The 144,179-nt window shown below is 37.7% G+C and overlaps 1 non-coding gene and 1 pseudogene across 1 annotated transcript; both read right to left on the reverse strand.

Annotated features, from left to right (window-relative positions):
- Positions 1 to 1,479: 1,479 nt before the first annotated feature.
- LOC149161052 (origin of replication complex subunit 1B-like) lies at positions 1,480 to 121,251 on the reverse strand (annotated as a pseudogene).
- LOC149161053 (small nucleolar RNA snoR28) lies at positions 3,614 to 3,692 on the reverse strand. Its single transcript, XR_016262165.1, has one exon. It is a non-coding gene; the product is annotated as a small nucleolar RNA snoR28 (small nucleolar RNA).
- Positions 121,252 to 144,179: the final 22,928 nt, after the last annotated feature.

Consider the following 144,179-nt stretch of genomic DNA (forward strand, 5'->3'; position numbering starts at 1 on the left):
TTCGAAAGGACAAGCCAGGCATATGCATTTATGGCAACAAAGGGTGCACAGAAAGCACATCTTCAAGTGGATATTTAGAAGGGACTACTGCAGTTGCCCCCTCGGCAGGATCGACATTTGGCACGAGTTGACTCATCAAGGGATAAGCAACATTTATTTGTATAGCAGGCGACATCACGCAGCTTTTACGACCACCCACAGGAACTATGATAGCAGTACTACCACGATGTTTCGGGAGGCGAGGAACAGCGTGGGAAACCTCATGGCGAAGAGTTATTTAACCAACTGCTGGAGCAACGTTTCATTCACTTCTTCTAAAGGCATTTCTGTGGGTTGCAATTGCTCTCGAGTCCGAACTGCGATTCAAGCGACGGGTAACAGGGAAGATATGGATACTGGGAATTGCCGGAGCATCAGCGCAAACCAGGAGCTCCGGGCTGCAAGGAGCGCATATGAAACGCGAACAACTACTAGAAACAAACGAAGAATTGAGGAGATGGAGGCTGCGGTAAAGGTGGAGGAACAGCCGCGCAATGAGGAGGAAATCGCAAGGGAGGTAGATTGGTTGATCGACCCAGGCACTGCATCCAAGCGGGCCACCCAATTCGTGCGTACACAAGTAGAAAGCTGGCGGGTCAAGACCCTTTTGGCGAAAGCTCTGGATTCCATGGAAGCTGGGAACCAGAAGTCTCAAGGGGAAAACCATATATCTGAAGCCCAACTAAATAGTCTGCTGGAGATTTGCGGAGCGTTGGATGATAAAATTTCAGCTGTGTATGATAAGGCGGAAACGGTCAATAAGAAATTAACTCTGCTTATCCAAATTCTCCGGAAGACCATATGTCCGGATCCACCGAGCTCTGACAGCAAGCAGCCAGCACCGCCGAAGGAACTTAACAACTACCGATCCATGCTGGAAAGAGTGGACAGGCATGTCCTGGAACAAGGTCTGGACATTGCAAGCAGATATGGAATGCCTCCGCAGTGAATCGGGTTTGTTGGTGCCATCTCTTCGGCCTTGTCTACTGTCATGTCTGTGCCATCTCTCTGGCTTTGTCTGTTGTCTGTTTCTGTAGGCCTTTATGGCTTTTGTCTGATGTCTGTCTAAGGTCTTGAACTGTAATTTTGTCTCATCCTGATAGTGCACCAGTTACAGTGATGCAGTTCAAGGTTTATCTTTGTTATAGATATGCGTAGTAGATAAAGGGATAAGGCCACCCTGCGCGGTGTGCGGATAGCTTTTGAATTATCATAGTTTCTAGTTTTCTTAGGGCTGGAGTCTTGTGTCTTTGGATCTGTCTTCATCAGGTCTCGATCTGCATCTGCAGATTTTTTGTACAATATTTTTGTTTCATAATATATCTATCTGACTTACACAAAAAAAAGAAATAAGGTAAGCAAATAAAGGCTTAATATTTATTGTTAGCCACTAATTTTAGCATTAGATTCATTTGTGGCATTATCAAGACAGGTCGATTATTATAGTTTGAACTCTGCAAGTTCTGTAGCACATCTACATTTCTCCAATTCGCAACAAGTATCCCCAGACACTGCTACAACCTACAATACATTATTTCCACCATTTTGGTTTATTAAGACAACAATTATGACACCTTTGCAATAAAATGTCATTCAATTTTCACTTTCTGGCCTCTATAGTAGATAAATGAATGTGACATTCCAAAAAATTGGCAAAGCTCTTGAAACATTTTCATAATCCACATACCTTCCATGATGCAAACTCAATAGTCTATTTTTCAAATGCATCAATTCCATTAAGATGACTAGAAATTATTTCTTGTAGTTGTTAATGAGAAAAAGGGCCAAAGCACAAACTTTGCATTCCCACACAACTTGTTATACATGGAAGAACTTCTCTAGTAGATCCATTGTATTTGATATACCTGTTAAATCCAAATGTAAGATGTGTGAGAAATCTAAACATAAGAGAGTAACTTGGCTCTGTTTCCTTTTAGGAATAGATATCATTTATAGATAGTCATTTACCTATAACTACCAACCATGACCATGATTTGGTGGGTGAATCAATTATGTTGTATAAAACCTACATACCAATATACAAGACATTAAAATCCCATTATCCCATCCCCAATTTCTAGTGTATAGAAAACAGTTCACAATCTCATATGAAAATGAGAGTGTCCATGGTCTGCATATTCAAAAGGTTTCTTCCTATTTTTTAATTTCCTAATCTGATTTACCTCTATATCTACATAAACATATGAAGGGAAAATATATAAGTATTACTGATTGATTTCGAGTGACAAGGAGGTCAAGTTCATATAGAAGAAGAACATGTGGGTTATTATTATGTTTGCTTATGCGTTTTGATTATGAAAAAATTGATTTAACAAATGAAGATATTTTTTCAAGCCTACCTAATCTCCAATCAATGCCTCATAAAGGACCTAGAAAAGAAGAGCACTAAGAAAATGAGGGAATGTATATATATCTCACCTTATTTTGGTATTAAATATTTATATAGACATAAGAACATTACCTTGTAGAGATTCTCTGGCTGAGCAAGTTTCAACCCATTGATCTCCACAAATCGATAGGGATGAACAATTCCAAAACCAACTTTAGCCTGTAGATTCTTCATGATTGTAAGAACAGTTGCAGTCTGAACATCATGGTTCATATCTATGAGCATGACTACTGATATGATCTATTGCAATAAAATTAACAAAATATGAAGGGAAAGTTAAACAAGAAGCAAAGTATACTTCAAAAGTGTATATTTGGAGTCCAAAACCATTCCTCATTTTCATATTTTAAGACCTTTGAACAAATTAAACTACAATCCTTTTATAGTGGATAAACTTGCCTTTCCGGTCTATGGCACTCCATGTATATAAATACATATACCTAGACATTGGTTGCCTACAACTAATGCTCCTGTGACAAATCAAGTTATCTTGTCTATTTCTCTGTTTGTGACAAAAGAAACAAGTTACTAATGATTAATAAAGAAAACAAATTATCTACTAGAAATGCACTTCATATTTATAGTTCAACATAATAGTTGCAATGAAAATTGATTCTTCCAGCAAGCATACATACGTGTTTCTGCAAGACAATGATCTAGGAGAGGAAGCTAGCATAAGAGTTACCTTTGCTTTGTCAAGATCAGTCTTCTTGTGGTGGCTTACATTTGGAATAATTTTTGCGTCCACTAATTCTAGTCCAACAATATGCCCCCTGTATACATTCTATGTTCACAAAACATCAAGAATATATCTAAAATGAAAATAATACCTATGTAGAAAAATGCCAGAGGATAAGTTTTACCACAACCTTTGTAGCAAGAGGAGCTTTCTGGCTACATTGATTCTTCGTTTTGGATATGCTTTTGACATGCTTCTATTCACACTCTTCATCCTCATCATCCTCAAAATGCTCACTATAATCCCAATCATTCTCACTAAATAATACATACTATCGCTCTACAACAAGGGTTAAGTTTAGATCACCAAAATGTTACTTAATGATAGCAAATCAACATAGTTATGTTATCAATTCATCAATGCAACAATAAAACCAAAATGACCATTCTTGATAGTTCAACGAAGTTAACCTATTTTTCATCATCTACATTTGCCAGGTGCTTGAAAGTGTGCCAATAAATATCATAATCATACTCACAAAAGAATACATCATCTCCCTTAGTATATTTCTCAAATTCTTTGTGACCCTTCATGTAGCAATGTCTCAATATGGACTCCATCTGCACATACAAGATTCAACATTTTTCAAGAAACGTGTTAAAAGAGTAAGAAGAAAAGTAATAATGGATAAAACTCACAACAAAAATAAATCCTCCAACAAGCATCTTTATAATCAAAATCAATAACACACATGGAACAAGAGAGAGAATAGGTTACGTTCTAAACAAATGAAATTCAATAAGGTTCAATAAATAAGGATACCTTTTTCCTGAAGAGACATAAAAAACTTTCAATATCAAACCTGCAGTGTAAAGAATCAACAGGCTAAAAGTGACCCTAGTTCCATAACCACATATTTCATGAATAGAGAGTTATAAGACTAGTTAAAGGCCATATTTAAGAGATTCAAATTTCTTCTATCTATTTGTAAAGACCTAAAATTATCAATACTTCCATTAAAAATTGTCCCAAATGACATGTTTGTATGTAAGTCAAACTAAATATCAGGTTACCACAAGGTTCAAGGACAAGGTGATAGGATAATATTCTTGTGTTGTCAGATGCTACTCTAAATAGCTTATTACTACAAGGTGACAGGACAAGGTTCCTATGTAGTCAGACACTACCCTAAATATCATGTTACCAAAGGGTTCAAGGACAAGGTGAAATGACAAGAGTCTTGTGTAGCCATATGCTAACCCCAAATTTTGAAGAATGTGCAAGATGAGGATGTCGACATAAAATATTAATTGATATAAATATTAATTTTTAACAATTTAAGAAATACGATGTAATCACACATACGATAAACATAAAATAGAGTTACTATACATGTACCATAACGCATGAATAATCAATTTTATTAGAGTATATGAAAATGAAAATATAATAGAAACATCAGAAAAATCATACACAAACATAATCATAATTGGTCCTACACACAAAAATGTAAAATTTAACTTTTTTGTGTTGATAAATTATAGTATTGAATCATGACTGCGAAATGTTCAAAATTTACATCAAAGAACATATATTCTACACTCTTCCTCAAGGTGTTCCAAAGATACATGGGCTTCATAAACTTCCCCAATATCATTATAAATATCATTCTCCTCTTGAATAGGCATCCAATGACACGCCAACCAATTTTGATTATCCATTTGTAAGATCCTAGTCATTAACCCATGAAGCATCCTCTAGAACCACACCCCATGCTTTCCTAATCCTTACAGGTACTCCAATCACCTCGGTCCAAAGAGAAAGGATACTATGCATGCATTCCAACTATTCCTCACTTAGAGGTATATATGTACTCTCAACAAAGTGGATTGAGTGTAGATGGACCAATTCTTCTTGGAAAATTAGGAATTGGTGATCCATGATAGTGATCAAATAAAAAATTGACAAATCTCTTAAGATTCATTTGCCAATTTTTTCCACCATCCATTGGGTTCATCCTAGCTAACGGTTTGCACGTAATACCTTATCTTTTGTGTTGATGGAATGTCTAAGCTCAACAAAGTATAGAAATTTCTTAAATTATTCTTGCCTCTTCTGGAATACATCTTTGAGATGGCATTTTTAGTCCCTACACCTCAAGGTCATCTTCAACTTTCTATCTACTAGACCTTCACTGTTGGGTTGTGTTATATTCTTTCCACGTAGTTAACAGGGGGTTTGAAGGGCACCCGTAACCCCACTTTATGGGGTCCGGGGCAGCGCCCCAGAAAATTTTGGTTTTGGACCCTATGTTAGGTTGGACGGACCCACCTATGGTTTTGTGCATGATTTTCGCACATGTTTTTTGGACGCGATGGTTTTCGGTCCATGGTATTGGATGCTTTGGCATGTATAAATATGTATTGTAACATTGAAAGGAACATAATGAAAAATCAAGTTGGTAGTCTAGGTTTTGGGATCCAGGGGAAAATCTCTGTGTATATGTGTTTTATGTGGTATGATCTCGCATTGTTTATTTTCTGTGTTTTAGAATTCGTATGCAGGTAATTTCTGTACGGGGTTAAAACCTACATTTGGTATCAGAGGTGTTTTGGCTTCAAGGGGACTCCTTTATTGCTGAGGGGTTTCGCTCGGGCTTATGGTAGACCTTGTTCAGTGGGAGATCTGCGAGATCGATTCTGGTGGTGAAAGAATATGGCGAGTGGTGGAAAGATAGAGATCGATAAATTTAATGGTTGGATTTTTGAGTTGTGGAAACTCAAGATGGAGGATCTTTTGGTGGATAAAGACCAGTGGATCGCGGTAGATATGGGTACTAAACCAACGGGAGTGTCCGATGAAGAATGGAAGAAGTTGGATCGGAAGGCAAAGAGAAAAATAAGATTGTGTGTCTCTGATTCAGTATTGTTGAATTTATCAAGGGAAGCTACGATGAAGGCTTTGTGGGACAAGCTAGGGACTTTGTACCAATCTAAGTCTCTGGTGAATAAACTATTCCTGCGGAAAAATATGTATAACCTGAGGATGAAAGATGGAGACTCGGTGACAGAGCACCTGAATGCATTTAATACTATGGTAAGTCAGTTAGCGTCTGTTGATATTAAAATTTCAGATGAAGATAAGTGCATCAGTTTGTTGTGTTCTCTACCAGGTTCGTGGGATAGTCTGGTTATTGCAATAGGTAGTAATGAAACTGCCTTGCATTTTAATGAAATACTCTCATCCTTACTGACGGAGGAGATGAGACGGAAAATTATGGAGAGCCAAAATGGTGATGCCTTGTCTGTACGAGGGCGGACCTAGAACAAAAACAAAAATAAGTCATTGAGTGGGAGATCTAAATCTAAAGGGAGATCTAAATCTCCAGGAAAACTTGTAAAGGTGGTGTGCTGGAAATGTGGAAAGGAAGGGAACTGTCTAGTCAATTTAACGTCTTAAATTGATCTACATAAATTATCAATCCGGGTGTCGTAAACTGATGAAGTGTGGTGCATCATATGTGCTTAGTTAACCTTTTTTCTTACTTCGTTGTTTTATAGTTTTTATTTTGTTTTTGGGGTTTTGTCTTTGTTGGTTTCCTAAAGTGTTTAATGAAAATGGAAATTCTAGTCTAAGGTCTTAAGAATACTTTTAAAGGTCAAGTATGGATGTAGATTTCAAGACAAGGTTTATGTCCCTTATGGTAACTTCCAAAACTCAGCACTTCAAAAGATCTCAAAACATGCTATTGATAAAATTAATACTTGAACAAGAATGTAAATATGCAGCTACTTCAATAAAAAAAAAGATGAAATACTGATCATGAAATCACTGTCTCTGTTGCCCATCTAATTACAGAAATAAAATCTAAACTATTGCACTCAAACAAACCACAAATTGTAGACTAACGAAAGCAAGATCAATTTACTTCACTTATAATCCGATAGCTCGCCAAGTAGCTTTTCCGGGTTAAGCCATGGCTCTGGAGATAACGTCAATAACATGAAGAATTGATATCTAAATTACCTACTTACAAATGAAAGTAAAATCAAGTCACTTCACTTGTAATCCAATAGCTCGCCAAGTAGCTTTTCGGGGTTAAGCCATGGCTCTGGAGATAACGTCAAATGACATGAAGAATTTGATATCTAAACTAACTAACAACAGCAAATAAATAAGACTGAAATCAAAGCATAATTGAAATTGAAAAGCTTAAGAAAAAGTTCAGCAGAGAGGCAAATCTCATGTCACTATTTGATGCAAAAACATGTAAAGAAAAACTAATCTACAATCAACCAGTTGAACACACTTGCATGAATTAAAATTGCATCAATCTATCAAACTTGAAAGCAATCAAATGACATAATGAAATCAAAGCAAAATTACAAAATAAAATCTACTCTACCTTACATTCTAATGTGCTCCATGACATCTACTTCACATCTCCTTCCATGTTGAGAACATCATAGCTTTATTCAATTTCTTCAAAATCACAAAGTACAACAAAGCTCTCCAAAGCTTTCCAAAGCCATCAAGGAAGAACTACAAACTCCAAGCTAAGCTAAGACTAACAAGCTAACAAGCTAAGCTCTAAACTAACAAATGAAGGAGAGAGATCTCCTATTTATACAAAAAGATGAGAAGCCATCTCATTAATGAGAGTCCATGAATCTCTCCCTCTACCTCTAGAGTCATAATCAAAATAGGAACTGATATGAGACATGCCTTCTTAGAGTTACAATACAATTAGGATATGTGACACATATCCTCATGATCTCATGATTCTCTCCACTCAAATTCGAATTTGGCCTTAGAGTGCCACATAAGGGTCTTCTAGAAGCCTCCTCTTGACCTACACATGTCAACAATCTCAACCCACTTGTTAGGTATAAGCATATGCACATTATTTTCTAAATTTTAACCACAAATTCACTTAAAAAGGCTAAGAATTAATAAAGTTTAGAAAAACATAAATGTGGCCCAATGATAATGAAAGTGGGATGAATGTAGTGACATAGTAGTGAAATGGAGGTGAAATGGAGGTGATATAATGGACATAATAGTGAATGTGTAATGGAAATGAATGACATTTTCAAGACCCAACAGGCACTACAAAAGGGACTGTAAATCTAAAGCTCATGACAAAGGAAAGGGATTTGATGAGGCTCCCTCTGCAGAGGCGAAAACCACCTCAGATGAAGGTGGGGAAGTGTACTTGGCTTCTTCAAGTACACATGTAGATCATGAGGCATGGTTGATTGACTCAGGTGCATCCTTTCACTTCACTCCCCATAGAGAATGGTTCTGCGAGTATGAGAAATATGATGGCGGTGATGTCTTCTTGGGGGATGATAGGAAGGCTAGAATCATTGGTCACGGAAAAGTAAAGTTGAAGTTGCAAGGTGGAAGGGTTAGAATGCTTCCAGGTGTTCTACATATTCCTACATTAGCAAGCTGGATGATGCAGGTGTAAAAATAGTGTTCGAGAAGGATATGTGCAATATGGTTTGGGGAGCACTGGTATTGATGCAGGGAGTTCGGATTGGAACTCTGTACAAGCTGCAAGGTAGCACTGTTATTGATGGGTGCAATAGTTCTGTGGTTTCTGAAAGTGAAGCAGAAAATCTAGTGGTCTTTGGAGAGAAGACCATGCTGTGGCATCAAAGGCTTTGACATATTGGAGAAAAGGGCCTTCGGATACTTCATGGTAAATGTATGGTAGAAGGTATGCGTAATAGCTCTCTGGATTTTGATTTCTGTGAAAATTATGTATATGGGAAGTAGAATCGAGTGAGTTTCCCCTCTGGTAGTAAGAGGGTGAAACAGATATTAGAACTTGTGCATAGTGATGTGTTTGGACCTGTGAAGGTTCCATCACTGGGGAAGTCTGTGTATTATGTATCATTTATAGATGACTTCTCAAGGAATACATGGATATATTTCCTTAAGAAGAAATCTGAAGTCTTTGACAGGTTTAAAGAATTGAAGGCTCTGGTGGAAAACCAGACAGAGAATAAGATAAAGGTGTTGAGGACAGATAATGGTGGAGAGTTTTGCAATAAGGAATTTGAAGAATTCTGTAAGAAGTGTGGTATAGCATGGCAGAAGACTACTCCATATACACCTCAGCAAAATGGAGTTGCAGAAAGAATGAATAAGACGTTGATGGAAAGGGAAAGAAGCATGCTCAGTGGTGCCAGGTTAGGACAGGAATTCTGGGCAGAGGCAGTGGATACTGCATGTTACCTGGTTAATAGGTCACCTTCATCAGCGTTGGAGGATAAGACTCCACAAGAGGTATGGACTGGTAGGAAACCCTCTCTTTCACATCTGAGGGTATTTGGATGTGATACATATGTACATGTTCTAAAGGAGAAACGAACCAAGTTGGATAGTAAATATGAAAAGTGCATCTTTATTGGGTATAAGGATGGTTTAAAGGGTTATAAGCTTTGGAACCCAGTCACACGGAAGGTTGTGTACAACCGAGATGTGGTGTTCAGAGAGATGAAATATGCTATTAAACATGAAGTCCAACGAAAGGAACCTAAGAAGATAGAGTTTGAGCTAAAGGAGGAAGAATCAGACTCTACAGCAGAGGAGGAATTAGAAGAAGAAGAGCCACAAACTCTGGCTGTGAGAAGATCAGTTCAAGAAAGAAGGTAGCTTGAAAGGTATAGTCCATCTGCTTTCTGTTCAAATTTTTCTTTATCTATTACTGACGATGATCCCATAACTGTGAAGGAAGCAGTAGATTCAGAGGATGGAAAACTCTGGAAAGAGGCCATGGTTGATGAAATGGCATCTTTGCACGAAAATGAGGCTTGGGATCTGGTGGAGTTACTGGCTGGAAGGAAACCCATTGGTAGCAAATGGGTGTTCAAAAAGAAGACAAATGCAGAAGGAAAATTGGAGAAATACAAAGCTCGGTTGGTAGCAAAAGGTTATTCCCAAGTGCCGGGAATTGATTTTGGTGATATTTTTTCTCCTGTTGCCAAGGTAACTTCTATTAGATTACTTTTATCTGTTGCTGGTGCTTTTGATTTTGAGGCAGAACAGATGGATGTGAAGACATCATTTCTTCACGAGGATCTAGAAGAGGAAATCTACATGAAGCAACTTGAAGGCTTTGTAGCGAAGGGTAAGAAAGAACTGGCATGCAAGTTAAAGAAGTCTCCGTATGGGTTAAAATAGTCACCAAGGATGTGGTATCAAAAATTTGATACATTTATAGAGGGACTTGGCTTCACCAGAATCAAAGTAGATCACTGTGTGTATTTTAAATTAATTGGTGACCATGTTATTTATCTGGTCTTGTATGTGGATGATATGGTTGGAAATGACAAAGAAATTATCCAGGATTTGAAGACCCAATTGTCCTCCAAATTCAACATGAAAGATCTTGGTGCTACAAACTATATTTTGGGCATGGAAATTAAAAGAGATTGGGCAAAGAGGAAGCTCTGGTTAAACTAGAGGAAGTATTCGAGACAATATTGCAGAGGTTTAACATGCAGGATAGTAAACCGGTGAAGGTTCCTATTCCTGTAGGTGTGAGGTTATCTGCTGAACAATGTCCCAAGACACAAGAAGCGGAAGAGGACATGTCCTGTGTTCCATATGAAAGTGCAGTCGGTAGCCTGATGTATGCAATGGTCTGTACTAGACCATACATTGCACATGCAGTGGGAGTATTGAGCAGGTTTATGTCAAAACCAAGAAAGGAGCATTGGACAACAGTGAAGTGGGTTTTCAGGTATTTGCATGGCACTAGTGATTATGGTCTGTGCTACTAAGGAAGACCAGGATTGGACAAAGTGTTGGATACTCATGGCTTTGTTGATGCAGACTGGGCTGGAGATCTGGATCAAAGAAGATCTACAAGTGGGTATGTGTTTAACCTATTTGGAGGTGCAGTCAGTTGGATGAGTAAGAAACAATATGTAGTGGCACTATCAACTATAGAGGTAGAATACATGGAAGCCACTCATGCAAGCAAGGAAGCAGTTTGGTTGCAGAGATTGTGTTCAAGTATGGGGTTAGTACAGGAAGCTATAAGGATAGACTGTGACAGCCAAAGTGCAATTTTCTTGGAAAAGAACCTTGCATATCATTCAAAGACAAATCACATTGATGTTTAGTATCACTTTGTGAGGGATATGATAGAAAACAAAAAGGTGTTGCTGGTAAAGGTGGACACTTTGAAGAATACTGCAGATGCATTGACAAAATCTGTGAGCTCTAAGAAGTTCTCTTGGTGTAGAGAGACAATGGGCATTTCAGGGTTGGGAAAATGACTAAGCTCTCTTATGGCCCCCTGTGGAAAGAAAACAAGAAGTGGGAGAATGTTGGGTTGTGTTATATTCTTTCCACGTAGTTAACAGGGGGTTTGAAGGGCACCCGTAACCCCACTTTATGGGGTTCGGGGCAGCGCCCCGGAAAATTTTGGTTTTGGACCCTATGTTAGGTTGGGTGGACCCACCTATGGTTTTGTGCATGATTTTCACACATGTTTTTTGGACACGATGGTTTTTGGTCCATGGTATTGGATGCTTCAGCATGTATAAATATGTATTGTAACATTGAAAGGAACATAATGAAAAATCAAGCTGGTAGTCCCGGTTTTGGGATCCAGGGGAAAATATCTGTGTATATGTGTTTTATGTGTTATGATCTCGCATTGTTTATTTTCTGTGTTTTAGAATTCGTATGCAGGTAATTTCTGTATGCGGTTAAAACCTACATTCACAAACACCATTTTGGATTGAGTGTTGCCATGTGAAGAAGAGTATTCAACTTAAGCTGCCTTTCTATCTGATGTCTGATTTGTCCAAAGAAACCAAAGTAAGAACCCTCTAAGGATATAAATTAATTTCCCTATCATGTCATTACTCACCTTATAAATCTTCTACAAGAGTAGGAAATTGAACTTGAATTTGTAACATGCCAACATGGGTCCCTAATAACTATGTCACCTTATCATTTTAAAAGTGATGCAGCTGGGAATGGAAAGTCACCCATGTAAACACGACATTTAAGAAATATTTTCAATAACTAAAGGGTTGCTGCTAAAAATGGAACTCAATTCGGATCTAGTCTTACTGGAACCAACCAGTTTCGTGTTTCAAACTGGTTAAGGTCGATTCTGCACCAAAACCAACCAATTCCTTGGTTTGATATGAAACTAGCCTTAAAGAACAAAACCAACTACTTTGGTATGATGCCATATGACATGGACCACTAAATATTATTTTTTTTATTCAAAAAACATTAAAACAAAAACAAAATATCTAACCCTACATCCCTATAAAACATAACCCCAATAATTAATCTTGAAGTAAAAGTTGACATTCTTCTTATTTCATTTTCTATCCTTTTACTTAAATTTTTAACCTTACCATTAATTGTTTTAGGATTTTTGAGAATGGTTCCAACCTTATTGGACTTCATATGGAGAAAATACAATTAATATCCCATTCAAAATTAAACAGGCTTAACAATTTTCAGGATTTTAGGATTGGTAGGATTGCAATGTTGCCAATGAATTCTATCATGTATGTGGGTATGGAACTTATCAATAACATTTAATCAAGAGCACTAAGCCCTCTTTGTACCTTGACATTGGTTGCATTGATTGTTGAGCTCTTATGTCATGAATTTTCATTTAATCGAGAGAACCAAACCCTCTTTGTACCTTGAAGTTGGTTGCATTGGTTGTTGAACTCCTCTTCCATGACCCTAGTGTAATTATGGCTTAAGTGAAGAGTACATTTTCATTAAGTTCATAACAAAGGAGTTCAACCATGGCTAGTCATTAATACCATATGATCAAATTGTAGCGTTAATGTTTGTAGCATTAGACATGAAAATCCACACAAGTACAGTTCCAGATGTGTGGATGTCATCCAAAAAGGTCATTTCTATTTTGTAATTCACTTGAACTAAAGTTAATTATGAAAATGAAGAGTTTTTTATTAGTGAGTTGATTAATGTCTTAAAAAAAGTAAATTATTTACATTAGTGATTTAGATGTCCATGGTTGCAACCATGTCAATATCAAAGTCTTTTAGAACATAAAATAGCACTAAATTCATACCTGATCAATGAAAATAATTGATGCCTACCTTGCAACTCCAATAGAAAAAAGAGCTTTCATGAGTTTCTCTCCCTCTCCAACCTATCTGAAATGACCATTTACTTGGATCAAAATCACAACAGCTAATATTTCATAGGCATCAACTGATATAGGTAAGTATAGTTGCAATGAGAAAAATCAAAATTAATCTTCAACAAAAATAAAAATATAAAATAAGGAAATGAGACATTAATGACTTCAGCATCTCTTATCAACATCATCCCACCTATCTAATGGACTTTTATTTATCAACAATAACACTTTATATTAGTTCAAGAAGTTTTGGATCAACCATTTCACCATCACTTTGATTGGCTTGAGAATTGGCAGAAAGATCTACTGGGCCATTCCTTCTAGAGTAATGAGATTCAGATTAGATATATTTTTCTTGGGGCGAGAGAAACTGTTAGGAGATAGTTGAATTGTTGATCTAGCTGACATTCGAGATTGTAGGGCCCTTGATAATTTATGGAAAAACATGACAGAATTATTCCTCAGATTCACAAAATGATTAGATGCAAAAGCCACCAATTAAAAGAAATGAAATTAAAACAGATACCAATTTTCTTACAAAAAAGGATCTTGACAAAGTTTGATGTAATTATTTTTTTCAATAAATTTATGATGATGCTATCATTAATATTTCAAAATATCTACCAAGTCTTTCGTGTTTTAGATCAACACTTGGTTTTATGATTGCACCACTGAAATGGTGGTCGAAATATAGCACAAGAAAACACATTTTACATAAAATTTCTTGCAAAATCACTGTCATCGGAATCAGCATAAACCCAAAACCTTCTGAAACTAGAAACCATTTTCTATTCAACACAATATAACAACATTAAAATTGTCAGCCTCCAATTTAAGAATATATTTAGAAAAATAATAATAACATAAAAGAACCTACCAAAGAAGGCAATCTAGAATCAAAATCACCTTGTATAGAAGAAAAGATAGGTGCTATTTGTATTGTCTCCTCTTGCAAGGGTACATTTTGTTATGCAACCTGATAAAAAAATAGAAGAAAATATAACTCAACAACTTGAAATTAGCCTCTTTGAGTGGGAAACCTCTTTTATGTTACATAAATGAACAATTCTTGGATGATTCAAATGACAAGACCTCCTTGGTATATATAGGAGTCTAAAGGGTCACAATATAATCATAGCCTATATAACTATAATGATGTAAGGGTACAATAATATGAATAGTGGGTTTCTATGGGGCTCAACAATAACAGTAAGGGCGCTACCCAAATAATAACAATAAAGGGGCTATACTATTAGTATAGGAACCTAACATGCCCCTCTCCATAAAAAAAAGAGTGTTTTACTCAATTCTTGAGTAGTTATGGATGCTTCTATATAAAATTCTCATCCTCCCCTATGGAATCTTCAACGGGTAAGTTCTTCCACTTAATGAGATACTCTGAACTTGATCGATTCCACAACTATTAGGTTCTTGTTTTTGTGACTTCTTCATCCTCCAATATGATTTTTCCTTCCTCATCAAGTTCGAGTAACATTGTTTGAACTGGTAGCTTGTCACCAATAACCTTCTTTAAGCATGAAACATGGAAAATGGGGCATACTCGGGAAGATGCATGAGGATCCAATTTGTACGCCATAGTACCAATATTTTGTAACAACTTGTAAGGACCATAGTACCTGGGTGGTAATTTATTATCCTTCTTAGCTTGCTTGAGGGACATTTGTTTGTATGGTTGTAGCTAAAAATACCCAATCACCTACGTCAAAAATTCTTTTACTGCGATGTTGATCTGCCTGTTGTTTGATTTGATTTTGCGCTAGAGTGATTTCATGATTTAAGAGTTGGAGAAATTATTGTTGATGCTCATGTGATATTCTATTGATTGAACCTTAGATTTTTTTCTTAAATATGATGTGATGGATGGTGGATTATATCCATCAAGTGCCATATATGGGGTCATTTTTGTTGTAGTATGGAAGGAAGTGTTATACCACCATTTAGCTAGAGGTAACCACGTGACCCATTGTTTTTTTTATCAGATACAAAGCAACAAAGATATCGTTCCAAACATTTGTTCACTATATCAGTTTTCATGTCAGATTAAGGATGATAAGATGATTTATGAGCTAATTGAGTATCAAGACAAGAAAATAATTTCATGCAATAATTTCTAATGAAAATGGGATCTCTGTCACTTACAATAATCTTTGGGTTTCCATGTAGCTTTTGAATTGTTTCTATAAATGCAATAGCAACTATATTGGCTTTGAAGGGTGAGATAATGCACAAAAGTGTGCATACTTGGTAATTTTATCAACTACCACCATGATGACACTCTTTCCTTCGGACTTGGGTGAACTTGTCATAAAATCCATTTTGTCCTCCTCCAAACCTTATTTTGTTGGCAAACCAAACATTCTACAACAAAATTCTAAATATAAGATTTAAGACCATCCTAAAAAAATTCCTTCTTAGCCCTGTGGTAAGTTTTTAAAAATCCTGAGTTCCCTTCTAAAAGAGAGGTGTGCAATTCCAAAATAATATTTTGTTGAGTTGGGAATTATTACATATATATAAGCAATATTTGTACCATAATGAGTCATTTTTCTAGATAAATGTATCAGATGTATTGGTATTATTGCTACAAATTTTGAAGGAGTGTCCACACCTCTTCGTCATTCTTCCATTCCTCCCTTTCTTCAGTTATCTAATGAGATTGGATAATAGAAATGGCATAGATAAATGCTTCCACATCCTCATCCCTTCTTGAGAATGAATTTGCAACAACATTTTGGTTCCTTTTTTTGCAGATGATCTCAAAGTCCTAACCCAACCTCTTAGTGACCCATTTTTACTGCTCCCTTGAAGATAATGTTTGTTCCAAAAAGTATTTAAGGCTATCATGATATGTTTTTAGCTTGAAGTGTATTCCCATTATGTTATGGAACCAACAGTATAGGGGCCTAACACATTAGGTAAGGGCTCCATTGTTTCAGGGCATGTAGTATTTCCAACATTTCCTTCTCATAAATAGGTTTTTGTAAATAATTTCCCTTGATTGGATGACTTTCAAAAGCAACAGGTCTTCCTTATTGCATTAAAACAACACCAATTCCATTCCCTAAGGCATCACATTTCACCATTAAGGTTTTTGAAGTCTGGTATAGCTAAAACCATATCTTCGCACATTTCCTCTTTAATATGTTCAAATGACTTAGTTTCTTTTGGAGTCCAAAAAAATGCATCTTTCTGTAGAATTTACCACTGTAGATTAAACTGATTATGCAATAAACTAAAGCAAAATACTTAATCTACTTCTACAATCAAACTTGCGGAAGCTTAATTTATTTTGAGTAAGATCAAATAGTACACATATAACAGAGAATGAGAAATTAATCACACATGAACACAAAAGAATACTCTAGGGAAAGCCTCAAATAAAAACCCCGATCTCTGTATTATCATACAAGTGGAAATATCTCCGGATTACACAAAGATTTAGCTCACAAGCTATCCAACTCTCAGTAGAATCCCTCAATACTACTCATAGACTGAATAGACACAACATATGCCTTTCCTCAGTCCTCCAAGCCTCCTATTTCCTTATGCAGTTTCTCCTGGGTCCTCTAGCTGCCACCTGTGTGAATTGACCTCTCACACAACTCACCAAACTTAGAATTAATTGCGCAATATCCAAGGAATGAATTCCTTCTGCATGCAAGAGATATCCTCAATGGAATATTCCTGTAATTGATAGTACAATGTCCCATCATCTGATCTCAACTGGGTCTCTAACTGAACTGACATGCATGAGTTATTTATGAGAGAATACTTAGTTATCTGAAGTGCAGTAGTTACATGCATGCATGCATTAACTAACTGAACTCGCAATCAGTTCTACAAACTATTGGAACTAATCTAACTTGACTTAAATCAGTTAACTGAGCTAACTAATTACAACTCAAAGTACAACTCATCCTGATCACTTTAATTAAGTGATAACTTCCTCAATCAAAAGGGAAAACTGTTACATGTCTTCACATAGGCTTCATGTTTGATTTTCTATAACTAATTAACTCAAGATGAATTAATTAATTATTTTTCAAATAGCTACTAAGATCAAATTCGAATTTTAATTCTCAATTTTAGTTCAGGGACTAACTAAAATTGGAATGTATCCCGAAATGCTATTTATAGCAATGCTATTTTTAGCACTTCTATATTTAGCATTTCTTGTTGCTATTTTCAACACTCCCTCTCAACAAGAAAGGGATTATCAGTCACCCCAATCCTGTCTCTATGGAACTCGAATTTGCATTTTGACAATGCCTTAGTCAAAATATCTGCATCCTGTTCCTCAGTCGAAACATACAACAACAACAACATGATCCTCTTCACCACGCAGTCTCGAAGATGATGATATCGAATATCGATGTGCTTGGACCTATCATGAAATATTGGATTCTCAGAGAGTTTGATACAACTCTGATTATCGCAATAGATCACAGTTGGATCCATTCTCTCACCAAACAATCCAACTAGAATTTTCCACATCCAAATGGCCTCACATGTTGCCTGACTGGCAGCCATGTATTCAACCTATGCTAAGCTAAGTGAAACTGACCTTTTTTTCCTATTGTACCAAGAAACTACAGCTGAACCAAGGTTGAAAATTCCTCCTGAGGTGCTCTTCCAGTTTGATGGACTCCTTGCCTAATCTGCATCTGTGAAGCCCTGAAGCTTCACTCCCTCTATCCGTCTGTACCATAATCCATACTGAGATGTGCCTCTAAGGTATGTCAACACATGCTTCACTGCCTTCCAAAACAACTTGGTAGGCTGAATCATAGCTTGACTCAGCTAGTTCACCACAAAGCACAAATTTGGTCATGTGTTCACTAGATACATCAATGAACCCACAAGCTGTCGATAAACAGTAGCAGCTACTACCTCACCTGAAGTAGCATCCTCCTTCATCTAGTTACCAGCTAGAGGAGTCTGCATGGGCTTGCACTTATGCATGTGGAATTGCCTGAGTATCTCATTGGCATACTTTCCTTGAGACACAAGCACTTCCCCATCCTTCTGCCACACTTCCATGCCTAGAAAGTAGTGCATAAGACCCATGTCTTTCATCTCGAAATCTCTTGCAAGGTCCTCCTTGCAAGACTTGATCAATTGGTCATCACATGTCAATATCAGATCATCAACATAAAGAACAATGATCAATGGCTTACCTTCTACCATGATGTGGTAAAGGTTCGCATATGCTTCACTCTTTGTGAAGCCTAACTTGGTGAAATAGCTGTCGATCCTAGTGTACCAAGCACGAGGTGCTTGCTTCAGCCTATACAAAGCTCTCTTGAGTCGACACACATTCGACTCATGATCAAAGGTCTCAAATCCTTCCGGCTGCTCAATGTACACCTCTTCCTCAATCTTTCCATTGAGGAACACAATCTTCACATCCATCTGATGGATCTTCCAACCCATCTGAGCTGATAGTGCCAACATCAATCTGATAGATGAGTACCTTGATACGGGAGAAAAAGTCTCATTGTAGTCAATCCCCTCGACCTGTGAGAAACCACGGGCAACAAACCTTGCCTTATGTTTCTCAACACTCCCATCAACTGCTTGCTTTACCTTGTAAAGCCATCGGGAACTCACTACTAACTTGTCCTCTTGTCTTAGGACAACATCCCAAACACTATTCCAAACGATGGAGTCGTACTCCTCCACCATAGCATCAACCATGACTGGCTACTGCACTGCTTCCTCAAAGGAAGAAGGTTTGTTGTCTACACACTTCTAAACCAGGGCCATTTAACCAGTATACCACTTGGGTGACCTCCTCTGTCTGCGCTGAGAAGATGGCTGTCCCACATTCTCTCTCGCATCTATCACCAATCTGTCATCTTCCCTTGAGCATTTCCGCCCATCTCTGGAAGACTCTGCATGAGTGGATGTCTCCACTCATGGATCCTCTGCATGTGGCTGCTCCACATCAGTCAGAGGATCCTCCTCCTTAGGAACTAAAAGTTCCTCCTCTGCATACAACTTGAGCTCCCTCTCAAGTGATACTCACATGGCTTTCTACTCGTTGAACTTCAGATCTCTACGTATCACTATCCTCTGACTAGTAGGAAAGAACACCCGATAGTTGTGGGGTGCATCCATGTACCCCACAAGTATCCCCAAATCAGCTATTGGATCTAGCTTCTTCCGGGCATCTTTCGTCACATGGCAATAAATCGATGATCCAAAGATCCTGAAGTGACTCACATCTAGTCTCTTCTTGGAAAAGGCCTCCACTGGTGTCTTCATCCCCAATATATGATGCAGACTTCTATTCTACAAGTATACTGTTGTATTACATGTCTCAGCCCACAAATGAAGTGGTAGGCCTTGGTCATGCAGCATCGCCTGAGCTACTCCCACAATCGATTTGTTCTTCCTTTCAGCCACCCCATTCTGTTGTGGGTTATGGGGTGTTGTTAACTCCCGTTTAATTCCTTCTGCTACGCAGAAGTCCTTAAACTATTGGGAGACATACTCTCCACCATTATCACTTCAGAAGGCCCTTATTTTCTTCCCAGATTCTTTCTCTGCCAAGGCTTTGATCTCACAAGACCTTGAGAAGGTTTGATCCTTCTTCTACATAAAGTAGATCCAACATCTACGAGAAAAATCATCAATAAAAATAACATAGTACCTTTGTTTAGTGGAGGAGGTTGTAGAGAATGGTCCACACACATTTGTATGAACTCGCTCCAGGATTGCTCCATCTCTATTGTCTCAATCCTGAAAGGAAGATCTTTCATACTTACCCAAGGTACAACCTTTGCATGTATCCACATGCTCTAGTTTTCCCTTGGGAAGTCCGGTAGAAATTTACTGCATGATATTCAAGGCCCCATGGTGCAAGTGGCCCAATCTTCTATGCCATAGCTTGCCAACATCTTGGCTTTGCACCAACTCTGCTTTGGAACTCAATGCAGCATAGTTGTCTACCTCCAGCTTGTAGAGATTCTTTACTCGAACCCCAATCCTCTTGGTCTGTCCAGTGCCGACATGCCTCAGGAATGCCTTTCCTTTACTAAATAATACATCATAGCCTTTGTCTTCCAGCATAGCAACAGACACAAGATTCTTCTTTAGACCAGGCACATAGTTTACATCAGTCAGGGTGAGAGGAGCTCGATGCTCCCTCTGAAACACAATCGTACCTTCACCTAAAACACGGTACTTTCGATCAGCATCCATCTCGATGCGCATCTGGAGGTCCTTCTCCTCCAAGGTACTGAAAAGACTCTTGTTTTCGGTCATGTGGAATGAAGCTCCATTGTCCAGGTACTAAACACACCCCACCATCGATGAAACCATGCATGTGATGAGGGTAAAATCCAATTCGAACTGTGAGGCCAGTGCCTCACCATCTGATCCCTTCGAGGATCCCTTCTTGGATTTCTTCTGTGGACAATTCGTAGCATAATGACCCACCTCATGACAGTGAAAGCATCGCACTTTCAATTTGTCAATCTTCTTCCCACCATGGGAAGAACTGGATTTGGAATGGGATGCCTTCCCTTTCCCTTTCCTTACCTTACTCGCTAAGGCTAGATTTTCTTCATCATCTTGCTTTGATGAAGATCCATCTCTAGTGCTTCTCCTTATCTCCTCCTGCAACAGATCCAACCAAAGTCGTTCCCAATATGGAAATTTCTCTCTTCCATTTACCGAGTCTTGGTAGCTATGCTAGCTCTTAGGAAGACTGAGGAGAGCAAGACTCACCATGTCATCATCGGCTGTCGTGATCCCTACACTTCCAAGCTCATCCCTGCAGGTGGTGAGCTTGTTTAGATATGTAGAGATCGTGTCGCCCTTTTCACACTTGATTTTCTAAAGCTTGTCTTTCAGTGCTAGCTTCCTCTGATCACTATTGTTTTGATATAGATCCTTCAATGTTTTCCACATTGAAAACGGTGTCTCCTTCCCATGGAGACTCGGGACTATGTGGTCTTGAACTCCCTCTAGAAGAATCCTCCTCGCTCTAGCCACACATTTCTTCCATTCCGCCAATTCTTGGGTATTAGCAGCTACTGGCTTGGGGACTTCTTGATCAATGAATTCCTTCAAAATGTTGTCCTCTAATACAGCTTCCATGTGATCCTTCTAGGCTATATAATTCGAGCTGCCATCAAGGGCATACTCGAGTCTCAAACTGTTGAACGCCATTGGTGAAATTTGAGATGTGATAAGAATTTGATTTCTATAATCAGGAATTTCAAACTTCAAACTTATCTCTTCTTTGTATACTGTTCTTTGCTTTGATCACCTTTCCTCTGATACCATGTATAATTTCTCACTGTAGATTAAACTGATTATGCAATATACTAAAGCAAAATACTTAATCTACTTCTACAATCAAACTTGTGGAATCTTAGTCGATTTTGAGCAAGATCAAACAGTACACATATAACAGAGAATGAGAATTCAATCACACATGAACACAGAAGAATACTATGGGGAAAGCCTCAGTTAAAAACCCCGATCTCTGTATTATCATACAAGTGGAAATATCTCCAGATTACACAAAGCTTTAGCTCACAAGCTATCCAGCCCTCAGTACAATCCCTCAATACTACTCATAGACTGAATAGACACAACATATGCCTTCCCTCAGTCCTCCAAGCCTCCTATTTCATTGTGCAGTTTCTCCTGGGTCCTTTGGCTGCCACCTATGTGAATTGACCTCTCACACAACACACCAAACTTAGAAGTAACTACGCAATCTCCAAGGAATGAATTCCTTCTGCATGCAAGAGATATCCTCAATGGAATATTACTATAACTGATAGTACATTGTCCCATCATCTAATCTCAACTGGGTCTCTGACTGAACTCACATGCATGAGTATTTATGAGAGAATACTCAGTTATCTAAAAGTGCAGTAGTTACATGCATGCATGCATTAACTAACTGAACTCACAATCAGTTCCACAAACTGTTGGAACTAATCTAACTGGACTTAACTCAGTTAGCTAACTAATTATAACTCAAAGTACAACTAATCCTGATCACTTTAATTAAGGGATAACTTCCTCAATCAAAGTGAAAATTGTTGCATGTCTTCACATAGACTTCATGTTTGATTTTCTCCAACTAATTAACTCAAGATGAATTAATTAATTATTTTTCAAACAGCTACTAAGATCAAATTCGAATTTTAATTCTCAATTTTAGTTCAGGGACTAACTAAAATTAGAATGTATCTTGAAATGATATTTATAGCAATGCTATTTTTATCACTTCTATATTTAGCATTTCTTGTTGCTATTTTCAACACTTTCTTCAGTAATGTTGTTAGAGGTGTTGCTATTTTCCCATAATTCTTAACAAACTTATGATAATACCTTGTCAACCCAAGAAATCCTCGAAGATGCTTTAGGGTTGTGGGGATTTTCCATTCCTTGATGGCTTTAATTTTGTTAGGATCTACCTTAACACCCTCATGAGATACAATATGACCAAAATATTCCACCTCCTATACCCCAAAGAAACATTTGGAGGTTTTTGCATACAATTGTTTCTCCTCCAATAGTTTTAGCACCTGGTCAACATGTTGAACAATATCCTTCCAAGACTTGTTGTAGATTAGTATATCATCAAAGAACAATAACACAATTTTTTAAGGAAGGGTTTGAAAATGGAATTCATCAAACCTTGAACTGTAGAAGGTGCATTAGTAAGGCCAAAAGGCATGCCCAAAAATTCATAATGACCTTTGTGAGTTCTGAAAAAAAAATTCAGAATGTCTTTAGCCTTCATTCTAATTTGATGATATCCTTAATGAATATCCAACTTGGTGAAGTAAATTTCTCCATGTAATTCATCCAAAAATTCATCAATGATAGGAATGGGAGATTTATCTTTAATAGTGATCTTGTTGAGCTCCCTATAATCCGGACACATATGCCATGATGCATCCTTTTTGTGTACCAATACTATTGGTGCAGAGAAAGAACTTTGGCTAGGTTTAATTATACCTACATCTAGCATTTTTGCAACCATACATTCAATTTTACTCTTTTGGGTTGTTGAGTAATATAATTGATAGTTAAATTACTTCATTAATTGTTAAACCAAGGTTCATGTACTTGTGAAGTGCATGTGTGCAATATATGCTAGGAGTTATATTTTTTATCCAAACAATGTTTAATCTAATTAAGGAAATTGTAGAACAAAACTAAATCAAGATCAACTCATCTAAACTCTACGCACATGCTATTTCTATGGAATAGAAAAGGACAAACTATTCGTTTAAAAACAAGATCAAATGACAAGAATTGAATTGAATTGAAATGGCTATTCTAATTGCATCAAATTCACATAATAATTCTACTTGCATCAAATGGAAATGACTATTCTATTTGCATTAAGTCGAAATGAATAATATAATTTCATTAAATGGAAATGACTATTCTATTTGCATTAAATTGAAAGGTTACTCTACTTGTTGGAATGAAATCTTGTTCTACTGCATCAAATTGAAATAATAGTCTACCAAACAGAGTTGAAACTAATTCTAAAACCAAATAATTTGAAATAAAATTAACTAAAGAGAAAGAATAAAACTTAAAATTATGATAGATTACTAATGTGCACAATGGATATATGAATAAACATGAACATCTAGATCTGAGACTAGGTGGAAAATCTTAATGAAAGGAACTAACAATTTTTTTTTTTTTTTTGGTGGTTTTCAATTTTAAAGAGCGCTCAATTGTGTGCAACGAGATCAACAGTGAGTAAATGAAAACAGGCGTAAACGGAGTAAACTAACTGCAAATCCAATTGTAACTAATTGAAGCAACAACAAAAACAAAGCATCTAAACTATCTTACAACTCTCCAGGGGGGGTCCCATTGAGTGTAAGGCGCTATGAATTCAAATCAAGTTGACTAAGGACACGTTCACACTTCAAGAATAAATTACTTGTATTAATAAAAACAGAGAGTCTTCCTCAATTCCAAACAGAGTGTCTATGATCTATTCTTCATTATCTCAACTTGCAGATCAAGGAGATATTTATACACCAGATAAGTTAACTACTTAAAGAAAGAGACACTGAGAGGCAAGTTCATGGATCAACAACACAGTCTTTGAATTTAACTAAGAAATGGATCTGGCATGATTTTCTCTATTGTAGAAAATCATGTAGATCATCTTCTTCTACACATAAGCTATCATTTATCACGACACTCACTCACTTGATGTCATGTTTTCCACCCTCGCTTGATGCCAAAACTGCTTCCTGAAACCCTTACATACGAACATAATAATGTTGACCTAGATGTTTGACCAAACATATTCTTAGTCCAGTGGATAATTTGGGTTGGCATCATAGGTGGATGATCATGTCCTTAACATTTGGCATCTACTCATGTCCTTTTCTTACTTTGAAAGTATTTACATCCTGTCTAACCATGGACTTATCTATGAAAAGTTTAGTCAGCTACAAAAATTGTGTAATTTAGAAGCTAAAGAGATATTTAAATTAATTTCGAAAAAAAATGTAGATAATGAGAATTAATCATTTGATACCTTTTATTATAACTGATATGACATTTGATGACCTTATTACTTGAAAATGTATAAAAAACAAGTGTGGAAAAATGGAAAATGGAAAAAGGAAAAAGAGTGTCAAAATTGAAGGCAATTCAAGGATCCAACATTCCCCCATGTTGAGGATGTTGCATGTCCTTGATTAGCCCTGGTATTGCAACAAGAATGTCGCAACTAGCAAGGGCTTCATAAAAACTTAGAGGTGACAATGATATATCCACAGTTGGTTAATTCGACTCATGTCACCCTAAGTCATGACATCATATCAGGATTTTTAGAAACTATTCCTCCAGTTAACTATAGTGCAAACTTCTTCTGAAATCATAATTGAAATTAATTCTAACTACAAAAGTGAAAATGCCATTCATTCAAATGTAAATGCTAATTGACATTGCATGAAAGAGAAAGGGCTAGTCTACTTGCAGAAGTGAATCATGCTACTCTACTTTTCAAATTTAATCAAATTAGTAACCTATTTTTATGCATCATTGATCTACTTCACATTTTTATTAAAAATAAGGAATCTAATTTTTAGCATGCCCATGAATAAAGATACTAATTCTAACTCTGTTTTGTTATCTGATGGTTGCTGTGATGAAAGGGGGAGGTTGGAGTGGCCTTAGAGTCTTCCTTAATCATCAAATCACAATTTTGGGACCATTATTAAACTTAAATAGGCTAGGATAAAAGTGGGGAGAAAAGCTGGTTGAAAATACCACTACTAAAGGGCTGCTACAAGAGGGCTTGTATTGCTAAAGGAGGCCCTGTTTTGCTACAAGAAGGGATCCGAGAGTGTTTTAAGGATCGAAATGGTGTCTTAGAGATGGAGGAAGGTGGACTAAGGTATAAGGTGATGAATGAAGGTTTTGGGAGCCCCTTGGCTAGGCTTAATGTCCGTCATCGGTCTATCTTGCACCAAAGTTGATGCCCATGGTGTCATTTGTTTGCCTTGACAGAGTGACTTTGGAGACAAAAATTGGAAGAAGCATGAGGTACCTAGGAGGAGGATGGAGAAGTCCAAGTGAGTTTGGGAAGGTATTCCCACCCCTGTAGATCAACACAATCCCTGCAGCTAGCCAAGTACATGAATCAAGTGATCGATAACACAGTGAAATAAATTAACATGGAAAATATGAGTTGAATTTGATTAAAATATATTCTATCTCACAAAACTACTCTTATCATTAAACTAATGACAATAACTCCTAAGATTTAGAGCATAAGCATGCCAAAGGATCACAACTAATATCTATCCATTTCCAAGAAATCACAAACAAATATTTTTGGATTGTGATTCTGAAACTTTCCAATCACTCTTCCCACAAGAGAGGTTATAGGCAAGCCTGTAATCACAAGATTTTATAACGTAACATTTAATTAAAAAAGAGAAGGACATGGAATGCTTTGAAACAAGAATAAGAAGGATGTACAAAATGGGGACTAAAGCCTCTGGGTTGGGCCGAAACCCAATAGTTTCATCCCTCTAAAACTAACTCAAATGTAGATCAAAGGTAAACTTCTCATTAATAGAAAATAATAGTCTCATACATCATATGAAAGTTAATAATGACAATGTAAAGCACTAGGCTCAGTGGCTACTCTTAGCTACAACAAAAATTTGAATCCTAATGAGCCTTTCTACTGGTTTATTTATACAAAAAGGTACCTGATGGATGCTCCCTTGAAAAGTGGAGTGATTCCCTCCAAGATCTTGATAATTATGGATTTGGTCCTGCTTGATATTCACATGTACTTGGAGTCCCTCGGATGCCAATGAATTCAATCCATGAGAGAGGATCATGTGATCCCAAGCCAGGTTAGATTGTTAAGGATGTGGACGAGCCCCTTATATTCTCTCTTGGGTGTGTCCATCAGGCCCCTGCATGGTAAATGCCTAAAAAATGCTTATTTTTCCTGAAATTCAATCACATTAGGCCACACAATATGAAAAACACCTTTTAGTCTTCTTATTAAGCATATTATGACTAAAAATGTGAATTAATGTGAGAAAATGATAGTTTTAAGGGCTAGAGGATAGCATAATGAACTTCAAAATATACCTATTAATGAGACCCATCATCACCCCATTGCTGAAGGTGTTTCTCATCCTTTGAGAAACTTAATCATCCATATGAAGCTCATTCATGGCCTTGGTGGCCTCTCTAACATCCCAAGGAACCTCATATGGTGTGTCTTCTGGTGGACAAAACCCTGCATTTGCCTCTATTTCTATCCACACATGTTGTTTCTCTTCCTAGTTTCTTCCTTCTTGTAAGTCCAACAGTAAGAGGGGACTAAGTTTGAGCCCTATCTAGTGGATCTTTACTCTTTGCATGATCCTTTTGTATAATGGGGTTCTTTCTAAGGAATTCCATAACCTTTCTAAAGAGTGATACTCTGTAATTTGTAAACTATGAGTTAAGGCATGCCAATTTCTCTGAAAAGCTTGTAGACTCTCTATTCCTACCATCCTAAAAGTGTCCTCAAAATGTAGAATGGATTTGTCTTGGGTTTCTATGTACTTAGGTCCTAAATCAGAATTAGAAGAGATGAGATTGTGATTGTTGATGATAGTTGTAGGGATTACCAATTCTTCTCTAATGTATAGGGGATCCTTTTCTTCCTTCGTTGTCACTTGCTTTACTTCTTCAGCTCTTGTCTCCTCACTTGTCAACCAATATGATAATTCCGTGAGTTGCATGTCTCCCAATCTTGAATTGGGGTCCTAGAAATTTAGATATGTTAGGATTAGATTGTGCATATAAAACTCAGCTAGTTTTTCCCTATCCTCCATACTTACCTTTTTGCAAAACTCAATAAATTTCCTGTAATCTTGGAAATTCAAAAACCCATACTATTCTAGTGTCTTTATTTGGAATTGTAGTCACTGGTCCTTGAGGAAAATAACATAGGATTTGGATGGATGTCTTCATTGTATGGCTTCCATAGATAGACTTGCCATAGTAGAAAGTTGCATTTCCTTTTCTTGCAATTGTTATTTTATCCTTGTGCTCTCTGCCTGTAGCTACTGCCCCATGGTTGACTCCCTTAGTTTTAGGTCACTCAATTCCTTTCCCATTTCATTTATATTTTCTTCCATGAGGCCCACATCTTCTACATTTTTGGATTTGGCAATTTTCATCCATCTATGTGTTCTTCCTCTTTCCTTTTCTAACTCAAGGAAGAGTGGGATAGTGAACTTCTCAGGTATAATCTTACCCCCCTAAAAAAATTTGTAGTAGGATTCTAGATTGGGATTTGGATTAGGCTCATGTATCTCTTGGAGACCTTTTTCATCCTTTCTTGAGATGGCTACTCCTTCTTGTAGCACCTCCTTTTGCTCTCATAGAATCCCCTGTTTCTCCTGTAGCAACCCCTGTTTCTCCTATAGCAACTCTATTTCCTCCTATAATTCCTCTTTTTCTTCTTGTTCAATGGAATTTTGTGTCTTGAGTCTCTTAAAAGTGACTTCCCTGGTGGTGGGCCTTCCCATAGGTATCACAGGTTGCTTGGTTTTGGCCCTAGGAGAAATAACCTCCCCAATATTTCCTTCACTAGGTCCCACTTCTTCCTTTTTTCTTGGTGACTCATCAATAGTGAGGAATTTTTGAAGGAGGCTATGGTTTCCCTTTCCTAATCCTAGTGCTCTTACTTGTTTTTAAGTATAGGGGACCTTGCCTTGGTTGCCTCCTTTTGGGCTTGATAGGTGTGCCCAATGTAGCCAATGTTGCAACCACTTCTTGCTTAGTATTCCTTGGAGAGAGAATTATTTGTTGTCCTTTATTTTTTGTCTCTTGGGGTTTAAAAGTATCCTTAGGGTTATCTTTTTCTTTTACGTGTTTACCTCTTTCTTCTTCCTTAATTTGATGCTTCCTCTTCTTCTGTTTTTTCTTTCTCTTCTTCCCTTGTCTTTCCTCCCCTACATCCAGTGCTAGAGGCTGGTGTTTCTCCATGTCTGATGGCTTGGGTTTCAATGACGATTTCCCTGTACATGTTTAAAAAATCATTCCATAGCACAGGTTTCTTTAAGTGACTTAAATCATCCATTGTAATGAACTTAATGAGGCCATGGCGGGCAATGTGTTGATGCTCCCCTTCCCTCACCTTATGGCTTATTTCAATGATAGATTGTAGGAGGAAATTGGGAACACTTAGTCTCTGTGGGGTTGGTAAATATTCTTTGAATCTTAGCTCATGGACTAGCCTAAAATGGTAGGCATATACAATGCTCAACCTCCCCTATAATATCCCTAATTTTATGAGCATGGGAGTCACTAAGGAATTTTCCCAATTTTAGTAATATTAATTAAAAAGGGGCAAATATTATTGGAGAAAGGTGGCTATTATTATTTTATCGGAGAATATTGGAAAATTATTATTTTATTAAATGGCAGAAAAAGTGACTTAGTGGAAAATGCCCCCCACCAATAAAATAATATTAAAAATGGAGTCTAGAGGCATGAGGAGAAATTATAAAAGGAGGATGGACTCATTTTGTGGATTATCTTTGGTCATTTTACAATTTCAACATCAGTTCTCTTGAGCTACCTAGCCAAGACAACCGTGTTGTTCAACACAAGGGATTTTTGAGCAGAAATTCCACCTCTACCTTCAGTGAACTTCTAGTGTCACCCTAGGGGAGTAAGAAGGAGTCCATCTCAGGGTTTCTCTAGGAGCTACATTGCAAACCATTTCCAGTTGGAGCATGCTTCTCTTAGGGCACAAAAGGAAATTCAAAGGGGCTGAGAAAAGTTAGAAAACAATGGAGTTTTGGCGAGAGAATTTATAGAGATTTATGCATAGGAGGGCGATTTTTTCTATGGTGATTAGCAAGGTTGAGAGTGCTACATTTTGGAGGGTCAGATTTATCTATTTCAGGAGTTTTTGAATGGCTACTATGCAGACATTTTGACAAGGAAATTTCGGGAGTTCACGCTAAGGAGAAATAAAGAGGCTTGGAGGAGTGATTTGTAGGGGTTGGAGGATATTTTTCCAGTAATTGATTGGCCTTCTACAACATAATTATTTCTACAGGGCATTTTTCCAACTAGTTAGAACCATACACATTTCTTGGGGTCACTGGGGCACGTTGGATTAAGCCCAAACTCTTTCTGGGTTTTTGTGGGTTTATTGAGAGGAGTCTTCGGATAATTTTATAAAAAAAATGGGGAAATATTCAGGCCTAAAATACTAATTCTTATAGTAGGGTGAATTACTAGTTAGCTAGGGAATCTACATCACTTGGTGGGTTCGGTTTTGGCTTAGAGTCGGGCCAAACCATTTCTGGATATTTCTATGGTTTTGGAGGGGAGTCTATGGCTACAATTGCAGGGTGATCCGAGCATTCTTGAGGGAATAATATTTAGTCCCATTCCAACAACAGTAACAGTAATTTTCTAGGTAGTGTACAGTACCAATTTGGGCCAATACTTCCTCCAAATCATAGTTGTACTACATGGGGTTTTCATATCTTGCATAGCAAGCCCAGGCTCCAAAATTTCAGCTCATTTTATATACTATTTTATCATAAAATTAATAAAATGGCTCAGATCGTGTTGTTGGACATTTTGGTGTTTGAGTTCCAATTTATTTATTGTTCTTAGTCCATTTCTTGGTATTAGTTGTTAAATTCCAATTAGGAATATAAAATTCTCTCACAGGATATGTATTTGAGAATGTGGTAGGCCACTTCATCCCAGGGGCAAGGTATGATTTCTCTTCTTACTCCATTATTATACTCCATAGGTTTTTCTCTCTAAATGAAAAATTTCTTCCTAGCTGTAACACTTACTGCTTTGTCCTCCTTCCTACATCGAAATCCAAAGGGTAAGGTGGTCACTCTTCTTATGGTTCCAGGACTTAAAGAGATGGCCAATCCTTTAACAACAATAGTGGCACTATCTTCTCCTTAAGAATGTAGTGCCATGGCAAATTCTTGAGTGATGTCATCATCATACCCTTTCAGTTGTTCAAATAAGCCCATCCATTGAAGTCTTCAAAAAATGTCTACTACAGGAGGGTGTTGGTGAATTCTCTTTGTGTCTGTGGGCTCTCTTCTATTGAATCATCCCCCCATTTCTTCTACTGCTCCTTCTCAGTGTTACTTAGGTGTAAATTTCAATGTTTCCTCAAGGAAATCTCGGTTGTAGAAACAATATCAAAACTTCCTTTTTATCAGTGAGGGAGAAGGATTTTAAAATTTATATCAAAACAAACTCTTTTTTTGTCCCTATCTTGCCTTTACACATAACAATTTCCAAAGGGAACTACTGCTCAATTGTCTATTACAGGGCACTAACTTCAGGCATAATTTCCCATGCAAATGTATGGAAATTAAAGAGGGAGAAAGCCACTTACTCCTTTTCAAAATAATTTTGTCATGTGCATGAGGGTTTGAGGAGAACTTTGGGTCATTTTGGCTCCCTTTCTCCCTTCAATTCTCTCTTCTAGCTTCTTCCCAGGCTTCCTATAGCAGTTCAAATCCTCTTGTAGCTCCTCTTGTAGCACCTGCAAACAAAGTTTGAAGTAGCTCGATGGCATCCTAGACAGTCTGATAGCACTAGCTCATCCTTCTCTAACTTATGTTTTATAGAAATGAGTGATAATGCAAATGGAGTCGATCCTTGTACTTAATATTCCCTTTTTTGGTAAAGGATCAGAGTGCTTTGGTGACATGGATCTTAAACAAACTTCCTTTTTAAACTATTGTCCCCACTCATTGTAATCATTACCTTTCTCCTCGTGATGATCACCTCATTCCTCGTAACCAACACCTCACTTGTGTTAACTTTTCCACATTGCATGTGTGACTAGATGAACTTTAGTTTACTAGTCGAGGGTGGACAAGTTTACTGGCCACCTCCATCCCATAAGAATTCGTTTCTTGACCATTAACACATTTTAGCATTATATGCATATGGAAGACATGACGGTTGTCATACCTACGCCTACCTGTGGATCGAATTATTGGAGATGGTTGCATGTTGGATTTGGAGCTCATAACATAGTGATCTTGAGGGTGTTGATTTTCTTTGCTTGTTTTTGTACAAGTCTGCATAACTTGATGATATTTTGATTGATAACTTTGTTATGTGTGTAGGTTCTTTCCCAGTCTCCAATATACTGCTGGTAGAGTGGAGGGATTTCTTCCTACAGATGATGTGTCTCTTCTCTTATATCATAAATGCCTCAATGATGCTCAAGGTGGTTGGACCTTCTGCTCTGTGGGTGAAAAAAGGAATTGATAAGGAGTTATGTTGTGACTGTATATGATGCTACAAGAGGAGTCTCTTTCCCGAAGAAGTCATTTAATACCTCTTTTAAGAGCTCATATTTCATGTTATATTGAGGGATAAGTCTTGAAAGGTATGAGGATATGATTAGGATCATGAGGAAGTGGTGTAGGTGGTGAAAGAATGGAAAACATAGGTTTTCTGTGTTTTTTTAGATGTATGATAAAGTGGAAATTTGAACTAAATTTGGCTAGATGGAGTGGATGGGTGATGAAATTGATATTAGTGGACCTATCTCAACATTACCTAAATAAAGCATGACCCTCTGGTCTATTTTTCCCATCAGATCTTCCTCCTATGGAATTTCGAGCTCCTCCTGTAGAATTACAGTCTCCTCCTATAGCATTATAGACTGATCCTGTAGCATTACAACGAGGAGTAAAATTTTGACTCTATTGTTGGTTGGATGATGGAGAGAGGTAGGTATGTGAGTGGAGAGTGTGAAAATGCAATATTTTTCTAGAAAAATGGAGGAATACAATTGTATATTTCTATCTTGTAGTCATGGTTTTGTCTACTGTTTGGATTCCTGTAAAGAAAATGATGTTGGCAAAAGTACTGTAAGAACTCCCTCCTCGAGTTTTTTTCTTTTTCTCTTTTTTTTGAGACATGCAGGCTTCCTTTGCAGAGGTTTTCAACCTACATGCCTTCCCTAGGCACCTTAGAGGAGGTTTTCACCTGGGGATCTTTTCAACTTTTTTTTCCTCTTTTTTTTTGCTGCTGGGTTGCCTCAGAGAGGTTTTCAACCCTGGAGTTTGCCTCAGATGCCTCATGGAAGTTTTCATCTAGGCCTTCTTATTTTTATTTTTATTTTTTATTTTTAGAAATTTGGTGGACTGAGGGCTATGAGCCTCCCAATCACATTTAATTCCCTGTTGAATGAACTGACAAACTCTTCCTTGGATAGAGGTCTATTTCACAACTTCAACCTATATCCATTGACAAGTAAGGGAATCTCTTCCTCATTAATTGTTCTGATCTCGACAAACCGATTCTCATGATACTTCTCTACTAGATAAAGACCCATCCATCTTGGCATTAAATTTCCCTTGAAATCCTTGAATTTGGAATCATACAACAGGGACCAATCTCCTTCTTGAGAAGTCTTCTCTCTGATGTGCTTATCATGCCAAATATTTGTTTGTAGCTGGATTACCTCAATGTGTAGGAGAGCTTGCATCCTAAATTCATCTAGACCATTGAGTTGGATCCACCTCTCCTGTTGTGTTGTAGTAAGATCCAAGTCTAACTAAGTTTCCATCCTCAGGTTTTATACTCAAATTCAATAGAGAGCAGGGCCTTCTTTCCATAGACCAACTCAAATCGAGTGAACCCAGTGGTGGTCTTCTAAGTGGTGTTGTAGGCCCAAGTATCTTCCACAAGTCTGTTTGCCTAATATTTTTTGCTGCTGCTAACAACCTTGGTAAGAATTCTCTCCAGTTTTCTATTTGTGACTTCCACCTACCCATTTTCTTGAGGTTGATAGGCATTAGATGTCTTATGCTTGATTTGGTGTTGCTTCATAAGATATTCAATCAGAATTTATGTAAATTATGTTCCTTGATCAGTGACTAACACCCTTGGAAAAAAAAAATTGTAGAAGATGTCCGCCCTCAGAAATTCAGCCACCTTTTGCTCGATTATTGTCTTTACTGCTTTATTGCTTTTTTTCATCCTATTTTGTCAAGTAATCATTTCATACAATGAGATACCTTTTTTGTCCTAATGGGGGATCAATAGGTCCAGTGAAATCCATGCCCCACTTTTCAAATGGCTCTAGAGCCACTTGAGGTTGTAAGGGAATATCATCGTTGGGTGTTGGCTTACCCATCCTATGGCACCAATCACACTTGGTGGTGTAGCTCCTTGTATCTTGATGTAAAGTGGGCCAATAATAACCTAATTGTAGAACTTTGAAGGTTGTCCTCTTAGCAAAAAAGTATCCCCCATAGGGTCCATCATGGCATGTTGATAGGATATCAAAGACCTCTTATTCCCTCATAAATCTGGTTAGGATCTGATCTGGCCCCAATCTAAAATGATTTCCCCCAATCCAAGTGAATGGGGCACTTTTCCTAACGTTGTTGCTTTTCTCGTTGGAGGATAGGTTAGGAGGGAACCTCTCAGCAACCAAGTAGTTGTCTATATCATCAAACCAAGGATAAATCATTGAGATGGAAATGATATGTTCATCTGGAAGTTGATCATCTATCATTTCCTCCTTTCCATTAGGAAGGGTTATTCTTGACAAGAAATCTACAACCACATTCTCTTTCCTTGGTTTATTAACAATAGTCAAATCAAATTGCTGCAATAATAAGAACCATCTAATTATCCTAACATTGACACTAGGTTTATTCATTAAATACTTAATGGTTGCATGACCAGTGTGAACCAAATTTTGATAACCAGTGATATAATGCCTAAAATGTTTCAAAGAAATCACCATAACCAATAGCTCCTTTTTAGTGACATTATAATTTAACTCATTTTTAGAAAGGTTCTTACTGATGAAATAGATAGCATAAGGTAATTTGTCTTCTACTTGTTCTAAGGCATCTCCTACATCTTTGTCTAAAGCATATGCGTGCATATGGAATGGTAATGCCCAGTTCGGACCCCTAAGGATAGGTGCAATGGTCAGATTTTCTTTCAGTACTCCGAAGTCTTCCTGACAAATTTTTTTCTAACAAAAATCTAAATCTTTAACCAACAATTCAAACAAGGTTGAAGCCAATTTACTAAAATATTTGACGGGCTTTCTATAACACCCAACTAATCCAAGGAAACTCTTGAAATCTCTTTTTTTTTAGGGATAGGGACCCTTTTGATGATGGAAATCTTGTTTAGGTTAACCTATATCCATTCCTTGGATATAGAATGGCCAAGGACAGTCCTTGCATTCATAAAAAAATCACATTTCTCATGGCTCAATGAGAGATTAATTTCAATACATTTATGCAGGACCTTGCATAGATTAGAAAGAGCATCCTGGAAGCCACATCCATAAGGAGTGAAATCATCCATGTATATCTCAACAGAGTCATGAAAAAGTTCAACAAAGATACTTATAAGTTTCCTCTGAAAAGTAGTAGGGGCATTGCACTGACTGAATGGAAGGAATCTATAGGAAACGGTACCCCAAGGACATGTAAATGTGGTCTTATCTTGGTCTTCAGGGCTAATCTTAATTTGGTTGTATCCACTAAATCCATCCAGGAAGGAGAATAATTTCTTCCCTGCAAGGCCATCTAGGACTTGGTCAATTAACGGAAAAGGAAAATGGTACTTCTTTGTAGCCTTGTTAAGTTCCTAGTAATCAACATAGATTACCCACTTCCCATTCTTCTTAGGGAGGTGATACCCACTCACTATGTTATCACAATAAACTTTGTTTTTAAAGGTTTTTTTAGAAAAGGTTGACAGTTTCAATGTCAGCAGTTTTAAGTGTAATAAACAGGGAAATTACTGATAGCGGGGCTATCAACATTTTAGTGATCTGATATACAGTCTGCTAAAGAAATTTGTTGACAACAGGCTCATCAGCTATTCCATTTTGACTGATAGGTCAACTGTCAACACCAAAAGAAAATTTTAAATTTAAAAGGTTTTGATTATGCTAACCACGTCAACGTCAGCAATATCATTAAAATGTGTCTCTATCTGGTTCGAAGGGGTAAAAAGTATTGGTTAATAAGTTTTCTCCACCACTATGAGTGAATGTTATTATAATTATTTTATCATATGATATGAAATCCATTCGTAATTATCGCCTCAACTCTATAATCATTCACTTGCACAACTGTAATATTTTGTTTTGAATGTCAATATATTTCACCCCATCTCACCAATAATTTTTGTTTTCAGTTCGGAGTTAATCACACTTGGCATTGTTGAGCCCTTTTTACTCATAGGGATTTAGTATCGAATCTCGGGGAGACCATAAAGCGCAAAGGGAAAAGGTGGTAAAGAAAATCGTTCCGAGCCCAAAGCACCTAATTTGCTAGACATATACCCCGATATCCAACAACTATTTTAGCAAGCTGGTTGGTGTGATTTTTTCCACCATTGTATTGACTACCACGATGTAGTTTCCCAGTATTTTACTCAGGGGTTTGATGGAAATCGCGTGGAGGTTGGAGTTCTATCTTTTACAGTTATAGAGAAGTCAATTGTTGATGCCACAGCCTTACTTGCATATGGAGAAAGGATTTTTCATAGTCACGTGTTGGCAGGGATCAATGTCCCTTTCTTTTTCAAAGAGGAGTTCAAGGGGAAAAAACTAGAGGGTTGGAGTTTAGAAGGAATGGTTACAGGACAAATGGCATGTCCCTCTTCACCTCTGTCAGTAATATTTCACCTATGAAGGGAGATTCAATCAGGTAAACCTCTATCACTTCTACTTCCTTACACATCTAGCTAGTCAAATTAGAATTAATCCAGGTTTTTATCTACTAGAGTGTCTTAGGCATATGGAAGCTAGGTTTAGGGCTCGAACAAAGCCCTCCTCCCATTTCATATATCACAAGGCCTTGATCAAAATTATAATTGAAAACAACGTATCTAGGGCAAGGAGGACTTGGAGCCACTTCTTGTTTTGGGAAGGTTTCCAACCTCAACCCCCTAAAAGGTGAAGAAGAAGACCAAAGAATGCTAAAAAGGGGAAAATACCCAAGGACAAGCCCCAATTGAGCCAACTCCCAGCTAAAAAAACATAGAGGTCCCATCTCCATCCTCTGGCCTTAAAATCCCAAAAGTCTACTAAAGAAAAAGTGCTATGCTAAGTAAACCAGGCCCCTCATCTCCTGTAAACCTACTTGTTGATATCGGTCCTCCCCAGGTTGTCAGAAGCCTCCCCTGTAGACATATATAAAACATAAATTGTTAAAGGCAAGGAGGTTGAGATTGAGACCCAAGAGGAGGAAATGATGTTTGAATTTTTTAAAGGTGGAAAAAGACCCCATACAAGGCCAACAAACAAACTAAGATATAAAATTAAACTCAAAAATAACCCAGAGTTGGCCAAAGAGGTGATTGATGTTGACAATGTGCCACTGAAGGACCTTATCATCAACAGGAAGAAGGCTGCAAGCTCTAAGAAGAGAAAAGACAAAGAAACTAAAAGGAAGGGTCTTATGGAGACAAGGCAGAGTAAGAAACGACTACTGGAGAAGGTGGATGTACTTCTCAAGGCAGCTAGTACCCTCAGCTAGGAGGCTTGGGGAAGAAAACTTAAAATTTTGACTATCTATTTCACAAACCAGGGGTTTTTGTTTTATCGCTGACAGTCATCCTAATAGTTTTTTGCATACAACAGAACAATTGGGAAGATAACATTCCCATCGTCAGCATTTTTGGTGAAGCCAAAAGCTCCACTGTCAGCTATTTTTAAATGCAATTCTATCTTTGATAATAGAAGATGATTCAGGGACGAGAGCCAACATTCAGTCTGTCAGCAATTTTGAAGCAAGCAGGGAGTGTTGACATCTTTGTTGTTAGAAAAATTTTGACAGGTGAAAACGCTGACATTCCCATCGTCAAAATTTTCGAAATCTGCAGAAAAGAAATGATGAGAGTCAGCTTGCTAGAGAAAGCTACATTTCAGAAAACCAAGGAAGTTGAAAATGAAAGTATAAATGATTTTCACCAGGAGGTTCGAATAAAAGAGAAGATCAACAGAAGGAACTTTTGGTGGAAAATCGATCTTGTTTTGCAAAGGGACCTCTTTTGCCAGCTAGGATGTTGTGCTATCAGTCAGGGACCTGTTTTTTATTTTTGAGGAAGATAGTTTGAAATATATTTCACTTAACCTATATATCAACATATTTTCCAGCATATATTTTTAGGAAAAAACTGAATGTATTTAAAGTTTTATTCACATGCATGAACTTGGAGATATTTAGATATTTTTAGATTATTGTAATTAATCTGAAGACTATTATTTTGTAATCAGTTGATGTAAGGTCTATAAAGATACTTTTAGAAGAATGAATAAGGGTTGGATTTTACTGAAAACATTTGCATTTTGGTATATTTGAGCAATCTTAAATATATTAAAATTTTTTATGAGCATTTTATAGGAAATTCATGTGTTGTAGTTCCCTGTCAGTTTTCTCTTTGTTATAAAAAATTTCCTTCATGTCTGAAAAATGTTAGTATCTGAGATTGGGATTCATTGATGCTCCTTTCTCATATTTCTCAGCCATTAGTATTTTTTACCTCAATAAGCTATAAATTTTGTCTCACTTTAGTTCTTTTCTTCTAAACTTTCAACTTGTCAAAGGCTTTGTTGCTATCATGATTTTTGTAGCTTGCTCATTAGATTTGTAGAATTACTTGTTAAAAATAAACTCCATGCCCTATAGTGTTTTGTAAACAGCCCAACCAATTTTATCGTATAAACTAAATTTGGCCACATAACTCAATTGTGAAACCTATTGCTACAGTGACCTTGAGTAGTTGTGTTTTAGGGAGATATACCTCTCCGGGTTGAAGGGCCAACTTTCAACCTAAAAGAGGTTTGAGGTTACCTTGGAGGTTTTCCCGCAGTCAGGTTTCCTCTAAGTGATAACACACTATTTGAAATGGGGTATATGAACCATGCATCCAATAGATTTTGTAATTCCTCTTTCACAATGTCCTTAAGAGATGGGTTCATCCTTCTCTAGGATTGGTGGATAGGCTCACATCCCTTTTTGATGTAAATATGATGAGTAAAAAATGATGGATGCACACCTTTCATTTCCTTATAATCCCAAGCAAAAAAATCTAGGTGTTTCTTCAAAACATTACGTAAATGTTCTTCCTACTCAGTAGAAGTATAGGGGTTGATCTTTAGGGTTCTTGATGGGACAACCTGCACAATATTTGCATGTTCTAGGCAGAGTAAACATATCACAAATCAGTCCAAGGACTACACTCGAGTTCCTTAGCAATTCATCAACTGGTGTGGGAGTGGGAGATTGATTCTGTAAGATATGGTCAATAATGCCATTTTCATCCAATTTCCCTCCCCTAATGACAGTGTATAATGTGAAAACTCGGCAGGGGTTTGTCTAATACAATACATCCCCTTCCTCATACTCTAACCATAGGGGTAAATCATGTTCAATAGTGGGTTGAGAAGGAGGATACAACATAAGTTTTTTTTATAAATGTCAATTTTTAATAGTCATGTTCCTAGCCCTACAACTATTGTAGGCATCAGTAGTGTCCAACCAAGGTCTTCCTAAGATGAGAGGATAACCATTAAACTTGGTTTTGGGTTGGAGGACCAGGAAATCAGTGGGGTACTCTTGAGAGTGAATGGAGACATGACATCCTCAGTAATTCCCTCAAGAGATACTATGGATCTATCTGCAAGCTGCAACATTGTGGTGGTCTTTCTTGGCATTGATGTTGTGATGAGTTTTTTTGTTGGAATTTATGTAAACCTAGTAGCATGGTGTTGGAGGTTGCATTGGTGTTATGATGTGGCATTGATGTCAAACTCGACATGTATTGTTGATGATTGTATTGCAGATGAATATATGTGGATGCATATGTTGGTTTGGTACAAGTGCTTGCTTGCTCTTATTATTAGTTGCATATGTTAGTGCAGATAGTAGATGATGGTTGGCATATTTGGATCTCTATGAAAATGTTATGCATGTGTTGCAGTTGGCTTGACTTAAGCAGATGTCATGTATGGTTAATGAGTTTATGTATATAGATAATGATAGTTATGCATATGGTTGGAGTAAACATTACCATGGTATAAGTATTCTTGGCATTGGCATTACCTTGGTATTGTTTGTGTGCGTGTGTGGTCCAAGTTGACACTTAGTATTGGCATTGCAAGTATCAGTATTACCATGGTATTTTTCTATGGTAGTGCCTTGGATATTACCTTGGTACAGGGATCTGTGGTATTGGCATAACTGTGGTATTTACTTGGAGATTACCATGGTATAGGGATCCATGATATTGGAGTAACCATGGTATTGACCTGTGGTATTGATCTAGAGATTACCATGGTACAAGGATCCAAGGTATTGGCATAACCATGGTATTGGTTTGGAGTTTACTTTGGTACAAATGTCCATGGTATTGGGATACCCATGGTATTTACCCAAGGTATTAATTGGTGATTATTGATGATATTTTGACATATATTCTTGTGATTATTTTGGAGAGTTGTGTGGATTGATTGAGTGAGTGTATGGGTGGAGTGAGTGTGTGCTACAATGTTTTTTCCAGGATATTGCATATCTATAGTTGTGTTGGAAAATTTCTCTAGATTCCAGTGGTGTTGGGCGAGGCTCATTGGTTGTGGCGGCTTCTAGTGAATGGTTGTTCATAGAGACGCGAGAGAAGAGACTTTCTAGTTAATATTGCTAGAAGACTATCTTAGTCGTCGAGTCTTCCAGCTACTGGGTGATAGCTCCTCTATGTAATACTTTGTTCAACATAATAGAAGATTTGAGCAGAAACAATAATGGGAGGTTTTTTTCCCTGGAGAGGGTTTTCTACCAGAAAATAATTGTGTTCTCTTATGTGCATGCATTGATATTGATTATGGTGTTTTATGTTTATTTTACATGATTTTACTTATTGATGTCATGTTGGTTTCATAAGTTTGCTGATGGTTTATGTATTTGGTAAAAAGTGATAAATTTTATATAATTATAGTCACTACTGATTCAGTCTCAGTAGTGAGGCCATTTCCAACAATTAGGATCAGAGCCAAGTTCTCTCGGTGAAGCTTGATCGCTTGAGAGCAGATCGTGGGCCATGGCCAAGAATAAGAGGAAGCAGTCTCAAAAAAGAAAGAGAAGCAAACAAGTGAAGATTTTGAATTCAGAAAAAGCCCTCTTCTTGTTTGTAAAGAATGATGAAGGTAAATGTTGTGATCATTTTACATCCGATAGTATATTTTCTTATAGTGATGATGATTTACTTGAGTTTGATTATTTATAAGACAATGATTGTTCAATTTAGTTTGATGCTTTGGAGAGAAGTGGTAATAACCCTTTTGTAGAGAATTTAGATATAGAGGTTGAACAGCCTTTCAAGATTGGGACCCTTGAAGCAGAAATTAGAAAACTCAAGGCTGAAAATAAAGACCAGTAGAAATTATTGAAAATGCTTGATGAGAAAGAATGTGTTTACAAAGATGATATCATCAAATTAAAAACACAATTAGATGAAGAAAATAAATTGAAGAAGGAATGAAAAAGAAATATCAAATTCTGGAAGTAGAAATGGATACATTGAGAAATAATTCGAAAGCGAAAGCCATTCAGCTGATGACTAATCAAAAGTCTCCAAAGACTAGCAAGCACATGGAAGAAACAAGTTCATAACATGTTTTAAAAAACTAGTAGAAAAAGATAATTCCAACCATAAGAATAACAAGGAAGAAGCACATCAGCAAAACCAGAAGTCAAAGAAGGCGAAAGTTGTGCTAGAAATATCATCCACTTCCTTAAGATCAATAAGATGCTTCAATTGCCAGAAGCATGGGCATATTGTTGAAAAATGTAGAAGCATGCAATAGAAGAAGCAGTAGGATAAAAGGACACATCAAGAAAAATCATCCATAGTAAGGTATAACAATACGTTTTATGGCTATTGTTTTTCGTGTAATGATTTTGGGCATAAGGCATTTGATTGTAGGAACTATGTGAAGAAGAGGAGTTTCAAAGATTTTCCATTATTTCTTGGGCATATTAGATGTTATATTTGTGATATCTTAGGCCATAGAGACAAATATTGCTTCTTTCCTATATCTCTTAAGGGATCTAGTCATGAAAGAAATTAGGAGGAAAAATAAACCACAAGAGGATCTGAATAAAAAGTGGTACATGAAGGTTTGGAGAAAGAAATAGAAAGAAGAAAATTGAGGCCATATTGGCCTTAGGGGGAGCTTGAAGTAAAAATTTCATAAATTTAGGCAGAGCTCCTCAAAGGAATTTTTGGTCAAATAGTCTGATTAGATTTGATATTGTTTGTTTGTTGATCATTTTTAAATAGGAGCATGATATGGTTTAAATATGCTGATTTTGTTTTTCCTGTGCATGAAATAATGAGAAATCACTTGCACAAATAAAACAATTGAATGATTAGTTTTTGAGAAGTAAAAAAAAAAAAGGAGGAAAATAAAGAAACATCTTTTCATCAACTTTCAATTGGAAGCAAATCGAATATGATTGTGCATTCGAGGAAAATTGAAAACTAGCCACAATAGAAAATCTAGGAAAATGGTCTTCAAAGAAACTTACATTTTTCTCAATCAATGCCAATTTTTGGAAATATGCTCATCAAAAACCTAATTTGAGTCGTTTTGCACAAAACCCATGTCGTAGAATTTCCAGATATATCCTCATTTTCCCAGAAAATCTAACGTAAAGTCATCACTTCTTATCCCAACGATTTTCTGAGTTGGAATATTTGACTATGAGTTGGAGCTCAGATTTGCAATCTGGAAGAGATTTTGGAGGTTACTATGTTTCTCATGATTATACATTTATCTAAAATTGGTCGTTGAGGAGATTTGTTGTTGTTACTTGGACTATGTTGCATTTAGTAGATCTCCTTATGATTCATTATTGTTGGTCTTGCTATTGATAAATTTTCTGCTATCAATTTAGTGTTGCTCCAAGTTGAAGATTATTTGTCACTGCTTAATTGTTGGCATTATGCATAAATGGCTTGATGATTACTAGTGATATGATATGCTAGTACTAGTTGGAGGATTTGTTGATCATATTTATGTTTCATGGATCCATGGTTTGCTGCCATAATAGTTTGAGGCTTATCTTATGATGTGAGATGTGTTGATTTTATTTTTGCTACCTTGAGTGGATGGTTGTCTCCTGCTAAAAATGGTGCACATATTTTTGACATGCCTATTGCTTCTATATATGTGTTGGATGGTACATGTAAGATGATGGTCATATGTTGCTGCAAGTTCATGAGCTATATTTATGCTGCTTCTACAGATTGGAGTTTTATTCTGCTCAGTTGATGTCATGATTATATGTTATTATTGCTCACTATTTCATATCTCATGTTGATTTTCTACTACTGCTATCAATTCATTTGTTTCTAGATGATGGCTCTATATTATGCACTTGGATGGTTGTATGCATGATGATATTTATATTTCTAATCATTCATCATCTTGTTGGTTGGCCAAAATGTTTGTAGTGTTGGTCAAAGAACATATTTGAGTATGTCTTGGGGAGAAGCATAAGTTTTGGTCAGTTTTTTTTTCATAAGTTTTGGTCATGTAACAACCACATGCTTCATTTTGTACTTCATTAGTTTTAGTCATGTATCTTGTCTATGAAGCCATGTAATCAAGTGTTCATGTCATCGAGTTTATATTGTCATGAGTTGGTGATAGGAAGGTTATGATTCATGACAAGTTAGTGTCATTATAGCTTGTTACAACCATCTTTTGGCTATTGTACATCATGCAATAGCCATTTTATAGCTTTGTATCTCATTATACGGGCATGTACTACACTATATTGTATATCATTGGTCATGGTCATGTTAGAGAGAAGGTCTTGATGTGTAGTATTCATTGACGAGGGCAGCCATATGGGCTGGTGGGTGTTGTTTCAGTCATATTTTATAGTTAGTCCCTTGGTCCTTGACGTGTAATCTTCAACTAGAAGGCATTGGTTACATGATGATGATGCTAAGGGGGAGCATATCCAGCATTATGTTGTTGATCAGACATGGTTTTCAGTTGTTGCTAGTACACTATGTTATTATTGGTTTGGATGAGAGTGAGGTTAATATAGTTGGTGTTGCTGAGATGAGTGATTTTAATGTTATTTCTACTTATGATGTGTTTCTTATCACATTAGATGTTGTTTATGGTTATGATATGCTGCTACTACTCATGGTATTTTTTGTTGATTCTAATGTTGTTGTTGACTTGTATGCTGCTATTGTTGGTTGAGGGTGGTGTTCATGGAGATTTTGTTGCTACTACTTCAGGAGAGAGAGAGGTATTGCTATTTTTTTATGTCATGTTGCTATGAAGAGTGTTGTTGTCTGTTGAAGCATTATTGGTGCAATAGTGAGGGTTTCTATTATTATGCAGTAGTGAAATTCTGAGTACAATATGGATGTCTGAAATTGGCAATCCACAACAAGAAAATTTGGGCAAAATTATTGAAGGTATTTACCCTTCCTCCACAAGCAATTCCCGATACAACTTGCCTACAAAAAAATTGGCCTCCTGAACCCTTTGCATCACCCTCTACGTTGGACTGCACAGTCACTATGATGTCAAACCTCTGACTGGTCTCTAATGAGATCGTTATGCCTTCTGCTACTAATAAATTTGTCTCTTCGGCCCTTTGCAACCTCTACCCAACCTGTGAATTTGAGATGATTTTATCTCCAACAATTCGAGCTACCCTCTTTGAAGCTACTGCGCAGAGCTTTGCACTACCTCAGTGGGATAACTTGGTCCTCTCTTTGGATATGGAAAAGTTCCTTTGGATCACTGTCCATGCCCCTCACTCATTGCTTCGATCTTTGGCTCTCTCCGACAACTGACTGTTGCTACTCTAAAAATCGATCTGCTAAGAAATCAAATTGCTCAAGTTTTTCAAGTGTATTCTCTAACTGACGATCGACTTCCTCTTATAATCCTCTGTTAGAGCACCAACGACCAAGATTAAAACATAATAAATGGCTAGGACCATCTCTTGATCAATCTGCGTGAGTTTCTAGACTATTCTTGCCTTATCTCAATTAATACTGATTAATTAACCTATTCTCCTATTTTTAGACTTAGGAAACATTAAAAAATTGGTTAATAATCTAATTAAGTCACTTCTAGACAAAATTTCCATAAACAATTTCTTGGTTTTGGAGATCTCATGTATTTTAGCCTCTCCAAAAAGTGTCATGGCTATAAGACATCCGATGCTATAAAAAATAACACTCCCTCGTAGCGAGGAATGTGTTCTAGTGCTATTGCACACCCTATAGCAACACCTTATCTTTGCATCATCTCCTACCACGTTATTGATTTTTGGTTGTTTCTGCCCACCAACTATTGCATAAATTTGATATATGCTACATATGTGTTGTTGTTGAACCTGCTATACTGTTGCCAACACTGCATCTGCATTGCAACTCTTTTGTCGCTACTACTTCAACATCTGTAATAAAAAAACATCCAAAATACTGAATCAACTGCAACCAGTATAATCCATCTATCACCCGAGTCTCTGGCTGCTACTAGCTTCTGCCCTATCCTTTGAAGACTTTGTGTTTCTGTTGACTCTGCGCTATGCCAACTACATTGCTTCCAACCCTACGCTATGCTCCCCAACATTTGACTGCTACTATTCCCTGCAACTGTCGCTCTGGCATCTAACTGCATCAACTGTCGCTAATCCATCCTGCTACTGAATTTTGTGGGCCCTTGTAGCAAGGTATTGATCCAAGAGGTGGATTCCTCAAGGATCCTACCCATCTATAATGCTTTGGGGCTACAGCACTAAGTCACCCCACGTCACTCTTGGAGGTACAATGACGAACATAACAAAGTCTTCCTCAAGCCTAAAGGAAAGCCTATCTATTTCTGTAAAAGCTACTTGCTGGTCCTGCTTATCCTCCTTTTCCTTCTTCCTGAGAGGACACTAGGTACTATAGTGACCGAGCTTACCACCCCTAAAGCACTTGACCTTTGACAGGTACTTATTCTTCTTATGCTTCCCTTGTTCCATACTGGTACCCTTAGATGCAAGGACCACATTATCCTCCTCCTTTACCGTCGTCGATCCATTGTTGCTTCTGCCACTGATGGAGCTCTTTAGCAGAGATCATCTCAATTCCTCCTGCTACAAATCAGCCCACACCCTGTCTTGGTAACGTCTCTACCCAATATAATTTGGATAGAGACATGCCAATCCTCAGAGACACTGTTAAGACCTAATTGTACTAGCTCTGAATATTGAGGTGTTGCCCCAACACTCGATAACTAGTACCAGATCTCCTCAATTTTGGTAATGTAGGGGTCTATGCTTTCCCCTTTTTGAATCCGTATGAGTTTGATCTTCTCCTAGAGATACATCTTTCGCTACTCAGAAGTACCCTGATATAACTTGGCGAGAGCATCCCACATCTTCTTGGAAGTATCTTTACTAGCTATATGCGAGACTACATGATCCATGACTCCATCTAGGATAAACTGCTTCACCCATACCATCTTCTTTTTGTGCTCTTTGAGTTGATTTTCATCCCGATGAATTGCCACTACATTAACGATTTAGGATTTCAGGCCAAATTCATCCAGAAGGAAGGAAATCCTTGCCTTCTAGATGATGTAGTTGGAATCTCCATCTAACATGTCCTGATCATGAAGCCTAGAAGTGGCCATCTCAATGAAATGTCAAAAACTTCCTCTTTCCTCTGCTCGACTACTGCTTTGATACTCGTACTCCCTTCTGGAGTGGGAAGGTCTACTCACATCTATTTCCAATCTACAAGGAAAATCAAACTTCTCGAGACTAGAAGTTCCATGAGGAAAATTTTTTCGTCAATGTGTGCTCTTCTCTCTTCCACCCCATCACTGGTTCTACTTCATCATACTATTGTGAAACCCTCTGCGTCCAACTAGAGATCTACCCAACGAAATGACTGGGCTTCCCCCTCTGCCTCTAGAATCACTCGATCTGGAAGGATCAAATTTTTATGCTCCTCTATCAGAAAAAAATCAAACTTCCTCAAGCAACTCGACCTCCTGGCGAAAAGACTGCGTTGCCCCTGATAATTTCGGCCTATTGCCCTTGCTAAGTAGTGAAATTCCTTTCCTTCATTTATGAGCTTTCTATTTGATCTATTGCGCTTTGTTACCATGTGAAAATTCCTAAAACTAGAATCATATTGCAACAATTGATATTAATTCTTCTATCTCATAAATTAATTATTCAATTTATTGCTATGACAATATTGAATTAAACACGCTGCAACCTTCATAAATAAAATCTTGTGGAAAAATAAACACTAGAAGCTGAGAAATGCTAGCACACACACACAAAATATAACACAATTATTTTTGGACAAAATTTCCTGGAAAAACCCAACTTGGGAAAACTGATGCAGCAGTGAAGGTTTTTATTATTATGTAGTACTGAAATTATGAGTACAACCTAGATTCCTGAAATTGGCAATCCAAAACAAGAAAATTTGGGCAAAATTATTGAAGGGATTTACCCTTCCTCCACAAGCAATTCCTAGCATAACTTGCCTACAACAAACACGGGCCCTTGAAGCCTCTGTGTCACCCTCTACGCTGGACTGCATAGTCACTATGACTTCAAGCCTTTGACTAGTCTCTGATGAAGTCATTATGCCTTCTATTGTTGAGAAATTCGTCTCTCTGACCCTTTGGAATCTCTGCCTAACCTCTTAATATGAGAATTATTTTCTCTCCAGCAATTTGAACTACCCTCTCTGAAGCTATTGCATAGAGCTCTGTGCTGCCTCACTAGGATAAATCGACTTTCTTGCTTCTGCCTCTCTAGATTTGGAAAACTTCCTCTGGATCACTATCCCTACCCCTCACTCACTACTTTGACCTTTCATTCTCTCTGACAACTGAATGCTGCTACTTTGAAAATCAATCTGCCAAGAATTCCAACTGCTCAATTTTCTCAAGTGTATTCTCCAAGTGCCCATTATAATCCTTTGTTGGATCACCAACAACCAAGATTAAACATAATCAATGGCGAGGATCATCTCTAGATCTATTCATGTGAGTTTCTAGACTATTCTCGCCTTATCTCAATTAATACTGATTAATTAACATGTTTTCCTAAGTTTAGACTTGGGAAACATTAAAAATTTGGTTAATAACATAATTAAGTCACTTCTATGTGGAATTTCCAGAAACGATTTTTGGGTTTTGGAGATCTCATTTATTCTACTCTCTCCAAAATGTTTCGTGGCTATAACACATCCGATGCTACAAAAACTAACAACCCAAATATCAATCAAGGTATTAGGGACCATAATGCCATCAATGTGCATATCCACTACTGGGCTGCCAAGGTTTAGGTACTTTGGGGAGATCACCCTCCCAAGCACCAGATTAGATAGGTGTCTAACAAAATTTATGGTGGAGGTATCTCTTCTTCTTCTCCCAGCCCTTTTGAAACACTTTTCCTTAATAATCTTGTTGTAAATGGGAACATCTTTAATGGCCCGGAGAAGGGCTATCTTGACACAAAAATTCTTCAATTATACTAGAAGTTTAACCTCTTTTGGGGTGTGCTAGTTAGGGTGGACCACCGTTTCAGGATAGGGGGGTGCATTAATTTGAGGAACACTTTCTTCCTTCTCTTCCATTGGATCCTCAGGTGGAGAAGGTGGGTGATTATCTAGGAGCACCTTCCCAAATCGAAGGTTGATCTCTTGGATTTCACATCATAAGTAGGATATAATGTCTCTCCACTATTGATTTGTTGGGCCTACTGATTGTTTGGATTTGGATTGGGTTGAGCAGGTATTTGAGGTTTCTTAGGTGGGGTATGATGGGTTGACTTTGGTTGAGATTGCGGTGGAGGCAGTAAAGCAAGAGGATGGTTTGTTGCCCTATTGGGAATATTGGGGTGGATATGGCTGAAAAGGAGGGTTGATAGGATGAGGAGGATATAGAGGAGCATAAGGCCAAGGAGGAGGCATGGACCATGATGGATGAGTGGAAGGGTACCAAGGTTGGGAATGTGCATTCTGATTTGGATTGTAGTGAGGATAATGTGCATCTTTCATGCCTTGTTGATATGGCCAAGATCTCGGGGGTCTCCTTTCATTAATGAAGAACAACTCCTCTTACCCACTCTCTACTATTCCTTGGTATACATCCTTTAGGCCTAACAGAGAGGGACATTTTTCTATTGAGTGATTCTCTTCACAAACTAGGCAAAATTCTATGACATTCAGTGGGAATTCATTCCTATGATGTCTTTTAGTAAATCTAGGGCAAAAGATATCCATTGCTCTTTTTTCTTCCTCTTTCTTTCTTTTGATTTTCATAGTATCCATTTGAAGGGAAAAGTTATGCAACATTTCACTCTTGAAATCTTCCATTCCCTATCTCATCCTTGATGGTTGTTGTGGAGGGAGATCAACTAACTAAGCTTTGGATAGACCTGCCATTTTTCCTAGCATCCCTAGAGTGGTTCTTGAATATAGTTTTGATGCAATCATAAGGTAATTAGTAGATATCTCCTCTATATATCATGTTGAGGGTTTCCATCACCTCTTCCCTAATCCCTCAGAGAAGAACTAACTTGAGTGACTCAAAATCAAGGGTACAGTTGATCCTCCGATAATTGAGTTGAAATCATTCCTCATAGTCCTCTAGGGATTCATTAGGTCCAAGAGTCATCCTAAAAAATTCCTCCTTTGTTTCTTTGGACCTATAGTAGTCTCAGTATTTGTCATTGAAGGCTTATTGCATTTGGGTGCAGGTAGTGATGATGCCTCCAGGTAGACCCATAAACCAGTGCAAGGCTGCATCTTTAAGGGTAGAATGAAACAACTTTAGCTTCTACTCATTAGAGGCATAGTCATAGGTCCTACAAACAACAACAAGCTCAAACATGAAGGTGTCAGGGTCCTCAGAGGTCAGGCCATGGAAATGTGGAAGGGTAGCAGGGTTTATATTCTTCATTCTAGCCTCTCCATTGGTTTCTATGATAGAGAAAAATATCATTGTTCCTGTTTTCATCCATAGTTTTGGTAGGTGGGATAGATTCTTCTTCCCTTATAGGTTGTTTAAATATTTTAGGTTTCTCGCCTAGGGTGTCTTCTAACTCCCCTATAGTCAGAGAGGGAAGTTCACAGCCACCGATGAAGAATGGAGGTTGGTTGCTTGAGGGGGTGGGGTTTTTTGGTAAGAATGTTCCTTGGTTATCTCTAGTCCTATGAAGCATGAAAGAACAAGTTTCATTTTTTATTTTTTCATCTCTTCAAAGAAATAAGAATGATTCAAAACAAAAAACAAGTAAATCTTAAGGAGAAACAACACCTACTTAAACACCTCCCCAGAAATGGCACCAAAAAGTGATGGGCCCTGGTATTGCACCAAGAATGTTGCAACTCCCAAGGGCTTCTCAACTCAAATTATCAACCTAAGGTTCGTACAAACTTAGAGGTGACAGTGCTATATGCACAGTAAGTTAGGTTCTACTTATGTCACCCTCATTCATGACATCATATCAGGGTGTTCAAAGACCATTCCTCCAACTAACTATAGTGCAACCTTCTTCTGAAAACATAATTGAACTTGATTCTAACTACAAAAGTGAAAATGCCATTCATTCAAATGTAAATGCTAATTGACATTGCATGAAAGAGAAAGGGCTAGTCTACTTGCAGAAGTAAATCATGCTACTCTACTTTGCACATTTAATCAAATCAATAACCTATTTGTATGCATCATTGTTCTACTTCACATTTTCTTAAAAATAAGGAATCTAATTTCTAACATGCCATGAGTAAATATACTAATTCTAACTTTGTTTTTCTATCAGATGGTTGCAGTGAGGAAAGGGGGAGTTTGGAGTAGCATTAGAGTCTTCCTCAATCATTAAATCACAAGTTGGGGGCCATTATTCAACTTAACTAGGCTAGGATCAATGTGGGGAGAAAAAATGGTTGAAAATACCACTACAGGAGGGCGTGTATTGCTACAGGAGGGCCTATATTGCTACAAGAGGCCATGTTTTTCTATAGGAGGGGATATGAGAGTGTTTTAAGGATGGAAATGGTAATTCAAAGATGGAGGAAGGTGGATGAAGGTAGAAGGTGATGAATGAAGCTTGTGGGAACCCCTTGGCCAAGCCTAGTACCCCTCGAAGGTTTATCTTGCACCAAAGTTTATGCCCATAGTGTCATTTATTTTTCTTAACAATGCTACTTTGGAGACAAAGGTTGGAAACAATGTTAGGTGCCTAGGAGTAGAATGGATAAGTCCAAGTGAATGTGGGAAGGTATTCCCACCCCTGCAGATCAAAACTGACTCTGCAACTAGCCAAATACATGCATCAAGTGATCAATAACACAGTGAAATAAATTAACATGGAAAAGATGAGTTGAATTTGAATAAAATATATTCTATCTAACAACACTGTTAAAAATAGCAATAAGAAATGCTAAATTTAGAAGTGCTAAATTTAGTACTGCTATAAATAGCATTTCGGGATACATTCCTATTTTAGTTAGTCCCTGAACTAAAATAGAGAATTAAAATTCGAATTTGATCTTAGCAATTATTTGTAAAATAATTAATTAATTCACCATGAGTTAATTAGTTGTAGAAAGTCAAACATGAAGTCTATGTGAGGACATGCAACAATTTCTCCATTAATTAAGAGATAAGGATGAGTTGTAATATTGAGTTGTAATTAGTTGGCTCAGTTAACTAAGTCAAGTCCAATTAGATTAATTCAAACAGTTTGTTGATTAATTGTGAGTTCAGTTAGTTAATGCATGCATGCATGTAACTGTTGCACTTCAGATAACTAAATATTCTCTCATAAATAACTCATGCATGTCAGTTCAGACAGAGACCCAATTGAGATCAGATGGAGGGGCAGTGTACTATCAACTACAGGAATATTCTATTGTGAATATCTCTTGCATGTAGAAGGAATTCTTTCCTTGAGGATTGCGCAGTTACTTCTTTAGTTTTTGTGAGTGTGATGAGGCCAATTCACACATGTGGCATCACTGGACCCCAAGAAAAATTGCGCAAGGAAATAGGAGGCTTGGATGGCTTGAGGAGGACATATGTTGTGTCTATTCGGTCTGTGAGCTGTATTGTTTGATTGTAGAGAGAATAGGATAGCTTAAGCACTGATTCTTTTTGTAACTTGAACATATTTCCACTTGTATGATAATACAGAGATTGGGGTTTTAGGCTGAGGCTTTCCCCGGGTTATTTCTTCTGTGTTATGTGTGATTTATTTCTCATTCTTAGTTATATGTGTTCTCATTGATCTTTCTCATATTCGATTAAGCTTCTGCAAAGTTTGTTGTAGAAGTAGATCTTGTATTATGCTTTAGTATATTGCATAATCTGTTGATCTACAGTGGGAAATTCTACATGGTATCAGAGAAAAGGTGATCAAAGCAAAGAATAGTATATAAGAAGGGAGAAGTTTGAAGTTTGTGGTTCCTGAATATAGAAATTGAGTTCTTATCACATCTCAATTTCACCAATGGCATTCATTGGTTTAAGACACGAATATGCTCTTTATGGTAGTTCGAATTATATAGCCTAGAAGGATCGCATGGAAGTAGTATTAGAGGATAACAGAATAAAGGACTTCATTGATCAAGAAGTCCCCAAGCCGATTGATGCTACTGAATTGGCGAAATGGAAGAAATGTGTGGCTAGAGCAAGGAGAATCCTTCTGGAGGGAGTTCAAGACCACATAGTCTCGAGTCTCCATGGGAAGGAGACACTGTTTTCGATGTGGAAAACATTGAACGATCTATATCAGAATAACAACGATAAGAAGAAGCTGGCACTGAAAGACAAGCTTCAGAAAATCAAGTGTGAAAAGGGTGACACGATCTCTACATATATGAACAAGCTCACCACCTTCAAGGATGAGCTTGGAAGTGTAGGGATCACGACCGCTAATGATGACATGGTGAGTCTTACACTCCTTGGTCTTCCTAAGAGCTGCCATAGCTACCAAGCCTCGGTTAATGGAGGAGAAAAACCGCCAGATTGGGAATGAATTTGGTCGGATTTGATGCAGGAGGAGATAAGAAGAAGCACCAGAGATGGATCCTCATCAAAGCAAGATTATGAGGAAAATCTATCCTTAGAGATTAAAGCGAGGAAAGGGAAAGGGAAGGCATCCCATCCCAAATTTGGTTCTTCCCATGGTGGGAAGAAGTTTCACAATTCAAAAGTGTGATGCTTTCATTGTCATGAAGTGGGTCATCATGCTACAAATTGTCCAAAAAAGAAATCCAAGAAGGGTTCCTCGAAGGGATTTGATGGTGAGGCCCTGGCCTCACAGTTTGAGTTGGATTTCTCTCTTATCGCATGCATGGTTTCATCTATGGTGGGATGTGTGTGGTACCTGGACAGTGGAGCTTCATTCCACATGTCAGGTGACAAGAATCTTTTTAGTACCTTGGAGGAGAAGGATCTCCAGATGTAGATCGAGATGGGTGATGATGGAAAGTACCGTGTTTCAGGTGAAGGTACGGTTGTGTTTTAGAGGGAGCATGGAGATCCCCTCACCTTGACTCATGTAAAGTATGTACCAGGTCTGAAGAAGAATCTTGTGTCTGTCACTATGCTAGAAGATAAAGGCTATGATGTAGTGTTTAGTAAAGGAAAGGTATTCCTGAGGCATATTGGTATTGAACAGTCCAAGCGAATTGGGATTCGAGTAAAGAATCTCTACTAGATGGAGGTAGATGACTGTGCTGCATTGAGTTCCAAAGCCGAGATGGTGCAGAGCCAAGATGTTGGCGAGCTGTGGCATAGAAGATTGGGCCACTTGCACCATGGAGCCCTAAAGATCATGCAACAGATTTCTACTGGACTACCCAAGGGAAAACTGGAGCAGAAGAATACATGTAAAGGTTGTACCTTGGGTAAGTATGCGAAATCTTCCTTTCCGAATTGAGACAGTAGAGCTGGAAAAATCCTGGAGCGAGTTCACTCAGATGTTTGTGCACCATTCTCTACAGCCTCCACCGCTAAACAAAGGTACTATGTTATTCTTATTGATGATTTTTCTTGTAGATGCTAGATCTACTTTATGCAAAAGAAGGATCAAACCTTCTTGAGGTTTTGTGAGTTTAAAGCCTTGGTAGAGAAAGAATCTGGAAAGAAAATAAAAGCCTTGCATAGCGACAATGGTGGAGAGTATGTCTCCCAACAGTTTAAAGACTTCTGCGCTGCAAAAGGAATTAAACGAGAATTGATGGCACCCCATAACCCACAGCAGAATGGGGTGGTCGAAAGGAAGAACAAATCGATTGTGGGAGCAGCTCGAGTGATGTTGCATGACCAAAGCCTACCACTGCATTTGTGGGCTGAGGCATGCAATACAGCAATATACTTGCAGAACAGAAGCCCGCACTGTATACTGGGAATGAAGACACCTATGAAGGCCTTTTCCAGGAAGCGACTGGATGTGAGTCACTTCTGAATCTTTGGATCATCAGTTTACTATCATGTGACCAAAGATGCCTGGAAGAAGCTAGATCCAACAACTGAGTTGGGAATACTTGTTGGATACACGGATACACCCCACAACTATCGGGTGTACCTGCCTACCAGTCAGAGGACTGTGGTACACAGGGATATGAAGTTTGACGAGCAAAAATCCATGCGACTATCACTTGAGAGGGAGCTCAAGTTGCATGCAAAGGAGGAACTTTTAGTTCCTAAGGAGGAGGAGCCTCAGATTGATGCGGAGCAGCAGCATGCAGAGGATTTGAGAGTGGAGACATCACTCATGTTGAGACTTCCAGAGATGGGCGAAAATGCTCAAGGGAAGCTGAAAGGTTGATGTTGGATGCACGGGAGAATGTGGGACAGCCATCTTCTCAGCACAGACAAAGGAGGTCACTCGAGCAGTACAATTGGGTACATGGCCCTAGTTTGGGAGTGTGTAGATACCGAACCTTCTTCATTCGAGGAGGCAGTGCAGCAACCAGTCTGGGTTGATGCAATGGTAGAGGAGTACGACTCTATCATTCGGAACAGTGTGTGGGATGTTGTCCCAAGACCTCAAGGCAAGTCAGTGGTGAGATCCAGATGGCTTTACAAGGTAAAGCAGGCAGCTAATGGCAGTGTTGAGAAACATAAAGCAAGGTTTGTTGCTTGAGGTTTCTCACAGGTCAAGGGGATCAACTACGATGAGACCTTTTCTCCTGTAGCAAGGTACTCATCTATCAGATCGATGCTGGCACTATCAGCTCAGATGGGTTCGAAGATCCATTAGATGGACTTGAAGACAACATTCCTCAATGGGAAGACTGAGGAGGAGGTGTACATTGAGGAGCCAGAGGGTTTTGAAACCTTAAATCGTGAGTCGCATGTGTGCCGACTCAAGAGGGCTTTATATGGGCTGAAGCAAGCACCACATGCTAGGTACACCATGCTCGACAACTATTTCACCGGGTTGGGCTTCACAAAGAGTGAAGCAGATGTGAACCTTTACCACATCATGGTAGAAGGTAAACCATTGATCATTGTTCTTTATGTCGATGATCTGATTTTGACAGGTGATGATCAGCTGATACAGTCTTGCAAGGAGGACCTTGCAAGAGAGTTCGAAATGAAAGACATGGGTCTTATGCACTACTTTCTAGGCATGGAGATGCAGTAGAAAGATGGTGAAGTATTTGTGTCTCAAGGCAAGTATGCCAATGAGATACTCAGGCGCTTTCACATGGAGAAGTGCAAGCCCATGCAGACTCCTCTAGTTGGGAACTGGAGGAAGGAGGATGCTACTTCAGGTGAGGTAGTAGTTGCAATTGTTTATCAGCAGTTGGTGGGTTCACTTATGTATCTGGTGAGCACATGACCCGACTTATGCTTTGCAGTGAACCAGCTGAGTCAAGCTATGGTTCAACCTACCAAGTTGTTTTGAAAGGTAGCCAAGCATGTGTTGAGATACCTCAGAGGTACATCTCAATTTGGATTGTGGTACAGACAGACAGAGGGAGTGAAGCTTTAGGGCTTCACAGATGCAGAATGGGTAGGGAGTCCATCAGACTGGAAGAGTACTTTTGGAGGAATCTTCAACCTTGGTTCAGCTGCAATTTCCTGGTACAACATCAAACAGAGGTTAGTTGCACTTAGCTCAGCAGAGGCTGAATACATGGTTGCTAGTGAGGTTGCATGTGAGGCCATTTGGATGCGGAAGATTCTAGTGGGATTGTTTGGTCAGAGGATGGATCCAACCATGATCTACTGTGATAATCAGAGTTGTATCAAACTCTCAGAGAATCCAGATTTTCATGACAGGTCCAAGCACATTGATATTTGGTATCACCATCTTCGAGACTGTGTGGTCAAGAGGATCATGTTGTTGCTGTATGTTTCGACCGAGGAACAGGATGCAGATATTTTGACAGTGGCATTGCCAAAATGCAAGTTTGAGTTCCACAGAGATAGGATTGGGGTTACTGATAATCCCTATCTTGTTGAGAGGGAGTGTTGAAAATAACAATAAGAAATGCTAAATATAGAAGTGCTAAATTTAGTACTGCTATAAATAGCATTTCGGGATACCTTCCTATTTTAGTTAGTCCCTGAACTAAAATAGAGAAGTAAAATTCGAATTTGACCTTAGCAATTGTTTGTAAAATAATTAATTAATTCACCATGAGTTAATTAGTTGTAGAAAATCAAACATGAAGTCTATGTGAAGACATGCAACAGTTTCTCCATTAATTGAGGAAAAATCCATCAGTTAAAGAGATAAGGATGAGTTGTAATATTGAGTTGTAATTAGTTGGCTCAGTTAACTGAGTCAAGTCCAGTTAGATTAATTCAAAAATTTTGTTGAATTAATTGTGAGTTCAGTTAGTTAATGCATGCATGCATGTAATTGCTGCACTTGAGATAACTGAATATTCTCTCATAAATAACTCATGCATGTTAGTTCAAACAGAGACCTAGTTGAGATTAGATGGAGGGGCAGTGTACTATCGGTTGTAGGAATATTCCATTGTGAATATCTCTTGCATGCAGAAGGAATTCTTTCCTTGAGGATTGCACAGTTACTTCTTCAGTTTTTGTGAGTGTGATGAGGTCAATTCACACATGTGGCATCACTAGACGCCAAGAAAAACTGCGCAAGGAAATAGGAGGCTTGAAGGGCTTGAGGAGGACATATGTTGTGTCTATTCAGTCTGTGAGCTGTATTATTTGATTACAAAGAGAATAGGATAGCTTGAGAGCTAATTCTTTTTGTAACTTGAACATATTTCCACTTGTATGATAATATAGAGGTTGGGGTTTTAGGTTGAGACTTTCCCCGAGTTATTTCTTTTGTGTTATTTGTGATTGATTTCTCATTCTTAGTTATATGTGTTCTCATTGATCTTTCTCATATTCGATTAAGCTTCCGCAAAGTTTGTTGTAGAAGTAGATCTTGTAGTTTGCTTTAGTATATTGCATATTCTATTGACCTACAATGGGAAATTCTAAAAACACTACTCTGATCATTAAACTAATGACACTAACTCCTAAATTTCGAAGCATAATCATGCCAAAGGATCAAAACTAACATCTATCCATTTCCAAGAGATCATAAACAAATATTTTTGGATTGTGATTGTGAATATTTCCAATCACTCTTCCCATAGGAGAGGTGATAGTAAAGCATGCAATCACAAGTTTTTATAACATAAAATTTACTGAAACAAGAGGACATGAAATTATTTGAAGCAAGAAGAAGAAGGAAGTACAAAAGAGGGACTAAATCCTCTGGGTTGGGCCCAAACCCAATGGTTTTAGCCCTCTAAAACTAACTCAGATGTAGATCAATGGAAAACTTTTCATTAACAGAAAATAACAATCTCATACATCATATCAAAGTTGAGAATGACAATGTCAAGAACTAAGCTTAGTGGCTACACTTAGTTGTAACAAAAATTCGAATCTTGATTAGCCTTTTAGCTTGTTATTTATACAAAAAGGTAGTTGATGGAAGCTCCCTTGAAAAAAGGAGTGATTCCCTCCAAGATCTCGAGAATTTTGGATATGGTCCTCCTTGATCTTCACATGTACTTGGAGTCCCTCAGCTACTAGTGAATTCATGCCATGAGTGAGGATCCTATGATCCCAAGTCAAGTTAGAGAGTTAAGGAGGTTGACAAGCCCCTGTATGGTAAATTCCTAAGAAATGCTTCTCTTTCCTGCAATTCAAACACATTAGGCCACACAATATGAAAAACACCTTTTAGTATTCTTACTAAGCATATTATGAATTAAAATGTGAATTAATGTGAGAAAATGATGGTTTTAAGGGTTGGAGGATAGCATAATGAACTTCAAAATATACCTATTAATGGGACCCATCAGTGCTCATGCAAAAAACTCACAATTTGAGAAAACTTCCTTTCACTAGACTGATTTTGAAGCTTGGATCAGGACATCCAATTTTGAAGCTTTCCTACTCTGCATATTGATTTACCATCTAGATTTCCTCATGGGCGATTTCCCTTGCAACCCTTTAATCGTTTTTTTTATAAATTTGTTATTTCCATTAAGATTTTTGTTCTTTTTATATTGATAGCACATCCTTAAAAACATGTTGTCATTCTAGGCCTTCAAGATTTCACTCTGAGTTTTAATCAACTAATTTTATTCTTTATTTTGTTTATTTAAGATCTCCAACTGATGAATATCTTGTTTGAGATTATGAATAATTTCTTGCTCTTCTTGATAAGTCTCAAAATTATCTTCATATCATCATATGAAACTTCTTTGTGAACTTGAGTTTTCTCAGGACATTTTACCTCTTTCTGCACTCCTTGTTCTAGATTCTCCAGGTATTCATAGAATTTATATTGGGTTGGAACAATCTCAAGCGTTTTTTTAGATGGACTCTAGTAAAATAGAGATTATGCCGATTCTTTCATAGTAATATATTCTTCTTCTTCCAAATTAATAGTCTCTCCTTGTCGTGTTGGTTCAATTGAATGCTTGAGAAGTCGCTGACTCCTTCTCAACTTCTCTTCTGGCTTTATCACTTTTTGTGTATTCTTTGTCTTGTTGCATGTCTTTTGTTTCTCTCCTTGATTTACTTCGGTTGTCTTTATCTCCTTTGTTACTTCAAGTTCCTGTGTCTTTTCACAAATTTTATTTCTTCTAACATCTTGTTTCTTATTTCCCTGTCTAACCTTCTCCAAATGTTGTATGAGTGACACATCATCCTCTACTTTTCTAGTTGAATTTCCATTGGCTATGGTTCATTTATAGTCAAACCCTCTTCTTCCACATCAAAAACTTCAGGGTTAGGGTTTTGAGATGTTCTTCATCGAATCCTCCTAGCTTTTGATAATTCTTATTCTAAAGTTTCTACAAAATGATTTCTAACTAGATTCTAGTTATCAACAATAGAATTTAAGTGTGCTTCAACAATAATATTTATCATACCATGGTGATACAAGGTTCTATCAATATTCTGAGAATCTCTTTGAATATTGAAGGCCATTTTCTTCAAACTCCACATTAAGTAATAAGGAAAATTCAATTATTTTCTTTCGAGAAAATGCATAAGAAATCTTGCATGATAGAATAGTAAAGTACCAAATATTCCTTCACAAGTTAAGAACTTTGGAGGACGAGCAGTAGGTTTCTCCACTTGTTTTTTAGTGCAATGACTGGTAATCCCTTCTTGAATGTTGATGTGTACATATGTGGATTATGCAAAAAGTTTCTCCAATATTCATCCTCAAGCCTTTCACTTTTGAACCAACTTTATTCAATTTGAGGTAGTCCTATTTCCTCTGCTATGAATGACACAAAAATTTTCAGCTTGATATCCCCTATCTCAACCTCTACACCATCAAAGGCTCTAACAAGAGCTCCTGTAACCTCTATTTCATGTCCATTGAATTTCTCAAAAAAATGAAGTCGTCTCACCTTCTGTAGTTTTTCTCTAACCTTGGGATAGACACTAAGAAAATTTGTTCCATGTGGCTCAAATTTAACAGTAACAACATGACGGAAGAGAAGTTGAACCCTTGAATTACCTCCTTCTCGACAAGGATGGATGGAGATGGATATAACGGTGAATGAATGAGGCTAATGGAAGTAGGGTATGAATGAAGTGGTAGGTCATTGAATTCAAATGAAAATTATAGAAATTTTAAGGTCTAAAATGGGCCTCCTAAGGAATATTATAAAATAATAGTGGAAATAATAAAATAAGATTAGGTTACATCTTCAAATTTTAGAGGGAAAAAAGGAAAAACTACTTTTTCAACACGTATTTTCAACTCATCTCCCTATGATTTTACTTAAATTTCAAGTGGGAGCACTCATTGGATGCAAAAGTTAATTCCTCATTAAAGGATCACCCATGTTGCATACTTTCGATGGACCCTACAACACGAAAAATGAAAAATATATTAAAAAAATGTGTTTGCAATCACATTTTTTTTTATGTATTTCTCATTTTTGGTGTAGCAGGGTCCATTAAAAGTATTCAACCTGGGTAATCCTTAGATGAGGAATTAAATTATTCATCCAACAAGTGATCCTACTTGAAATTTGATTAAAAATATAGGGAGATAAGTTGAAAATATGAGTTGAAAAAATAGTTTTTTATCTTTTTATTTTTTAAACTTTTTACTTTTTTACTTTGAAAATGATGAATGATCTCCCATGGTTGACATCATCATCTTGAATCCTATTGGTTCTTATAAATTTGATTTTGGTTGTAAACTTTTGTTTTGAGGCCATTTTTAACCTCAAGATTTCTCTAATGACACCTCCTTTACAAATGATTTCCCTTGAGTTCGTTTAATCCATTTTTGTAGGACTGTTGGGATGTTTCAAATCATTTGAATGAGGTGGAATGTTTTTTTCATGATGAGATAATTTTAATGGAGGTGATTAGGTAGAATTATAATTCTCGATCATATTTTCAAAAGATGTATGTTAGCTTGAGGGGCCCTGACCCAGGTTCAAAGTTAGTTGCGCCAACCAACAAAACCCTAAACTGTTGGCCCTTTCGGCAACAACTCGTGTAGTGCAGGCTGCAGTCTCACTCGAAGCAGTATTAGGGGATGATCCAGGTGGATATTGGTGACCACCTGCCAAGTCCACTTGAACCCCCACCATTGTTTCTTTCAACTTTTTAGTTTCCTTAATTGTATCACAGTTTACTATTTTTAGCAGTTTTTCAGGCCCTAAACTTCCATAGCTATTTTGAGGCCCTAAACGACGTTTTTTGGGAAATCTGGGAGAAACATGGGTCGATGGACCAATATTGATCTTCCCAAAGTTATAGTTCTTGGACAGATCTTTCTAATGAGCTATTTTACGCGTCAAACGGAGATCGGGTGCCAAAGTTACAACCCCAGGAAATTGATGTACCAATTTACCCAAACGGGGCCCACAATTTGGCGTTTCATCTTCTAGGGTTAGGTTTTGGGATGTTAAGGGCTTTCAATTGTTTCTCAACAATTAATAGGCCTTCGAGCCTCATTGTAACACATTTCAAAGGCATGTAGCCGCCACATCTCTTCTCAAAGATAAGCTACCATCACCCTAGCTGGTTTATTTCCATTTCTATTTGTAAGCATATTTCAGTATTTTACATTAATGAAATGAAGTATTATTTCAGCTGCATCTTTGTGTATATGGTTATCTTTGTATTTTTTTGCATTCTTGTTTAAATCCGGATCAGTGGTATCAGAGTGGTCTACTTTTTCTCTGTTTTTCTTTGCATGTCCCTAATGAGGTCGGGATATAAGGAGTTAGGGCTTGAACTGGTCGAACCTTTGCAAGACCAGCCTCGCAAATCCCGATGGCCTCCCATGGTGGACGAAAAGAAAGACGAGGGGGCAGGATATCCTATCAAAATCTTGCTCGAAGAAGCCCTCGAGCAACAAAGGAACGTGATGATGGACAGTGTTACGCAGATCCTTCAGTGGCTACCCAGAGGCGACGCATCGGCTTCCAACAGCTACTCAAGAAATGCCACACCGTTTAAGGTACAAGTTAATTTTGAAATCCCCATCTTCTAGGGTCAAATAGAAACAGATGTCAAAGATAAATGGTTAAATATGCTAGATGGGTATTTTTCTGTTCATTAATTTTTGAGTTGGGAAAATATTGTTTTCGCTCTTCTCAAAGCAGCCCCCCATGTCAAGGACTGGTGGGAAACCTACTGCGAGCAAAAGAATGAAAGTACGGGCTCATTATTTTCAGCTGCACCCACTTGGGATTCATTCTGTGATGTCGTCAAGGAGCAGTACTACCCTGTCAAAAGATATGAGGAAAAATACATCAAATGGACCACACTGCGGTAGGGAAGGGACCAAGATGTGTTGGAGTTCACAAACATTTTTCATACCCTTCGCACACAGTTGGGTATCAAGGACTCTGAGCTGCATTTGGTAGTCAAATACTACGACTGCCTACACAGATACATCTAGGAAGAGATGGAGTTCCTAAACATCTCCTCGCTCGGCATGGCGTATCGATACACTGTCAAAATCGAGCAAAAGTTCAAACAGAAGAAGCGAGACTTTGGATCTGCAAATCCGAAGACCAAAGGACAAAGCCAAGGCGAGGTGACCCAAGAAAACCCGTCGAAGCCGCAAGAATAGAACAACACCACGAAGTCGAAGAAGGACACAGGAAAGTGGTGCAAGTTCCACAAGAGTCCCACTCACAACACAAGTGAGTGTCGGACCAAGTAGTTGCTGGTGGCCGAATTGAAGGCTTCAGAATCAGATGCATGTTCCGATCCTCAGTCAAAACCTGACAAGGGGAATGGAAAAGGGAAGCAGATCATTGATGCAGAGCCTAGCATCATTGTTGCCACCGCCAAGATCTAGAAGAATGAACCTAAATATCCAGAGGAGGGGGAGCGCCTTTTCCACTCACAGATGTGGGTGAAGGGTTCGCCGCTGCAATTCATTGTCGACAGTGGCAACCAAAAGAAGCTCATTTCAGTAGAGGTTGTGAAGCGGTTGGGCCTACCGACTACACCACACCTACAGCTGTACAGTATCGGGTGGCTTCAAGAAGGACGCGATCTCAAAGTTCGCCAGCAATGCCGCCTTCCCTACAGCATCAAGCCCTTCACAGATGAGTTATTGTGTGATGTTACACCTCTAGATGTTTGTGATGTATTATTAGGCCAGCCATACTTGTGGAGAAGACATGCTGTGTATGAGTCAAGGCCTCGCGTTGTCATTATTTATTTGGATAATTCATTATACAGGATACCGGAGGTAGCTCCACCTACTGCCACCTCTTTGATCTCTACTAAGAAAGGAAGCAAGCTCATCTCCCAAACTAGGAAATTCATTTTCTGTCTGATTTGCTCCCAAAGTAAGGGGAAGATCGTCACCACATCCATGACCCCCGCGAAGGGTTCCTCCACACAACAGCAGCAACAAAGGAATATGGTCATGACAGAACACAGGAACAACTTCTCCTCACCCACAGGGGTACCATACAAGCTTCAGGTGGGCAACAAAGTCTGGTTGCATCTGCAGAAAGAATGCCTTACAAGAGCCCATCAGAAGCTCCGACCATACTGACATGGTCCTTACACCATTACTAAGGTTGTGGGAAATAGTGATTTGGAGCACAAAATTCCTCCATTCCTTCAAGTCCACCAAGTGTTCAATGTGTACCACCCTTGACCATGCTTCCTACCATTACTGGACACATCCGAGATTGTAGAATAGCTCACCAGGGACCAAGTTCAGCAGATGGAGGAACTCAACGCAATGGGGACCATTGCTTCCTAAGAGGGGAGGAATGATCCAGGTGGATATTGGTGGCCACCTGCCAAATCCACTTGGACCCCCACCATTGTTTCTTTCAGCTTTTCAGTTTCCTTAATTGTAGCACAGTTTACTATTTTTAGCAGTTTTTCGGGTCCTGAACTTCCGGAGCTGTTTTGAGGCCCTAAACGACGTTTTTTGGGAAATCTGGGAGAAACATGGGTCCATGGACCGATGTTTCTCTTCCCAAAGTTATAGTTCTCAGATAGATCTTTCTAACAAGCTATTGTATGCGTCAAATGGAGATCGGGTGCCAAAGTTACGACCCCGAGAAATTGATGTACCAATTTACCCAAACGGGGCCCACAATTTGGCGTTTCATCTTCTAGGGTTAGGTTTTGGGATGTTAAGGGTTTTCCATTGTTTCTAAACAATAAATAGGCCTTCGAGCCTCATTGTAACACAGTTCAGAGGCATGTAGCCACCACATCTCTTCTCAGAGATATGCTACCTCGCCCTAGTTGGCTTATCTCCATTTCTGTTTGTAAGCATATTTCAGTATTTTACATTAATGAAATGAAGTATTATTTCAACTGCATCTTTGTGTATATGGTTATCTTTGTATTTTGTTGCATTCCTATTTAAATGCAGATTAGGGGATGACAAAACCATGCTTCTATATCCAGAGGTTTGTGTGATGGGTTCCTACAGCTTCTAGGGCTTAGTTTTGTCTTCACGAACCTTAACCCTTTCGGAACAGTAAATCTTATACACAACACTTATATCTTCGCAAAGGTCATTAATTAATCACAACATGCATAATTTATACTGATCTACCATTTTCACGCATTATATAAACAATTATTCATACAATTCCAGATATAGAGTGAAAACACATATATTGCAGAAATAAATACAGATAAGCAGATACACAAAGTATGGATCAAAACCGTCTTTATTAGATGAGATCTTTCAAAATACAGACTCTCCTTTCCTGCGCACTCAGCTGCAGGGGCCCGCACACTCAGCCTGCAGACTTACCAAGGTATTTGCACACTTAGATACAGGAGCCTTCCCCTTTGCCTAAGTATAGGAAACAGACTTTCCTGCCTTAGCTTTCTTGCCCAAAACAATAATCTTCTATTCTTCAATTATCTCCTAGACTCGCTATGACTCTTCTATTTATAGCCTTTCCTTTTACAATACCATGGTGCACTGACCATGGGCAAGTCTCAAAACCTTCTTAACACCTAACAATCTAAAGGACTAAAGCCCCTTTGACTCTTACTATCTTCGTGATCCACTTCCACAAGTCGCGGAGTCCTTACATTTTTACAAAAGGAAATACAAAATTTAACCGAGGGACCCCATCCCAACAGTGTATCAAATTTATTATGTAATGCTCATAAATCTATAATTCCTTAAATATAAATAAATGAAATTTATACATACTTTTTAATGTAGCCATTACTCATGATGAATATTTTTTATGCCTTTTGAATGTTTTTTTTTACCGAGTTTGTTATCAGCTACAAAATTTGAAAGGAGCTACAGAAATTTGTAAATTTTTTAGCTACTTATCTAAACTTCATGACTTCACTTGAAAGCTTGTTGCTACTCATGTGTCTAATCCTTTATTGATTCTATTGACTTCTAATAATGACAAAATTTATTGGAGATTCTCTTTAACAAAGAAACAAAGGCATCAAACAATTTATTGAAGCTAAAAATTTTATTCCAAACAAGAAGAGGAAAAAAAGGAAATTGGACAAGGAAGGGGAATTTTTGAAAATCAAGACTACCAAGGATTTCCCTTGTTTTCAACCAAGATTTTCCGCATGGAGATGCCAACAAAGATGGTTTTCATTTCTATGCTTATATTTTTCTTTTCTCTCCCTCTTTTTTTTACAGGAGAAAAAGTAATTAAAATTATTTCAGTGATAAGGAAGAAAATTCTTCCTTTCTCACCAACTTCAAATATGAACTTTCTTTCATATTTTTGACAGATTCCTCCTTTGTTAAGGGTTTATGATACAATTTTAATTTATTCCGGTTAACAAGGAAAGTAATATTTTTTTCATCAATAGTTCTAATTATAACAACTCCACTATCAAAACATTATCAATCTCATAGGGGCCAAGTCAATGTGTTTGAAATTTTCCTTGGAAATATTTAAATTTGGAGTTAAAAATAAGAGCCTAGTCACCTACCTTGAAGACCTTGGTATTGGTGTATTTATCATGACATATTAATATCTGTTGTTGGGATATACTAGTTCTTTAGATAACATATTGTCGGATCTCATCTAGGTCATTTAGTTTGATGAGCACCAGTATTGTAGCAATAATGCTTCAACTCCCAGGGCTACCAAATTTACTTCATCAACCCAGGGTTCGTACAAACTTGGAGGTGACAGTGCTGTATATAGAAATAGATGCAATGGGTCCACTCTTTGTCACTGCTGAGCTGGGAGATAGACCACTAGGGTTTCTCAAACCTTCCTTCTATTGGTTTAGAAGAAGTTTGATTACCAGCTGAGAAAGGAGAATTTTACCCTAATTGAGAGAATTGAAATGATACCTACTGCAGTAATGAAAGACTGAAATAGATGCCTAAAACACACAACTCATCTAGCTATTTGTTAATATACCTTGCTTCAGAAGAATTCTAATCTAACACCTATGAAGTCCTAACTAAAATAAGCATGAAATATGATCTAATCAAACACTTAACTGTTGTGTACATGAATAAGCATAACAACTTTTTCTTTTTGTCCTTTTGTGAAAACATGAATGCTAGACCATATTGATTGCATGGAAAGTGGTATAGGTGTAAAGAGAGATGGTTTTTATGGGTCAAATGGCTTGGGAGGAAATCAGGGGTCTTCTCCTAGCTTTCGAGATGCATTTCTCACAAATCAGGCTCAAAACAAGCCACTACAGGACGTCCTACATGATGTCTATAGGATGTCCTAATTCACCTACAAGATCCCCTGTTTTCCTACAAGAACAGGCCGAAATCATAAGGATTGATTTGGATAGTGGTATGGAGCTTAGGTAAGGTGAGTGATGGAAGGAATAAGGGAACGAAGTCGTTGAGACTCACTCAGAATTCAAGCCGAAGTTGTATGATGGTTGGATTTTCTCAACAAGCATGGCAAGTTGTCCTTGTGAAATGATAACTCGGATTGTGAACATAGTGGTATTTGGAGATCATGGGTAGGTATGGTTTGGCTGAGAATGATGATATGTGGTCTTCCTACAATATTGAAACTCCTGAAACACACACATCATTGTTGACATTTATCCATAAATCATTTCAAAACAAGAAAGGTTTACAACAACATAGGAAAACATAATTTCATCATTTATTTGCCTAGTTCATGCCTGCAATGCTTGAAGCCTATTACGAAATCACCATGAAATATAATATAAATCTTAAGAGATCAAAATGAAAATTGCAACCTATGTTCTAAACTGAAAGATGTTGACCTAATTAGTAGAAAACCCTAAATTTCATAAGAAACTAGAATTCTGTCTTTTTGGGTTGAATGGGAGTTTTTCCTCAAACCATGGTCCCTGAAGGGAGGAAAGAGGTAAGATCCACCTATTATCATTTTCTTTTGATATTTCCTTATCTCTCTAAAGCTATTATGAAAGCTATGCACAAATGGAAGCAAACTAATCAAATTCACCAATACTTTCAATGTAACAATGCTAAAATCAATTCAACAAGTAATCTATGAAATAACCTAAGAATACAAGTACAGTAAGAGGAACCTTTGCTTCTAGGGTTGGGCCCTAACCTAAGAGCTTCATCCCTCTAAGTCAACTCAGTGCTAGATCAAGGGAATGCTCATTTTCATTAACATATCAAAAAATACATAATAGTGTTTTGTCACAATCCTTCAACTTGAAAGTGCTTAGCTATGTTGCATAAAAAATCCAAATCCTAATGAGGCTCTAGGCCTCCTTATTTATACAATTGAAGTTTCCAACAAATTCCTTAAATCTAGGGAGGCTTGGCTCCCAATATTAAGATTAACTGGTTCTTAACTATCATTGGCTCGGCTGCCAATGATCCTCATGACTCGGCTACCTGCAACTCCGAGCTGGTGTGATTTGATTGAGGGATCTTCGAATGAGTGAGGATTTAATGAGGGAGATCCATATCCTATAATCTCTCCTTCTTGTCTTCATTTGAGTTCCTACACCTTAATTAGCCATAATTTTCTCCCAAAAACCTGCAATCAATGCACATTAGACCACTAGACATAACATCTTACTTTTACTCATCTCATTAAGCAAAATATAATAAAAACATGTAAAGAATTATGAGAAGAGTTGATTTTAGTAAGTTTGGAGGTGTATTAAGGTCCATATATTTTACCCAATGATGAGCCTCATCATAGTTGTGCCAGTCTTTTTTTTTAGCCTCAGATAGATCAAGTCCCAATTTTGTTGTTGTTCCAAATGTATCCACCTAGAATTCAATTAGAAGCAAAACTTGCTTACAATAAACAGTCTCATAAGGAGTATGTCCATCATTGTTCCTCCATGTGGTATGATATGCCCAAAGTGATTCTGGAAGTCTATTTGCCCAATCTCTTCTGTGAAAATGGATGGTCTCAGTCACAATGGCTTCAAGAAATTTGTTGGTAGATTTGACTTGCCCATTGGCTTGTGGATGATATGGAGCGGACTTCTGATGCGTAATTTTATATTGCTCCATAATCTTTTACACCAACTTGGATGTGAATTGAGCACCTTGATCTATTAGAATTTTCCTTGGGACACCAAAACAAGTGAAAATATCCTCAAAAAGAAATGTAACCACAACATTCTCAGTAGCAAAATGAACTGGCTTAGCTTCTACCCATTTTGTAACATAATTTGTACAAACAAGAACATACCTCTTTTGTCTGGATGGAGGATTAATTAAGCTAATAAAATATAAAGCCCATTTTTCAAAAGGCTTTATAAGTACCTAAGGTTGTAGAGGAATTTCATTTTACTGTATGGGTCTTCCCATTCTCTGACAATTGTCACATGTTTTGAAATATTCCTTGGCATATCTAAGGAGAGGAGGCCAACAATATCCCAAAATAAGGACTTTGTATGTAGTTATTCTATCAGCAAAGTGTCCTCCACATGGTTCACCATGGCAATATTTTAATATCTTTGGTACTTCATTTTCTCAAAAACATCTTCGGATGATTAGATCAGGTCTTGTTCGACAATTCTCCCTCTATCCATGAGTAAGGTGCACTAGTCCTAATAACTTTCTTTCTTTCTTTGGTTGACAAATATGGGGGAAGATCTAACACCCTTCTCCCACATTTACCCAACCTAATCAATCCACTGGGGTAAACATGTGATGAAAAGTTACTATGATATGATTCAACTCCCTAAGTGCAATTAAGGAAGTGGAACTAATGAAAAAACACTTCACAAACCTCCCTTGGGTGCTATAGAGCCCCAAGATCAAATCCACCATTCCAGGTGCCCAACCCCTGAGTTAACCCAACCTTTCAATGAATTAAACCCCCAGTCGCTCCCATGACATGGACATGCATACGATTGGGACCCTCCATTCGTTCCCACAATGCCTGCAAGGGAGAGACTACTATCTTTTTTAGCCAATTCTTACCAAAGACTGCGAGATTTAAGCCACTTTTTTATGGCTAGTCTCCAAACCATTTCCTGAAACTTGATGACACTTTCTGAGACAATACATGACACCAAGACAAATCCTCTAACACAAAACTTGATTAAGGAATTGACCTAACCAAGCCCAACCATGACAGTCATTTCGTCAAACATGTCACAAATATGGAATCTACAGGTTTCAATAACATATCTGAGCATAGGGGTCTCATAGTTATCTGAGAATCGTCAAGAAGGATTGTTTCCACATCACAATAATTGCATTACCATCTACTAATCCATATATTCATTGTACATTCAGTGATTAACCAAAACATGATGAGATCCATACATTTTCATTGTCATAAAACTCAGTCATAACCAACATATAACCAACATAAATATCAAGGATATAATATCCATATAAGCCACATATAAACAAGTATATTTACCCATAAAATACCAAGGAGGAATAGCTCTTATTGATTATTGCATAAGCTGGCTAGGTATGGGACTTCCATGAACCACCCGACCATAGACTAGGCTGAACCAAATCTTTCTTTCAACCAGTCACCCCCGTGCCATATTCCAAGCATGAATATGGGATCTCATAAAACAAATCAATCAAAACCAAATGAGGGATTCCAGAGCCCAAACCACCTCAACCCTCAACTAGTGATTCCACCACATGGTTGGACATCACTAACTAGCACCAGATTGGTATCTACCCAAGTTATCCAAGGCTCCAAAGTGTTTGTTCCAACTAGGGCATCCAAGACTAGTAACTCAACCCTTAGTTGTCATCCGGAATTCTAGAGTGTTTGTCCAACCAAGGCTTCCAGAGTGTTTTTCCTACCAAGACTTTCAGGCCTAGTAACTCAACCCAAGTTGTTACAGGGCTGCCAAATCGTTTTTCCAACCAAGGCTTCCATGAACTAATAACTCAACCACAAGCCAAAGGAACATGAGAACCAACCAAAAAACAAAATTAGAACCCACAACACCATGGCTATCCGGGAAATGGCGAGGCTAGGAAAAAACATTGTCATTCCAGGCAATACTCCATGCCAATGATAGATCATAACCACATGCATATGCCATGCATGCCAAAACTAGCAAGGAAATCATACATGCAACGCGGTACCTACAAGAAAAATCTATTGTAGTTTGTGATCCCAATGTCCTCTTGCAAATTCCTAATTTTCCTTTTCCTTATTGCTCCAAATCCCATTCCACACTCCTCTAAGAGTGCTCCAAGAAAACTCTAAATTTCCAAGAGTATGAGAGAGAGATAGAGAGAAATGAGAGCTCCAAAATTGAACTAACAAAAGGTTACCAACTGATCCTCAGAAGCCTTTTTATCAATGTGGCCTCTATTTTCTTCATTTTCAATTATTTTCCTTCATTTTCCTCCTCACATGCAACTTATGACCTTTCACCTTCCTTTTCTCCTAATTTACATTAGTTTCATAAATAAATGCCAAATAATGCCTCTTGCCTTTCCAAAGCCTTTGCCATTTCCTTAGCCATAATAAACCAAATGAACACCCACCAGGATGTTTTTCCCACCATTCATCTTGGAATAAGTGTCTCATGACATTGGTCTTATTTATTTTTACATGGATTTTTAACTAGGGTTTTTTCATAACCCTCCCCCTTGAGGGAACACTGTCCTCAGTGTTCAATGACACTATAACCAGTAAGGTTGCTGGAAACCAAAGCATAGTACCCAAGGATCTTTATAACACAACTTGTTACAGTATTTATAATGACATCGTGTCGAAAACATGATAACCATACTGTTTACTGGAGATTTATAACAAAACTCATTACGATATTTACAATAACAACCACATATACAATCATACACATTTTCTTCAACCAGAAAATAACCATATTGTCTAGGGAGCTTTATAATTCTAGCTCGATATAATATTTATAATAATATACACATATATACATATGCACATTTGTTCAACCAACAAATAAAAGGATACGGTGCTTGCATCCACAACAAGGAAATCTATAGGCTCACACCTCCACCCTCAAAGTAATACCAAGATTCACGTACTTCCCAAGAAGTCCATAATCCTTTGCCAAAGTCAAACTTGCGTCCAATGTCCAACGCTACAATCTTGTGCCACTTTTCCTCTAAGGGAACATTTACTGGCTCATTGTTGTAGGGCACACTCCCAATGTGTATCTAATTCCATATGGAAATGCTAATAACCAAAACAAATCCATCCCCATCCTTCCCTTCTCTATTTCATAGTCCCTCGGGCAATCTAGTTAGCCCCTTCCATGCACTCACACACATTCCAAGTTCTACTGGCACCCCCATCCCAGGCAGTCCAACCTTTGACAAGGTTTCCTCACATCAGAAGGTCCAAACAACCAAGGCATATGCCTGCCTCAAAACCATTATACTAGTCATAACATGCTTATGGAAATAAATGGACACTATTGGGTACCAGTATCCCACAATTTCCCTGCTCCTGAAGCACTTTACCAACATATTGTTTCTTGTTGCAATTCCTTTCACCAATGTTTCTAATTCTTGCATCCAATTTCAACCATCCCAATCAGGAATTGCATACTTTCATGTACCAAGCACATAATTTCCATTAGATCCAAAATAAGTTGAAATAAATTCAAATCATACCTCATTGGTAGCTCATAAATAAGGTACACCAAGCCTGAAGGGAAAGGGATGCCCAAGGTCATGACTATGAGCATCAAGTATATAAGGGTGATAAATGATGCTATAACAGATGCCCCCTAATATATGAGGTTATAAGGGGCACATGATGGTCGAAATGTATTAAGAGTATAGAAATAATCATGCAAGGACTTGGGAGGAGATCACCAAATTCTAGCTTGCCAAACCAGTGGAAGAGGTCAGAAATAAAACTCATGTCTGAGGCGGGCATACCCATTCTCATAGATAGTAAAGCATGTCTGCATATCAAGTGTAGAGCGGATCCAATATGTTTGCAAGTGCAAAGGAAATTGATAAATACAAAGTGGATCATCTGATCATAGCCACAAAAGTATATATGAAGGCCATGTCACAATATCACATATAAAAGAACGAGTCAATGATGCTGAAGGAGATATATGATCACTGATGTCACATACCTGATCCTCAAAGTACCAAGTCAAAAAGTAATATAATGGTACTACATGAAACTCGGGTGCCAACATATAAAATGTTGCTGTGATGAACTGCAACATATAAGGTGGATGGTGTCACTGGCAGAAAACTGGAGGAACTGACAAGTGAACCAAAAAAATGTTGATGCAACCCAAGGTCTTCATCGACCGCCATGGTATAGTTCTACAGTATGGGAATAAATGAGCTAAAGTTGACCATGTAAGAAATTGTTTGATTAATGACCATTGATGTATATCGTTAACAAACAAAAGACAACTCACTGATAATGATGATGAGAGTCAAGGTACCCCAATACAATCTAACAAGTTTTAATAAATGAGTTTATATCGAACACTTGAGAGAATCTACCAATAAGGAGACATTGATGTATTCTCACTGTCGATAGTGAAGGATTCTGCCACTGATGACTACAAACCCTAAGGTACTAAAAAAGGACTCTAAACCTTATTTCCCGAGCAATGAGTTGGAGTCGATGAGAAAAGATATGCTGGAAGGAAGGCATTAAGGCATCCCACATCAATCCAGTGCGAGTTTAACCCACATGCCAATAACTTGGAAGGAATCGGGTGAAGAAAAATGAAGTAACCATATCGAAGCACGTTTTCAGTGTACAAATAAGGTGGCTAGTGCACGATAGAAACCCTTTGAACCAACCAATAATGAAAGATGACACAAGGTGAGGAATCCACCAATATGGTCAAATGGAAACAAAGGTACTACACGAATCCCAATGTGTGATAATGTAAGATGACGTTGAACACAAGGGAAACCACTTAGTCAAAGACCCATGATACTGATCGATGTTGAGCACAAGATTACCTATCAATGATGGAAATAGGGAAGGGGTGTGGCTCTAGGCCTACTCTCAAAGAAATTCGTCGAGGTCGATAAGAGCAGACCCGCCAGCAAAGTCAATGGAGACCTTCTTAACTAGCACAAGCAAAGGACCAAATATCTAATGTGATACTAAACATAACTCTGACAGAGAGGGTATGGCCAATTGAAAATAAGTCAAGGGATGCCGCAGAAAGGCCGACTCAGGTTTACTTCCCTTGAACAAAAGCACGACTCAAATGTGATTGTATGGTAGCATATGATAGTATAAGTTTTTCATGCAGGAGGCACAAACAAACTTTCCATATGATTGGGATAGATAACCAACCGAAGGAGTACTAACTCAATGACAAGGTTATGGATCTTCTAAGTCAAACTAAATCCCATCCCAATGGAGGAAATATTTGTTTTGAGTGCTTTGTTCAAGGGTGACACAATTGACTCTTGCTTCCATTAATTATGGAAGTAAAGTCCCGTTCCCGCTTTTTTTTTGGAATATATATATTTTTTGTCTTTTTCATATTTAAAAAGCCTGAAAAAAATAAAAGAATGCCTATGGTATAATGGAAAGAATGAGTGTCCAAATATAGATGTGCTAGTTCCTGGGAGTGGAACATTCCTATACTCAATGCGAGGTGATGAAACTAGTCAATGACACTCAAAGAAATGTTCTTTCCACATGCACAAGGTGTCAAGTTGCATAGGCTAAGTGTTTGTAAGGTTGATTTTGCAAAAAAAACATGGTCAAAAAGTGGCTTATACACAAGTCCAAGTGAAACCTGCTTAAGGCTAAAAGGTACAAATAGTCAACATGCAATGAAGCAGTAAAACTCAACATGTGGGAGCCTCTAGGGTATAAAGCCAGAAAGATAGCGAAGAAGAAGGAGAATGAAGCTTCATAGAAAAATTCATGGCGGAACTAAAGAGGACTCTCAAGCCTACTCAATCTTTGTAGCATGGGCAACATATGCTAGCGAGGATCTAACTAGGAAGCCCATGTAAAGGATGGCTCTACCATCATGTCATGATTTTATAAGTCGGAAAGTGAAAATGGTTTAAGAATCATAACACAATGGGGTTGACCCTATGGAAAAATATCATAGTATGGAGGCTAGAATTCACAATGCAACGGAAAAAGTGATCTTCCCTAACCTATATGCCAGTGACGAAAACGATACATGCCATGATGGGCAAGTGATCGTGGAATCGAAGTGCTAAAAAACATCTCAAAGTATCCAATTTAACCTGAAAAACAACCTATCCCGGCACGCAAAGCTAAAAGGTCACAAAGTTTATAAAGTAAAACATCAACCTTGCAAAAGTGGGTTTTTCAAATTTTTTGAAATTACAACTTATAAATAGACCTTTTGACTTACCAAGCCTCATTTGTTCTTTATAAAATTGAGTGCAAGAGCTCTAGAGCAAAACCCGGTAATCACAATCCACCAAATTTCTCAGCCAGAACAACCATTAAACTTCTAAGTAATCTCCTAATTCGATTTCTCAATGACATTTCATGAATTTCAAGTATTTTTTCAATAAATTTATCATAAAATATTTATTTTTGGATTTTAACTCTGCACATACGCAGGTTGGGTATATTGAAGTCACGTATTTGGAATCCATATACGCGAATGTGTATGAAGCAAACCCATGTGCGGACAGTCAAACATTTTAAACATGGATTTTAATGGATGAAAATGCTTGAACTTGCAAGATGACAATTACTTGGAAGGAAAGAGAGCACAATGTAGTAGATAATGAAGTTATGAATGATCCATTAGCACTGGATGCACTGAGAGGATGTGGATTATTGAATTTTTTCAAAATGCCAAATATGAAAACCAATACAAGGTTACTAGAAATGCTCGTCAACTACTGGGATCCAGAAGAAGATGCATTTATGATTGATCAGATGCCCCTACATATTGAAGTAGAAGACATATAATTCATTATTGGACTTTCCTGGAGAGGAGAGCCAATCAATTTTCAAGGGAAGGCTCGAGGAAGCCTTAGTGTGGATGATTACATTCACATTTATTGCCTCGGAAACAATGAGAAGGTAGGGACACAGATCCCAATCAAGAATGTGGAAAGTTTGCCCCTAAGGATTCTCCTTTTTACCATTGTGAGGGTAGCAGGATCAACCTCATTGCACCAAGATTCATGTGTTACAATGAGCTTAGCAGTAGATTTCCTTACCACAGTTTTTGATTGGTGCACAACCCTCCTAACCAATCTGAAAAAACAACTTACTTCCATCAAGAAGAGTAATACCAAACATTTTGGGTATGGTACTATTCTTTGTACTTTCTTCTTTGAGAGACTACCAGGACTTCGACCCAAAGTGATTTCCACCATCAACAACCCAAGAGATCCACAGATAGGTAGATGGGTTGACTTAATGAAGAGACTAGGGGGTGGTGAGGTCCCTAGAATGACATTTGATGACGAGTTTTTCCTTTGGTGGGAACAACAAGTCATTGCCATTGAGGACTACCCCTATGTAGGAATGGATTTTAGAGTGGATCCAGATCTAGTGCCTCCACCTGGCACTGCATGAGGTTCCATTGGTAAAATTGTTTTTATGTTTTTAATGTTTTTTTTTTTTTTTTTTTTGGATTACAAAAATATGAATTGAAATTATTTTTGGTGAGACCAAAATTCTTACAAAATTGTTTGATCATGATACAGACATGGGACCAGTAATACCTGAGGGTCTACCTAGGCATAGGTGTCGTGGAAGAGACGCAGAGGGTGTTGCAGCTAAGACTAAGAAAGTTCCCCATGCTGTACATAGGAACTTGGAGAGATTGACTCACAACGTACTTATGGCAGAAACAGAGGATCTACCGGAGGCAATGCAGAGACACATGGTAGGAGTACCACGAGATTGGGTGTGGATTTTCCGACGGGTGGCTACTGCCATCATCTTCTTTTGAGATGCACATCCAGAGCAGGGTCCACAGATATAGATTAGAGATGAATTGATCTTTTTGATAGACATGATTGGGCTTAAGCCCTAATTTTGTAGGACATTTTTGTCCCAATTTTGTATAATATTTTGAACATATAACTTCTATCTATCTAAATATAGTTTCATGATGTGACGACCATATATACAGATGATTTTTGATTATTTTTTATTTTAATGTGATGAATGATTAATATGCCAATCTAATGCTTGATTAGCTATGGAATCAACAAATGAGTTTTCTGATCGTGGAATATGAATAAATGTGATAAAATTAAATGATCTTTGTAATAAATGCACTCTCAGAAATTGGTGATATAAATAAGGATCTCTCACACGATAGATGTTGTTTAACTGAGACACCACCAGTTGTGAATCCAAGTATACTACTAACGAATCAATACCAAGAGATATTGCTTCAAATAGTAAATTAACAAAAACAATATATTCGACAACATTGTTTGAAGCAGGGTCGATACATATGCCTCTTGAAACCAACAATTGATCAGATGGATAGTAAATCACCCAAGCCGTGGAAGCCAAATTTCGGGTATGTCGACTAGCACCATTGGTGAACCCTAGATATACCTGATCATCCATTGATACCTGTCAAGGAAGATAAAAAATATCGATGAAACCTATAGACATATATGCACAAATATATACAATATCTACAATCAAGAAAATGCTAGGCAGAAGACTAGGCATAATACTTTTTAAAATAGATCCCATTTATGGGCTTCACCAGCTCGTTTCCATCAAAATCAACCAATTCGTAAGCTCCTTTTTTCAATACCTTTTTAACGATAAAAGGATTGTACCACATGGGTTTGAACTTACCTACCCCCAAGGCGTCTTTGTCTTGGTCATAGACCAGGACAAGGTCACCTTTAAAGAAAACCCTAGGACGCACAGCCTTATCATATTGGATCTTCACTCTCTTTTTATGAGCTTCATTAATTGTGGCTACATCTTGACACTAATCATCAAGACGTTCCAAATAAACAAGGCATTATTCAAGACTAGAAGTGTCTGGAAGAAGTTCTACAACTAATTTAAGAGAAGGAATTTCACATTCCACAGGGAAGATCGATTCCAAACCATAAACTAGTTGAAAAGGAGTGAAACCTGTAGCGGTCTTAACTGACATCTGGTATGCCCAAAGTGCAGGATATAACATGATATGCTAATTGGATCGAGCTTTATTAATTGTCCTTTGTAGGATAACTTTCAGGGATTTATTCACGGCTTCCACCTGACCATTGGCCTGAGGATAGTAAGGAGATCAATGCTCGTACCGGAAACCCAACTTGAGAGCCAATTCAACCATCATCTTATTCTGGAAATGATTGCCATGGTCAGTGACAATGTCCTTTGGAATACCAAAATGAGAAATGACTTGGTTGAATAGAAACAGGGTTGTTGTTTCACCATCATTCCGAAAAGTGGGCATAGCTTCGACCCACTTAGTAAAGTAGTCCACTACTACAATAATATACTTATGACCCTTTTCCAAAGGCAGGCTACAAGTTGTAAAATCAATGCCCCACTTTGTGAATGGATCAACGGTAATAACAAGAAAGAGCAGAGATGGATGAGTGCGCATTTTCCGAGTATAAACCTGACAAGGATGGCATTTTTTGACCACTTCAACACAATCTTTGAAAATCGAAGGCCAAAAATAACCTACAGGCAAATTTTTTTGGGTTGTAGCAAGCCCAAATATATGACCACCACAAGCTCCACTATGGCAATCATTCAACACTGACTCAACTTCTTCTAAGGTTAAGCAGCATCTAAGGATTGAATCAACCCCGCGACGATATAAAGTGTCACCGATAATAACATAACTTTTAGCTAAGTGACACAATTTTCTTCGCTCATCCTTTGAAAAAGTGAGAGGAAACTTTGAATTCTAAAGATATATTATAATATCTCCATACCAAGGATCTTGTGAAGAAACGAGGAAAATATGTTCATTAAGGAATGATTCCTCATAAACCATTTCTTCTTCATAAGGAAAATCTGAGATTAATTCCGCAAATACTAAATATTTCTTAGATTTGGTTGACAAGAACTCGAGATCAAATTCTTGTAAAATAACAATCCATCTGTTATATTTTCCCCCAATCACTTGCCTACTGAGAAAAAACTAAAATGGGTTGACAACTACTAAGACAAAAAAAATTCTAAGTAGAATATAGTGTCGAAGTCACTGGACAGCATGAACAACTGGAAAAGATAATTTCTCTACACGAGAGTATTGTAATTCAGTACCTACCAAGCCTCGTCTTAGATAATAAATCACGTGCTCATGGAGAGCATTGTCTTCCTGAAGCAGAACCATACTGATGGTTGATTATGCCGCAGCAAGATATAAGAGGAAATCCCTGCTATAATCCGATGGACTCAGTAAAGGAGCTGAGGTCAATGCTTTTTTCAAAGCATCGAAGCAACTTTGAGCGAAATCGTCCCGTAGAAATGGAACTCCTTCTTTCAGTAATCTTATAAATCCCTTTGTGATCTTAGCATAAGTGACGATAAATATCCTGAAGAAATTGGTTTTTCCTTGAAGACTTTGAAGTTGAGGGATGGTAGACGGGGGAGGAAATTTAAGTATTGCATCAACCTTGAAAGGATCTACGTGAATCCCTTCAGTAGATACTATGAATCCAAATAATCAACCGGACGTGACAGAGAAAACAAATTTATTCAGATTCAACCGGATTTTATAATGATGACGTCGCTCAAAAATTAATCAAAGATGATGAGGATGATCATTTCTGTTATGAAACCAGCTCACAAAAGGATAGAAAAGAAAGACCAATGCCTTAGAAATCAGCCTCTTCGAGGGGGCAACCTCCTTTATATTACACAAATGAAAAATTCTTGGATGATACAAATGACTAAACGTCCTTTCTATTTATAGGATTCTAAGGGGTCACAATATAATCAAAGATGACATAACAATAATAATATAAGGGCACAACAATAACAATAGTGGGATTCTATGGGCACACTAATAACAATATGGGGACAATAGGGGCACAATAATAACAATAAGGGATACACTGACAATAGTAATGGGGGAATCACTTGTATTATAGGGACCTAACATGCTCCTATCCTTTAAAAAAGTGTTGTCCTCAATGCTTGAGTAGTTCTGGATGCTTCTGTATAAAATTCTCATCCTCCCATGTGGAATATTTAGTGGGTAAGTTCTTCCACTTGATGAGATACTCTGAAATTGATCGATTTCGTAGTTGTCGAGTTCTTGTTTCTGTGACTGCTTCAGGTTCCAATATGATTTTTCCTTCCTCGTCAAGTTCTAGAAATATTGTTTGAACTGGGAGCTTGTCACCTATAACCTTCTTTAAACATGAAACATGGAAAACAAGGTGCACTCGGGAAGCTGCAGGAAGCTCCAATTTGTATGCCATAGTACCAATATTTTGCAACACCTTGTATGGACCATAATACTTTGGTGATAATTTATTATCTTTCTTAGCTTTCTTGAGGGACATTTTTTTATATGGTTGTAGTTGTAGGAACACCCAGTCACCTACATCAAAACTTCTTTCACTGTGATGTTGATATGCCTATTGTTTCATTCTATTCTTCTCCAAAGTGAGGTTATCCTTTAAGAGCTGGAGAACTTGTTGATGCTCGATGTGATCTTCCACTGCTTGAAACTTAGAATTTTCTCTTAAATATGATGTGATGGATGGTGGATGATATCCATAAAGTGCCATAAATGGGGTCATTTTTGCTGCAGTATGGAAGGAAGTGTTATACCACCATTCAGCCAAAGCCAACCATTTCACCCATTATGTCTGTTTATCAAAGACAAAGCAACACAAATATCCTTCCAAACATTTATTTACTATCTTAGTTTTCCCATCAGATTGAGGATGATAAGATGAGCTATGAGCTAACTGAGTACCAGGACAAGAAAATAATTTTGTCCACCAGTGAAAATGGGATCTCTGTCGCATACAATAATCTTTAGGTTTCCATGCAGCTTTTGAATTGTTTCCATAAATGCATCAGAAACTATACTGGCTTTAAATGGATGAGATAATGCACAAAAGTGTGCATACTTGGTAAGTCTATCAACTACCACCATGATGACACTCTTTCCTTTAGACTTGGGTAAACCTGTGATAAAATCCATTGAAACCTCCTCCCAACATTGACTTGGAATGGATAAAGGTTGTAATAGACCTGAGGTCTTAATTGTTTCAACTTTATTTTGTTGGCAAACCAAACATTCCACCACAAACTTTTGAATATCTAATTTAAGGCCATCATAAAAAAATTATTTCTTAACCCTGTGTAAGTTTTTTAAAATCCTGAGTGCCCTCCTAAGGGAGAAGTGTGCAATTCAATAAGAATCTTTTGTTTGAGTTGGGACTTCTTACCCAGGTATAAGCGATCTTTGTACCATAATGAATCATTTTTCTAGCTAAATTTATTAGATGTACTGGGATCTTTTTGTAACTTTTGAATGAGTGCCCACACTTCTTCGTCATTATTTCATTCATCCCTTGCTTCGTTTATCCAATCTGGTTGGATAATAGAAATGGCGCAAAGCAATGCTTCCACATCCTCATCCTTTCTTGAGAGTGCATTTGCCACAACATTTTGCTTCCCTTTTTTGTAGATGATTTCGAAGTCATAACCCAACATCTTTGTGACCCATTTTTGCTGCTCTTCTGAAGATAATCTTTGTTCTAAAAATTATTTAAGACTATCATGATCCATTTTTATCTTGAAGTGTCTTCCCATTAGGTAGGGTCACCATTTCTTAAGTGCATGTAGTATTTCCAACATTTCCTTCTCATAAATATCTTTTTGTAAATACTTTCCTTTGATCGGACGAATTTGGAAAGTAATGGGTCTTTCTTCTTGCATTAAAACAACACCAATTCCATTTCCTGAGGCATCACACTCCACAATAAAGTTTTTTGTGAAGTCCACCGTAGCTAAGACCAGTGCTTGGCACATTGCCTCTTTAAGATGTTCAAAGGCCTTCGTTGCTTCTAGAGTCCATGAAAATGCATCTTTCTTCAATAATGTTGTTAGAGGTGTTGTTATTCTCCCATAATTCTTAACAAACTTGCAATAATATCCTGTCAACCTGAGAAATCCTCACGGATGCTTTATGGATGTGGGGATTTTCCATTCCTTAATGGCTTTAATTTTGCTAGGGTCTACCTTAACACCTTCATGAGATACAATATGACCCAGATATTCCACCTTTTGTACTCCAAAGAAACAGGGCGGGCCATCCCATTGAGCCCAACCCCAGGCGAACATTTGGACCTTTTTGCATATAATTTTTTCTCCTCCAATATTTTGAGCACCCTGTCAACATGTTGAACATGATCCTTCCAAGACTTGCTATAGATTAGTATATCATCAAAAAATGCTAACACAAATTTTCTAAGGAAGGCTTTGAAAATGGAATTCATCAAACTTTGAAATGTAGAAGGTGCATTGGTATGGCCAAAAGGCATGACCAAAAATTCATAATGACCCTCATGAGTTCTAAATGTTGTTTTCAGAATGTCTTCAATCTTCATTCTGATTTGATGATTTCCTGAACGAAGATCCAACTTGGTGAACTAAATTGATCCATGCAATTCATCCAATAATTTATCAATGATAGGAATGGGAAATTTATCTTTAATAGTGAGCTTGTTGAGCTCCCTATAATTCGGACACATGCGCCATGAAAGAACTTTGACTAGGTTGAATTATACCAGCCTCTAGAATTTCTGCAACCATACTTTCAATTTCACTCTTTTGGGTGTAGGGATATCTATAAGGCCTGATGTTTGGAGGAATAGTTCCTGGAATCAAATGAATATCATGATCATGATCACGAATAGGTGGGAGGCCTTTGGGAGTCTGTTATGAAACCAGCTCACAAAAAGATAGAAAAGAAAGATAAATGCCTTAGAATTTAGCCTCTTCAAGGGGGAAACCTCCTTTACATTACACAAATGAAAAATTCTTGGATGATACAAAAGACAAGACCTCCTTTCTATATATAGGAGTCTAAGGGGTCATAATATAATCAGAGCTGTCATAACAATAATAATGTAAGGGCACAATAATAACAATAGTGGGCTTCTATGGGGCCACAATAGTAACAATATGGGGACTACATGGGTACAACAATATAATAAGGGGGTTGTACTAATAACAATAAAGGGTTACACTAGTAGTATAGGGGCCTAACATGCCCCTCTCCTTCAAAAAGTGTTGTCCTCAATGCTTGAGTAGTTCTTGATGCTTCTGTATAAAATTATTGTCCTCCCATGTGGAATCTTTAGCAGGTAAGTTCTTCCACTTGATGATATACTCCAAAATTGATTGATTTCATAGCTGTCGGGTTCTTGTTTCTGTGACTTCTCCAGGTTCCAATATGATTTTTCTTTCCTCTTCAAGTTCTGGCAATATTGTTTGAATTGGGATCTTTTGCAAATTTTGAATGAGTGGCCACACTTCTTCGTCCTTCTTCCTTTCATCCCTAACTTTGTTTATCCAATCTAGTTGGATAATAGAAATAGCACAAAACAATTCTTCCACATCCTCATCCTTTCTTGAGAGTGCATCTGTAACAAAATTTTTCTTCCCTTTTCTATCAATGATGTTAAAGTCATAACCCAACATATTTGTGACCCATTTTTTCTATTCTTCTAAAAATAATATTTGTTCTAAAAAGTATTTAAGACTATCATGATCCATTTTTACCTTGAAATGTCTTCCCATTGGGTAAGGTCGCCATTTCTTAAGTGCATGTAGTATTGCCAACATTTCCTTCTCATAAATAGCTTTCTTGAGATGTAGCTGTAAGAACACCCAATCACCTACATCAAAACATTTTTCATTGCGATGTTGATCTACTTGTTTTCTCATTCGGTTATGCACCAAAGTGGTGTTATCCTTTAAAAGTTGGAGAACTTGTTGTTGATGCTCGATGTGATCTTTCACTGCTTGAACCTTTTTCTTCTTGATATGTCCTTCTATCTTGAGAGTTTGAAGAGTGGTAATTTCTTCCAATGCTTTACAAGATATGGTTAGATTCAATCTTTCACTTCTTGAGCATTTTTCTTCTTGATCTGTCCTTCTATCTTGATAGTTTGAGGAGTGGTAATTTTGGCCAATGCATTACAAGATATGGTTTGATTCATTTCTTCTTTCTCGATGTGATCTTTCACTTCTTGAACCTTTTTCTTCTTGATATGTCCTTCTATATTGAAAGTTTGAGGAGTGGTAATTCTTTCCAATGCTTTACAAGATATGGTCGGATTCAGTTCTTCTTTCTCTAGGGTTGGTTCCTAATGTATATCCTCTTATTTTGATGTTCCTTGATCCTTTTCTTCCTCCTCTTTATAATCTATGTAAAATAATTTCTTCTCAGCACACTTATGACCTTTAGTGCATTTGCTATCACAATTGTAACAAAGCCCTTTTTCTCTTTTTTCTTCCAATTTTCGTCGTGTCACCCTTGTAGGTTGTGGAAGGCTAGGAGAAACAACACTTCCATGTTTATAGTTGTGAGGGGTAGAATTCATTGTTTCCATAATTTTGCTTTCCACTTTTCTTGCCAACCTGAATGCCTTCTCTAATGAATCAGGTTCCCAAAGACGAACCTCATGTTGAATGTTATCCTTTAAAGTCCCTATGGAGACATCAATCCTCTGCTTCTCTGGAATATCATTTTCCCTTATATTCAATTTTTGAAAGTCCTCAATGTGCTCTTCCATTGAACACTTTTGTTTGAGATTTATCAATTGGCTAAAGAAGGTGTTTCTCTTTGTATCCTCATAATGTTCTATCATTTCCTCTGTGAAAATTGATCACGTGACAAGTGGTTTATGAGAAGAAAGTCATTTATACCATAAAAATTGATTTGGTTCTAAATAATTAGATGCAATACATACCTTTTGTAATAGTGGTACACCATGTAGATCAAAATATTTCTCCATCTGTAGTATCCAATTTAATAGATCCTTGCCATCCAACTTCCTCATCTCGCTTTTTCTTGATTTTCGGAGCTCGATCTTGAAACAACTGTAACTCTGTAATTTCAGATCTTCCAGTTCTGAAATCATGACCTATAGTATCCCTTTGTGTCCTCTTTCCAATGCCACCAGTCTGATCGGAATTGGATTCTCCAAGGAAGATTATGCCAAATCTCCCACGGTGACATGATTATAGACTAGTTCAATAGAGTGAAATTGTACGACATGCCACATGTCACTATTTCAACCTTTGGATCTGAAAAATGTATACAAGAAACTACAGTCCATCCTCGTTCTGTAACTTCTTATGAAATTTCAATCTGATGCTCAAAAAAAAAGTTATGACTATTTTCCCAAGGTCACCTATTTGGAATGTAATTCAGGAGTTTGCAAAAAGACCAACTTCCTCGGATCATAGCTCCGCAAATATAGCGCGAAAAGCTCTGAAATTCGGACCCGCGGTTTAGCGCAATTTCTTCTCAAATGGGTTTTTTTCAGGTTTTGAAACGTCGCAGAAAAAAATTTATAGCGAAAATGCCACGATGACCTATTTGGGGTAGCGAAACCCTAGAATCCAAAGCTCTGAAACCAAATGTTATGAAACCAGCTCACAAAAAGATAGAAAAGAGAGATAAACGCCTTAGAATTCAGCCTCTTTGAGGGGGAAACCTCCTTTACATTACACAAATGAACAATTCTTGGATGATACAAAAGACAAGACCTCCTTTCTATATATAGGAGTCTAAGGGGTCATAATATAATCAGAGCCGACATAACAATAATAATGTAAGGGCACAATAATAACAATAGTGGGCTTCTATGGGGCACAATAATAACAATATGGGGACTGCATGGGTACAACAATATAATAAGGGGGTTGTACTAATAACAATAAGGGGTTACACTAGTAGTATAGGGGCCTAACAGAGTCTCAAATACCTTGGAATGATTGTCCAAGACTTTTTGGAGATCTGGAGAAATAGATGATTTCGATGTGGGAACCTCTAGTGAACATAATTATGCAATTATGCCTCATTGTTATTTCTTTAGAAGCTTTGTCATTCCATTAGAGCTGATTATCTTTCCCAGTTTCCCTATGATACCCCTTAATTCAACTTCCTTTCCTTTCGAAGAAAATTTCATGAAAATTTCTTGAAAATTAAAAGCTATTGTACCCAAGGATTGTAGCCATTGGACTCCTAGTACAACATCAGCACCACCCATTGGAATGGAAAGAATTGGGATATTCAATAAATAGTGTCCCATGGATAGCTTGATTTATGGCACTTTCCAGAGAAATTTATGGTTCCTCCACTTGCCACCATCACTTGACGCTCTGGTTCTAGATATAGAAAGCAATTCAATTCCTTGGCTATCTTACAATGAATAAAATTATGGGTACTTCCCAAATCAATCAACACTATTACCTTTTTCTTCTTGATATGTCCTTCTATCTTGATAGTTTGAGGAGTGGTAATTCTAGCCAATGCATTACAAGATATGTTCGGATTCATTTCTTCATTCTCTAGGGTTTTTTCCTGGTGTATATTCTCTTGTTTTGATGTTTATTGTTTCTTTTTCTTCCTCCTCTTCACAATCTATGTACAATAATTTCTTCTCAACACACTTATGACCTTTAGTATATTTTCTATCACAACTGTAACAAAGCCCTTTTTCTCTTTTTTCTTCCAATTGTTGTGGTGTCAAACTTGTAGGTTGTGGAAGGCTAGGGGAAACAACACTTCCATATTTATAGTTGTGAGTGGTAGGCTTCCTTGTTGCCATAATTTTTCTTTCCATTTTTCTTGCCAACCTAAATGCCTTCTCCAATGAATCAGGTTCCCAAAGGTGAACCTCATGTTGGATGTTATCCTTTAAAGTCCCTATGAACACATCAATCCTATGCTCCTATGGAATATATTTTACCCTTATATTCAATTTTTGAAAGTCCTCAATGTGCCCAATCATTGAACCCTTTTGTTTGAGATTTATCAATTGGCTAAAAAAAGTGATGCTTTTTGTATCCTCATAATTTTATATCAATTCTTCTGTAAAAATTGCCCAAATGACAATTTGTTTACAAGAGCAAAGCCATCAATATCATACAAATGGATTTGGTTCCAAATATAAAGTTGCAATACATACCTTTTGTGTGTTTTACACATTATGGAGATCGAAATATTGCTCCATCTGTAGTATCCATGTTATGGGATCCTTGCCATCGAACTTCCTCATATTGATCTTTGGAACATGGTGGGTCTTCAATCCACCATTAGAGTCTATGAAATCATGATTAACATTTATTTTTTTCTCATCGTGAGTTTTCTCTATTACCTTTTCACCATTAGGAAGTCTTTCTTGTAGAAACTTTGTAAAACCTTCCTTCAAACCTTCTATGTCCTTCTTCAAATATTCAATGTTGTCTTTCATACCATCCATCTTAACTTGCATGCCATTCATATTAGCTTCCATGACATACATATTATCTTCCACACCATTCATCTTAGCTTCCATGCCTTTCTTTGAACCATCAATATTAGCTTTTGTTACCTTTTGTGAGATTGAAATTTGTTGCACTTGGTCTTGTAATTTTGATACATCATGTTGTATTTATTCCTCTTCTTCATGGGTCATGCTATAGATTTCAGGTTTCTTACTAGGTGTTTCCATTTTCTTTCTTTGGGGCATCAGTTAATGATAATTATGCTTCACTATGTCCTTTGAACTTCAAACTAATTTTTCAACCCAAACTTATGCAAACTTTTAAAAATACTATACACCTTTTTTCACTTTGTAGAATATCAATATTGAATCTGTTGTATCTCTGTAATTACAGATCTCCAAGGTCTGAACTTTCTTCTTGTAGTATCCCTCTGAGTCCTCCTTCTAATTCCATCGTTCTGATCAAAGTTGGATTCTCCAAAAAAGAGTTATGCCCAATCTCCCAAGATGACTTGATTATATAATTTTTCAGTAGAGCGAACTTGTACAACGTTCCATGTGTCACTGTTTCGACCTTAGGATCTCAAAATGATATAAAGAAAACTGCAGTCTGTCCTCTTTCTATAACTTCTTACCAAATTTCAATATGATGCTCAGAGCGAAAGTTATGATGATTTTACAAAGGTCGCCTGTTTGTAATGTAATTCGAGAGTTTGAAAAAACCCTAACTTCCTCAGATCATATCTCCGAAAATATAGCGATACATGATCTGAAATTAGGAATCGAGATTTAGAACCATCTCCACTCAAATGGGTTGTTTTTTTTAGCTTTTGAAACTTCACGGGAAAAAAGTTATAGCTAAAATTTCATGATGACCTGTTTGGAGCAGCAAAACCCTAGAATCCAATGCTCTTATACCAAATGTTATGAAACCAGCTCATAAAAAGATAGAAAAGAAATATCAATGCCTTAGTAATCAATCTCTTTGAGGGGGAAACCTCCTTTACATTCACAAATGAACAATTCTTGGATGATACAAATGACTGAACCTCCTTCCTATATATAGGAGTCTAAGGGTTCACAATATAATCAAAGCCAACATAACAATAATAATATAAGGGCACAACAATAACAATAGTGGGCTTCTATGGGGAACACTAATAAGAATATGGGGAAAATAGGGGCACAATGATAACAATAAGGGCTACACTGACAATAGTAATGGGGGAATCACTATTATTATAGGGACATAACATTTCTCTTTCGAGAACGATCAGCTAGGTCATCTAAATAAGCTTTGATGATATCTTTGATGTCATGGAAAGCATAGGACATGGCCCACTGAAATGCCGCTCCAGCATTTTTAAGGCCAAAAGGCATCTTTTTGTATGCAAAGGCACCCCAGGGGTAGATAAAATCTTCCTTCTGTTGATATTTAGGATGGATAGTAATATGATTATAACTTGAGAAACCATACATGAAGGAGAAAATCTCATTTCCTACACATTCATCGATAATCTGATCAATAAAAGGTGTGGGGAAATTATCTTTTGGACAAGCCTTATTTAAATCCCTAAAGTTTATGCATATGCAGATCGTTCCTTGTTTTTTATCAACTAGGACTGGATTTGAGACCCACTCAGTCAACAGAACGGGGTATATGAAACTCGCCTTAAGCAGAATCTCAACCTCAGCTTTGATAGTTGTCGCTTTCCTTAGGTTTACCGGCTGAAGCTTTTGTCGTACTATTGATGGATCAATTCCAGGAATTTCCTCATAAGACCAAGAAAACACATCATGGAACTCTTTGAAAAGATTGATATAAATTTGAATTTCTTCAAGGGAGCATTCGGATCCAATGAAAACATTCTCTATTATACTGGGATTCCTGGAGATGTTCACTGAAACTGTTTTCGAAATGATAAACATGTTACCTTCAGCAAAAATATGTGCTGGAGCCAAATGGTTTAAAACTGTGTGACCACCACCAGTTGATGAATGGTTAGACAAACTTTATTCTACTTCATGCAAGTCTGGGAAAAAATATGATCGATGATGTAAATAATCCCATGGTCTTTCTATACCCATCATTGATTCTAGGATTGCTTCCTCGGATGGTAAAACAACATTAAGGTAGTCCATAGAAGAAGTAGAGTCAAGATTCCAAGTCAGAGCCACATCTCCATCCAAATCCTCTAGTGAAAGAGGAGTAGGATCAGAATCTGCAGTATTAACTATAAATTGATAAGAAATTTTGGTTGCAGACATGGGATATGCCATTCCACCCACTTTCCCTTCTTCTAATGTGGTGGTAGAAGAGGGAAAGGGCTAAGGATCCAAAAAATAATGATTTTTGAAGAACTCTCTTCAAGAAGGGGTCTTGGATAATGAAATTTCATTTATTCAGGCGATAGGAGAAGGAAGATCAAAAGTACCCATCAACGAGGAATACTTTCCAACTCCTAAATTCTCAACGGGCTGCTTGGGATTGTTCACCAAGGGAACAGAAGAATTAGAGGATTCATTGGATTCTTTCAGATAATATGCCATCTGCTCAATAGTAACAATTCTCCCTTCATGAGGAAAGTATAGGATGTGAAATAATGATGATACGATGGCATCCATTTCATAAATCCAATTTTGTCCTAATAAAATATTATAATCCAAATTCACATCGACTATTTCCACCTCGATATTGACCAGCTTGCCCCCAACACAGATGGGAAAGGTTGGAAAATTCCATGCGGCCTATGAGAATGGCCACCAAATGCAGTTAAGAGAGTAGGTGAAGGAAAAACTTGAGGAGATCCGAGAGCTTTCCAACATGCAATTGACATGACACATGTGGAAGCTCGCTCATCAACTGTAGTTCGAAAGATATTCGTCTGTTGATATGTAGATTTAGTATTGAAAGCCATGTGATGAGGTAGTCTCTTCTTAATATTTGACATGTCAAATGTAATAATAAGAGAGTTTTTCAGATCTATTTCCCCAATCACAGTGAGCAGCTCACTCCTTGGTGTTGGACACGACTGGAGTACCTCTAACGCATATATCGCACAAGGACTTTGAGCTAGATCTTCAATAATGGAGTAGTTTTGGGCAACCATGGCATTAGGGTTGATCATCAAACGTTTGGCAGAGCCTTTCAACATCCGAGGCATAGGTTCAACTGTAGGCCTCTCAATATGGAGTGACTCTGAAACATCGGGAGTAGCCTTAGCCTTAGAGGATTTTGGTTCACCATAATTATGTGATCTTGTAGCAAAATAAACATGAGAACTCATCATGTATACATTCGATGGTTTGTCCCCTTCCTGGTTTCCCCCTATGGGGGTTCCAGTGTTAGCACTTATGCCAGCAAACATTTTCTGCCCTTGGGGAAAAGGGTTAGTCAGAACAGCCTGGGAGCTAGAAGAACATTGATGGACTAACAAGTGCTCAACATCCTAAATCTTAGGGAAAAGATTATTTAAATGGTCTCCATTTCACAATTTGCAAGGAAACTTAACTTTCAATTCGGAGTCCTTTTTACCCTCCCCGATAGTGTTACTATCCCTTCCCATCCTTATCTTTCTTCTTACCACGTCCCTTTTTCTTCCCATCGGATTGTTTATTTCCTTTGGGGTTAGAAGTTTGGACAACATTAATAGTTAAAGGTTGAGAAGGCATAGGCACTGACGACGATGCCTGAATCAAAGAAGCAGTTTGTAAAGAAAACTACTGTAATTGACTTAACAGGTTAGCCATGCTATTATCGATCGATCTGACTATCCTGTCAGCATGGGGACCTGGCTTTGGTTTGGATAAATCTATCTTGGATCGAGGAGCATCAGGAAAAATCTTTTCAAGAATCCCAAACTGAGAATATATAAGTTCTAACTGTTAGGCTCTAAAGATAGCATGTTCTTTGGTGAATACCCCGGAGAGTGATACATCCTTAGAAATTTATGGTTGTAGAGATTTTAAAAACCATTCAAGAAGGAATTCATTAGGAATATAGGCTTTGATGTTCCTCTTCCTTCTTTGTCATTCTTTAATATGGTAAAAAATGTGAGTTGCCTTATCTTGTTGGAAACTAGCCAATAGCTCAGTTCCAACATCATTTCGAACGGGAAATTGAAAATGGCTGAAAAACATAGTAGCCAATTCACCAAATGAAGCAAATGTACCCCCATTAAGCTCTATATACCACTTAACAACATTTCTAATTAAAGTGCATTGGAAAAATCTCAACCTGATTGAATCGTCAATTAGGGAGTTAGATGAACGCCATAAATGGAATGTTGTTATATAGTAAGCTGGATCCTCCCCATACTTTCCTTTGAATTTTTGAATATCCGATGGAAGTTTTGTGGGAATTGGAGGCCATTTATATCGGATCATATCATTTGTAAATTTTGAGAGATCTGGAAAATTTAGGGTTGCCAAGAATGGTAATCGTAAAAGAGCTTGATAATTCCACCCACCAGGAGTAGGATTCCCAACATTTTGAAAAGAATATCCCAGATTTGTAGAGGCACCAGGTTGCCAAGGATTATTCGTAGAAGAAACTGAACTATAAGGAAAACCTTGAGGTCTAGAAAAATTCAGAGTTTGACAACCTCCTGCCAAAAGGTTACCATAACCAGGAAAATTTCCCACAAGCGAAGTATTAAAAGGAGAGGAGAGCCCTTGGTAAGGGTTTCATGCATTAGCGAAGGGAGAATAAACCTGAAAGGTACTTACAGAGGAGTAGGGTAGGTTCCTCTGTTGACCAAAATAAAATTGATTCCTAGCTCCTAAAGCACTAAAATCAGGGTTAGTCCATCCTTGAAAAGGATTATAACCTTTACCTTGAGCAGAGAAAGGGAGTGATCCTAAAGAAGGGTTAGAATGAGGTATATGACCACTTACAAAAGGAAAATCTTGGAAAGACGCTAAACCACTAGCCATAGAAGTCATAGTTGTGGAAACAGCGGATGAGATGGTTAGAGGGACCGAGAGAATTTCACTAGAAGGCATCCCAAAGGGGAAGGAACCAGTGTGGGAAGAAAATTTTTGGGTGCCCCCACTCGAAGATGGAATGGAGGTAGAGCGAAATATTACAGTACTAGGAGTGATAGTAGATATAGAAATGGTACCTCCTCCTTGAATTGAAAGAGGAATATGCACACTAGTAGCACTCAGTGTCGGATTAGTGCTCCCAACAATTGCCATCGAAGGAAAAGGACAATAAAAACTATGGCTTCCCGGCCTGTGAGTCGGGGTCCCAACGTATAATAAAACATTTGGATAATTGGGAGGAAGAGGTGAAGAAGGAGTCACAGGGGACTCAGGAATCTCTTCAACCTCAACTTAGTCTTCTGACTGAAAGAGACACCTAGAAAGGGTTGGAGTGTTCCTCTCCAAATCACAACTTACACTAGGTCCACCCTATGAAACTATAGCCTAAAGGAAAGAATCAATCTCTGATGCATTTGCTGCTACTAATTGAAAATCACCAGCAGAATTTCTCCTACGCCTTCTAGAAGAAGGCTCGGAACTCGTAGGTGAGAGCCCATGAAGCCTCCTAGACCTATGAACTAGTCATCAACCACTTTTAATTATTAAGAGAAATTTTGTAAAGACTCAAAAAAATGCGAAGCTATGGCAATCTTGGAGCAGAGAGAACTCACTAAAATGTCCCTAAACATACAATCAATCAAGCAACTTCCAAGTATTTCCACTCCGGGTGATTAGGATTAGACACCAAAATACAAGAAAATGAAGTAAAGGACCTTCCAAAGATAGTTTGGGATAATGACGGCCCAAGCCTACCATCTAAGGTAACAAAAATAGTTATGTTGACCCCCAGTCAAAATTATTTTCCGGTGCAAGTACCTGAGCTTCGCAAGAGCACCCTCCAAAATTACTAATGAGGGTGATACAACGTCTGCCTCAGGTACCACGAGTATTCCCCCCCACAGTCACCTATGTGGTCAATAGGAATGAAAATTAAGGTCACCAGTTTGTATCGAAAAATATGTGGAACAACCTTTGGTTGATCCAACAAGTAGGAGAGGGATATCTCTCTTCCCTGCCTTCACTCGCCTTCGTGTTTAACTCCCAGAAGAGAAGAGATTTCCCATACAGATTAACGACACTATATTTCACTCTTTTAATCAAATTATATGTTTAAATTTAGAGTGGCCTTGGAGATTTAACTCTCCACACACTTATTCCAAGGGCCTAAATGACCTAGACTAGTTGGTTTAACTATGACAAATAAAAAATTTCTAGCTCATTTTAATTTTAGTGCTTGATTTTAATGGTTTTTCTTAAGTCAAGGGTAAAATGGAAGTGCAACTTATGATGTTATTTGATACAAGAAGAAATAAAAAGAAAACCTGGCTACATGCATATGCAACTCTTTTTTCTTCGATGAAAGAGATTTATACAAGGTTATGCAAACAAACTAAGAAATGACTTTTTCTTTTTCTTTTTCAAAACACACACTCACACACTCAAAATCTAGAAAAGACTAAAATTTTTTACAGTGCAACTATTCTAATGAAAACTAAAAAAACTTAATGCAATATTCTAAGTATTACTCTTAAAGCAAGCAAATCTGTTTCTCAAAGAGATCAAGAGGCCAAAACTTGACAAAAAGGAGGAACAAATTTAATCACAAACTTTTCCCCAAAATCAAGCAAATTCAACCTAATGAAAAGACTTCACACTTGCTCTAAAATGATAAGAAGACCAAAAACAAAACCAAAAAGAAAAAGAAAGGCAACAAAAAGATGTTTTTATCTTTTTTCTTTTTAAGGGCACAAATAGTTCTTGAGAAAACAAAAACTACTAAAGACTTCAAGATCAAATTCAAGCATAAAGAACCTCAAATTTCACAAGCCATAGGAATCATTAACATGATAAGACTTAAAGTGAAAAGAGGCTACAAACTCAAACAAATTGATCTAAACAGTAGCATAAAAACTCCAACAAACAAGAAATATTTCAATAAGACTAGGAAAATTTTTCAAGATTGCAAGGACTTTCTCAAAAAACCAAGAAAAAACCAAATATGTCAACTTTCAAGAAAGAAATGAAAAGCAACGTAAAGGTTGGGTTATAAGTGAATTAAGAACAATTCCCTATTCCAAAAGCTCATAACAACCAAGAACTTCACTGAGAAGCCTTGAACCCAAACACAAAAACTAACACTTCACCAAAACGCAAACCCTAGGTTGACTAGGTTTTTCCACAAAGAGATATAGGAAACTGAAAGTCTGCAAGAAGCAAGACTCTCCCAGACAATCAATAACTAAACAAAAGCAATAAAAATCAGGCAAAATCCTTTACTGGACTTAGAATTTGAAAAATTGATTTAAAACCAAGCATACACGACTATGCAGGGACAAACTCGCATGTATACACGACTGTACCCAAGGAAACCCGCGTATATGCATGTTTCTTTGGACAAAATCATGTGTATATGTGACTGTGTGAACTAAAACTCACATATAAAAAAGCCAGTAGAGAAAAATAAAAATTCAACCGTCATCCAGAAGATCAAACTTTTTGCCCAGATTGCAAACAAGTCAAAGGTACTGTAAAAAACAAGAAACCAAACAAGAATTCCTAGGTAAAGAGAGAAACAACCCAAACAAGGAAATACAAGATTGTATTCCCCAGTGGAGTCACCAATTCTGTTATGGGATAAAACACCCTAGGGTCTGGGTTGAGAACCCCAATAGATCGAAGGGCATACACCAACAAGAAGCAAGAAAACAAGTAGTCCTAATGCTTAAACTACTAAAGTGGGATGAAGAGATAGTACCCATAGGTCCTACATTTGAGGATGTTCCCGTAGGGTCCAAACCCTCTACTTCCTCTAATGCTTCAAAACCTACAACTCATTCAAGAAAATCATATATACTAGCAGTAGTTCAAATCATGTTCAAGATATGAATGTTATATCATATATGCATATAGATATAAAACATGAAATCATACATAATTAGATCATAAAATGAGTTAAAACATAAATATCATCACATCAGGAACAAGACATAGCTTCTTTATTGATGTCTGCAAAGAATATGGGAGAATAGAACCTGATTCGACCACGGCTCCAAGTGAAGCCTTCCTCTGGATCCATCCAGTCCAAGCCTCAATAATCCTCTTTCAAATGCATGCACGTAGATTCCATATAAAGGATATGGACATCTCTATGAGGAAACAAGGGTTTTCTATAGCAGGGAGTGTAGGAGGCACAGGGATAAATCAAACTTGATTAGGGACCAATTGGATATAATATCAATATCCTATCTTTCTCTCCCCTTGGACCTTCCCATGAGGTGTATTTATATCATCCCAAAACATTTGTTTCAGTTGGGATACAGTTAGGCCATGGGCTCCTGTAGGTGGGCTTCTGGTGTAACCCGTAAACTCCACCCATAAAATAGGGATTTTATATTTTTTTAATATTTTAAATTATATATGCGGGTTGGGTATAGCTGGACCCGCGTGTGCACGCTATTTTTGAAGGGTAGAGTTGTGTATGGAATTTAAAATAATGTTTTTTAGTAACTGGACCAAGCTTGAAGGGAAAGGGATGCCCAAGGCCATGACTCAGAGCATCAAGTATACAAGGGTGATAAATGACGCTATAACAATATACTTCATGTCACAACAATTCAAACTAGTTATTTGATCAAATCATCATGTATGAACATATCACATCTGATTAGCTCAAAGCGCAACCATCATAAATCAAAATCATGAATCACATGTAACCATCATGAACTAGAATCATAGATCACATGCATAATTAAAATTGAAATAAAATATGGATACTTATCCTTTAATCGATCATTTGTATATGAACAATGGATCAATTTCCACACCTAAAAAACACCCAGTGCCTTGTCTTCAACCACGTACACATACACATAGGGTACACCACACATACACAACCACACACAACATACAACGCCATATAATTACATGCACCTACACCTGATATACAACACCTACACCTACACCTGGTGTACAACACAAAAAAATACATACACCTACATCTAGTGTATAACACAACACAATGCATATACATACACAGAGGACAACACCACGAATACACATGTCACAATACCATGACTACATAATGCACATACATAGTACCGCATGTTTACAACACAACATGTACGACATGCACACAATACCACATGTACACCATTACCATATGTACAACATGTACATAGTACCACCTGTATATAGCACCACCTCCATAACGTGTGCACAACATCACATGTACACGACACCACCTGCACAATGTGTACACAGTGCGACATGTACATCGCACTAGTTGTACAACATGTACAAAATACCACATGTACACAACACCACATGCACGACATGTACATAACACCACATGTAAACAACGCCACATGCACGATGTGTACACAACACCACATGTACTACATGTACATAGCAACACATGCACACAACAACATGCACACAACACCATATGTACATTGTACTGCATATACAACATGTACATAACACCATATGTACACAACATCGCATGTCCAATATGTGCACAACACCATATGCACACAACACAGCATATCCATCATGTACACAATACAATATGTACACTGTTAGTGTCCTATAATTTATAGGATCTCAAGGTGATTGAGTATTTTATCTCAGAAATCTCATATTGTAAATAATTTTCAATCTGCAAATGATTTCCAAAAGGAAAATAGAATAAAAATGAAAAGAGGGTATAAATAGAAGAAAAAGGAAAACAAAAAACATTGAAAAAAGAATAAAAGATAGAACCCCATCAAAGAAATAAAAACAAAAAGAAAATAATACTGAAAGTGTTGCAAATTCAAATGCCACTACTGATAGATAGTTTTCTTCATGATTGATAAAGAAAGGTTGTGTGTATCTTGTTTAAAATTCCACAAAGACTAGTTATTTTTTTAATCATACAGTATAATCATGGTTAAACATGTTTGAATTTTTGTAAATTAGATTAGAGAATAAAGATTTTCCAAATAGTTTAATCTTGGTAAATCAATAGTTAGGTAGAAAATGACATTGGTTCAACTATTTAATCTGAATCAATAGGAGAAATAAGTGATAGAATTTAATTAGTTTTTTTATTTTCCATAAAATAAAACATTATGGGTTTGCTAGTCTAAATGCACCCCTTTAGAAAAAATAAAAAATGTTAGTTTAGAAAAGAAATAAAGATAAAAGGGTAGGTATAAATAGTTTGGTTTTATAAATGCATTTATTGTCCCTTTATCCTAAGTTTTAAGGGCATTATAAAGAGGTTCATTTGGACAAAGTATTTTTGTCGTATATGGTTAAAAAGTCTGTAATTTAAAAGTGGTGGGATTCTCCAGCGTTTCAGATCGACGATGCTCATATGTTTTCGCCCCCCCTCCGTCTCCATCCTAGCTTTACCATCAGGGGGGGTGATCCAAGTGGATATTGGTGGTCGCCCACCAAGTCCACTTGGACCCCCACCATTGTTTCTTTTATCTTTTCAGTTTCTTTAATTGTCGCACAGTTTACTATTTTTAGCAGTTTTTCGGGTCCTGAACTTTCGGAGCCATTTTGAGGCCCTAAACGACGTTTTTTGGGAAAACTAGGAGCAACATGGGTCAATGGACCGATGTTTCTCTTCCCAAAGTTGTAGTTCTCAAATAGATATTTCTAACGAGATACTTTGCACATCAAACGGAGATCGTATGCCAAAGTTACGACCCCAGGAAGTTGATGTACCAATTTACCCAAATGGGGCCCACAATTTGGCATTTCATCTTCTAGGGTTAGGTTTTTGGATGTTTAGGGTTTTCCATTGTTTCTCAACAATAAATAGGTCTTCGAGCCTCATTGTAACACAGTTTAGAGGCATGTAGCCGCCACATCTCTTCTCAGAGATAAGCTACCATCGCCCTAGCTGGTTATTTCCATTTCTGTTTGTAAGCATATTTCAGTATTTTACATTAATGAAATGAAGTATTATTTCCACTGCATCTCTGTGTTTGTCGTTATCTCTACAAATTTTTGTGTTCCTGTTTAAATCCGGATCAGGAGGTCCAAAAAAGAGGTATTTCCCGTCGGGCCCCATCACCACGTGGCCTCCTCTCATCATTTAGAAGCCCTCATAGATTTCTATCAAAATCTTGATTTTTCCAGAAGAGCTAAGATTTTTGACATTTCCTTACCAGAAAATGCCCAATTGCCAAAGAAAAATTGCCCATACCCTTCCTCAATCTTCCCTAATCAAACTAAACAAATTATAGCCATAATTTCATACATTCTAGGTTATTATTCTGATCAGTGGATAGATGAACACATTCTAGGTTTCCTTTCCATCTTTTCCGCAGATAGAAAGCCATCTATTTTGTTTAATTTTAGTCAATTCCTGGCTGATAACATACATGAATAGTTTCTAAAATTTCCAACAAAATAAGTATTTAAGTACACTTCAATTTTAGTTTATATGTTTCTGTATTATCAAGTAGATAGGTTCAACTTTTCCATGCAGAAGCTAGATGAAGAGGGAAACCAACAGTCTGTAATATTTTGGACATCTTTAGTGATGAAAGAGCAGCAAGAATTATCCTATAAACAGTTCATTCAAGAGTTTGTTCACCCAGCTATGAGTATCCTATGCAGCTCAGCAAAACCCATAATCAATGAATACATCAATAGGATTCTACATTTGACAGATCAGGCCAGGACTGAAGACTGGTATTTATACCAAAATTACAGGGAAATCAAAGTTTATGGATGCAATTTAACACCATACAAGCTCCCAAAATACCTCCCCATGAGGATTTTTTCCCTTGAATATATCAAAAAAATGCTAAATTAAGATGATATTCACTTTGTGGTGGCCAAGAAGAAGTCCCAGTTTCAGATAAAGACACAGGTGGGCCCTTTCATATGCAACACCAGGTTAGTAGGAGAAGAGGCAGATAAAATCCTTAAGGAGATGAAATTCAGCCTAAGTTTCACATGGTCTTATGACCCTTGGGGTATCATTTCTAAGTTGAGAGTAGAAAACAAAACTACTCCATATATCCATACCCCAAGGCCTGAGATAGAGAAATATGTGAACCAATCAATATGGGCAGAGAATACATTACAGGAAGCTGAAGAGCAATTGTTTTCTACTTCAAATATATAGACTCTCACTCCTCAAGAGAAAGCAAGTAAAAGGCAGAGAGAGGAGGGATCATGAACAACAATAGGTAGTAAAGCCAAGGAGTTCAGAATTAGTTACAGGAAAATAACTAATATGACTCCTAGGATAAATGCAGAAAAGGAGGCAAAAGATCAAACAACCATCATAATTGGAGAAACACCATCTACAAGAAGCAATTTTTTTACATCTCCTACTAGACCTTCACTATCACAAGGTCAAAAAGATGCTTCACAGAATGTCCAAGAAGAAAAGGAAAAAAGTGTTTTTGACAAGTACCAAGAGATTAAACTTAAAAATGAAATTCTTAAGAACAACACCTACACTTAGTTTTGGAAACAGACTTCCAGTTCAGAGAGCATACTATTGTGAGTTTTTGATACAGAGCAAGGAAGGATGTAGATGGCCTTCCTTGAGGACCAAATTCCACATCCTAAGACACTAGCAGATTACAAGAGTACATCGTTTGAATTCAACACCAAAGATATCCATCCCATTGATAAAATGGAGATGCATAAATAGACTGGAGAGATGATTTCCTCTACCTTAACTAATATTGCTATGTCATTATCAAAGTTGCAGGTTTCATATGCAAACATTTAGTCCCAATTAAAAATGGAGAAAATATATTCTTTGGAAAAGGATAATAGAATCAAATCTTTGGAAGATTTGGTAGTCAAAATAGGATATGATCCTAAAGACATAAATGCTACAGAGGAGATCATTAAGAAGAAAAATATTGACATTGCAGCATTAAGAAAGCAACTGAAACTGTCAGCCACAGAGGATCCCTTGACTAAGGATATTGAAAAAAATGAGATATAAAAGGGTGACATGATGGAGTTAATCATGGAGCAGAATCTTCATATTAGACAGATGGAGGTAGAAATGGAGAAAATGATCAAAGAGAAATAATAGAGTCAAAGGGTAGCCATAGTCCCCTTGGATGTTATACCCATCACTCAAATCCCAGCTACAGGAACAACAACTGCAACAACCTCTTCAACTCAAGCTACAAGCACTGAGTAGGTGACAAAGACACTGGAAAATATGTCAATCCAGTCAGAAGAAATTAAGAATTTGCATGGGCAGCTCAAAGCTCTGCAAGAACAAAAAGCCAGAATTGAAGCTTCTCATTTGGTTGAAGTACAGAAGTCACAAAGGTTGTTAGAGAGGATATAGAGGATGGAGAAGGATACAATAATTGGTCAAACCTTGGCCAAACCCAAGGAAACCATTTGGATTAATATTTTGGACTCCACGAGTGAGATTTTTCCATGCATCCAAATCATTTTTGAATAGAAGGAACTGATACAAAAGGCCACTGAAACCATTATTGAAGTAAGGGAGAAGCTGGGAGACATGCCTACAGAAGCTTCCAACATCATAAAATTCCTGAATTCAAAGAATAAGTATGAAATTGAAGAGCTAGGGATTAATGACAGGAATGCCACCATATTGGAAGTCAATAAGGTTTTAACTAAAAGAAATCTCATTACTCAATTTGAGGAGAAATGTGAAACACTGGAGTTGGGAGTGAAAAAATTCTTCAACAGGATTGAAGCATTACATCAGAAAGGATTTCCCAACATATATGTGATTAATGAAAAACTGATTACTCAAGAATATTTTTTTATAAAGATGAAGGAAGTGGCTAGAAACAGTATTAAATTCAGTGGTATAAAAAGGCAGCATGACAGCTAGAGCATTCTTAGAGACAATGGGAAATCGCTTCTTTCTCCAGCATGAGGTAAAACATATCTTCACAGTAAAGCCAACATTTGCAAAGTATACCGCGGTTGATGAGATTTACTGAAGGGTAATCAAGTTAATCATTCCAGATGAAAAAAGGTGGGACCAACTATGTGATCTATTGGAGTAAAAAGAAACTCGAATGCAGCCAGAACATCAGCCAGCACAACACAGTTATAGGCTGATTCAGCAACCGAATCCTCCAAAACAGAGCCACCTCTTCATGAAATTGTCCACCTTACCTGTGATTTTGCAAAAGATCAATTTTATTGTTTAGATAATGCTAATAATACACTATCAGTTGAGACAACGATTTTGTAAATCATTTTGTAATTATTCTATAAATACTTCACAGTTTGAAGTATTAGAGGTTGATTGTTGAATATAATTTCCTCTGCGAATTGTAATTTTCTAGTTGCTGGAAGCATCAATAATACAAGGACATTCTTCATAGGATTCATGTGGTGTACGAATTGGTGATGTTTTTCTTTTGTTCATGTGTTTAATCATTGTCTCCTTTCTCTGTCATTTCTGAAAAGCTTAATTACATAACAAAAATTGTGACGAATAAGATATGTTATACAGAACACCCTATTCTGGTTGTTAGTTATTTATATGTTTTCTTTTGAAGTCAAATTAAGGAATCCTTCAACTCTCCTTAGTTTCTACTAAATCTTACATTTCTTCTGTTTCATAATCCATTTAAAATTTTGAAAGATCCAACTAGTGCAACCTAGCTTGCCTTGTGAAACTCCTTCAAAGTTTGATGCAGATCTAGTTAATCTTTAGACTCCATAGCCCAATGGAATTATAACAATTTAATCAACCAAGTAATCCAATCAAAAAGTACACTAATAACTAGCCTAAAATTTACACCAAACATAGCTAAATTTTACAAAGAGATCCCTCTCTGAAGCTGGCAGGGCTAGATCCCATCTTCCAAAGTGGTTTTGATATTGTCCTATGTGTTTACTCCCTCAACCTCAAAAATAGAAAACAACAACATACACAACACCGCATATCCAACATGTACATAACACCATCTATACCCAACACTTCATATGCAATATGCACACAACATCATATATACAATAGGCACACAACACCATAAGTACAATCACCTCATGTACAATATGCACAACATATACACAACAATATTACTACACATCCAAAACCACACTATCTCTACTAGGTAGCCTTTCTTCTAGTGTCCTTCCACCATCCATGCTTTCCCCAGCATGTCGCAGATCATAATGCTTTCATTCTGATGATGTATCCCTCAACATTACTTGCCATAACATAGACATAGAATAATCAAATAATATCGATTCATGTCCACATGATATTGACCTCATATATTTTTCAGAGCTATTCTTCTCGCTTGATTCCTCATAAGACCAAGAACCTCCTCAAGACATTCACTTGCATAAGAAATCATCCCTCCATAATCATGATCCCTGACAACCCTGTCAGACAATGGCATATATATATATATATATATATATATATATATATATATATATATATATATCTATATATATATATATAGATATAGATATATACATACATATACATATACATACATACATACACACACACACACACACACATATATATATACATATATATGTATATACGTATATATATATATATATATACACACACACACACACACACACACATATATACACATTAGTCTAATCATGATCACAACATAATTACCATATATAATAAGGTCAAGGTTAAGAAAACTTCTTTTATCTATGCACAACATTGAGAACAATAGTTCCCAACATAACCAAGGCATCAGATGCCTCACATCCATTCACTTTTCCTTTCTTGTTACGTTTCTCATGATTGTCCTATCATTGTCCATTTAAATCAATGGACCTAACCAATCCAACTAGTTGTCATACTCTTGCCTTCAACTACCCTTATACATGAACTGAGCTTCATCTGGGCCTTACATCACCTGTTGCATTTCATTCAGCTCTCATTGAGCTCCATTAACTTCTTCCTTCCCAACCAATTCCCGAGACCCTCAAAACACGAAAGGAAAGAAACATAAACAAACAAGAAGAAAACCATGAAACATAAATAGAAACATGATACCACAAACAAAGTGGCAAGGCCTTACACCAAATGCAATCAAAACCCATAAATCAATCTCAAACAAATCACAAAAGACAAAAAGCACAAGACTGGCAACAAACACCAGACTCAATCCCCATGGTTCCCACTGCTTCCAAAGGAAATCTCAACCTGAGCCTTCTTCAAGATTCCATGGAAGTCTCTTTTTCCATGCAATCCATTACCTCATACTACCATAAAAACATAATTTTTAGTGCATAAATAAATATAACAATATACCAATTATCTTACCTTGTTGTGCCAAGCATGTTGCCTTATAACTGGACACATCCATGCCATCGCTTAAGGGACTCTGATTCCATTGACAGATATAGATATAATGAGAAACTAGCTAATATACTTGTCAAATAAATGTTCATGAATCTATCACATATACACATAGTGTCAATCAAGATTAGGGTTAAGAATACTTATTGTACGCAAAGCAATCATTTGTTTGGAATTGTGGTTTCCAAACATAGCCAAAGTAATTCTCACCCAATTCATTTCTTTTACCTTTTTACCTTATTGCAATTGAGTCTTACTTTGTACTGTCACATCACCCAGTTGTTAGTTATATAAACACATCCACTATTACCTTGTCACGCTAATACTAAGCATATTTCCCTATGACTGCTCACACATGTCGATCACATGTTCCAAAGATTAAAAAAACACATATATTAATTTGAAATCAACATTTACCACGTCTAACAACCATGTCATAATCAATAATCAACTCACATTCATCGTTCATAATACATAATGCGACAACTATAACCTACTTACACTCAAGTACATATCAGTTGTCTCAACACATATGTATTAGTGCAACCATCTTAAAACAATATCATTTCTTCATGCAATCTTACAAACACATACTCATATCATGCAATTAATCAAACATTCAAACAACAAATAGATGACATAATAGATACCAAAGATTCAAACACCAGATATATGACATAATCAAGCATTCAAGCACCAAGTAGACGACATAAGAAAACTCATATCTTAATGATCTCAGGGGAGGCTATCTTGTCTGCACAATCAATCTAGATTAGCACAATATAACTTCACAACATATCAATTGAAACATAAATGAGGTCATGATATCCCTAGTAGTAACTAGCTAACATGATCACATCACAAACTCATAAACAATTGTCATTCATGCATAACAATCACATATGCATAGTCAGCCTAGATTAGTATAACACAATATCACAATTATATCGACTCATACCTGAGTATCATAACCACAATCATCTGCATAGACCAATCCAAATTAGCACAATACATATAACATCAATATCTTAAATGCAATAACCCTAATCATCAAGTTAACTAACATATAACAACAAGAAGTTAACATATAACATACTCATCAACAACATATAACATAATCATCAAGTTACCTATCATATAACAACAACAACAATGCATATAACAACAAGTTACTACCATGCATGACTATCTGACACATGTGCATATGACTGCACTGACCAACTAGCATTTATCATGCATGTAACCACAACAACAATAAAATGACAAGCATGTACATAACCCTAATTCTTATAACATTAATTAACCAACATACCTGCATACCTACCATACAAACCTATATGACGATCTTCTCTTACCCTAAAGTCTAGTGCCGCAACCTCACTCTGATGATCTTCATCTCCTGCTCTATCTCAGCCAACACATTAGCATCATAACATACCAATAGAATCATGATGACCTAATTGCATACAATGACCTCACAATGCATTTCTGACCTACTATACATGCATAACCATAACCATGACAATGCATGCATAACAACACAAATGCATATACAACTGACATGCATTCATGACAAATGCATCCCAACAACAACAACATCAACCTCTACATGTCAAAACAACTACAACAATGACCATCACCATGCATACACAAAAAACACATATACCATAAGCATGAAGAACACATATGCAACTGACATTTATGCATGACAAACACATTCTTCCCATCCAGTCCAAGTATTGAACCATGCTCTGATACCACTCCGTAACACCATCCTCCCACATTTACCCAAGCTAACTAGTCCACTGAGGTAAACATGTGATGAAGAGTTACTATGATATGATTCAACTCCCTAAGTGTAGTTAAGGAAGTGGAACCAATGAACCAACACTTTATAGACCTCCCTCAGGTGCTACGGGACCCCCAGGAGTTAGTTCACCACTCTAGGTGCCCAACCCCTGAGTTAACCTAGCCTTTCAATGAATTAAACCCTTATTTACTTCCATGACATGGGCTTGCATGTGACTGGGACCCTCCAATCACTCCCACAATTCATGCAAGGGAGACACTGCAATATTTTTTAGTCAATTATGTGCCAAAGACTACGATATTTAAGCCACTTTTTGAGGGCTAGTCTCCAAAACAGTTCCCCAAACTTAATGAGACTTCTGAGACAATAAATGACACCAAGACAAAGCCTCTAACACAAAAATTTATCAAGGACTTTACATAACCAAGCCCAACCATGAAATTCATTTCGTCAAACATTTCACAAATATGAAATCTACATGTTTCAACAATAGATCTTAGCATGGGGGTCTCATACTTATCTAAGAATCATTAAGAAGGATTGTTGCATCATCACAATAACTACATTACCATATATTAATCCATATATTCATTGTACATTCAATGATTAACCAAAACATGATGAGAGCCATATATTCATTGTACATTCAGTGATTAACCAAAACATAATTAGAGCCATACATTTTTACTTTCATAAAACTCACTCATAACCAACATATAACCAATAGAAATATCAAGGATATAACATCCATATAAGCCACATATAAACAAGTATATTTACCCATAAAATACCAAGGAAGAGCTAGTATACCAGGTGTGGAACTTCCACGATGCACTTGACCATAGACTAGGCTAAACCAAATCTTTCTTTCATCTAGTCACCCTTGTGTCATATTCCAAGCATGAATGTGGGATCTCATAAAACGAATCAATAAAAAACAAACCAGGGCTTCTAGAGGTCAAACCACCTCAACCTTCAACTAGTGATTCGACCTCATGGTTGTACATCACTAACCATCACCAGATTGGTCTCTACCCAAGTTGTCTAGGGCTCCAGAGCGTTTCTTCAAACCAAGGTTTCCAGGACCAAGAACTCAACCCACAGTTGGCACCAAGCTTCTAGAGTGTTTGTCCAATCAGGGCTTCCAGGACTAGTAACTCAACCCACCAAAGGCTTGTAGAGAATTTTTCCAACCAAGGCTTCCATAACGAGTAACTAAACCCAAGTTGTTAAAGGGCTTCCAGAGTGCTTTTCCAACCAAGGCTTCCAAGAACTAATAACTCAACCCACAGCCAAAGGAACATGAGAACCAACCAGGAAACAAATGTACAACCCACAACACCATGACTATCTGGGAAATGGCAAGGCTAAGCAAAGCCACTATCAATCTAGGCAATCCTCCATGCTAATGATAGATCATAACCAAATAACCACATGCATATGCCATGCATGCCAAAACTAACAAGGAAATCATACGTGCAACTCAGTACTTGCAAGCAAAATCCGTTGTAGTTGTTGATCCCGATGTCCTCTTATGCTTTCCTACTTTTCCTTTTCCTTCTTGTCCAAATCAAAAATATGCCACACTCTTCAAAGAGTGCTCCAAGAAAAATCTAAGTGTCCAAGAGAATGTGAGAGAGAGAGAGAGAAATGAGAACTCCAAAACTGAACTGACAAAAGGTTACCAATTGATTCTCAAAAGCATTTTTATCAATGAGGCCTCTATTTTCTTCAATTTCCATTATTTTCCTTCATTTTTCTCCTCATATGCAACCCGTGACCTTTCACCTTCCTTTTCTCCTCATTTATATTTTCATAAATAAATTCCAATTAATGCCTCTTGCCTTTCCAAAGCCTTTGCCATTGCCTTTGCCAATTTCCTTATCAATAATAAACCAAATGAACACCCACTAGGATGTTTTTCCCACCATTTAGATTGGAATAAGTGTCCCATCATGACCTTGGTCTTATTTATTTTTACATGTATTTTTAACCAGGGATGTTACAAAGGCTTTCCTATAGCCAAATAGTTAGTGATATATACAAACCAAGGGGTTTTCGTAGACACTGCAAAAAGATATTCATCATGAAAATTATCCTTGACAGGGGTATCAATATTATCATTTTGCATTCTGGAAAGGAAATCAATGACTGTGTTTTCCTTTCCTGGCCTATCCAAAATAGTAATATTTAATTTATGTAGTAATAGCAACCATATAGTAAGAATTCCATTAGTAATTGGTTTATTTATTAAATATCTAATAGTATAATGATATCTATGAATGAAAGTTTCATATCTGGTAATATAATGTCGAAAGTTATTGATGGCATGAACAACAACTAAAGGCTCCTTTTTGTTATTGTATAGTTTAACTTTGCATGAGTCAAATTTTTACTTGTGTAATAAATAAAATAAGGATTCATATCTTTCTATCCCAAAACAACTCCTCAAGCTATATTTGAAGCATCAGTGGAAATGTGAAAATTGAGAGAACAATTAGGTCCTCTTAAGAGTGGTGCTTCAGTGATTTTTTCTTCAATGACTTGAATGCTTTATGGCATTCAAAATTCCAAACAAAGTCACAATCCTTTGTGATAACTTTAAAGACTGGAGAAGCCATTTTTCTAAAATTTTCTATGAATCTTCTGTCATATCCTGTTGATGAGCACCAGTATTGTAGAAAGAATGTTGCAACTCCTGGGCTACCAGCTTTACTTTATCAACCCGGGGTTCGTACAAACTTAGAGGTGACGGTGTTGTATACACAAGTAGAAGTGATGGTTCTGCCTTTTTTCACTATTCATTTGGTGAGATACCACTAGGGTTTTCAAGCTAGACTTCTATGGATTTAGAAGAAGCTTGGTTCCTTGATTAAAGAAAGAGGAATCTACTCTAAGAGAAAGCTGGTCTACTGCAATAATGAAAAAAATCGAAATTCAATGCTAAGACACACCATTTCCTACTTAGCTGCTCAGAAACTATGCTTTGCAATAATCCTAAATTAACATGAAAAAAATGCTACTATCATAAGCATGGAAGTTAAAAACATCAAACATCCCTATTGTGCATGTAAAGGACCAAAATAAATTTGTTTTTGTCTTTTTATTCTTTTCGTGAAAATTCAAGTGAGCAAGTTAATCTCTTCTGGTGATGTGATAGGTGGTTTAGAGATGCTGGTGGATGTCCGGAAGCTTTGGGAGACCCTTGGGTGACCTTGGATGGTTTCCTAGAGGTTTTCCCTTGATTCGGCCTCAAAACAAGCCACTATAGGAAAACCTACAGGATGTACTAGAAACCTACAGGATTCTTTGTATTCCTACAGGATACAACCGAGAGAAAAAAATGGGTGTTGGAGGTGATGGAAGGCTTAGGGAAGGTGGTTGATGGGTGGAATGGAGTGAGAAAAGGCCTAGGATCACTCAGAACCCAAAACCAAGGTTAGGAGATGGTTGGATTTTCTCAACATGCTTGGAAGAATTTCTATGTAAAATGATGAAATTGGTGAAGGTCTTGGTGAAAGCAAGGAATGACTATGGTTGGATGAAGTTGGAAGGTGGTTTCTTGCTATGAGATCTCTTTCTACTTCTGAAGCACTTGCTCTGCATCAAACATGTGTAATTACCAAAAATTCATGTAAACAAGAAGAATTCTAATGAGCTAGAAAAGCAGAATTTAATGAACTAACTATCTACCTTATGCATGAGGAAAGTTGCTGAATAAAATGGAATCATGGATGAGATCTACTGTAATACTGAAGATAGAAGATATGGCAATTAAATCCTACACTTGCAAAACTGATCAAATGTTGGTTCAAGTACAGTAAACTCTAAATTTTATGAAAGAAATGGAAATCTATGTTTTTGGGGCTGCATAAGGATGTTTTCCTCAAACCATGATTCCAGAAGGAAGAAGTGAGGCCAAGACACCTACTGATAGCTTTGTGGTGCTTATTTTATCCATTTTAACCTGCTACTGAAGTAAGGCACAAATGGAAGCAAACTAATAAACAACTAGTCAAATCTACACTACTTGCAATGAAATACTTCTAAAGACAATTTAAACATGAATCTATGAAACTAAGCTAAGTATACAAATAGAAGAAGAGGAGCCTTTGCTACTAGGGTTAGGCCCTAACCTAAGACCTTCAGCCCTCTGAGTTAACTCAGTGCTAGATCAAGAAAAAGCTCATTCTTATTATCAAAACAGAAATTACATCAAAATCTTCCACAAGTCTAGAGCTTGAAAATAACTAGAGTTTTTACAACAAAAATTCGAATCCTAATGCGGCTCTAGGCCTCTCTACTTATACAACTAAAGTCCCCAATGACTTCCTTAAATTTAGGGAGGCTCGGCTCCTAAACTCGAGATGAACTAACTCTTTGTCTATCACTTGCTCAACTACCTTCTGATCTTCATGACTTGGCTTCTTACACTCCGAGCTGGTGTGATTTATGGAGGAATATTCGAATGGGGGAGGAGTAAATGAGGAGGATTTATCTCCTACAATCTCTCTCCCTTGTCCCATTCGAGTTTCAATCCTTAGTCTTGCAAAAATTCCTTGATTTCCTCTTCCAAACCTACATTCAATGCATATTAGTTCAGTAGGAACAATATCTCACTTTAACTCATCTCATTAAACAAAATACAATCAAAATATGTAATAATTTGTGAGAAGAGTTGATTTTACTAAGCTAGGAGGTGAATTAAGGCCCATATAATTACCCAATGGTGAGGCTCATCATCACCCCCTACTGAAAGTGTTGCTCGTCCTCTGAGAAACTCAAACAATATCCATGTCTTTCATAGCTCTAGTGGCCTCCCTAACATACCATGCCTCTACTGTGGTTTCCTCCTCTTGTGCATAGAAACCTGCCTTCTTTTCTACCTCCTCCCACTGCCTTCTTTCTTCTTCTTCCTTTCTTCCTTCTAGCATCCCCAAGAGCAATGGTGGACTGAGTCTCAAGCCAATCCAATTGACGTTGAGCCTTTGAATGGATTTCTTGTACATGGGTGTCCTGTTTAATGCTTCTCTCATCCTTTGAGGAGAGTGGTACTCTCCGATCTTCAAACTGTATGGCAATGTGTTCCATCTCCTCAGGAAAGATTGCATGTTTTCATCCCATAATAACCTGAACATGTCCTCAAAATGTGTAATTGCTTGCTCTTGGGCAGCAAGATACCTGGGTGCAAGTTGAGGATCATTTGTAATTAAATTATGTGTACTGATGAGGGCCATTGGATTAGACTGCTCAACTCTGATCATAAGAGGCTCTGTTTTTTCTCTTTCCAATATCTTCTTCATTTTTGTAGCCCTTAATTCCTCATGGTTCATCCATGATGCCAAAGCCATCAACTGTAAATCTCCTAGCTTGGCATTAGGGTCCCATACATTCATGTCTATTAAAGCCGTGTTATGCAAATAGAACTCAGGCATCTTGGCCCTATCCTCCAATGTGCTTTGATCACAAATATCAATGAACTGTCTATAATCCTAGAATGGCATAGTGCCTCTCTGCGCTAGGGTATTTATTTGGAACTGCAGCCATTGTTCCTTAAGGTATGGGGCATAGGATTTAGCTGGCATCTTGCACTAGATTGCTTCCAAAGAGAGACTGGCCATGGATGCCAATTGATTCTCTCTTTCTTGTAGTTGTCCTTTCAATCATGAATTTTCTGTCTCTAACTTATTTTTCATTATGGCCTCTCTGTCTCTCAAGCTACTTAGTTCTCTGCCCATCTCTTTGAGCTTCTCCTCCATGTGACCAATGTCCTCCACCCCCTTGGACTTGGCAATCTGCATCCATCTATGAGTTCTGGCTCTCTCTTTCTCAAGCTCAAAGAACAATGGAATGGAAATTTTTTGTGGAATGACCCTACCCCCCTCAATAAATTTGTAGTAGGAGTCAAGGTTAGGTTGGGGGCTAGGTTCCCTTAGCTCTAGGTCCTCTTTTTTAGTTTCTTGTTGCAGGCTTCCTTCCTTATCCAATTTTTGAGTCTCTTGTAGGTTTAGCAGAGTCTCCTGTAGGACTGCTTCTGCTTCCTGTAGGTCCTACTGTGTATCCTATAGGATTTATTTTCCTTTGGATGAGGTGGATCTAGTTATAGGCCTTCTCACATAGGTGATAGGAGACTTAGGGGAGGTTTGTGCTGAGGATCCTTCTTCTTGTGTTTTCATAGGAGGAGGCATTTTCTCCTGCTGTTTAGGTGAGTCCTCAATAACAATGGGAATTTTGGTTGGAGTTTGGGGTTTCCCTTGCCTTATCCTTGTACTTTTCCTTATTTTGAAGTATAAGGGGGTCTACCTCTGCCTTTTTCCTTTTTTTTTGATAGGGGTGCTAAGAGTAGTGAGGGCAGCTGCTGCCTCTCTCTCAGTGGGTTCTGGAGACACCCTAGGTGACTCCTCCTTGTCTTCGATGCCCTCTTTCCTATTTCCCTTTTCACCTATGTCTTTCCCCTCTTATTCTCCATATAGATGCTCATCTTGTTTATTAGTTTCATCCTTGGCATCTTCTTCATATATTTTAGTTTGTTCTTCATCCTTCTCACTGACAGTAGGACTAACATCATATGTGAGGGCTTTGATATCCTCCTCTGTTTGCATGTCTCTAAAAATTGACCATTAGATAGGAATTTTGAGGTTTTGGAGGGCATCTTTTATGATGATTCTGATTAACCCATGGTGGGCTAACTGTTGGGGGTTTCCCTCCTGCACCTTTATGCTTGTGTCTATCAGTGATTACAGAAGGAGGTATGGTATGCTGAGCCTGTGGTGAGGAGGTGTTTTGGCTCCAAACCTCAATTCTTCAAGAAGCCTAAAGTGATATCCATAAACCACATTACACCTACCCTCACATGATATGTATTTAATAAGGTGGTATCTTACCTCATTCCAGGGATATGGTAGGATTGTTCTTCTTACTCCATTCTTGTCCTCAACAGGCTCCTCTCCCTCTAAAAAGAATTTATTCTTAGCAGTCTGTCTATCTCCCTTGTCCTCCTTTCTCCAAGGCACTCCTAGGGGAAGTGTGGTAATTGTGCTTATGAGTTTAGGGGTGAGCTCTATGGATAGGCCTCTCACCACAATAGTGGCATGGACTTTGGTCAATGGAATGAGGGAGAGAGAAAAATCTTGGGCCACTTCATCATCATACCCTCTTAATTTTTCAAAATACCCCATCCAATTATGCCTTGTGAAGATTTCTAACCCCTGAGGGTGTTGGTGGATTCTCACAGTGTTAATGGGTTCCCTTCTATTAAACCCCCCCTGTCATTTTGGCAGGTGAATTTTGAGGAGCTAAGATGGTTGATACAACTTTTAAATTCAGAAGTAAATGGGACTGAAATAATTGTGGACACAATTCCCTTACACAACTTCCAAATTCACTCAAACTAGGATATTCTCTGTTCAATTTATTTGGAAAAAGGGAAGTAATTATAGAGCCGACCTCCTCATGGTGTTTGTTACAGCCAACCCCCATGTTTTACCCTCTAAAACTCCTCTCGGCCAATCTTGTAGACTGTCTGCCTATATCCTGTAGGATTCCTATGCGATCCTGTAGGATTTCCTATGTAATCCTATAGGAAGTTCTGCGTAGGAGAAATATGGAATTTTCCATTTTTGTAGGTTGCATGGGTATGAGAGCGACTTTGCTAGAGTGAGACTCAAGGAAATGAATGCATGAGTACATGGGGATCGATGATTATTTCCTCTTATGGTTGAGTTGGGTGAGGTGGTGTGCTGGCAGCCGAGGTACGTTTCCATTTTTGGACCATTGGTCCTCACTACCACCTCATCATTCCCCTCTCCTCGTAATAAACTCCCACTCATGTATCTGTAGCCTTAACTGCTTTTGTCCTTCTCCTTTCTTTTTTGACTTGGCTGCTGCCACGTGTGAGAGGACCAACTATTTTGTCTTTGTTGACTGAATGAAGGTGGCCAAGTTAACTGGCCACCTTTCGCTTATAAACCAACTCGCTCATAACCTTTACATCTTTTGACTACATTATGAAAATGAGAGAGTGAAGCGAGATACTTACTTGTGGTGTTAATACCTTGTTGCCATCTGTTGAAGACCTGAGGTGCTTGCTGTGTGTTGGTTGCATGTTATTTCACCTTCCTTTTTTATTTTTTTTTATGGTTCCCTTGATGTGAAGGTACTTGGTGTTGAAGATGAAGGTGTTGTTGCTACTCTGGAGCTTCTTCTACCCTTGGATATTCATGCTAGAAGCTTTCTACAAATCATGATTTTTATTCTGCACCAGTATTGCAGCAAGAATGCTGCAACTCTTGGGCTACCAGCTTTACTTTATCAACCTGGGTTCGTACAAACTTGGAGATGACAGTGTTGTATACACAAGTAAAAGTGATGGTTCTGCCTTTTGTCACTGTTCAGCTAGTGAGAGACCACTAGGGTTTTCAAGCCAGACTTCTATGGATTCAGAAGAAGCTTGGTTCCTTGATGAAAGAAAGAGGAATATACTCTAAGAGAGAACTGATCTACCACAATAATAAGAAAGACCGAAATTCAATGCTAAGACACACCATTTGCTACTTAATTGCTAAGAAACTATGCTTTGCAATAATGCTAAATTAACATGAACAAAATGCTACTGTCCTAAGCATGGAAGATTAAAACATCAAACATCCCTATTTTGCATGTAAAGGACTAAAATAAATTTGTTTTTATCTTTTTATTCTTTTCATGAAAATTCAAGTGAGCAAGCTAAATCTCTTCTTGTGATGTGACAAGTGGTTTAGGGATACTGGTGGATGACTGGAAGCTTTGGGAGACCCTTGGGTGACCTTGGGTGGCTTCCTAGGGGTTTTCCCTCGATTCAACCTCAAAACACGCCATTATAGGAAAACCTATAGGATGTACTAGAAACCTACAATATTCTTTGTATTCCTACAGGATACAGCCGAGAGAAAAAAAATGGGTGTTGGAGGTGATGGAAGGCTTAGGGAAGGTGCTTGATGGGTAGAATGGAGTGAGAAAAGGCCTAGGATCACTTAGAACCCAAAACCAAGGTTAGGAGATGGTTTGATTTTCTCAACGTGGTTGGAATAATTTCTATGTAAAATGATGAAATTGGTGAAGGTTTCTTGCTATGAGATCTATTTCTACTTCTGAAGCACCTGCTCTACATCAAACAAGTGTAATTACCAAAAATTCATGTAAACAAGAAGAATTCTAATGAGCTAGAAAAATAGAATTTAATGAACTAACTGTCTACCTTATGCAGGAGGAAAGTTACTGAATAAAATGGAATCATGGATGAGATCTATTGTAATACTGAAGATAGAAGAGATGGAAATTAATCCTACACTTGCAAAACTAATCAAATGATGGTTCAAGTACAGTAAACTCTAAATTTTATGAAAGAAATGGAAATCTATCTTTTTGGGGCTGTGTAAGGGTATTTTCCTCAAATCATGATCCTAGAAGGAAGAAGTGAGGCCAAGATACCTACTTACAACTTTGTGGTGCTTCTTTTATCCCTTCTAACCTGCTACTAAAGTAAGGCACAAATGGAAGAAAACTAATAGACAACTTGTCAAATCTACACTACTTGTAATGAAATACTTCTAAAGACAATTTAACCATGAATCTATGAAACTAAGCTAAGAATACAGATACAAGAAGAGGAGCCTTTGTTGCTAGGGTTGCACCCTAACCCAAGAGCTTTAGCTCTCTGAGTTAACTCAGTGCTGGATCAAGAAATTATCAAAACAGAAAAAACATCAAAATGTTCCACAAGTCTGGAGCTCGAAAATAACTAAAGTTTTTACAACAAAAATTTGAATCCTAATGAGGTTCTAGGCCTCTCTACTTATACAAATGAAGTCCCCAATGACTTCCTTAAATTTAGGGAGGCTCGGCTCCCAAACTCGAGATGAACTAACTCTTTGTCTATCACTTGCTCGGCTGCCTTATGATCTTCATGACTTGGTTGCTTACACTCCAAGTTGGTGTGATTAATGGAGTAATATTCGAATGGGGGAGGAGTAAATGAGGAGGATTTACCTCCTACAATATCTCTCCCTTGTCCCATTCAATTTTAAAACCTTAGTCTTGCCAAAATTCCTTGATTTCCTCTTCCAAACTTGCATTCAATGCATATTAGTTCCCTAGGCATAATATCTCACTTTAACTCATCTCATTAAACAAAATATAATCAAAACATGTAATAAGTTGTGAGAAGAGTTGATTTGACTAATCTAGGAGGTGAATTAAGGCCCATGTAATTACCCAATGATGAGGCTCATCACCTATAAAATCCAAGAAAACTTCTAACATCTCTTTGACAAGTGGGAACTGAAATTTTAGAAATTACCTCTACCTTAGATGCAACCACCTTGATTCCATCACCTGAAATATGGTGGTCTGAAACAATTCCCTCATTAAACATCATAAAAACTTTCTCATGAATTAATGAAATATTTTATTCTTTACATCTAATGAGAACATTTTCTAATTTTTCAAGGGCTTCTTCAAAAGTATTTCCATAGACAGTGAAATAATTAATGTAAACTTCCACACAATCATGAATCAAGTCAAAGAAGACACCTAGAACTGCTCTTTGAAATGTTGTAGGTGCCTTACATAATCCAAAAGGAAGTACCCTATAAGCATATGTACCTCATGGACATGTAAAGGTTGTTTTGTCTTGATATTTTGGTGCCAATTAGATTTGCTTATATCCACTGAAACCATCTAAAAATGAAAAATATTTCTTCCCTGCTAAAGTATATAGGACTTGGTCAATGAAAGGTAGTGGAAAGTGATCTTTTAAAGTAGCCTGATTAAATTCCCTATAATGAATGTACACTCTCCACTTTCCATTATTCTTAGGAACAATCACTAAAGGTGAGACCCATTGACTATATGATATCTGATTAATGAAATTCACATTAAGAAACTTTTGTAATTACTCCTTAATAATCTCTATCAGATTGGGATTCATTCTTCTCTGAGGTTGTCTAACTGGTTTGGAATTTTTGTGAACGAAAATGTGATGCATACATGTGTTAGGGTCAATTCCCTTCATATCAATATATTCTCAAGCATATGAAGAAGAATATTTTTGTAGCATATTTATCAATTGTTTCTTTTGGAATTCTTCCCAGTTACTATTAATGTTTAATCTTTTACGTGGAAAGATTTCCATTAAAGAATTGCCAAACTTTTCCATAGAATGTAAAGATACTTTAGATTGACGAGTTCATAAATATTCAATATTACATTGCTAATGAAAACTTTGATCTTGTTCACAATATGAAGAAGAATCAGTATTATTCATTAAATTTATTAATTTAATCCGAATGCAAATGGAAGGATCTTGTAGGAGCGTGCAAGTTCCTGCACCTCAGATTCAGACGAAGAAGATGAACGCTGGCACAATCGGTTGAACGAAGTGACAACGCTGAATTGCAACATGATGATTAGATAACTGCAGTGCGTAACAACCTAGGTCTGAGATCTGCGAACATATGATGGATTGACAACGGTGGATGAATTCTTGAACAAGTTTGAAAGCGCAATACCAGAACAACGACAGTTCAATGCGTTGAAGTGGGCACTGCGTGCGACACCTACACGCTGGTGGGGAACACATCAAGGAAATTTTGAAAACTGGCATGGATGTAGAAGGATGATGTGCCTATGATTTGGGAAACCGCAACTACGGATAGAAGATAAATACGATGGACGAGATGACCCATGCACGCACCTTGCGAAATGGACCAAGTCCTATGGGGAAGAACCTCAGCCTGAATGGATACACTTATTCTACCATACCGTGGATATCATACCCATGAATTGGTATACTGAGACAGAACTCTGACATGGTATGGGCGAATGGGATGTCTTGTGCGAGGGATTTTTGTTAACATTCACATTTGAAGACCAATGGTTGGATACTGTTAATGACACACTACAAGCTGTAAAAGCCACCATCTTCAAAATACCACAGGAACCATGGCAAGTAGTTCAACCAGCATGGGAAACCCAGTTAAGCAGTGCCCTAGAATGTTATAATGTGCAGGTAGAGGAGGATGATGACAACCCTTGGAATATTAATATTCTAGAAACTGAAGGGTGTCACAAAGTTTGAGGACCATCAATTGAGGATCCTGACATCACTACACCGCTAAAAACAAAGCAGGTAAACATTGGCACAGACACGGAGCCAAAGTACGTGATGCTTGGGGACTATTGGGACGATGCTACGGTAGATAAGGTCGCCGAGTTACTCCGCAAATATCAAGATTTGTTCCTGACCAAAATCACAGACTTAAAGGGGATCATTGGTGACTTAGGGATGATGAAGATCACTCTGAAACCGGACGTGAATCCGATGAAATAGCGACCTTTCCGTTTGAATCCAAAGTATAAAGAAAAGGTCTGCGATGAATTAGACAAAATGCTTGCAGCTGGAATTATTGAACTAGTGGAAGAATTTGACTAGGTGAGTCCCATGGTGGTACAGGAGAAAAAATAGAAGGGTGAAATTAGAATATGCATGGACCTCAGGAAGCTTAACGATGCCTATGTTCACGATCCATTCTCGACACCATTTATAGATGAAGTATTGGAGAATGTTGGCGGTCAGGAAGCTTACTCATTCATGGATGGCTTCTCAGGGTACCATCAGATCAAGATCATGCCGAAAGATAGGAGCAAGACAACCTTCGCAACCGAATGGGGCTGTTTTCAATACAACATTATGCCCTTTGGACTAAAGGACGCACCGACGTTTATTTCGTGCATAGTGGTGGCTGCGTTCAAGGAATACATCCACAAGTTCTTGGAGGTCTATCTGGACGATTGGACTGTATTTGGGTTAGTTAAACACCATATAGCAAGCTTATGTTTGATGCTGGATACTTGCCGATGACACCAGATTGTGCTGAATCTTAAAAAGTGCACCTTCCTCATCCCCTTTGGAAACCTGCTCGGCCATGTGGTCTACAAACAAGGTCTGATGGTGGATCCTACGAAGATTGTTGTTATTCTCAATCTGGAAGCACCGCGAAGTGTCAAACAACTACGCGCTACGTTGGGGCACACTGGTTACTACAGAAAGTTTATCAAGAGTTATGCACAAATAACAGTACCAATGGAAAAACTATTGAAAAAGGATGCTACATATTGTTGGAATGATGATTGTAGGAAAAGTTTGGATGTTTTGAAGGAGAAAATGGCATTCGCTCCCATCCTAGTCTTCCCAAAATGGGACGTAGAATTTCATGTACATGTTGATGCATCGTGTATTGCGCTGGGAGCTATACTTATGTAGGAAGGAATGGAAGGCATGGATCACCCAATCGCGTTCGCAAGTCGGTGGCTATCCAAAGCCAAAAAGAACTACTCTACTACTGAGTGCGAAGGGTTGGAAATGGTATACGTGCTCCAGAAATATCGACATTGTTTACTTGGCAGGCACTTCAAGATGTATACCAATCATTCCACATTAAAAATACCTGGTGAACAAGCCTGTGTTGGGGGGGTGCATATGCAAATGGCTGTTACTGTTTCAAGAATATGACTTTGAGGTCATCGTAAAGCCGGGACACCTAAATGCAGGACCAGATCACTTATCACGAATTGAGACAGGTGAGGAGCCAACAAATTTGGAAGAAGGACTACCTGATGCACAGCTCTTTGCAGTGCACGTCGCGGACGACCACTTTGAAGATATAATCCATTTTTTAACCATAGGGACTGCGTCGAAGGAATATTTAGTCTAGCAGAAGAAGGAATTGGTGGTGCGCACGACGGACTTTTCTGTCATCGCGGGACACCTCTACAAAATGGGAAACGATGAGATATTGCGAAGATATGTACCTGAATTTGAACGAGGACAGATCCTCATGGAAGCACATGGGGGGTTCAGGAGGACACTATGCAGGACACGCGATGGCACAAAAGATTCTTCGTGCTGGGCTATGGTGGCCAACCCTACATCAAGATTCGAAAGCACACTGTCGGGCCTGTGACATATGTCAAAGCACCGGGAAACCATCACGAAGGGATGAGATGCCACTCAATCTATAGATGATGTTTCCACCTTTCAAAAAATGGGCAATCGACTTTGTGGGACCAATTAAACCTTAGGGAAAGACGGGTGTGTGCGACATCATCACCGCGATAGAATACCTGACTTGATGGGCGGAAGCACAACCGGTTAAGGACTGCATGGCTGCTACAACTGTGAAATTTTTGTTCGACAATGTGTTGACATGGTTTGGTTGCCCGAAAATTTTAATGAGTGATCGCGGGATGCACTTCGTGAATGAGACCATTAGCACACTCGCTAAGGAATTCCAGGTTTATCATCAATAAAGTACACCATACCATCCACAAGCTAATGGGACAGTAGAAGCATTCAACAAAATTCTGGAGACTGTGCTGACCAAAGTATGTAACACGCAGCGAAACGACTAGGACCTACACATACCTGTCGTATTATGGGCATACAGAACCACGTGCAAGAAATTGGCGGGTTAGACACCTTTCAGGTGAGTCTATGGCACGGAAGCAATCATGCCAATGGAATACATCGTACCCAGTTTGCGGATAGTAGCAATTATAGGCATGTCAGACCACGAAGCCTTGAAAGAGAGACTCGTACAATTATAAGAACTCAAGGAAGAATAGTTTCTGGCAGGATTCCATCAGTAGGTACAGAAACATCACGAGAAAGCCTGGCATGATCACCATATCAAGATGCGCACATTCAAGGTAAACGATTTAGTGTTGCTGTATGACAGCAAGTTCGAAAAATTTCCGGGGAAACTCAGAATGCATTGGTTAGGACCATATGTGGTAAAAGAAGTTACAGATGGAGGCACGGTCCAGCTAGTCAAACTTAATGGAGAACCCTTCCCAGGAAGAGTAAATGGTAGTCACCTGAAGCCCTACATGGGTGGGCCAGCTGTCTGACTAACCGACCAAAGCACAGTCTTCGCGACTCGACAAGCCAGACAGAGGTGCGGGACTATAAACACAGGTACTAGAAGCCGACATCAAAGTAGAGAATCAAGTTAGACACAGATGATTCAGAAGCAGAAATGGAGCAGATCCAGACGACAGCAGCATGGTGCATTGTGGACCTTCGCGTAGCACAGGCACAGTTGGATGGACTTTGTGCACAGATCGCCACACTAGCAGAGTGAATCAAGGATGAGTCACGATGATTATGTTGGGGGCCTGTTGGGCAGCGGATCCCCCCTTAGCATGTTTTTGTGGCTTGAAGCCTGAATTTTGGTCAAATGTAATGTAAAGACCCCGCGAAATGCGGGTGCGAAGCGCGAGAGTCTAGGGTTGTCTGCCCTTAAATAATGTAATTTAATGTATGGTATTTCGGCCTACCCATGGTCCATGGACCATGGGGTTGTATAAATAGAGCAAGGCTCTAAGGGTAAATTCAGTCTTAGTTTTGGAGAAATAACATGATCTTTTGGATGATGAATTAGCTCTTAGTCTGTAAGTTCGAGTCTTGGGTTGTAGTAGTAGAAAGAGGCTCTGCATCTGAGTGCATAGAGGCTTGGTAGAGTCTGCAACTGTTTGTGCAGACCCCTGCAGCTGAGTGCGCAGAGGCCTGGTAGAGTCTGCAACTATGTGCGCAGACCCTTGCAGCTGAGTGCGCAGGGCGGTGTCTTATCGAGTATTGCCTAAAGCCTATTAGCAACAGCGTAAGGCATAACAGTGGATGAGGCACTAGAGTCTACCAAGCAATTATGCACATTCATGTTGACGATTTCGAATGTGATAAGGAAGTGTGGAGTCATAGATTTTGATTTCCTCCCTATCATGGCTGCACTGACATCTTGGGGCTTTCGATTCATTTTAGATAATGTGGCCTCCATAACTGATGGTATTTGGGCTGCACTAGTCGTACTAATAGGTTTGGACATTGGCTTCTTGATTTGGGTGCTTGAGGTGGTGGGGGTTTTGCAGTTCCGCTCATTCATAACTTTTAGCAGCAAATCTGTTTTCTGCGTTAATTTTAACGAGTCAAAATATGTGATATTAGCCCTAGACTTCTTGAGATCATCCACAATATTGTAATCAATGTTATAAACAGGATATGGCAGAGTAAACATAACTGTTTTTCCATTCTTAGATGGGAGTTTACCGTCTTGAGTAACCTTTGTTGCCGTGGAAGATGCATTTTCTTTCTTTGGGTGACTTGCAACAGAGGCATTCTTGGATTGACCACCAGGTCTACTATTCTCGACAGGAACTCTAGGAGTGGATGCTTTCACAGGGCGAACATCTTGCTTTGTTCGGTCTAAGGGCATTGTCGCATTTGGGAGCGGCCCTTTACTTCACGTGTGGATTTCATTAGCATTGATTTCTGCAGTGTTATCTCCCTTGTCGTCATTCTCATCACTATGGAAATCCCACAACACGTTAATTTGGGTTTCCTCATCTGAGGGTTCTTCTACTTGGTATTCCTCCTCGTCTCCTTGTTCTGGTTCGAGCTCCAGTATAGGTTCTTCTTTGTTGAGGAGCGATCCAATAAGAGCCAATTCTTCTGTGTTTAAAGCCCCTTCATTAGGTGGAGCAGGCAATGCAAGCTGGCCATGACCACCTTCTATTTTCTTACAATAGAAAGGCTTGAAGGGCTTTGTGTTGTTATAGTCTCCTCCATTACCACTAGTACTCTCTCCATGATTCCTTTTCATATCAATGACTGTGTTCGTTAGTTTTTTAATGGCCCGATGCAACCCCTTGACATCTGTGGTGTCCTTTTCTTTAGTTTCAGCCCCTTTGTTATAGTTTCCATTATTCTATTGGGATGTCAAGGAAGCTTTCCTTTCTCCAGTTGTAGGGTGGCATGCTGTAAGACTGAGCATTTCATTCTCGACCTTTACTTCTTCATCGATAGTACCTTGTAATGTTTTCACATTACTCCTTTTAACTCACATCGCTGTAGGGACATGGAGAGCAAAGATATAGAATTCCATTAGCATCTCTTCAGTAGGTCTAGCAGTGGCTGGGATTCTGTTGAACAAGGTGTTGAACTGGATGATAAAATCCTTAACTTTCTCCTTGCTTTACATTTTCAAATGGTATAATTCTAAAACTAAGGCCGCAGGTGTTTTGTCATCACCAAACTTGTCTAAAAAGGTCTACTGAAAAGCATCCCAAGAGGTGATTGACCCTACTCTCAAGCTGAAATACCATGTCGAGGTTGCACCAGTCAAAGTAAAAGAGAAAAGGTGGCACACCAAATCTTCATCAGAGACCCCCAACCTATGCAAGGCTAGAAAGAAAGAGCGAATATGGTTATCTACAGTATCTCCCCACTCAGGGTCGAAATTGGGTAACACTCTTTCTGTATTTTTGGGTAAGGGATGCTGCTGCCTGGGTACCCCTACAACATCTTGTGCAAGCCAGCGAGGGAGTGCTCCTAGAGGAGGTGGGGGTTGATTCCCACCCAAATGAGGAGGTGGAGGTTGATTCCCACCTGGAGGAGGAGGTGGAAGTTGATTCCCACCCAGAGGAGGATGTGGAGGCTAATTCCCACTTGGAGGGGGAACATTGGCCATACTATGGACAAGGAAGTTTTGGTTGGAGGCTTCTCCAATAGGATTCTCAAAATTAAGTGAGGAGTTACCTTTAGAAGGGGAATCCTTAGGAACTTCTTCCCAAGGGGTGTCAATACTTCGCAAGGATTCTAGCACAATATCTTCGAGAGAAGTGGTTGCTGATGTATTTTCACTCAGGGTAAAGATCCTTGGCTTTCTCTTAGTTGTTGGAGGTAAAGAGTGAAATATGGGAAGCTGAGAGAGGGAATGAGTGTATGCCTGAGTAAGTACTCTGACAGGTTGTTCCTGAGTGATAGGATACTCCCACAATCTCTCTTCCTTGGGTGACCCGGAAACAGGACTTAGAGGGGTCTCTCTTTCTTCAAAATGAGGCTCTTTCAAATGTGTGGCAGGATCTTTCTAACCTTTACGATCCATACATTAATCCTTTTGAATCCATGTGTGGCACTTATAGATGAAATCTTGAAAAGCTAGAGAGGGCGGTTCATGCCCTCCTCCTAGCACCAATTAGTTGACATGGCAAATGTACACAATGCTAACAAGGGGAACTAACCCAATCGCAAGCCCCAATTAGACCTACTTTCGTTTGGAATGGCTAGCTCCAATGGGTTTTAAGGGACCCCGTAAACTGTTAGATGTGTTGATAGATTGCTTTTGGGTGGAAGACTTTGATTAAATCAACAAAATAAAATAGCTAACCTCTATATGTTAGATCCTATCTATATTATTTCTACCTACTCTAATCTAGTTCTAGCTATCCTAATCTATCCTGCAGGAGCATAATACAGAGGTTTAAACGTCACATATATGTTCTACAGGAGCGTGATAAATAAGGCTAAACATCATGCATAGATTCAAGTCCAAATGAATCAATCACTGAATTCACAGCTGGACAAGATTGTATTAAAGATAAATTGCAATCCAATCACTCATATAGGAATCCACATTCTTCTATGGGATTAAAACTTGCAACTCATGTTTAATTTACTTTCAAATAAGAGACCATTCATAAGTTAACCACGAAACTGAATCACATTCAATTTAACAAGACTAATAGTGGACTATAAGTCATCAATATGCATATATACAAATCAAATTTACATTCATGCCAGTAACAACACTCTGATCCAAAACAATACAATGAGTCTGAAACTGTGGTTCTTCCTTGAACCAAACAGTCCCCTTTATTCACAATAAATCAAAACTGCTCTTCTCTAAGCTAAAAAAAGCCCCTTTTCCTCTTCAAAAGCAATATTTATGCAAAATCTCTTGACTCTAGGTCTACCCCGCCTCTTCATCTTCCCTACTACTTTCGATATGTAGATCGAGTATGCAGAGATAAAATAGTCAGTGTAACCGCTGCCATGTAGGAAGCATATCTGCTAGAGCGATTAGTTTCATGAAGAAGTGAATAGATGCTGGAAAAAGAGGTGGCTATGTGTCACCTCCTCATGATGAAAATTGGGCCAGCTTTGCTCTTGGACTATACAACCAACGTGTAGGGCTCCGGCTCGGAATGCTTGAGGCTAGACCTTCAAACACAATGGTTTTGCACATATGGCTCTTTGAATCCACTCTTGCATCTTTTACTTCTCACCTGCAGAGATAGCTATCATTAGCTTCATGATTGTGAACAATATAACAGAGATATTCACATAAAACACAAGCGCTGCCTTCTACACTGAAAACATGATCCCTTTGTTATTTCAAAAAATTTGGAAAACACAGGAAAGCAAGGAAAATCCCGCCCTGATCACTCAAGCCGGACCTCAAATGTTATATACCAACACTTATAAATATCGCTGGGTCCGACATATCGCATATCACAATATGCATAAGCCTGGGGCTCCACCGATTTGCGATATACAATATGGCCCCGGACCTAGAAACATATATATACACATTAATACTGCTGGCGGGTCCGCAATACAGGCTTTCCTTTGAAAACCGAGATTTCAATATTTTTGAGAAACAAAGGAATATACGGGAAAAACCATGTCCAACCATAATGCCAAACTTGAAATGCTATATGATTGAGTTCATAGAAATCAACGGATCCGCCACATCGCCGTGCACACTGTGTATAAGGCCCATGCTCCGCTAATATGCGATATGCGATGCGGCCCCTAACTCGACAATGTATACAATGCGATTAATAATGCCGCCATGTCCAGAGGCCAGTGGCGTGCCATATATATGCATAAACCTTGGACTTAGGCCGATTGCGATATGCGACAGGGCTTTCGTACCCAAAAATACATGTATTGGGATTAATAAATCCTGTCGGGTCCGGAAACCATGAATGCATTGTGTTGATTGCGATAGGCCCCGAAAAGGATTTATGCATGCTTTGTGAAGGATTTCCACTATAAGGCATTGTGATGGGAATAATAATGCGATGAGGGTTTTGAGGGGTTAAACAAATCCCGATAAACATAGGAATGAAGGGCTTAAGTGAGGGATTTGTTAAAGGGCTTTACCCATTTGTGAATGGAAGATTGGGCCCTCCATAGAGTTAAAATTATTGGGATGAAAAGGATCATTCAGAGAGATGATAGATCAGACTTATAGGGGGCCATTTAAAATTTGCTATCAGAGCATGTTTTAATAGGGTGGTAGTTTTGGCCACAATAGGTTGATGATAGATAAAGTCATTATTCTTCTTCTTCCTCTACCCACATAGGAAAACCACGCTCAATGAGGGTTTGAGTAGGTGGATATAATACAATTTGTTTTTTATATTACCCATTAGTGATAGTAATATTTCCATCCCCACAACTAATGTAGGCATCAATAATGGCCAACCAAGGTCTTCATAAAGTAAGAGGGTATCCATTAAACTTTGTCTTGGGTTGAAGAACAAGGAAATTTGTGGGATATTGCCAAGAATCAATGGAGACCATGAAATATTGAATGATTCCTTTAGGTGCTACTATGGATCTATTAGAAATTTGTAGCACTGTGGTGGTATTCGTTACAAGGGAGTTTAAGCATATTCTCCTTAGTCATGACATTTATTGCAACTCCCAAGTCAATGAGAGAATTAGGAACTACAATATCATTGATGTGGACATCTATTACGAGGCTTCTAGGATTTAAGTACTTAGAGATGACAACCTTCCCAAGCATAAGATCATTTAGTTGCACTATGAGATTGATAGTAGGGGCGTCTATTTTTATCCTCCTTGTAATTCTAAGGCATTCATCTTCGATGAATTTATTTTACATGGGAACATCCTTGATGGCCTAAAGGAGAGAGATATTGACACAAAATTTTCAATTCTCCCAGAAGTTCAACTTCTTCTGGGGTGTGTTCTTTCTGAGAGGTTAACCTTCTAGGATAGGGAAACTTGGTTACTAGAGGTTCATGATGTTCTTTCTATTCTTCTATATTTTTTGTTAGAGAAGGTGAGCGAGCATCCGAAGAAACTTCCTAGAATCAAGGTTGATATCTTAAATATCTGTAGGATAAGTTGGCTAAGAGGTTTCTTCACTATAGACTGGTTGAGGCTTCTTTTTGTTAGGATTTATGTTTATTTGGGAAGGCATCTGAGGTTGTTTTGGAGGATTATTTCAGGGTACTTGTGGTTGAGGAAGAGGAGGCATCAAGGGAGGTGTTTTGGCTACCTAAGTCCTCCATCTAGAATATGGATTACCCCATTGGGCAGGATGGAGCTAATATGGTTGGAATGAAATAATACGACTTTGGGGAGGATAAGGTCATGGAGTGGGCATAGACTAGGATGAAGTGTTAGGAGGACACCAAGGTTTATAATGCACATTATGATTTGTATTGAAAGAAGATGGATAACTCATATCTTATTGATATTGTCTGGGACATTGTGGCCTCTTTTGATTAAAAAAGTAGAGCTTCTCTATGCTCCATTCTATTCCTTGGTATAAAACCTTCAAACATGGAAAAGATGGACATTTGTTAGTGGATTAATTTTCTTCACACACAGGACATATCTCTATGACACATAAAGGAAACACATTCCTAGGATGTATTTTAGTGCATCTAGGGAAGAATATAGCTAATGCCCTTTATGATTCTTCTTGTTTCTTTTGATATTATAGTGCATCCATATACATAGAAAAGATGTGTATGATGTTGGTTTTTAGGTCCTCTAACATACCTCCTATATTATTTTTAGTGAATTTTGAGGAGGAAGAGGTACTTACCAAACCTTTGTTTGCTCTACCTATTTTTCTAGTAGCTCTAAAATTATTTTTAAATACCATTTTGATGTCATCATAGAAAAGATGATAAATGTCTCAATTGGCTAGAAGGTTGATTGTTTCCATTATCTCTTCTCTGACTCCCCATAGTAATACTAACTTCAAGGAGTCTAGGTATAGAGTGTGTTTGTGTGATTTTTCTAGCTCAACTAGAACCCTTCCTGAAAATCCTCTAGGGATTCATTTTCTCATTGAGTCATTCTAAAGATCTCATACCTGGTGTATCTTTCTCTATAATAGTCCTAGCACTTGGTGCTGAAATATTGGTGCATTTGTTCCCATAAAGTGTTGCTACCCACTTGTTGGCTCATGAACCAACAAAGGGATGCAACTTTGAGAGTGGAAGGGAATAATTTGAGCTTGTGTTTATTAATTGTGTAATCATATGTCCTACAAAATGAAAAATCTCAAACATAAAACTGTCAAGGTCTTCAGTAGTCAAAACCATACAAGTGTGAGAGGACAAATGAACTGATATTTTTCATTTTGGCTTCTCCATTTGTCTCTCTAATAAAAATAATGAACACTTGACTTTGCTTATTTTCAACCATTGTATAAGTGGGTTGTGAAGGTATTTATCCTTCTACAATATCCTTATAAATCCTCATTTTCTCACCTAAAAAGTCCTCAATATCCTCTATGGATAGAGTAGTAGACTCACAGTTAGTAAAAGAAGGTTGGTTGCTTGTGGAGGTGGGGGTTTTTTATAAAAAAAATTCTTGTGTTACCCCTAATTCTTCGAGGATTAAAGAAAGACACATTTTTATGTTTTTGTAATTTTTTTGAATGAGTGTTAATGTAATGCCATTTTTTGTTTTTGAAATAAAGAATGTTTAATGTACATTTTGTTTTATTTTACAAAAAATGAGTGAAAGAAAAAAAAAAGGAATACTTTGCATACTTTGACACCTCCCCAACAACAATGCCAAAAAGTGGCAAACCTCAGTATTGTAGCAAGAATGTTGCAACTCCAAGGGTCTCAACTTTAATTATAAGCTCGAGGTTCGTACAAAATTAAGGGGGTTGGAACTATGTGTGCAACATATATTATCTTCTTCTTTTGTTGATTTTATGCAGGTGAAAGTTAGAAATAATTAATTCCTACTTGTCTATGGTTGTAATTCTCCATTTGAGGAGTTTGTTCCTACATAATAGGAATTTAGCTTCTCCTAGTTTAGTGTGTGGTTGAGAGAATCTCTCAACCACACTACTGTACGTCTAAGATAGAATTCCTATCTTGAGACTATTGATTGTATAAATATGTGTGTAATTTCCTCATTCAAATAATAGAATATTTTTTGAGTGTTTGCAATTTTATCTTGGTATCAGAGCTTCAGAGCCCGTAAGGGCCTGGGCCTCGGCCCCTCGTGGGCTGAGGGAAATAGTAGATAAAGAGTTTGTTTGCAGTTTATTTTGTTTTGGGTTTGTCCATCTGAGGAGCGCTGCCTACCTGAGGAGCAACTGCTTGAATACTCGCTGCTGCGTTAACTGCGTGGAGCTGGACCGCGAATGAAAGGCAAAAGTGCAGCTGCGTGGAAAGTGCAGAGGCATTCGACAGAGAAATTCCTTTTTTTTTTCCTCTCGTGGTTGAAGGAGACGGAAGGCTGAGCCTAAATCTGATCGGATCTGCGTGATTATTGGTGCGTCTGGCGAGACTTTGGTTCTGGTGCTGTAGAATTCCAGAGGATTGCATACGTGTCATTCATATTCAGGGGACGCGCCTGAGAGGCGGAGGTTTCATATTTGCCATGCGTGTCAATCACACGGTGAGTAATGCTGGTGGCTTCATTCAGTTCATGAACGCTCTCGCCGAAATAGCCAAGGGGGCGGCGCAGCCTTCAGTTCAACCGGTTTGGAAAAGAGAAATGCTGTGACCCCATACGAATCCTTCAGTTAAATTCCCCCACTACGAATATGAGCTAGATCGACTCGCTGCTTGTTAATGTAGTCGTTGTTTGTTGAACCTGTTGCAAAGAACTGGTGAGATATACTACATTGTTTGGCTTCTATTGGGATTGAAAGGAAAACTCGTAAAACGCATCAGATGTGGAGAAATAACGAGTGCAGAAAGGCAGATTTTTTTTTGTGGAGTGTGGAGTCATCATCATCGATTTGGGGTGATGAGTCGAATGGTTGGAGGACTGTGGAGTTCATTTATTTTTTGCAGTGATTTAATTGATATCTCGGCAGATGAGCTCCCTCGCTTTGGCATTTCCGGTGTCCTGGCTGGGTGTTATGTATAGTGCGGTGCGGAGGGCTATAAGATTGTGGTCCTGCCGCGTGCAAACCAGAACGTGGTGAGCTGATCTGTGCACAAGCTCGTAGTTAGGGTGGCTGAGCCTGAAGAGTTGTTGGTCGAGGTTGTAGGTGGTCGCAATAGAGATCACATGGCAGCAAGGCCGTAGTCGATTTATCGTTTGAAGAAATCTATGGCTCTCTTGCCTTGAGAGGAGGTTCCGGTTTGAACCTGGATGCTCCGCTATATATTCCCGCAACATTCCAGTAGGTAGAGGATTCAATGAAATGTGCAGATTTGGAAGTGGAAGTGCAAGAGATGTAAGCACCCATGCTCAATACTGTTTGTGAATTACCATTCTGAATTTTTTTTTGGCTCCTATGCTTTCAGGATTATTTTTTTACAAAATGGATGGAGTGGTTGTGAAAGGAGTCATTCCAGTAGACAACAGTTGTATCTTCAATGCAGTCGGTTATGTAATGGAAAACGATAAGAAAAAATCTTCAGAATTGAGATAGGTAATTGCCACATCAATTGGAAGTGATACTGTGCATTATAATGAGGCATTCTTGGGAAAGCCAAATAAAGAGTATTGTGCATGGATACTGGATTCTGAAAAATGGGGTGGTGCCATTGAGCTGGCAATTTTAGTAGATTATTATGGTCATGAAATTGCAGCATACGATGTCCAATCATCCCGTTGCAACCTGTATCGCCAGGGAAAAGGCTACACAGAATGAGTCATGCTGATTTACGATGGCCTGGATAAGAGAAGAAACATGGAAACATGTTGCATGTGGCGATGGCAGGCTGTGATGGGAAGCAGTATTTCGATTGCGGATCTCCAGTATTTTTTTTGGGAACCATGACATGCATCGTTTTCTGTGGTGTAGCTACAAGTCATGCAGGGCGACGGGTTGGTTCAAAGCAAGTTTCTGCAAGAGTTCCAGCTAAGTATAAAGTAGTTTATGCTTGGGCATATTAAAAACAAATCCATAATTTCTTGTGAATTTTGTGTCGAGTTGCAAGCGAAAGAGGATTGGATTTCCAATGGTTTGGACCGATGGAGTCTGTGTATGGAGGTTTGTTGGGTCTTCTGCAGGTGTGGAAGCCTTGATGTGATTATGTTTCTATATTGGGTAAAGATGAAACTAAAAGTTTCAACATATCTCCTTTGATGAAATAAATTGTCTTCGTAAGTTATTCTGCTTCATGTTGAGAACTAATCAACTTAACATGTAAATGCATTTATGTAATTCTGGTTAAAAGAATTAGATTGTTATGACATTTAGCCTGGCAAACTAGTGTCACCAGTGTAAATCTATGTTGGAATTTGCCATTCCAACAATAGAAAAATCTATTTTCAGGAATGATTTATTACCAGATATGAGAAGACATGACAGTTACGTCAAAAATTGGAGGATGATCAAGTTTGTATGTGTCCAGTGTATAGATTGTGGAGACAATCCTGCATGTTCAATTGCAAGGAGATTAGCTGGACAATGGATCTTAGTTGTTGCACTACGTCAGCGAGTATGAGGCAGCATGCTTGGAAGCAGTTACCAAGCCTTGATACTGTGAGCAGGGGAAGTGGCATTATGTTGCCAGGGGAGTGGATATTGAAACGCGATGGAGGAGTGGACCGTGGAGTCCTAGATTATTACTCTTGAAGGGAAAATTGTGTTCTCTTCGTGTGGCTGTGTGCCTATATCTGGATCATCAGTGTTTGAATGCACTGCATTGAGTCTAGGTGAAAAGTTGTCAATCTGTTTCTTTATCAGTAGACCCCTCACAGGTATTGTTGGTGAAAAATGGCTACTGGTATGTTTAAAAAATAATCATCTATGGGCAGAGATAGAGAACTTAAATTCGAAGAGTTTATGTTGTATTTTCTTGGAATCATGTTTATATATTATTGAGCCTAGCTAACTCAATGTAGGCAGATTTATTTTGTTAGAATTTGCAACTCTAACGAATGACAGGTTAAGCATAGAGTTCAAAGAAGTTATTTGAACAAATGAGATAAATGAGCAGCAACAACGTTTATGGTGGACAGCAAAATAGATGTTTGTTTGAGTTAGTGTGGTTTGTGGAATAGACTCCCTAGCATGTTATTGTAATAGTCATTATATGTACCCAGAAACTCCAAATGTGGAATCAAATGTAAGATTTTTTAAAGGCATCTGAAAGTTCGTGGTGATCTTAAAACCACTTTGTAATGGTTTATGGTCAGCCTGAAACCATCTTTTGTCATTGTAAAGTGAGGGTTGGTGGTGAGCCAGAAACCATCTATAGAGTCTTTGTGGCTGAAGTGCTTTTGTGACCAGCTTGCCTTTGTGGCAAAATCGCCTCTGTGGCTTGAGGTGCCTTTGTGGCTGCGTGTACATGAGAGCTTTGTGCTCAATTGAGCAGGTGGATTGCAGAACACCTGGCTCAAACTTAGATGATTTTTTAATTTTCTGAGTAGAAGGGGATTGACACGCTTTTCGCACTGACAGTCGCACCAGGAGCGCAACTGGTGCATCTGTTAGGCCATTAATAGCGCCACCATGCCAAAATACCAGACTGGTGCAGAATTTTACGGAAAGATCACGCCAATTCACCTTCAAGGGGATCCGCGGGAATCCTCATCTTCGTTTGACGATTTGGGAGAGGAGGCAGATCGAAGAATTTGTGGATCCATATGAGGGAGGCAGATTGTGTTTTGGAGGTTCTATACATGCAATTCACCTGATGGTGGTGGATTTGACTATCATGACAAGTAGTCATTAAGGGGGGGAGTTAGAAATAATTAATTCCTACTTGTCTATGGTTGTAATTCTCCATTTGAGGAGTTTGTTCCTACATAATAGGAATTTAGTTTCTCCTAGTTTAGTGTGTGGTTGAGAGAATCTCTCAACCACACTGCTGCACATCTAAGATAGAATTCCTATCTTGAGACTATTGATTGTATAAATATGTGTGTAATTTCCTCATTCAAATAATAGAATATTTTTTGAGTGTCTGCAATTTTATCTATGAAAACACTAAGATGAGATTCACTTAGTAAGAAACCATTCTATTGTTTATGCTATAGGTAAAATTCAAAATTGTGGGAAATAAAGGACAATAATCAAATCTATATTAATTATAGGAAAAGGAAGAAAACCATTTTAACTATGATAAGATAAAAACATGTATATTCTACTTTGTAGAGAAAGAAAACTCACAATTGAAATAAAGCATGTAAATATCAAACCCTAATTTTCCATGAAAATGATAGTTTTCTATAACAACTTGGTTAAGGAATCTACTTGGTATATTGGCTTCTAAACCTAATATTTAAGGTCTTGGGGATGTTTTCACACATTAAATAATACTAACCATGCATTGGATGCAATTTTGGATGAGTTTCAAAAGAAAAGTGCAAGCTACTACAAGAGTCCTTGTTTTCCCACTGGATATAGTCTAGTGAGTAGGAAAATACACTAAGGATGTAGTTTCAAGAAAGAATGATCTAGGGGAAGGCTAAAAAATGATCAATAATGAATCTCCATGGACTCATGTCAATAATAGATAGGTTTTTTCAGCAAATGGGTGATTGTAGAGTCTCTTATATCTCTACAAAATAGAAAATTGTACAATGACAACACACAAAAATGATGAATAATAACTAAAGATAAGAAACCAAAGTGAAATTAATGCACAAAAAGGAGTGCTAAATGAACAGAATAATAATTTCAAAAGCTACCATCTGGTACTTCAAAGTACTATGTAAGAAAAGATTGTAATCAAGCTAACTAATTGACACTGCATAAAACAATATTTAGAAATTAAATTGTAGAATTTATAAATAAATGAACAAATGCATGAAAGATAACAATACAAAAAGGACTTTAGCACCTAGGGTGGGACCTAACCAAAGGAGCCTCAACCCTAAAGGAACAATATTCTAAGAGAAAAAAATTCCTTCCATTGATAAAAAAAAAGTGTCTATACATAAAAAGTTGCAGAACTTGAACTTCTAAGATAAATCCCACACTAACTCGAGTACTGCTAGCTTATTATAAATTTCTACTTGACTCTTAATGGGCTACTCAACCCCTCTATTTATACAAGATGGATGAGGGGGGAAATCCTTGAAAGGAGGTTTACTTTCCCTCTAAAAGCCTAAAAAATAGCATCATGCTCCCCAAGTGACCTCACAGGTACAGGGGGGAGTAATTAGTGCTTCAAGCTAGCCCAGTTTGATCATCCTGTAGTATGGGATAGGTTCCATAAATTTCTCTGATTATATCTCCTAATGATTTATGCCAAATATTCTCAATATCTTGCATACTAAGCACATTAAGCACACATACTATGATAAACATCTCTAACCTTCCTAAGAATTTATTTAAGCTAAGAAAATATTATTAAGTGCAGAAGGAGAGGTCTAATGTGCCTAGGAAAGGTCAGATGGGCCTTATGTTATACCTAATTTGGAGGCCCATCACTAGCCCTGACACTACATGATGGGCATGCCTAAATCTATATCCCGGATAAGGATGGGTGTTCCCCAGGATGATTGAGGAGGGCTTGTTGCACCTGATGGAGCCCCAACACTAGAGAGAAATATCACTATATTGACTACTTAGAATCCATGAAGATGACGTAGGGCACCCATAAATGGATTTTGTATACATGGAGATAGTTTGAGGCTTAATTCAAGGATTTTTCCTTAAATGAAGGATGATCATGATGCTTGGAGACCTTTTTTTCCTTGTCATTGTATTGATAGAGCATTTTGAGCCTTCAAAGGGCATGTCATCATCCATTTTATAGGCGTATGGCTCACACATGTGGGTTTCTATTGGCATATTTTGTTGTTGAGTTAGTGGGTTGGCTTGAAACCCAATTTTTCTTTATCTATACTCAAAAATAAAACTTGTTTAGTGGGTTTAGTTAATAATTAGAGGTGATATACCTAATATAAGTAGAGGATCACCTCTATCACTTTTTTATCATCACATTTGTGGAATTCAACCTCTATATAAGAGACTCTTGACCTTTCTATATTGTACTTTGCTACTTGTCAAGATGTGAACCTATGTGGATTTTGGCTATTGGAGACCATTTTTTGCAGTGGAGATGTCATTTTTGGATTAAAAGACGACATGTTCTTGGATATATTGTGAGTATTTTTGTTATATCTCTTTTATGGTTTGCATGTAATAGAATAATTCTAGGATTTCTATTTTCCTTGTCTAAAGACATATGTTTATATGAAATTATTAGTAATTATTGCATGCTTAATATTTTATCCTTGAACTTCCTAGAAAACCTCATAGAGAGTTTTTTTATAGTGATTTTCTCCCCTCATAAAACAATAGCTAGGGTTAGGAACTGAAAACTAGGATTTTCCCCTTCTTTCAAAGACTTGATATTTTCATGGTTAAAGTTACTAAGACTCCATAATCTAAGTAGGAAAAAGGCATTGAAAAGGATATTGATGATCAAAATATCTAAAAATTTATCATTTTCCTCTCTTTTTCCTATTTTCGACACTTGAAGGCAAGCTATTAGGGCTAGGTCAAGAGAAAAATTCAACTAGGGTATGTTCTAAGAGAATGTTGGAACTAGTTTGGCTAGTTTTCACCTTTTTTCTCTTTCTAACTCAAAATATGGGTTTTCCTTTGATGGAAATTGCTTAATTTAGCAAAAGGCTTCAACCTAGGGCTATTTGAAGTTTTTTCACTCCATGGGTTAATCATATATTTCAAAAAATACCTTATCTTTGTGCTTGTGTGCCTAGAAGTACCATTGTTGAATTATATATTGAAAACCTAGGCTCCAAGTATTATTTCCCAAGATTATTCATAGGTACTTGTTCCTTTATACAAATAATTATGCCTAGCTCCAAGTGTGAAGTGTCTTAGTCAATTCCCTTAAACACCACCTAAAATCCTATCAACATAACATACCTTTAGGTGATCTATACTAGGAAGACTCCCGTGTGGTGAAATTCCACTAAAGAGCTAGAGGTGGAGTACTAAGGTGATAATGACATCCACCTCATTTTTGCATTATGGTTTGGCCTTTGCCTTATGAGTCCTCTCTAACTACTTGCTATATTTTAAGGCAACATCTTTGGTGGTGTTGATGGTGAGGATTTGAGTCAACCTCCTCATTATCTTAAGATTGAGCTTCACTAAACTTGAAGAGAATAACTTAGATGAAAAGATAGATTATCTTATGGTAACTCTTGAAAGATATCTTATTATCTCCCCTAATAGTTCTCATAATGACACCATAGCTCTAAGAAATAAAATAACTACTCGTAAAACAACTACTGGATCTTATTCACGAATACAACTACCACTACCACCATGAACAAACCCTAGTTTAGTGCAACATTCAAGACTTTGGATGTGAGTAAATTATTTGATGCTCCCAATTCATTGCCTAAGAAATATGAGGAATGGTTACCCAAATTCAATGGTACTAATGTCATTACTACAAAAAGGAATATGCATGAGTTCTATTGGGTTATTATTTCTTGGTTAGTCCAAGATGAGGATGTTGTTATTATTATCAGTCTATTTTTCTCCCTATGTTTAGTACTTCTACACCATTACACTATTGACAATTTGCATTGGATTTGACTCTTATTTTGACCTAGTTTTCCCCCCATCGACATGGATATAAGCTTGTTAGGGCGGCCAGAAGCCTCCAATCGTAGGGATAACCCTTCTTATATGCAACTGTAGCTAAAAATTCTTAGTAATGATAGTGCAACTAGGATCCCTATCCTACAGGCTTATGCTTCCTAGAAGATTAGTTTGAGACCTCATCCGATCCCATATTTTTGAGTTGGCTTGGGTACATTATTTTAGAAGTTTCCTAAATTCTCTTCACCCAAAGTGGCCATATTCATCCTTCTTGGAGACTCTCTGGTCCTATATGTACTAGTCCTTGCTTGAGAGTTAGGCTAGCACTAGAGCCAAAGATTCATATAGACATTCTGTCACTTTTACATTGAGAAACTTTGTGTGAGTCTTATTTTACTCAAGGTCATTCAACCCAGAGTGGGGGAGGCTATACCGAAATCCATAGAGTGTGTAATAGTTGAAGGTATACATTGTAATTACTCATTTGATGATTAATGAAATAATTATTCCTTCCCATTCAATTGTGTATCTATGTTCATTGTTCATGTTTTCAGTTTTATGTAATGGTCCTCTACGGAAGGCCACTTGTCGACTTATTTAATGGTGCATGTGTGAAAGATCCAGTTTATCATCAAGAGCATATCTCTTGGAGTAGGAGCAAGTTTCATCATGATTGGATTCAATATCTTTCACCAATATGCATGGATACCAGGTCAAGACTGAAATCCTCTTCTAGGGTAGATCATGAATGAATTTTAGATTTGTTTGGGTTGTGTGGGAATATACTTGTGCATGTTTCATTTGTCATCGTTTTTATCTGGTAGTTTGATTAAGGGTTAGGACTACAAAGAATAACTCCTAATAGTTAAGTACATTTAGCTGCAACAGAACTAGTGGTTTCAATGAGATATTTTTCTCTTTTTCTCTCTTTTATTTGAGATATATTCTCTTTCGCTTTAGATATGGTTTTTGTTATGAAACCAGCTCACAAAAAGATAGAAAAGATAGATCAATGCCTTAGGATTCAGCCTCTTCGAGGGGGCAACCTCCTTTACATTACATAAATGAACAATTCTTGGATGATTCAAATGAAAAAACCTCCTTTCTATATATAGGAGTCTAAGGAGTCACAATATAATCCAATCAACCTAACAATAATAATATAAAGCCACAAAAATAAAAATAGAGGGATTCTATGGGGCACAGTAATAACAATATGGAGACAATAGGGACACAACAATATTAATAAGGGATACAACTACAATAGTAATGGGGTAATCACTAGTATTATAGGGACCTAACATGCCCCTCTCCTTCAAAAAAGTGTTGTCCTCACCACTTGAGTAGTTCTAGATGCTTCTGTATAAAATTATCATCCTCCCATGTGGAATCTTTAGTGGATAAGTTCTTCCACTTGATGAGATACTCCGAAATTGATCGATTTTGTAGTTGTCGAGTTCTTGTTTCTGTGACTGCTTCCGGTTCCAATATAATTTTTCCTCCCTCGTCAAGTTCTGGCAATATTGTTTGAACTGGGAGCTTGTCACTTATAACCTTCTTTAAATATGAAACATGGAAAACTGGGTGCACTCGAGAAGTTGCAGGAAGCTCCAATTTGTATGCCATATTACCAATCTTTTGCAACACCTTGTATGGACCATAATACTTTGGTGATAATTTATTATCCTTCTTAGCTTGCTTGAGGGACATTTGTTTATAAGGTTGTAGCCATAGGAATACCCAATCACCTACATCAAAACTTCTTTCACTGCGATGTTGATCTGCCTGTTGTTTCATTCTATTCTGTGCCAACACAAGGTTATCCTTTAAGAGTTGGAGGACTTGTTGTTGATGTTCGATGTGATGTTCCACTGCTTGAACCTTAGAATTTTCTCTTAAATATGATGTGATGGATGGTGGCTGATATCCATAAAGTGCCATAAATGGGGTCATTTTTGTTGTTGTATGGAAGGAAGTGTTATACCACCATTCAGCCAGAGGCAACCATTTGACCCATTGTGTCTGTTTATCAGATACAAAGCAACGAAGATATCCTTCCAAACATTTGTTTACTATCTCAATTTGCCCATCAGATTGAGGATGATAAGATGAGCTATGAGCTAACTGAGTACCAAGACAAGAAAATAATTATGTCTAAAAATTTCCAGTGAAAATGGGATCTCTGTCACTTACAATAATCTTTGGGTTTCCATGTAGCTTTTGAATTGTTTCCATAAATGCAGTAGAAACTGTACTGACTTTAAATGGATGTGATAATGCACAAAAGTGTGCATACTTGGTAAGTCTGTCAACTACCACCATGATGACACTCTTTCCCTCAGACTTGGGTAAACCTGTGATAAAATCCATTGAAACCTCCTCCCAACGTTGGCTTGGAATGGATAAAGGTTGTAATAGACCTGAGGTCTTAATTGTTTCAACTTATTTTTGTTGGAAAACCAAACATTCCACCACAAACTTTTGAATATCCGATTTAAGGCCATCCCAAAAAAATTCCTTCTTAACCCTGTGGTAAGTTTTTAAAAATCCTGAGTGCCCTCCTAAGGGAGAAGTGTGCAATTCCATAAGAATCTTTTGTTTGAGTTGGGAATTCTTACAGAGGTATAAGCGATCTTTGTACCATAACGAATCATTTTTCCAGCTAAATGTATCAGATGTACTGGAATCTTGTTGTAACTTTCGAATAAGTGCCCACACTTCTTCATCATTCTTCCATTCCTCCCTTGCTTTGTTTATCCAATCTGGTTGGATAATAGAAATGGCGCACAACAATGCTTCCACATCCTCATCCTTTCTTGAGAGTGCATCTGCCACCACATTTTGCTTCCCTTTTTTGTAGATGATTTCAAAGTCATAACCCAACATCTTTGTGACCCACTTTTGTTGCTCTTCAAAGGATAATCTTTGTTCTAAAAAGTATTTAAGGCTATCATGATCCGTTTTTACCTTGAAGTGTCTTCCCATTAGGTAGGGTCGCCATTTCTTAAGTGCATGTAGTATTGCCAACATTTCCTTCTCATAAATAGCTTTGTGTAAAAACTTTCCCTTGATTGGACGACTTTCAAAAGCAATGGGTCTTTCATCTTGCATTAAAACAACACCAATTCCATTTCCTGAAGCATCACATTCCACAATAAAGGTTTTTGTGAAGTCCGATGTAGCTAAGACCGGTGCTTGGCACATTGCCTCTTTAAGATGTTTGAAGGCCTTTGTTGCTTCTGGAGTCCATGAAAATGCATCTTTCTTCAATAATGTTGTTAGAGGTGCTGCTATTCTCCCATAATTCTTAACAAACTTGCGATAATACCCTGTCAACCTGAGAAATCCTCGCAGATGCTTTATGGATGTGGGGATTTTCCATTCCTTAATGGCTTTAATTTTGCTAGGGTCTACCTTAACTCCTTCATGAGATACAATATGACCCAGATATTCCACCTCTTGTACTCCAAAGAAACATTTGGATCTTTTTGCATATAATTGTTTCTCCTCCAATAGTTGTAGCACCTGTCAACATGTTCAACATGATCCTTCCAAGACTTGTTGTAGATTAGTATATCATCAAAAAATACTAACACAATTTTCTAAGGAAGGGTTTGAAAATGGAATTCATCAAACCTTGAAATGTAGAAGGTGCATTGGTAAGGCCAAAAGGCATGACCAAAAATTCATAATGACCCTCATGAGTTCTAAATTCTATTTTCAGAATGTCTTCAGTCTTCATTCTGATTTGATGATATCCCAAACGAAGATCCAACTTGGTGAAGTAAATTGATCCATGCAATTCATCTAGTAATTCATCAATGACAGGAATGGGAAACTTATCTTTAATAGTGAGCTTGTTGAGCTCCCTATAATCTGGACACATGTGCCATGATCCATCCTTCTTGTGCACCAATACTACTGGAGCAGAGAAAGAACTTTGACTAGGTTGAATTATACCAGCCTCTAGCATTTCTGCAACCATACGTTCAATTTCACTCTTTTGGGCATAGGGATATCTGTACGGCCTGATGTTTGGAGGAACACTTCCTGGAATCAGATGAATAGCATGATCATGATCACGAATAGGTGGGAGACCTTTGGGAGTCTCAAATACCTTGGAATGATTGTCCAAGACTTTTTGGAGATCTGGAGAAATAGATGATTCTAATGTGGAAACATCTAGCGAACATAATTGTGCAATTACACCTCTTTGTTCCTTTTTTAGAAGCTTTGTCATACCGTTAGAGCTGATTATCTTTCCTGGTTTCCCTGCAATACCCCTTAATTCAACTTCCTTTCCTTCTGCAGAAAATTTCATGAAAAGTTCTTGAAAATTAAAAGCTATTGTACCCAAGGATTGTAGCCATTGGACTCCTAGTACAACATCAGCACCTCCCATTGGAATGGAAAGCATTGGGCTAGTCAATACATATTCTCCCATGGATAGCTTGATATTATGGCACTTTCTAGAGCAATTTATCATTCCTCCATTTGCAACCATCACTTGACACTCTGGTGCTGGATATAGGAAGCAATTCAATTTTTTTGCTATCTTACAATGAATAAAATTGTGGGTACTTCCTGAATCAATCAACACTATTACCTTTTTCTTCTTGATTTTTCCTTCTATCTTGATGGTTTGAGGAGTGGTAATTCCAGCCAATGCATTACAAGATATGGTCGGATTCATTTCTTCTTTATCTAAGCTTTGTTCCTGGAGTATATCCTCTTCTTTTGACCTTTCTTGCTCCTTTTCTTCTTCCTCTTCACAATCTATGTAGAATAATTTCTTCTCAGCACACTTATGACCTTTAGTGTATTTGCTATCACAACTGTAACAAAGCCCTTTTGCTCTTTTTTCTTCCAATTGTTGTGGTGTCAACCTTATAGGTTGTGGAAGACTAGGGGCAACAACACTTCCATCTTTATAGTTGTGAGTGGTATGCTTCCTAGTTGCCATAATTTTGTTTTCCATTTTTCTTGCTAACCTGAATGCCTTCTCTAATGAATCAGGTTCCCAAAGGCGAACATCATGTTGGATATTATCCTTTAAAGTCCCTATGAACACATCAATCCTATGCTCCTCTGGAATATTTTTTACCCTTATGTTCAATTTTTGGAACTCCTCAATGTGCTCCATTATTGAACCCTTTTGTTTGAGACTTATCAATTGGCTAAAAAAAGTGTTGCTTTTTGTATCCTCATAATGTGCTGTCAATTCTTCCATAAAAATTACCCAAGTGATAATTTGTTTACAAGAGCAAAGCCATTGATACCATACAAACTGATTTGGTTCCAAATATAAAGTTGCATTATGTACCTTTTGTGTGTTTTGCACATTATTGAGATCGAAAAATTGCTCCATCTGTAATATCCATGTTGCGAGATCCTTGCCATCAAACTTCCTCATATCGATTTTTGGAATATGGTGGGTCTTCGGTCCAAAATTAGAGTCTATGAAATCATGATTAACATTTATTTTGTTCTCATTATGAGTTTCCTTTACTACCCTTTCACCATTAATAAGCATTTCTTGTAGAAACTTTGTCAAATCTGTCTTCAAATCTTCCATGCCTGTCTTCAACTATTCCATGCCTGTCTTCAAATCTATCTTCAAATCATCCATCTTAGCTTCTATGCCTTTCTTTAAACCATCCATCTTAGCTTCTACATCTTTCTTTAAACCATCCATCTTAGATTCTGTTACTTTTTGTGCAAGTGACACTTGTTTCACTTGGTCTCGTAATTTTGATATATCATGTTGCATTTCTTCCTCTTCTTCATGAGTCATGCTAGAGCTTTCAGGTTGCTTACTAGGTGTTTGAATTTTCTTTCCTTGAGGCATAAATTACCAATAATAATGCTTTACTATGCCCTTTGAATTCCTTCAAACTAATTTTTCAAACCAAGCTTATGCAAAATTTTTAAAAAACTACACACTTTTTTTCACTTTGTAGGAGCTTGATATTGAATCTGATTTATCTCTGTAATTTCAGATCATCTAGTTCTGAAATCGTGACCTACAGTAGCCCTCTACATCCTCTTTCCAATGCCACCAGTCTGATCCAAAATGGATTCTCCAGGGAATAATTATGCCAAATCTCCCACAGTGACCTGATTATAGACTAGTTCAATAGAGCGAACTTGTATGACGTGCCACGAGTCACTATTTCAACCTTTGGCTCTAAAAAATATATACAAGAAACTAAAGTCCATCCTATTTCTGTAACTTCTAATGAAATTTCAATCCGATGCTCAGAGAGAAAGCTATGATGATTTTCCCCAGGTCACCTGTTTGGAATGTAATTCAAGAGTCTGCAAAAAGACCAACTTCCTCAGATCATATCTCTGCAAATGTAGTGCGAAAAGTTCTGAAATTCAGACTCGAGGTTTAGTGAAATTTCATCTCAAATGGGTTTTTTTTTTAGCTTCTGAAACGTCGCAGAAAAAAAGTTGTAGAGAAAATGCCACGATGACCTATTTGCAGCAGCGAAACCCTAGAATCCAAAGCTCTAATACCAAATGTTATGAAACTAGCTCACAAAAAGATAGAAAAGATAGATCAATGTCTTAGAATTCAACCTCTTCGAGTGGGCAACCTCCTTTACATTACATAAATGAACAATTCTTGGATGATTCAAATGACAAAACCTCCTTTCTATATATAGGAGTCTAAGGAGTCACAATATAACCCAGCTGACCTAACAATAATAATATAAAGCCACAAAAATAACAATAGAGGAATTCTATGGGGCAGAGTAATAAACAATATGGGGACAATAGGGGCACAACAATATTAATAAGGGATACAACTATAATAGTAATGGAGTAATCACTAGTATTATAGGGACCTAACAGTTTTTTTGGTATTCCATTGAGTTCTTTGTGGTTGTATGGATTCATTTGGATCTCCCTTAGTTTGATTTTATTCATATCTAAGCATATCTCAAATTTGAATTTGAATTTTTTTTATACGAGAGAATAAAAGACTTGGGATTTAAAATCAAAGTTTGGAATTTTCTATATACAATTTGATTGAATTAACCCCAGATTTGAATTACCCTCGAAATTTCATCAAAAGAAAAAACAATGAAAACGAACTCTGGATGAGAAATTTATGACCGATTGAAGATTATTTGTCAAATTTTTTACCTAGGCCACATCCACAAAGAGGGCCATAGTGCAGATGAAACTTTATAGCCACACACTTTCCTTATTCTACTTCCAGTTATGGCCACTTTGAATTGCCACTTCTCCATGTAGATGGGCTTGTAAGTGAAAACCCATAAATAGGTCATGCGAGAATTTTTCTTTTAGATATGGTTTGTTTCTTAGCTTCTGGCTAGAGTCCAAATCTACTATAGTTCTGATCCCTTCTTATCTTTTGGATTAGATTTGTTCCTTTCTATCTTCTAAGGGTTTCTTGGTTCATTGGTTGGCTCCTAATTCATCATCATCTCTTTGAATTTACTTTGGTATTTTCTATTTGTTATCACTGGTGTTATTAGCTATTGAACACAATAGATATGAATCTAGATTACTTGGTTTGTATTGGACTCTTATTTTCCTATCTCTTTAGGGTCTTCCTTTTGGTGTGAAGTGTTGCTAGTTGATGTTATTTCCCTTGAAATTAGATATAAGTTTTCAAATATTTTTACCTGTTTAAGTGGTATCCTATATTTTCTCTTCATTCCATTGTTGCATCCATTTTTTGGCTTCTTTTACCTTCTTCACTTTTCCCTTGAGTGATGTTTTTGTCTTGTGTGATTGTTTCATTCACAAGAGGTGGTGTTTTCATTTGAGGCTGTGCAAGTTTTCACCTAAGAAGTTTATTTGGGTGTGTCTAATCCATTTGATATTTTAGATTCATCATTGTCACTTACACTTAATATTTTCTAGGCCTTCCTGCCTCTAGGGTTTGGTTTTGTCCATTGTAGAACACTGCCTCTTGTTGAAGCATTGTGCTACAACCATAGCTTTTTGAAATTTTCTTCCCTTTTCACTTTTTAACCTTCTTGTTGATTACTTGAGAGTGTTTGTTTAGGTTTTGATTCCTAGCTTTGATGCTTTTTGAGTGCTTTGCATTCTAGATTGGTGACTTTTTTGGCCTCCTTTTGGATTCTTGTTTTGGTTTGTCTTTTGGGTCTACATTCTTATCAATTTGGGTATTTCTTTTAGTGTCCATTGAGAGGTGTTTATTTTAGTTAGTTGTTATTTTCTTTCAAAAAGTGAAAAAAATATTATTTCCCTTCTTCATGTAGATTTCATCGAAAGAAGAAAAACAAAAAAAATGAATATTCATATAGTTGCATTTTGAAGGTTTTAACCTTGTATAGAAATTACCTGCAAACAAATTCTTAAAACAAAAAAATATACAATGGTGAGAACATAAAACAAATACACATATATTTTCCCTTGGATCCCAAAACCTGGAATACCATATTGATTTTCCATTATATTCCTTTCAATGTGATGATACATATATATACATGTCAAATCATTCATAAAACCCAATCCATTAACCTTGTTTTATAACATAACTGTAGTTCCCTTGACTGGATCTACAA

Source organism: Pinus tabuliformis, chromosome 5_2 (genome assembly GCF_031772625.1).
Source record: "Pinus tabuliformis cultivar Carrire ecotype Pingquan chromosome 5_2, CPIR1, whole genome shotgun sequence".
NCBI lineage: Eukaryota > Viridiplantae > Streptophyta > Pinopsida > Pinales > Pinaceae > Pinus > Pinus tabuliformis.